Here is a 118558-nt window from a genome sequence, read left to right on the forward strand (position 1 = left end):
AAGTCTTCATATATGGCTTCTGAACAAATTGGAGGGCTAGATGAATCTTTGTGACCTTGAAACCGTTGGCCAGCATCCACCCTAAAAGAACGTGGTGTACAACAATATTTGGTTTCGGGTGAAGGTCGGCAATCAGCTTTTGTTTTGAAGGTGTCTAGTACATACCCCCATCCACTACCAAAGATAAATTATAGGGACGCAATGAATCCCTAGGTACTGGTCTGTTCATGCAGGGGAGAACAAAGTCCTTTACCGAGTCGTGAAGTTCCATTAGTATTTCAACATCAATTTAGAAAAACCATCTTTGCGGTTCATTCTCCTCAATAGTGAAAATGTCGGGGAAATTTGGAGCACAATGATTGTCCAGCCATTTGTAATTCCCACACTACAAACAGAAGTGAGCCATTTACGATGGATAAAAGGAGTTCATATCTAAGAAAACAGCATTCGACTTTTAACTTGTGCTTTGTCCAGTCAGGTCAGTTTCCAGAATACGATCCCCATGGAAAACATAGCCACCGCGCATGGATCTTTACGAACTAGTGCTGACCAGTGATCAGACCTGTTCTTTCATCGCTGATTTTTAACAATTAAATCCGTTACCAGATGAGTAGTTAAAAAATAATACCTCGAATATAACCTAAATTTCTCGTAAAGTTTATTCGAGTTTTTACAGACAAAATCCAACTTCGTTTTTTACTTTTTTACTTTTATTTGCATAATAAACAAAAATATAAACTCTTACAGATATAAATCACTACGCTAGGGGAAAATGTTGGTTTTACTAACACGTAGCGATTAACTACGTATACATTCCTAAAGGCATCCTAAAATAATAATAAAAAACTACATAAATATTCCTAGAAGCATACTAGTCTAAAATAGTAATGAAAAAATAAAACAAGACAATCACCTTCTCTCAAACACCCTCAGGGTGTTTGATACAACTCCATCCACCCCGACCCATTCAACCTGCTCTTCCCTCCAAGCCTATAACCCACTGCAATCCCCCCAAAAAACACTATTTCCCCAATAAATTGTCTTTTAATCTTTTTTTAAGCTGTGGAAGGTGCCCAGCCGCCCTAACCCTCACAGGAAGCGAATTCCATGCGTAAGGGCCGAAATTTGGCAAGCGTATCAGGGACCGGACTAGATTAAATTAGAAATAGTCGTTTTCCCTATTTGACCATCTAGGGGGGGAGTGGGGGCCGGTTAATTCGGAAAAAATAGAAAAAATGAAGTATTTTTAACTTATGAGCGGGTGATTGGATCTTAATGAAATTTGATTTTTGGAATGATATTGTGTCTCAGAGCTCTTATTTTAAATCCCGACTGGGTAAATGACATTGGGGGGAGTTGGAGGGGGGGGAACCTAAAATCTTGGAAAACACTTAAGAGTGGAGGGATCGGGATGAAACTTGATGGGAAAAATAAGCGCAAGTCCCAGATACATGATTGACATAATTGGAACTGATTCGCTCTCTTTGGGGTAGTTGGGGGGGGGGGAGTAATTCTTAAAGATTAGAAAAATGAGGTATTTTCAACTTACGAACGTGTGATCGGATCTCAATGAAATTTGATGTTTAGAAGGATATCGTGTCTTAGAGCTCTTATCTTAAATCCCGACCGGATCTGGTGATGGGGGCGGGGAGTTGGGAGGGGGAAATCTAAAACTTGGAAAACACTTAGAGTGGAGGGATCGGGATGAAACATGGTGGGAAAAATAAACACAAGTCCTAGATAGATGATTGACATAAACGGAACGGATCCGCTCTCTTTTGGGTAGTTGGTGGGGGGGGGGGTATTTCTGAAAAATAAAAAAAAATGAGGTATTTTTAACTTACGAACGGGTGATCGGATCTCAGTGAAATTTGATATTTAGAAGGATATCGTGGCTCAGAGCTCTTATTTTAACCCGACCGGATCTGGTGACATTGTGGGGAGGGGGGAGTTGGGAGGGAGAAACCTAAAAATTGGAAAACACTTAGAGTGGAGGGATCGGGATGAAACTTGGTGGAAAAAAAACACGAGTCCTAGATACATGATTGATATAACCAGAACGGATCCGCTCTCTTTGGGGTAGTTGTGGGGGGGGGGTTAATTCTGAAAAATTAGAAAAAATGAGGTATTTTTAACTTACGAACGGGTGATTGGATCTCCATGAAATTTGATTTTTAGAAGGATATCGTGTCTCAAAACTCTTATTTTAAATCCTGACCGGATCTGGTGACATTGGGGGAAGTTTGGGGTGGGGAAACCTAAAATGATGGGAAACGCTTAGATTGGAGGGATTGGGATGAAACTTGGTTGGAAAAATAAGCAGAAGTCTTGCATACGTGATTTACATAATTGGAACGGATCCGCTCAATTGCGGGGGGGGGGGGTGATTCTGAAAAATAAGAAAAATGACGTATTTTTAACTTACGAAGGAGTGATCGGATCTTCATGAAACTTCATATTTAGAAAGACCTCGTAACTCCGATATCTTATTTTAAATCTCAACCGGATCAAGCGTAATTGGGGTGGGGGCAGTTGGGGGGACCGGAAATCTTAGAAAATACTTAAAGCGGTGAGATCAGGCTGAAACTGGATGGGAAGAATAGAAACCTGTCTAAGATACGTGACTGACATAACTGGACCGGATCTGCTCTCTTTGGTGGAATTGGGGGGGGGGGTAATATTGAAAATTGAGGTATTTGTAACTTACGAAAGGGTGACCAGATCTTAATGAAATTTGATATTTAGAAGGATCTTGTGCTTTAAAGTTCTAATTTCAAATTCCGACCAGATCCTTTGACATTCGGGGGAGTTGGAGGGGGGAACCGGAATTCTTGGAAAACATGAAAATTGGAGTATTTATATCTTACAAATAGATGATCGGATCGTAATGAAATTTGATTTTTAGAAGGAATTCATGTCTCAGATTTCTTATTTCAAATCCCGACCAGATCTTTTGACATTGTGGGGATTTGGAGGGGGAAATCTTGAAAAAACACTTGGAGTGTAGGAATCGGGATGAAGCTTGGTGGATAGAATAAACAAATGTTCTTGATACGTGATTGACAGAATCGTACTGGATTCGCTCTCTTTGGGGGAGTTGGGGGGAGGGGTTCAGTGATTTGGCGAGTTCGGTGCTTCTGGACGTGCTAGGGCGATTAAAATTGGTTGGCGTGTCAGGGAGCCGCACAATTTGACTTGCTAAAGTCGTTTTCCCAGATTCGACCATCTGGGGGGCAAAAGGGAGAGGAAAAATTAGAAAAAATTAAGTATTTATAACTTACGAGTGGGTGATCGGATCTTAATGAATTTTGATATTTAGAAGGACTTGGTGACTCAGAGCTCTTATTTTAAATCTTGACCGGCATTAAGCCTCTTATATATATATATATATATATATATATATATATATATATATATATATATATATATATATATATATATATATATATATATATATATATATATATATATATATATGTTGCATATAAATAGATTGTCAGGTTTACTGACTCTTGAATATGCAAATATAATTGTCCATGGGAAAAACAATCCGTATTCAGATCTATACCTCATTATTCTAATGATGTGTCCCTGTGTCCCGGTCGTCATTTATATTCCCTGTGTCCCGGTCGTCATTTGTGTCCCGGCGTCCCAGTTTGTAATTTCTCTTTGAGTGTCCCGGTCGTCATTTATATTCCTTGTGTCCCGGTGTCCCGGTCTGTAATTTCTATTCGAACAATCCCTGTGTCCCGGTCGTCATTTATATATCCCGCCTGTGCCCCCGGCGTCCCCTTTGTAGTTGTGTCCCTGTGTCCCGGTCGTCATTTATATTCCCTGTGTCCCGGTCGTGATTTGTGTCCGGGTGTCCCAGTCTGTAATTTCTCTTTGAGGTTCCCGGTCGTCATTTATATTCCCTGTGTCCCGGTCGTCATTTGTGTCCCGGTGTCCCGGTATGTAATTTCATCAGTTGACAAACATGACGTCAGTCGACACACAAACATGACGTCACTCGACACACACACACAAACAGACAACTATATATATATATATATATATATATATATATATATATATATATATATATATATATATATATATATATATATATATATATATATATATATATATATATATATATATATATATATATATCGATAAAACTAGCACTTGTAAACCAACTGGTAATATTTCCGTATGTTTGTAGGATTGCAGAAAATTTGCGCTTAGCTAAGTATAAATAACAAGAATATTGATATAGGAAACTAATGTATCACGCTTTTATAGTCTTACACTAGCTGTAATATCAGTAACTTGCATTATAACAATTAAAACTACCTTATAAACTTAGGTAAAAAAAAAAATATTATCCTCAGAGGTGCAAAGTCATTAAACAGCATAAATTAATCGATTTATTAGGTGTTAAATATAGAAAACAAGTTATTCAACTCAAAGCGAGGAGCAGCATTAAAACTTAAACGAAGATAAATTATTACGTATATGAGGGGATTCGCCTCCTCGTCAATACATCGCTCTTTACGCCAAAGTTTGAATTTTGTTCCAATTCTTTAAGTAAAACCCCTAAATTACAAAGGCTGTTTAATTAGAATTAATAGCTCTTTTGAAAGTACAAAAAAAGCTTTAGTGTAAAGAGCGAGGTATTTATGAGGACCCAAACACCCTCATATACATAACAATTTCTATTCATTTTAAGTTTTAACGTTGCTCCTTCATTTTAGCTGAAAACACTTATTTTTTTTATTTAATTTCTGAAATAATGCAGGAAAATCTGGCGCCCCCATTATGGGAAAATTATCTTCTCCAGTGAAAAATTCTTCCATGGAAAGATAGCCCATGTACACCACTCCTCCCCACCTCCTCCTCACCCCAAGCACCAGAGAGCCCCCCCCCCCTGAAAACATCTGTATACTTCCGACAAAAATCATACTATATGTAAACAATTGGCAAAATTCATTTTTTCCCAAAAAGCCTTTCCCAAGGGGACTGTGAGGGATCAAGTCATGGTCAAAGACAGAATTATTATAATATTCGACTATGCTGAACAAAATGGTCACTTCAAAATTTATCCGGTGACTTTGGGAAAAGACTGAACGTGGGAGGGGTCTAGTTGTCCTCCAGAGGTTTTGGTCACTTGAAAAAGGCACTAAAACTTTTAATTTCCGTTTGAATGAGCTCTCATGCGCTATTCTTGGACACCTGGGTTGATACTATTATCCCTGGAAAAAAAATAATTAACACGCATCTGAGATCTCTCTTCTGCCAAGAAAAAGTTAAATTCCACATTTTTATAGATAGTAGCCTAAACCGCCCCACAAAAGGGTTCTCTGATATACTGAATCTGATGGTGTAATTTTCAGTAGTATTCAATGACTTTCAGGGGTTACTTTGCTTTTTTTTCGGAAATAAGGCAAATTTTCTCAGGCTCTTAGCTTTTGATGGGTAAGACTAATCTTGATGAAATTTATATATTAGAAATCAGCATGATAATACAATTCTTTTGATGCAACTATTGGCATCAAAATTCCGTTTATTCGAGTTTCCGTTACTATTGAGCCAGGTCGCTCCTTACTTACAGTAGGTTACCACGAACTGTTTGAACATCTTAGTCTCATTTAGTATTAATCAAAAGGACGAACTCATATACCATAATATGATCTGTGGAAATCGGGTTATTTCATACAATGAAAATTTTAAGTTATGATACAAATTCTACAGAAAGGCTCCCGGTGCTATATATATATATATATATATATATATATATATATATATATATATATATATATATATATATATATATATATGTCTAGTGTTACCCATTAAAAGACTATGAGCCTCAGAAAATGTGTCTGATTTTCGAAAAGGGGGGGGGACATTTCCTAAAAGTCAAAGAATCTTATTGAAATCAAAGAAACACCCTATAAGTGACCGAAAAAAATAATCACGAAATCAATCTTATGAAATCACCCTACAATTGACCAAAACAGTTGACAACTAGACCCCCTCCCACACCATTTTTTCCAAAGTCGTCTGATTAAATTTTTGAGATTGCCACTTTGTTCAGCATAGTTGAAAGGCCCAATGACTGTACTTTTGTTAGACAAATTCAGCCTTGACATAAAAAATGATTAGCATTCTTTTAACGAAAGTATGCTAAGGAATGCTTTTCAGGTTGAGTCGTCCGCAGAAAATTTTCTGGGGAGAATTTGCAGCAAAAATGGATTTTTTCCTGGGCAATTTCCAAGTGGAAAGATATTACGGGGGGGGGGACTTTCCATGGAAGAATTTTTGTCGGAGGGAATTTCCACGGCGGGAAAACAGATTTTCTCTGATTACTTGAAAAAAAAAATGTTTTTAAAAAGTTTATCTACTAAAAGTAAGAAGCAACACCAAAACTTATTTATATGTCCTACTATTCATATACACCAGTTTACGATCCCTGCTCTCCCTTGGGAGTTGGTTTGTTCTGTATTTTTAAGTGAAATAAATAAAACAGTAGGCAGGGAGTTTGTCAACGATTTCAATAGACAGATCTATATTTAGCTATCTTAATTCTTTTATTTTTTTTGTGTTACTTTATTAAGATTTTAAAATACATTATCCCCTCCCAGTTCAAGTTGCTAAGAATTTTCCCGATTATGTCATTTTTTATAGTTTCCCCTGAAATGACAGGGCCCCCAGACGAAGTCATATGGGTTCACCTGTTCCTCCAAACAATCCAGCGTGATATACTACTATCTTACTTAGAAGGTTAGTATTCCAAGTTTGAGTTTGATAAAATGACTTCTTGCAGAAATCAAATAATGTATTTATGCAAGACACAGTTCCCAAGGAAGTGATATTCAAAACAAAAGGATTCCTATCTGACAACTTCTTTTGGATTGCTTCAGACAACGCTCGACTGATAAAAGACAAATGAATAATAAATGTTTCCAACCAAAGCAGTATACAGTTACGTAACGCAAAATTTCCTATCAATTTTTAAAACTTACTCTAAAAATCCGGTAAAATCATGTTAAGCGGATGATTGAGCAACAGGAGTGGTCACTCTTTAGTGACAGCTCATCAACCATGGTTACAGTAATAGCTACAACCTAGTAAGGAGCGAACCACAGTCCATAATAACCAAAAGTTGAAAAACGTGTTTTGGAAAAAAAACTGCCTAAGGAAAAAAATTGCCATCTGACACGGGATCAGGAATGGTACAAGTGAAAGTTTATTGCAAAAGCAAAACTAATGATATTTTCGAATTTTTAGGCGGCTAAGTCAAGATTTTTTTGGTGATGTCAAAGACTGCGGCAACATAATTGTCATCTATTTATCTCCAACATAGCAGAAAGGCACTAGGATAATGCCCGAATTTAAATATATATAAACGGAGATAAAATAAAATCCAAGTGTATCTCGCTTCTCACCAAATGATGTATGTCTTGGATTCCCACGATTGCGTCTAAGTTCTGCCAAGCTTGGCTCGATTTTACCAAACTTGGCAGAGACCCGCCACAGTTGGCACAGTTCTTTCCTGCTCGCCACAGTTCCATTACGCTTGACACAGTTCTGTCAAGCTTGGCAGAGCTGCAAAATTTAAGTTACTTTATTTTTTTCATGAAAGTAAGCAATATTTAGCCAATAGCAGGTTACTTCTGCGGAATTTCAAATAAACCCCCTATTTGCAATCATGGTTGCAGTGGTATCTGTCACCTACCAAAGACTGAGCCACAACTAATAGTAAAAACTATCTAGTGAGAGGGAAAATCTCATTTGTACTTGATATAAGAATTATAACTATTATTTTAATTAGACTTAATAGTAAACTTTATGTTGAGAACAAATTTATGGACATTTGAAAAATAGCATAGACGACATAGACTTAACATATCTAAAGAAGCCAATACGATTTTTTTATTGTTAAAATTGAATATCAAAAATAGGATTTACTTCGTGCGTTTCTCAGACCTCCCCAGAGGGTATATGTAAGTTTATCATATAAATAGAGTTAGAGGGTATGTTGTCACCGGTATATTTGAAATCTACACATGAAAATTTTATAATTTTCATGCACTGCAAACGAATAGACCAAATTTTTTCATAACTCTCTTTCTCGTTAAAAGTATTTTTTTAGTTTTCACTTACTAAAGATGTTTGGGCAAACCTCTTTGGTAGCTGCAACCTAGTAAAGAGAAAACCACAGCCCATAGTAACCAAAAGTTGAAGAGCAGATTTTGAGAAAAAATGACTAATGAGAAAATATTGCCATCTGACATTGTTTTGGAAATTATTACTTTTTGTTACTCTTAAAAGTAAAAGTTTATTCAGACAACAAACTTTGGATGATTTTGAAAAAGAGTCGGAAACCCCTCGAAAATGGCATCAGATGAAATTTTCGAATAGAAATTATAATTACTAGTACTCTTTTAAGTGGCTAAAATATTGGAGGGCAGCTAACCCCTCTTCCAAAAAACAACCCCTTCTGCTAAAGTCGTCCGATCAGCAATATGAGATAGCAATTTTTCAGCATATCGAAAGGTACAATAACCATAATTTTGGTGATGACCCGATGCTTAATTATCCCTGGGAAAGCGTTGTAAGGTACGCAATTATGGTCCTACAATGCCCAATGGATTAAATTAGATTAATAGAGTTTAGTTCAGCGGGTAGAGCTACTTTATTTTTCGGTTTTTAAAAAGGCTTTCTTGGTACAGCTGTTGAGCGCTCTATTCCGTTGAGTGGAACTTCTTTCAAATTCTACTGCGGACAAAAATTTTATGGAATATAAAGTATCCCTAAGAAAAAAATGTCTTGAAAGAAAATGTTTCAACGAAGAAAAAAAGTTCCTTGAAAGAAAGAAAAAAAAGCCTTGAAAGAAAAATGAAATTCTGAAAGAAAACATCTCGCAAGATATTAGGTAAAACCCACGGGTGCATGGTTTTTAGGTGGCACCCCTGTGTGTTTTTCCTCCTCATTTAAAAGCGGGTCTTCCCCGCGGGGCCTGAAGAGACAAGACACATGAGGATGCCTCATCTATATATATAAAAATAAGTTGTGTGTGTACTGACGTCATGTTTGTCGACTGTCGACTGACGTCATGTTTGTTTGTCGACTGACGTCATGTTTGTCGACTGTATATGACTTCATTAAGAAGAAACAGCCAAGGAAACTGCTCATAGAGCTAATTCCAAAAGGCTTGCGGCTAATAGAGAAAGTAGGAAAAGAAAGTGTGCCGAGGAATCACAACAACAGCGTGAAAACAGGCTTGTGGCTAATAGAGAAAGTATGAAAAGAAAGCGTGCCGAGGAATCACAACAATAGCGAGAAAACAGGCTTGCGTCTGAAAGAAAAATCACCAAAAGAAAGCGTTCCGAGGAATCACAAGAGTAACCTGAAACAACCTGTACAGCAAGAGTCAAAACGTATCAAAACTGAAAATGATAGCGATTATGATTGAGTGTGGGATTTTGACTTGGATAAGGTCATCAATGCCTACCAGATTTTAGTTAAAAAAACAAAGGTTCGGCGATATGTATTTTATAGTGACGAAAGACAAGTCAAGGTAAAACAAACCAAACAACTTGAAAGTGATACCGATGATGAAAAAACGACGTTGAAAGGACTATCGTTTCCCAGTTGCAACATCTTTTCCACATAAATAATAATTTAGTGCTTCTGTTCAAAACTGCAATCGAATTCATGCCTATTGATAAGCAACTATCAACGAAGTGGCAATCGTTATGGTCGATAATTTGTATATGACTTCATTATAAGTATATAAGAAGGCGTTTCAAAGAGAAGTTCTTATTAAACTCATCGATGCTACGATGCCCTACAATATCCTATAATTTTTTGGGATGGAGCCGACGGCTATCACTTTAATATTAAATTGGTAAATCCAGCCACTAACAAAGAAATGGATAAAAAATGCAGCGGAATGAAAAATCATGCCTATAGATTAATGATTCGTCATTTATTACATTTATATATAATCCATCTTGGGATTAGATACAACAGATTTTACATTCTGAACAATCGCCGGTTCATAGACATGATATTACGGCCCATGTCTTCCGGCAAAAGTTGCTCTCCTTCATCTCCTACAGAGTTATGGGAGAAATACAAATCGCAAATGGCTGAGAATATACTCCCCCGAATACGGCTAGAAAGGTCAGATATGACCTTGGACTTTACAACAGAAATTTATAACTGCGCTTTAGTTATGATTGAAGATTTGTGCTTATCTATTGCAAATAAACTTCTCAAGCATTTGGGAATGTCTTCTCCTAATCGTACTGCTTCTATTTCTCCATGTGTAGAATGGGATCGTGAACAAAGTTACAACCCAATTGATCTATTGTCGTATGTTACAGACCGGGACGCAAGGAATATAAATATCGACCAGGACACTCAAAGAGAAATCACAGACCGGGACACCGGGACACAAATGACAAGCGGGACACAGGGAAAATAAATGACGACCGGGACACTCAAAGAGAAATTACAGACCAAGCCACCGGGACACAAATGACGACCGGGACACAGGGAATATAAATTACGACCGGGACACAGGGAATATAAATTACGACCGGGACACAGGAACTCAACTACAACGGGGATGCCGGAAGGGCACATGGGGGATATATAAATGACGACGGGGACACAGGGAACATTCGATTAGCAATTACCATCAACAAAGCCCAAGGGCAATCATTAGAAAAAAGCGGTATGGATCTGAAAACGGATTGTTTTCCCATGGACAATTATATGTTGCATGTTCAAGAGTCGGTAAACCTGACAATCTATTTATATACACAGACAATGGGACAGCGAAGAATATTGTATATTCGCAAGTTTTACGTAGTTAAAAACATGTATATATGTTTATATACATATTCACAGATGGGACACAGAGACACAACTACAATGGCCAATAACTGATATGGCGCGAAACAACTTACGCGCGCGGGGGAACTAGGGTGGCGCGAAGCGCCACCCCAAATGCTAGTTCCCAATAAATTCACTTAGTCATGCAAGAATGCGTCATTCTCAACATAAGTAAACATTCCATATTATGTAAGGGTTAAAGAAATCTTGACAAATGTCTTGAGAAAAATGTCTTGAAAAACGTCTTGAAAAAACATCTTGAAGAAACAGTGAATTAAAAACGTCTTGAAATGTCTTAAAGAAAAATGTCTTAAGAAACGTCATGAAGAAAAATGTCTTAAAAACGTCTTGAAAATGTTTTGAAGAAGAAATGTCTTAAAAAATGTCTTGAAAGGTCTTGAAACATCTAGAACAAAGTCTTGTCAAAAAAAAAGTTTAGAAAACGTCTTGAAATGTCTTAAAACATCTTGAAAAACGTCTTGCAGAAAACTGTTTTAAAAAATGTCTTAAAATGTCTTGAAGAAAACTGGCTTAAAACTCCCTGAAATGTCTAAAAAACGTCTTAAAAACGTCTTGAAGTCAAAAACATCCTGAAGACAAACGTCTTAAGAAATATCTTGGATTGTTTTGAAAAGTCTCGAAAAACGGCTTGAAATTAAAATTTTTCAAAAACATCTTGAAATGTCTTGAAAAAACATTTTGAAGAAAAATGTCTTTAAAATATCTTGAAATGTCTAGAAACGTCTTGAAAAATGTCCTGAAGAAACATATCTTAAAAAGTCCTTGGATAGTCTTGAAAGGTCTTGAAAAACGTCTTGAAGAAAACAAACCCTATTATGTAATAATTAAGGAAATCCTGATTTGACAGGGTTCTGAATGTTTTTCCCTACACCCTTAGGTTTTTAAACATTCAAGGAAATATGATTCAGTTTGGGCCCCTAAGGTATTTTCTGGCCCTTGCGGGTTTTTAAACAACCAAAAAAAAATCATTTGCATAACTAAATAAACCCTGTTACGTAATAACCAAAGAAATTCTAAAGTAAGCGATTTCTGCCCCCCCCACGAGGTTTATAAGCAACTAACACCTACATCGTTTAGAAAACCCTCTCTATAACGTAATTCATCCCTGCATTATTTAGGAAACATTCTCTATTACGCAACATTCAGGTGTAGTATGCCGTTACAGGTGTGCTATAGAATTGAGTAAGAGCCAAGTACATATAATAGCACCATGAGGAGTCAGTAGCTCCAATAGTATACCCCCTATTGCTGCGCTTAAAAGTGTTGAGGGGTTACTACTCACATCAGAGCTGCCCAAACAATAAAGTGATTTTCTTTCTTGTTCAATGTAGATGACTCTAATTACCCTACACAAGATTTTTGACCATACTAATTTCAATAGTGCATCTTTGATTTTGATCTGATACCATTTTCAAGGGGTTTCAGGCTCTTTTTTGAAATCATTCAAAAAAATTGTCAATAGGCATTTACTTTCCAGATTAACTAAAATAATAGTTACTTACCATTCCTGAATCAATGTCAGATGGAAGTTTTTTCTCATTAGGTAGTTTCTTTTCAAAATACGCTTTTCAACTTTTGGTTAGTATAGACTTTGGTTTGGTCTTAACTAGGTTGCAGCCGCTAATTATGCCTACTGCTTTTTCTGATACCACTTACAGTTCTTCCCCCGGACTACGCAGGGTCATATCATCATCAAAACCATATTTATCAGACCTTTGAAATATGTTGAACTAAATGGCTATCTCGAAGTTTTTATAGGACAACTTTGGAAGGAGGAACCGTTTGGGAAGGGGTAGCGGTTAGCTGCCCTCCAATCTTTTTGGTCACTCAAAAAGGGCAATGGTAAATTTAATTTCCGTTCAAATGAGTCATTAAACATCTTTCTAAGATATTCTGGTCACTCGCTAGCCCTAGTAGAAAAAAAGGACACACATTGCAACTCATGCAAAAAAATGACTTTCCTTTGTTGTCAAGCCGGAAAACTGTAATTATCCTATACAAGATTTTTGACCATATTGACTTCAATGGTAAAACTTTGATTTTGATCTGATACATTTTTGAGGGGTTTCACGCTCCTTTTCAAAACCATTTAAAATTTGCTGTCTCAGTAAACTTTTACTTTTAATATTAACTGAAAAAATAGTTACCATTCCTGAATCAACGTCAGATGGCAATTTCCTGTTATTAAACAGTTTTTTTCAAAATATGCTTTTCAACTTTTGGCTGCTTTGGGTTGTGGTTTGATCTTTACTAGGTTGCAGCTACCTTAAAACCCCAAGTTGCATTTTCGAAATCCCCCCTCTTACATACTCTCCCAAACCCCGTTAATAACTGAAAAATGCTTCAGCCGAGAAAAAGTGTTATGAAAAGATAAATGTAGTCTATTCATTTGCACTGTATGAAAATTATAAAATTTTCATGTGTATATTTTCAAACGTACAGATGACAACCTACCCTCTGATTCTATTTATGTGACAAACTTAAACATACCCTGTGGGGAGGCTTGAGAAAAGCAGGAAGTAAAACCTGTTTTTGATATTCAAATTTTAACAATAAAAAAGTCGTATTGACTTAAATTCAGATTTGCCTTCTTTGTTAAGTCTATGTCGTCTATATTATTGTTCAAATGCCCACAAATTTGTTCTCAACATGTAATTATACTAGTAAACCTAGTGAAAATAATAATTAAAATTCCTATCACAGGCAGCGCAATAGCGCTACCTAAGTAAAGAACGATGTTGGCACAATGTATTGTTCATTTTTTGTTGTTTAGACCCGGGCCCTTCGTATCGAAGGAACTGTCGCAGAAACTTCACAAAGGGCTTTTTCGATTGGAAATTGAAGGGGCTAGTGCCCTTTTGACAGCCAAATGTGACTGGAGGGCAACTAGCCCCTCTTCCATGCCCACCATTCCCCCAAAATCATTCAATCAAAATTTTGAGACAAACATTTCGTTCAACTTAGTTGAAAGGGCCGGAAATTATGTATTTGAGGATGAAAACCCCAGTAGAGCCCTCAGGATAAGAGTTGCAAATTATTCCCTTGTGGCATTTAAGGTTTTTTTATAGAAAACTTTGCCCTTTGTAATAGTCGAAAGTGATCAGAGGGCAACTAACTCCCCTCCCATGCTCGCCATTTCCTCAAAGACTTCGAATCAAGATTTTTAAATAGCCATTCTGTTCAACGTACTTGAAAGGTGCAAAAATTATGTCTTTGAGGATGACAAACCCCCCACAGCCCATCATCTACCCAAAGCTTTCCGATCAAAATTTTGAGATAGCCATTTTGTTCAACGTAGTTGAAAGGGTCGCCAATAATGTCTTTGAGGATGAAAATCCAACACAGCCCTCAGGGCTGAGGGTGTTAGTTTTACCCTGGGGGCATATAATATTTTTTATAGAAAACTTTGTCGTAGAAGCTACAAAAGGCTTCATTCGATTTGAAATTGAGAGGGCTAGTGTCCTTTTTAATTGTCGAAAGTGATCGGAGGGAGAATCCCCCCCACGTCCAATATCTCCCCAAACACTTCCAGTCAAAATTTTGAGATAGCCATTTTATTCAACGTATTTGAAAGGTCCGGAAATTATATCTATGAGGATAACAAATCCCCCCAGCCCTCAGGACAAGGGTTGTGAGTTATGCCCAGGGGTCATATAAGATTTTTATAGAAAGCGTGGTTATATAAGGGGGGTTCATTGGAGTTGCTTTCCATAGCTCTTTTTAAGAGTCGAAGTGATTGGAGGGCAGCTACCCCCCCCCCCCACACACACACGACATATTGTCCCAAAATGAATCTAATAAAAATTTTGAGATAACCACTTTATTCAAAATAGTCTAAATATCATATAACAAGTGTTTTGGGAATGAAACAAGCCCCAAAGCCTTGGGCAAGGGTTGTGATTTATGCCCACGGCGTATTTAAGGTTTTTATGGAAGGGATGGTTGAATACACTTTACAAGAGGCTCATTTGGTTATAAATTGGAAGTTCTAGTTCTCTTTTTAGAGTCAAAAGTGGTGGAGGGCAGCTAGTCCCCCCCCAACCATTCCTCTTCACCAAATGAATCTGATTAAAATTTTGAGATAGCACTTTTGCTCAAAATAGTCAAAAGAACTAAAACAATTATTCTAGGGTTAACACATTCCCCCAGTGCCCTGGCGACAGGGTTGTAAGTCATGGCCTTGGGTCGTACAAGGTTATATGGAATTGGTGGTCGCATAAACTTCAGATGGTCTCATTAGATTTGAAATTGAAAGCTATAGTACCCTTTTTAAGAGTCAAAGGTGATTTGAGAGCAGCCAGCCTCCCCCCCCCAACACTCATCATTCTCTCAAAGACATTAAATCAAAATTTAGAGATAGCAACTGTGTTCATTGTAGTTGAAGATTCCAGAAATTATGTCTTTGAGGAAGACACCCCCGCACACGGCTCTGAAGGAAATGGTTGTAAGTTACGCCCCGGGTGAATATAAAGTTTTTATAGAAAGAGAGGCTGTACATGCTTCGGAGGGGACTCATTGGATCGGTAATATGAATTTCTAGTGCCCTCTTTAAGAGTCAAAGTAATCAGAAGGCAGTTATCTCCTACTCTACACGTCGAGTTTTCCCAAAATAGATCAAATGAAAAATTTTGAGACAGTCATTTTATTCAAAATATTCCAGGGATCATATAACAAGTCTTATGGAGCTGAAACAAACCACCGGGGCCTGGGGACGAGAGTTCTAGGTTATACCGCGGGGTATTTAAAGTCTTTATGGAAGCGGTGGTTATTTAACGCCAGAAGAGGCAAATTTTGTTAGAAATTGGAATTTCTAGTTCTTTTTTAAGTGTCAAAAGTGATGGAGGGAGTTTACTCCCCCCCCCCCGACAACCCCGCTTTTCACCAAACGTACCTGATTGACATCACCAGATAATGATTTTGTTCAAAATAGTCCAAAGAACATATAATAATGTCCTTAGGGGTGACACAACCCTCCCCCCCAGTGCCCTGGGAATAGGGTTGTAAGTTATGCCATAAGGGCATATAAGGTTCATATGGAATGTGCGGTCGTATAAACTTCAGATGGGGCTTATTTGATTTGAAACAGGAAGTTATAAAGCCCTTTTTAACCGTCCAAGTGATCTGAGTGCAACCATCCCCCACCTCCACACTCGCCATTTCCCTTAACACCTCCAATCTGAATTAGGAGATTGTCCATTGGAGATTGTCAGATTAAAATTGTCCATTCATTAAAAAAAAATTCGAATGAATGTGCATTGTCAGTTTAAAATACATGCTGATATTTATTCCTTAAAATCTTGATCAATTTTTGATTTCTTAAAGTTATAAAAGTGAAAACATTTTAAAGACTGTTTTTCAGTAAAGTGCAAATTATATTCTGGCCTTTAGAAAGTATAAGGGTTTTGAACCTTACTCATGTTAATTTCTGCTCGTTTTGAGTTTGACCTGGTTATTTATTCTAATGTCTGTTCGTTTTGGGTTTCATTTATTTATTGATGCGGGTTTGTGGCAGTTGTATGCTTGGTAGATTATTTGATTCTATTTTTGTTCAGTTTTTGGTTTAATGAAGTTCTCTACTTTTAAAAAAAAAACTTATTTTATGGAAAGTTATTCTTTGTAATTAATATCAAGTACAAATGACAATTTTCCTCTCATTAGACAGTTTTTACTATGAATTGTGGCTCAGTCCTTGGTATGGTACAGATGTCATTGCAACCACGACTGCAAATAGGGGTTTACTTGAAATTCCTCGGAAATAACCTGCTATTGGCTAAATATTGCTTACTTTCATGAAAAAGTTAAAGGAATTTAATTTTTTTCAACTCTGTCAAGCGTGACGGAATTGTGACGAGAGGGACAGAACTGTTCCCACTGTGGCGAGTCTCTGCCAAGTGTGGTAAAGCTGAGCTAAGCTTGGCAAAACATAGACGTACTCGTTACAATCCAAGGTGTACACCATTTGGTGAGAAGCGAGTTAAGCCTCGATTGTTTTATTTTATCTCAAATCATACATATTTAAATCCTGGCAATATCCTAGTGAAAACAAGATATAACATGCCTTTCTGCTGAAAAAAAAATCATATTGGAGCTAAATAGATGACAATTATGTTTTCGCAGTCGCGACTTACTCCAGAAGATCTTGGTTTGACCGCGTAAAAACAATGTCATAATTGTGTTCTTAGCGTATTTAAGATATTTACGGCTAGAGAGAAATTGTCCCTCTCTCAGGTATTAGATAGATTTTGACATACTTTTCCATTGCTTTAGCAACGAACCGTCATATATTACGGCATAAAAGACAGTTTTTTTTCCTTTGCCAGTAGATCTGAATAGATCAACCACTACCACTCGATTATCAGGTTATGACGAAATCTAAATTATTAACTTCGCTAAGGCAAAGGTCACATCCGCTCATGTGCCATTTCGAAGAATTTGCTAAGGGAGACAATCCACAACCTTGCATCAACTAGTTTTCAGTTGATATTCAAAATGGCAACTGACCAAAACCTATTTGAAAGTGTTCGTAATTGGGTTCAACAATATTTGTTCAAATCACCCAGACTAAGCGTGGATGAAGATATTAAGGAAGAGAACGTGGAAGTACCTGAGCAGGAGGCATTAATAGTTGTTTCTAATCGTTTACCATTCGTCCTTAAAAAGAACCCTTTAACCGGAGTCGTTGAGCGGAAGTCGAGGTAATTTTTCTAAAGATTTAACTTGTTCAACCAGGATTATATTGATTTTGATTGAGAATCCGCTAGTCTGTGCAGCTTAAAATTCATTTTCAACTAGCTTATCGCCGTCTGACTACTCCAAATTTTTTAGTAAAGCTCAAATTCAGTGATAATATATTTCTAAACCTTGCTAAGCAGTTGCTAAATGATTTTTTCTCCCTGTTTAGGTTATGGCTTTATTAGCCTGTAGGTTTTCGAAAGTGACTTAATAAAAGGAGGAAAAGTAAAGATCCATTTAACTGGACAATAAGAAAGGTCAATGTTGGTATTACCTGAACAATTGTTTTGGGTCATGAAACTATTGTTAATAGATGCATTTTGAGTTTTTGAACATCTTTACTCTCTTGCAAAACTACCGCAAACTCACCGACGATTCTTAAAATGGCCCAGGAAAAATATAGTTAAGCTTTCTTAGACTAACCTATTAAGCTTTCTGCATCCCTTCATTTGAGTCAAATCAATATGGTTTTTAATAAATTTTATCAAGAATGATGCCTAAGAAGCGGACATGACCATTGTTTGGTCTACCATTAAAGCCATTCAATAGATGAACTTCAGATATTTGAATTGAGGATGAGCCGTATTACACGAGAAAAATTTAGAAAACCAAATTTCAGTCGGTGTCAAATAAGCCCAAAAATACATCCCTGCATTGACTCACAGATTCATTATATAAACTAATACAGTATCTAAAGTAGTTGCAGGAATGATCTTTAAAGGAGTAATTTTGTCATAAATAAGAACTTTCGTAAGCAAAACCTTGGGATTTTAAACTGGGAGAGGAGGATTTTTGGCATTATTTGTTGATTTATTTTCATTCTATAATAACAGAATGTCAACATTCTTATAAGCCATAGTGAAAGAGGATCATTATATAAGAGAGAAGGCAACCGTGGTCATCTGCTTCCAAAATCGGGACATTTTTCCCTCCCTAGATTTTGAATAAATGTCTTTTTTTGGTATTTACATTGAAAAATCGATAAATTTTGAAAAATGCATCCCCCGGAAAGAGGTTAGGTTAGGAAAATGAAACTTTCAGGGATGGGTCTAAAGGCTAAAGTATGTCGCGGGAATGTATTTTGAAGTACCTACCTCCTCTCCATCTACAGGGTCCTGACCTTTGAGGACCTTCAAAAATATGTGTGTTATAAAAGTGAAACCTTGCAAAATAGATCTTCTGCTTGAATGAAGTACAGCAAAATTGTTTTCAGCTTCACAACTTTGCCCAATCCCAATTTATAAGGTTTTAAAGATATGCAAATACGTATCCTAAATTTTGAAAAAAAACAAAAAACATTGGTATGGCTCAGAATTCTACTTAAATAACAGAAGTTGCATTTTCAGAACTAAAGGCAGAGAAAAAGCAACTGGTAACTAAAAATTAAGGTAAAATGTTGTTTTGTCAAAATTTCTATAGGTATAGACCTGTCATGTAGGCGAATTTCAGGGCCCTCTAGATGGAGAAGGAGTGGAGGTGGGTACTTTAAAATACCTTCCTGGCACATACTTTAGCATGTAGACCCAATCCTGAAAGTTTCATTTTCCCAACATAACCCCTTTCCGATATAGCCAAAAGTCACTAAACTAGGATTTTACCCTACCCCGGATTTAAATGTTTCAATTTAAAAAAACATCCAAAGTAAGAATTAAAATGAAACAAACAAGATATAATTCTTCATAATACGAAAATCAACTGCTACAACAACAAATATCAAATGACGTCTATTCGTGAAAATTAAGGAAGAGGTATGTTTTCTAATTATTTCTGTGAAAATTACAATAAGCGCAATCATCCCAAAACTTTCACCATTGGAACTATATTACATATATAGTGGTTGAAAGGTAAAACGCAACACGTATCAACACAAGCATACAACACACGCACGCAAAAACGTATACCAATAAACCTAGTGCATTGGGTGGCACCCATGCCACCAATGATAAAAATAATTATAGTTATTCTAAGACTCAAGCGATTTCAGTTTTCAGTAAAGTGCTAGTTTTTATAATTTTTCTGTTATTGGAAAACATCATTTTATTTGAGCTGGTTTTGCCGATCTATCATGCGTAATTTACGAAGCAATAATTGTTATTCATTCTTAAGTTCCAACTTCGCTCTTTACTTTTGTAAGAATTTTTAGTAATTAATTTTTGCTTAAAATGTAAATCTTGAAAAAAAAAACAACTTTAACATAGACGACAAAGCTAAAGAAGTCAATAAGTTTTTTTACTGTCAAAATTGAATATCAAAAATAGGTTTTACTTCCTGCTTTTCTCAAACCTACCCATAGGGTATGTGTAAATTTGTCATATAAATAAAGCCAGAGGGTATGTTGTCCCCGGTACGTTTGAAAATATACACAGGAATTTTTTATAAGTGCGCAGGAATAAACCAAATTAATAAATACAAATGAATAAAGAGCGTTTTTTTCATAACGCTCGTTCTCGGCTAAAGCATTTTTATTTTTCAGCCACTAAGGAGGTTGGGAAGAGTATGTAAGAGGGGGGATTTCGAAAATCCAACATAGGGCTTTTAACCACGGAGATATGTAATGAAGCCCTCGCTATTCTTCCCAGACTCTCCATTCTAGATACGGCACCAAAAGACGCCCTTTTAGTGCTGTTTGGAATTTTATGATAGAGTTAAAAAAAAACTAATTTATAAAAGACACGTAGGTGGAAGTAGTGGCTTTGAAGCGAGAAATATATCATATCCCTAAGAGCTTGAACTAGCCTGCTAATCCTGGTTAAGAAAAAAACAAGAGCCAAGAGCTCATATGACACTTGTGACGAGGTCAGAACCTAAAATTAGACTCGCTACTAGAGTTATTGATTTTGCTGTTCTTTGTCTATTGAAAATTGTTACATAGATAAACTTGCAAATACGGTGTTCATGCAGTCTCTTCTTGTTCAATATTGTAACGTTTGTCCCACCAAGTTTCATCCTGATCTCTCCATTTTAAGCGTTCTCCAGGATTTCCGGTTTCCCCCTCTAACTCACTCCAATGTCATCGGATCTGGTCGGGATTTAAAATAAGAGCTCTAAAACACGAGGTCCTTCTAAATATCAAATTCCATTACGATCCGATACCCTGTAGTGACTATTTATAATTTAATCTGGTCTGGTCCCTGATAAGCCTGCCAACTTTCATCGTCCTAGCTTATTTGGAAGTGTCCGAACTAGCAAAACCAGGACCGACTCTTGGCTCTTCCGGCCTCGTCAAAAGCGCCATATGAGCTCTTAGCTTTTGTTTTTTAAAACGCATGTTTGAACCTCCAACTACTATGGATCGTTGTTTGCTATTTACTAGGTTGCTGCTGTTGTTTCATTAATTCAGAATCTATGCAAAAAGTCAAGCTAGAAAGTCAAATATGATAAAAATAACAAAAGCATAATAGGATAAGAAGTTTTGCTGGTCAAATACATTAAAAGTCCGTGATAAATGGATGAAAACAAAAATATTCAGGTGGTTGTCAAAATATAAACAAGATACTAAATTAAAAGAATATATCGATTGAAATGGGGTAAAAATATTCAAAAGGTGGGTAAACAATTTAAGATGGCGTTAAACGTTATCATTGGAAATGAGGTGCTTACGTAATTATAGTAACCACACTAAAGAAGTGAAGTTAGGTTAATCGTAATGAAATATACCGAAATATGATGAAAATATAATACTTTAGTAACAAAATTATGGAAACTACAACAGAGATTAATGGAAGGCAGGCCGCCCAGAACGCATCATATTAAATACCTAACCTAGCCAACTCTATGTATTAAATATTTAATTAAAACATACCAGCATAGTAGTTTATCTCACTTAGAGAAACTGGCTTTACTCAGGTCAAGAACTTGAGTGTGGTCGCTATAACACATAAGTGCCGGAAATGATTATATGTTTATAAATTCAATGATTGGATTAATGTTTATAGGTTTAGCTGTGGCAGAAGCATGGGAGTTATATAAAGCTTTGGCGGTAAAGTTGATATAAAGGACCTCGGGTCTTTTGTAAAGGATGTTTCCGAAAAAATTATCTTGTTTATAAGAAGACCAAACTTCTAGAACACATATATAATTAACTTGTTTCTGTGTGTAGGTTATTTTTTACCATTGCTAATTGTGAAAACATAGTTCAGACATTATTGTCCGTAATCGGTATAAAAAATAGGCTCTTAGGCTAATTAATTAAAAAGCAACTTTCCAATAAAGAAGTGTTTCTAATAAATATCAAGAAGTCATATTAATTTTGAGACCAGCAGAACTAAATTTCTATAATAATTCAAACTTAAAACAAATGAATATTGCTAATAAAGAGTAAATGAAACCCAAAACGAACAGACATTTAACAAACAATAATGACAAAGAACATACAACAGGTACTAATGTAAATAAATAAATAAATCTTAAAAGGTGTAAAATTTAAATTAAATATTCAAATGAAACGTAAAACAGAGTAATAAAGAGTAACTGAAACCCACAACGAAAAAATTAAATAAACAATCATAAGAAACAAAAATCTCACAGGTATCAATATAAATGAAAAAATAAATCTTAAAACAAATAAAACTTAAATTGAATATTCTAACGAAACTTAAAACGAGATAAATGCCAAAAGGGCATATAGGGTTCACATGGAATGGACGGTCACATAAACTTCATATGGGGCGTGTTTGATTTGAAATTGGAAGTTATAATGCCCTTTTTAACAGTCAAAGTGATCTGAGATCAACCATCACCCCCCCCCTACCTCCACATTCATCATTTCACTTAACACGTCCAGTCAAAATTTGGAGATTGTCTATTGGAGATTGTCAGATTAAAATTGTCCGTTCATTGAGAAAATTCAAATGAACATGCACTGTCTTTTTAATATACATGCTGATATTTATTCCTTAAAATCTTAATTAATTTTTGATTGCTTAAGGTTATAAAGTGAAGACATTTAAAACAATTTTTTCAGTAAAGTGCAAATGGTAAATGTTACTTTCGTTCCAAGTGCTCTAAAGTGCGTATTACTGCGTATTGCAAGATTCTGATGATCGCATGTTGCTTCTTTGTCAAACAGTTCGTGGTAACGAACTGTAGTAAGGAGCGACCCGGCTCAATAGAAAACGAAACTGTAAAAATCGGAATCTTGATACTAAAAAATACATCAAAAGAAATAAGTTTCATCAAATATAGTCTTTGTCATCAAAAGTTACGAGCCTGAGAAAATTTACCTTATTTTAGAATATAGGAGGAAACATTCCCTAAAAGTTATAGAATCTTAACGAAAATCACACCATCGCATTCAACGTATCAGAGAACCCTACTGTAAAAGTTTCAAGCTCCAATCTACAACAAGAGCTAAGAGCACATATGACACTTGTGACGAGGCAAGAAGAGCTAAGAGCCAAGAGCTCATATGGTATGAGCTCTAACAAAATTCTAAGAATCAATATATTGGTTTAAAAGGAAAATCAGAAGCTTAATGCCGGTCGGGATTTAATATAAGAGGTCCGAGTCACGATGTCCTTCTAAATATCAAAATTCATTAAGATCCAATCACCCACTCGTAAGTTATAAATACGTCATTTTTCTAATTTTTCCTCTCCCTTTAGCCCCCCAGATGGTCGAATCTGGGAAAACAACTTTAGCAAGTCAATTTGTGCAGCTCCCTGACACGCCTACCAATTTTCATCGTTCTAGCACGTCCAGAAGCACCAAACTCGCCAAAGCACTGAACCCCTTCCCCCAACTCCCCCAAAGAGAGCGAACCCAGTACGGTTACGCAAATCACGTATCTACGACATTTGCTTATTCTATCCACCAGTTTCATCCAGAAGTTCCAAAAGCTTTGAGACATGAATTCCTTCTAAATATCAAAATTCATTAAGATCCAGTCACCCGTTCTTAAGTTAAAAATACTTCAATTTTTCTAATTTTTCCAAATTAACACCCCCCAGATCCTCCAAAGAGAACAGATCCGTTCTAATTATGTCAATCACGTATCTAGAACTTGTGCTTATTCTTCCAATCAAGTTTCATCCCGATCTCTCCACTCTAAGCGTTTTCCAAGATTTCTGTTTCCCTCCTCCAACCCCCTATGTCTCCGGATCCAATTCGAGTCGAAAATGGAGCATCTGAGACATAAGATCCTTCTATATATCAAGTTTCATTAAGATCCGATCACCTATTCGTAAGATAAAAATACCCCAATGTTCACATTTTCCAAGAATTCCGGTTTCCCCCTTCAACTCCTCCAATGTCACAGGATCTGGTCGGAATTTAAAATAAGAGCTTTAAAGCACAAGATTCTTTTAAAAATCAAATTTCATTAATGTCTGATCAGCCGTTGGTAAGTTACAAATACCTAATTTTTCCGAATTCCCCCCCAACTCCACCAAAGAGAGCGAAGCCGGTCCGGTCATGTCAGTCACGTATCTTAGACTTGTTTTATTCTCCCCACCCAGTTTCATCCTGATCTCTCAACTTTAAGTGTTTTCTAAGATTTCCGGTCCCTTCCCCCAAACTGCCCCCCCCCAAATGACGCTGGATCTGGTTGAGATTTAAAATAAGAGATCTGAGTTACGACGTCCTTCTAAATATGAAGTTTCATGAAGATCAGATTACTCTTTCGTAAGTTAAAAAAACTTCATTTTTTCTAATTTTTCAGAAATAACCCTCCCCTCTCCAAATTCTCCCAAATTTAGCGGATGTCAATCACGTATCTAAGACTTCTGCTTATTGCTCCCACCAAGTTTCATCCCGATCCCTTCACTCTAAGTGTTTTCCGTGATTTTAGGTCCCCCAAAACTCCCCCCAGTGTCACCAGATCTGGTCGGGATTTAAAATAAGAGCTTTGAGTCACGATATCCTTCTAAACATCAAACTTCATTGAGATCCAGTCACCCGTTCGTAAGGTAAAAATACCTAATTTTTTTTAATTTTTCAGAATTAACCCCCCCCCAGCTACCCCAAAGAGAGCGGATCTGTTCCGGTTATGTCAATCATGTATCTAGGACTTGTGCTTATTTTTCCCACCAGGTTTCATCCCGATCCCTACACTCTAAGTATTTTCCAAGATTTTAGGTTCCCCCTCCCAACTCCCTCCCCTCCAATGTCACCAGATCCGGTCGGGATTTAAAATAAGAGCTTTGAGACAAAATATTCTTCCAAACATCAAATTTCATTAAGATCTGATCAACTATTCGTATGTTAAAAATACTTCATTTCTTCCGAATTAACCGCCCCCCCCCAGATAGCCAAATCGGGAAAAAGACTATTTCTAATTTAATCTGGTCCGGTCCCTGATATGGTTGCCAAATTTTATCGTCCTAGCCTACCTGGAAGCGCCTAAAGTAGCAAAACCGGGACGAACAGACAGACCGACAGACAGAATTTAAAATAAGAGCTTTGAGGCACGATATCCTTCCAAACATTAGATTTCATTAAGATCTGATTAACCGTTCGTAATTTAAAAATACTTCATTTTTTTCTATTTTTTTCCGAATGAACGCCCCCCCCCCCCAGATGGTCAAATCGGGAAAACGACTATTTCTAATTTGATTCGGTTAATTCGGAAGAAATGAAGTATTTTTAACTTACGAACGGTTGATCAGATCTTAAAGAAATTTGATGTTTGGAAGGATATCGTGCATCAGAGCTCTTATTTTAAATCCCGACCGGATCTGGTGACACTAGGGGGAGTTGGTAAGTTTTCCAAAATCTTGGAAAACTCTTAGAGTGGAAAGATCGGGATGAAACTTGGTGGGAAAAATAAGCAGAAGTCCTAGATACATGATTGACATAACCAGAATGGATCCGCTCTCTTCGGGGTAGTTAGGGGGGGGGGGGTTAATACTAAAAAATATATTAAAAATGAGGTATTTTTACTTACGAACGGGTGATCGGATTTCAAGTGAAATTTGGTATTTAGAAGGATATTGTGTCTCACAGCTCTTGTTTTAAATCCCGACTGGAGCTGGTGAAATTGGTGGGAGTTTGGGTGGGGGGCCTAAAATCATGAAAAACGCTTAGAGGGGAGGGATCGGGATGAAACTTGGTGGGAAAATAAAGCGGAAGTCTTAGATACGTGATTGACATAATTGGAACGGATCTGTTCTCTTTGGAGGAGCTGAGGGGTGTTAATTTGGAAAAATTAGAAAAATTGAAGTATTTTTAACTTGAGGGGGTTATTGAGCTCTATTGAGGGGGGGGGGCAATTCTGAAAAATTAGAAAAAATGACGTATTTTTAACTTATGAAGGAGTGATCGGATCTTCATGAAACTTCACATTTAAAAGGACCTCGTAACTCAGATCTCTTATTTTAAATCTCAACCGGATACAGTGCCATTGGGGGTGGTGGTGGGGGGACCGGAAATCTTAGAAAATACTTAAAGCGGAGAGATCAGGATGAAACTGGATGGGAAGAATAAAAACAAGTCTAAGATACGTGACTGACATAACCGGACCGGATCCACTCTCTTTGGTGGTTGGGGGGGGGGTACTTCTGAAAAATGAGGTATTTATAACTTACGAACGGGTGACCAGATCTTAATGAAATTTGATATTTAAAAGAATCTTGTGCTTTAACGCTCTTACTTTAAATTCCGACCAGATCCTGTGACGTTGGAGAAAGCTGGAGGGGGAAACCGGAATTCTTGGAAAACGTGAAAACTGGGGTATTTTTATCTTACGAATAGGTGATCGGGTCTTAATGAAACTTGATATATAGAAGGATCTTATGTCTCAGATGCTCCATTTTCGACTCGAATTGGATCCGGGGACATAGGGGGTTGGAGGAGGGAAACAGAAATCTTGGAAAACGCTTAGAGTGGAGAGATCGGGATGAAACCTGATTGGAAGAATAAGCACAATTTCTAGATACGTTATTGACACAATTGGAACGGATCCGTTCTCTTTGGAGGATCTGGGGGGTGTTAATTTGGAAAAATTAGAAAAATTGAGGTACTTTTTACTTAAGAACGGGTGACCGGATCTTAATGAATTTTGATATTTAGAAGGAATTCATGTCTCAGAGCTCTTATTTCAAATCCCAACCAGATCTGTTGACATTGGGGGGAGCTGGAGGGGGAAATCGGAAATCTCGGAAAACGCTTAGAGTGGAGGAATCTGGATGAAACTTGGTGGATAGAATGAGCAAATGTCGTAGATACGTGATTTACGTAACCGTACTGGATTCGCTATCTTTGGGGGAGTTGGGGGGAGGGGTTCAGTGCTCTGGCGAGTTTGGTGCTTCTGGACGTGCTAGGACGATGAAAATTGGTAGGCGTGTCAGGGAGTTGCACGGATTGACTTGATAAAGTCGTTTTCCCAGATTCGACCATCTGGGGGGCTAAAGGGAGAGGAAAAAATTAGAAAAAATTAGGCATTTATAACTTACGAGTGGGTGATCGGATCTTAATGAATTTTGATATTTAGAAGGACATCGTGACTCAGAGCTCTTATTTTAAATCCCGATCGGCATTAAGCCTCTTATTTTCCTTTTAAATCAATCTATTGTTTCTTAGAATTTTGTTAGAGCTCATACCATATGAGCTCTTGGCTCTTAGCTCTTCTGGCCTCGTCACAAGTGCCATATGAGCTCTTAGCTCTTGTTATTTAGTTCAATATCACGCTCTACGTGACCTGAAAGTTTTTAGATTATACGCCAAACCGTTCTCAAGATATTACATATACGCTATTTTGACAACCTATTGTCTCTTGACTTGGTTCAGTATCCCCCTCAACATGCCTTGGAGGTTTCAACTTTTTACCCATAGGTGAGATTTTGCAGATACACCCTTGATAATATGAATTTATTTAGTATCTTTTGATTTAATTCAATATCCCTCTCAACATGTCCTGAAATTTTCAGCTTAATACCCTGAAACTTTCCTAAAGTATTGCATAAAACGTCCTTTGGACAACCTGGATTTACGTTTGGTCTTTTGATTGAATTTAAAATCCTTCTCGACGGGCCACAAAAGTTTTCACTCTATACCCTAACTGTTCCTGAGATATTTCAGATACGCCCTTTTAACAGCATGAATAGACATAGTGTGCTTCGATTTTCATTATCCTCCTCAACATGCCGTGGAGGTTGTAATTTCATACTTTTAGCCGTTCTCGACATGCTGCAGATATGCCCTTTAGAGAACCTGGATGCACATGGTGTCAATTGATTTAGTTTAGCATCCCTCACTGTTCCCTGAAAGTTTTGACTCAGTTCTTGTTTCCGCTCCTGAAATATTGTATATGCATCGTTTGGACAACGTTGATGCAGATAGTGTCTTTTGACTCAGTTGAATATCCTTTGAAAGTGTCAGCTTAATATTGCCTAATAAGCTGTTCCTGAGATATTTTAGATACGTCCTTTTGACGTCATGTGTACACAAATTGTCTTTTGATTTCAGCATGTTCTGAAAATTTCTACTCAATACCCTTGATAGCTGCTCAGATATTCCAGGCACGTCCTTTTGACATCTTGCATGCATATATTGTCTTACTTTTTATTTAATCATCCACCTCGATATTTCTTTAAATTTCACCTTAATACCCTTCTTTCACTATACTTTTGAAATTAACATATCGGCATATGATGTAAATAGTTTCTCTTCACTCTATATCTCCAGGGTCTTTATGACAAATATATTTGGAGGAGCTGCAAGTCATATTTGGCAGAGGAGTATTTTAATTCTACTTAACTTGTGTAAAAATGGCAAAGTTCAAACTTTGATTGTTAGTGTTCCAAATGTTTTATTAATCATATTGTTTTTTTTAAATTAAATTCTTTAGATTTATGTGCAAAATATATAAAACATATTCATTTTCATATTCAAATAATATGAAAAAAACTTCGTTTTCTTAAAGAGTTAAAGAGGCTGCGTCCCAAAGTCGAACCTTAAAACGTGCAGGAATTAGGAGAGGCAGTTGGGGGGCTGCCGCCCCCCAAACCCCCCACTTTTAAAGACTCTTTTGTACAGGTTTTTTGTTGAAGGGGGCGCCCGCCCCCCTAACCCCCCGCTCTTGGCTTCGGAAAGGTCCTCTTTTAATTAACAAAAAATTGAAATGAATGAATAATGGAATAACTTCGAAAAATGTTAAATACAAAAGGACAGGAGAACCATTGCGCCGAAACTAGTAATTAGTAACAATGAAGTCCCCCCACAACAAAAAACCTGTACAAAAGAGTCTGTAAAAGCGGGGAGTTTGGGGGGCGGCAGCCCCCCAACTGCCTCTCCTAATTCCTGTACGTTTTAAGGTTCGACTTTGGGACGCAGCCTCTTTAACTCTTTAAGAAAACGAAGTTTTTTTCATATTATTTCTGTACGTTTTTCTACAATCCATGGTGGATGTAATTTAATAATTCCTGTACGAATGTTGATATTCGTAACTTTTAAGAATTTCAAAAATTCTTGATAAGAATTTCAAGGATAAGGATTTTTCGAATTTCAAAAATTCGACGCGGAATTCTCCGAGTAATTTTCCTGGAAAGTTTCTTTGGGAAATCTTAACCCCCCGATATTCTAGCTTAGATTCCTGTACGTTTTAAGGTTCGACTTTGGGACGCAGCCTCTTTAACTCTTTAAGAAAACGAAGTTTTTTTCATATTTTGTGAAAAAAAACCGCCCGATAAGGGACTTGAACCCTTGACCCAAGGATTAAAAGTCCCACACTCTACCGACTAAGCTAACCACCTGCATGTGTGAAATATAACTTTTAAATAACTTTTAAAAATTTCAAATTAACATGGGCTCTTATGGATAAATGGGTTAATTAAGTGGCTAATGCGTGGTTTCTGGAAAACAGGGAAGGAGTTATCGGATCGAGCTGAAATTTCGCGGATAAGCTCCTGGGCCGTAGGGGACCTTAACTTGTGAATTTCAGCCCGATCGGATAACGTTAAAGGGGGGGGGGGGGGGGGTTGGGGGGTCGAAACTTTCGGGGGTTAAGATTTTCCTACGAAACTTTCAAGGGCACTTACTCGGAGAATTCCGCATCGAATGAGTCTTCGTACACCCAGATCCGATGTCGGCTGTGACCTGTAGGCGTCGAGAAAAAAAAAGAATATGAAAATTAAGTGGCTATGCGTGGTTTCTGGAAAACAGGGAAGGAGTTATCGGATCGAGCTGAAATTTCGCGGATAAGCTCCTGGGCCCTAGGGGACCTTAACTTGTGAATTTCAGCCCGATCGGACAACGTTAAAGGGGGGCTGGGGTTGGTGGGTCGAAACTTTCGGCCAGATTTTCCCCATGAAGGAAAAGTCGGAGGGGGATGAAATTTGGCAGGTTTCTTAGTTGGAGCTCGGGATACGAAATGCATCCCTCCCCATCCCTCTGCGACCACTGGAACCGAAGATCGCTTAACATTGTCGTGGTTCGCCTCTTTATAGAGGCACGAGTGTGCCTCCTTGATATATTTGGAGGAGCTGCAAATCATATTTGGCAGAGGAGTATTTTAATTCTACTTAACTTGGGTAAGAATGGCAAAGTTCAAACTTTGATCCTTAGTGTTCCAAATGTTTTATTAATCATATTGTTTTTTTTTTAAATTAAATTCTTTAGATTTATGTGCAAAATATATAAAACATATTCATTTGTTTTCCTAACAGAGACCTTAGACTGTTTGGTTGGGTAAAGTGAAAGGAGCAAGTTGTCATACGAGAAGACATCTAATATTTTTATTTCTTTCTGTTTGGATGTTTTCTCCAAAACAGGCTCGGTAGGTCTCTTTTAAGTAGATGTTTGATATTTTCTGTGTACCTAAAATTGATTGCGAGAGCAAACACAATTTATGAAATTCTGGAATTCCAGTTGATGAGCTACTGGAGTCATTTAGAGGCAAATTTTGCTAAGTTCTTTAAAAAGTGAGACAATTCTAAAAGAAAGACCAATTGATCCTTTCTGGGAGGACGGAAAAGAGAAATTGGTGCTTATTTTAATTGCATTGCAGCAAGTAAGGCTGCTGGAAGGATTTTTAGGCGATGGCTTCTGAGTGGTTTATTTTTGCCAAGAAAAAAATATGTAACCAATTTAGCTATTGGGTAGCGGTAATATTTCCTTCTGGCTTAAACTTATTCTTTTCCTTCTTCACTTAACCATGATTCTCGTTTTTTATTTTTTGTGGCCCACTCTGAGGGTTGGAATTCTTTCTATTTTGCTAGACAAAGAGTAAACTGCCTCTAATTTTTGCAGCGCAGGTGGCTTAGTGACGGCTGTTGCTCCAGTGGTTGTGCAGTGTAAAGGAAAATGGGTTGGCTGGACAGGAAATTTCTATGGCCCAAACGAAGAACCAGATTACATTCCAGAAGCTGATATAAATGACAAAACCCCTACTGCCGGAATTAAAGCTGATCAGGTTAGTTTTTCAAATTAATTGAAAAAAAACTTTCCACAAAATAAGCTTCCCGAATAATAGTAAAAAGCTACGTAAAACAGAAGGCGTGCAGAAATAAATTAAAGTAATTTTTTAACAAAAAAAACAACCATAAATCACTATCAATAAATAAGTGAAACCCAAAAAGACCAGAAATTACTCTAAATAACGAAGTCAAACTCAGAACGAGCAGAAACTATTACAAAGATGAATATGGCTAATGCCCGTTTCGCTTCCAAAAACCAGATGATAATTTCTAATTCAAGGAAAAAAATTTATTTCGAGCTATAGAGACAACGTTTAAAAATTTATTTTGTTTTGAGTAAAGTGCAAATTATAAACTGGTCTTTAGATAGCACGGGAGGAGTTACGTTTTCTCTTAGCGATAGTTTCTGCTCGTTTTGAGTTTGACATTTTTTTTCAAATTCTGTTTGTTTCGGGTTTTACTCATTTATTAAAAGTGATTTATGGTAGTTCTATGCTAGAAAAATTATTTGACTGTATTTCTGTCTTTTTTTCCAGGAACAGTTGAATACTAAAATGGAAAGTTTAAAATTCGACAATGTAGAAAATGGATGGGATAATTTTAGGAAAATAGTCGTTCAAAGTCGTTGATTGTTTCTTAAGGAAGAAAGTTAGAAACACAGATAGGAATTTTAGAGAAAATACTTTATATTTAATAGAGAGGAAAAGGGGCCTGTACAAGAATTATATGATAAATCCTATAAAAATAAAGAGTTATAGAAAGATGGAGAAGGAAAGAGTTAAAGAAAGATGGACAGAACATTTTGAGAATGTGCCAAACCGTGATAGAGTTACAGAAAAAGATGTAGCAAAAAATGAAAAAATTTGAGACACTTCAGATGTGAAGAAGATTGATATTGTAAGGAAGAATTAGTAGTAACAGTACGAAAAGGATAAAAAAAAATAGTCAGACCTCGGGTGCTGATAGCGTGGTAAATGAGTTTCTTAAATATGGTGGTTGTGAGGTCGGAGATAAGTTACTGAAGATTGTGAATACTATCTATGAAAAAGGGGAAGTACCTAGCGATTCTAGGTACGAAAACTCTAATTAAACACCTCCATAAGAAAGGTGATAAGAATGACTGTCGTAATTATAGAGGCATTAGCCCTGTTTTCTCTAGGAGGTAAATTGCTTAGTGTGTTGGTACATCTCAGATTTAGAGATGCTGTAGATAAAGTTTCAAGGGAAGAGCGGTGTGCTTTTAGGAAGGGTAGAGGGTGCGTCGACAAAGAGATGCTGTAAAGCTTTAAGAGAACAAGACCAGGTCATTTCTACGATATTGTTGGTGCACCCTTTTGACAACCTGCATGCAGATGGCGTATTGCAATTCAGCTCAGCTTCCCTCCTAAATATTCCTCGAAAATTTCAGCGTCGTGTACTTAGCCATAGTTGTAATAGCAGTAAAAATAGTAGTAGTAGCAGTACTAGTTGTACTAGTTGTAGGACTAGTAGTGGAATTCAGTAATAGCACTAGTACTAGTAGCAGCAGTAGTATTAAAATGTTACCTTTTGGTCAGTTTAACATCCCCCACATCAACCCCTGAAAGTTTCAATTTAGTATAATTAGTCATTGCTATGATATTGTCGATATGTCCTTTTGACGACCTATAAATCAAAATTGTGTTATATTTTAGTTGAGCTCCCCCGCAACGATTACTGAAATATTCATCTTAATACTCTTTGCGTTACTGGTAGTTGCAATAGAAGTAGTAGTGGGAATAGTTGCTGTAGTAGTAGCAGCAGTAAAGTAGTAGTAGTAGTAGCGTACACATATTGCATTTTAGTCAATTGACCTCCCCTTTAACCATTCCCTGAAAGTTCTAACTTAATTTTCTTATCCCTGCGTGATATACGCCTTTCTCACAATCTACACGCACATAGCGTGTTTTGATTTAGTATTCTCTCAAATTTTCAACAGCATACCCCTTGTCAAAATAGTACTAGTATTAGTAGTAGGAGTAATAGTAGCAGTAGTGTTGTTGTATTAGTAGTAGTAGTAACAGTAGTGGCACCACCATTAATAGCAATGGTGGCATGCTCATGTTGCCTTTTGGCCAGTTGAACATCTCGCACATGTAAGTTTCCCTGCCCTGTAAGTTTCAGCTTGATACGGTAAGCTACCCCAAAGATGTAGCTGATACTTGCTTATGACAATCTGTATGTAAGCAGTGTTTTCTGATTTAGTTCAACTTTCCCCTCAACATATCCTTAAATTTTCATTACAATAGCGTTGGCCTTGGTAATAGTCGGTGCAGAAGTAGTAGTTTTGGTGGTAATACTAGTAGTTGTAGTGATAATAGCGTGCAAATAGTGCCTTTTGGTCAATTCCCCTTTAAGTATTCCTTGAAAATTTCAACCTAATACCCTAATCCATTCCTGAGATGGGCCCTTTCAATCTGCATGCATATGGTGTCTGTTGATCTAATTTAAATTTTCCCTCTATATTCTTTCAAATTTTCCACTTCATACCCTTGATCTTAAAAGTACTAGGATCACAGTAGTAGTGGTAGTAGAAGGAACAGTAGTAGCAGAAGTAAGTGTATTAGTAGTCGTAGTAACGGTAGTTGCCGTAGTGTTTATAAGAGTAGAAGTATGCACATATTGCCTTTTGGCCGGTTGAATATTCCCTCATGATAGCTCGATACGGCAAGCTGTTACAAAGATGTTGCTGATACGTCCTTTTCACAATCTGTTTGCGCATAGTATGTTTTGATTTAGTTCAAATTTCCCCTCGTTATTTGCTAAAATTTTTATTTCAATATCCTCAGGCTTGGTAATACTTGCTACAGAAGCAGTAGTTTCTTTTAAGTTCCAAATTAATACACTAAGTCATTGCTGAGTTTCATCCTTTTGACAGCTCGTATGCACTCAACATGTTTTGGTTTACATCTACATTTGAAATCTGACATGTTTTAGCTTACATCTGAAAGGTTCACTTGAATTTCCTCAATTTGAATTTCCTGAATTTCCTGGACTATAAATGTAAAAGATGAATCTTAATTTTAATTGTTTGTTTTGAGGGGTGGTTGTTCTCCTTATGTTTAAGGTAACCCTGGAGATACTTGGAAAAAGGAACGAAAATTCAAGAGAACAGCCAAATTCTATCAGATGAAAGTAAAGAGCCATATTAAAACTTCAATCGAATAGAAATTATTCCGTGTATGAGGGAATCTGTTCTCTCCTCGAGTCTCAATTCTATGCTAAACTTTGATTTTCTGCTCAAATTCTGCAAGAACGACTGCTCAAATACAAGGGACATTGAATCAGATTAAGAAGTATTTTGAAAATACTATAAAACAAGTGCTAAGAACTCACATGGCACTTGTGACGAGGTCGGAAGACCCAAGAGCTCATAGGGCATGAGTTCTAGCAAATTTCTAAGAATCAATGGATTAATTTAAAAGGAAAATCAAAACCGGTCGGGATTTAAAATAAGAGCTCTGAGACATGAGGTCCTTCTAAATATCAAAATTCATTAAGATCTGATCACCCACTCGTAAGTTAAAAATACCTGATTTTTTCTAATATTTTCCCTCCCTTCAGCCCCCCAGATGGTCGAATCGGGGTAAACGACTTTATCAAGTCAATTTGTGCAGGCCCCTGACACGCCTACCAATTTTCTTTGTCCTAGCACGGCCAGAAGCACCAAACTCGCCAAGGCACTGCCCCCTTAACTCCACCAAAGAGATCGGATCCAGCCCGGTTACGTCTATTACGTATCTACAACATTTGCTTATTCTACCCACCAAGTTTCATCCTGATCTCTCCACTCTAAGCGTTTTCTAAGATTTCCAGTTTCCCCCTCCAACTCCCCCCAATGTCTCCAGATCTAGTCGGGATTTAAAATAAAAGCTCCGAGACATGAGTTCCTTCTAAATATCAAATTTCATTAAGATACGGTTACCCACTCTTAAGTTAAAAATACCTCAGTTTTTCTAATTTTCCGAATTAACACCCCCTCCAACTCCCCTAAAGAGAGTGAATTCAGACCGGTTATGTCAATCACGTATCTAGGACTTACGTTTATTCTTCCCACAAAGCTTCATCCTAATCTCTCCGCTTTAAGCGTTTTTCAAGATTTCCGGTCCCCCCAACTCCCCTCAATGACAATGGATCCGGTCGGGATATAAATTAAGAGATCTGAGTTACGAGCTCTTTCTCAATATGAAATTTCATTAAGATCTGATCACTCTTTCGCAAGTTAAAAATGCCTCATTTTTTCTAATTTTTCAGAATTAACCCTCCCCCCAACTCCCCCAAAGAGATCAGATCCGTTCCGGTTGTGTCAATCACGTATCTAGGACTTGTGCTTATTTTTACCACCAAGTTTCATCCTGATCCCTCCACTCTAAGCGTTTTCAAAGATTTTAGGTTTCCCCCTCCAACTCCCCCAATGTCACCGGATCCAGCTTAGGATTTAAAATAAGAGCTCTGAGACACGATATCCTTCTAAGTATTACATTTCATTAAGATCCGATTACCCGTTCGTAAGTTGAAAATACCTCATGTTTTCTAATTTTTCCGAATTAACCTTCCCCCCACTCCCTCACAGACGTTTGAATTGGGGAAACGACTGTTTCTAATTTAATCTAGTCTGGTCCCTGATACGCTAGCCAAATTTCATCTTCCATGCTTATCTGAAAGTGCCTAAACTAGCGAAGCCGGGACCGACAGACAGACCGACAGAATTTGCGATCGCTAGATGTCACTTGGTAAATACCAATTGCCATAACTACAGTGTACAAAGTAAAGGGTCGAGAAGGTGGCATCCCTCTCATAGACAGAACATTTTTTCAGTTTATGGTTTACTGTCACTGTTTACTTTCACCCCATTCAATAAAAATTGTTCTTTATCATTAGTTTATTTTTCACTTGAGCTCAATTTAGATCAGGACACTTTAGTATATGAAAATTGTCGTTTCTCGTTGAAAATTATTGCTTACTATACTAGATTGAGAAGTCAGCGGGTCAAATTTTTCTTATATACAGTAATATTAGATGCATATTTATGTGATTATAAGCACGACAATGTGTGCCTAAAAACTATTTTTGAGGCTTTTATCCTCTCCCTTATATAAACAGAATCATTGATCCTGCCCACTTTGCTGGTGAGTAGCTATAAAAAACTATTTAACTGTTAGTTTTAAAGAAAAATGTATCTTTAATACTCGTTAAATTGTCTTCGAAGGCATATAAGTTTATTGACGAAGCGTCACCTCCCGCCAATACGCCCTCTTAAACCAGGACACTATTTAGATTCTAATTCTATTCTAAGTCATATAATTCTAAATCATAATTCTATTCTTCTAATTCTATAACTAAATCATAGCTCTTTTCAGTTGTAATTTTTACACCGTTTATGACAATATATAGGGACATCGTCCCCTTTTTCTAAAACATTGCAAATTTCACAATTTACTTTCTTGGTCCATGAGATAGCATTCATATATTTGGAATCATATTGTAAAGCAGATTTATTTGATTCACATATTGTTATCAAACTAAAGTTTTTGTTGTTTTCGGTAACTGTCATGATTTATATTGTTAACACAATGCTCCCTAACAAAATTCTCTTTTTAGATTGTTCCAGTTTACTATGATAAGACGCACTTCAATAATTACTACAATGGTTGCTGTAATGGTGCATTTTGGCCCTTGTTTCATTCAATGCCAGACAGAGCTGTTTTCTCAGTGGATCATTGGCAGGTCTCAACTTTTATATCATCATCCTCTTATTTTAAACAGTTATCCTTTCTTATTGTGTCTTCTTATATTCCTTTCTCGTCTTTGTTGTTCTCTAGTACCTTCCCCATAGAGTCAAAATGTCCTCCGTAGTCTTAATTCTAAATTTGTGAATTGAAATTAATATAGCGGATATTATAGATCTTTTTAATGAATTGACTGGTTCGTTTGTCATATATGTATTTATTTTTACATGTATTTATTAATTGGATTTTATGAAATTTAAAGGCAAATGTAAAACCATTTTATATAACAGCTATTGTTCAGCATGTGTTGTACTGACGAACCTTGAATAGATGAATGTATAGGTTAGTTTTATGTCTTGTTTAGTACACTCTAGCACTTTGAAATTCATGTTTATGGAAAAATGATAATGAATTTCTTTTCCTGTTAATTCTCCTTTTTCTTCTTTTTCTTTCTCGAGGTTACAGGCTGCGATTCTGCGTTTTGTACATAGTAATTTACAAAAGAATTGATGAAAATAAAGAGTGAAATTGAATCTTAAAACGATTAAAATTTGCTTTGCAGTTTATGTAACGTATCGTTGAAAAAGTGTTTCAAATAAATCGGCTCGTGATATTTTCTTACATTTTATAATTAACTAAAAAGATTAACTTAAAATTGAATCTGCTTAATGTTTTAGGAAATAAAATTGTAATAAAATTGTATAGCACAATTTATTGATTTCATAGCTGACAAAATTGAGAGCTTTGTACATTAAACTTTTGTTTACTGCAGGTCACTCAAGGGTTTTCCAGCTTCTAATTCTCTCTTCTTATTTGTGTTTTCAATAAAGTAAACATATTCAACTACAAATCTAAGGAAGTGTAATGAGTCAGTTTATCGAACAGTTTTGAAAAAACACGTACCATAAACTGCAAAGTAAATTTGTGATCGTTTTTAGATTTCAACTTTGCTATTTGTATTCACGATATAAGCTTACTTTTAATATCTCAGGAATGATAAATTCCAGCACGTTCGGACTTGATAAAAATTTTTCACTGTAGAACAAGTTTAGCTCATGGGCTTCTGGCTGTCTTAGAAAGTAGCTGAGTTAAATAAACAAAACTTTCAGGAATGAATCCAAGGTCTGAGATTTAAGGTATGAACAAGCTTTTAGTTCAACTATTTCCCTATTTCTAGGGCTTAGGAGATTATATAGATGACCTATATGAAGGATCCCTGACAATTTTTCCTGACAGCTCGAATAGGGGGCGTACTGACAGATTGGTATTTTATCTGGTGTCTATGGGGCATAATGACAAATTGGTATTTTACTTTGTATCTATGGGCATACGGATAGATTGCTATTTTTTCTTGTTTCTAAAGGTATAATAGAAGGAAAATACAAGAGAAAAAGACGCTTTGTAATGTTTAATTTGTTCACTGGCCTCTCCGCCCCCAAATTTCTCCTAGGATTTTGCGTGCTGCATTTGCCTCATTTTTTTCATGTATATTTTGTTAATCTATTTTAAGTGCCTCACAACAGCAAAATTCCTTTTCTTAATAAACCCTCACAGCATAGGCTAATCATTTTTTCAAGTGTATTTGCTTCATAAGTAGGATGTTCGTTTGTAAGGGCAAATCTATAGAAAAATGCAGGTTTTAGTAAAAAAAAACAAAAACAAAATAAGCTGTGTTTCATGCAAGAAAATACTTTTCCATCCTAGACTCCCATTTTTTTACTAGCAAAAAAAAACAAGAGGAAGATATTTCATAATGCCGACTTTTTTAAACTTAGGCTTTTAGTGTTTTACAAGCATTTGCTTCTCTAAAAAAGATGTCTAAAAGGCAAATATAAGGAATAGTACACTTTTTAGTGATATACATCTTTGGATTTTCTACCTTTTTATAGAAAAGTTTTGCACAAATCTGATTTTGTCAGCATATTTTTGTTGCCCCCTCCAGAAGGAGAAGGGGTAGGAATGGCATTGTCTACAACTAAGAGTGCTTGAGACACAATTGCTCTTTTATTTCTCGACCAAGCCCTCCCCCCTCTTTTAACTTGAAATCTTGTAAGAACATAAGGTGATTCCACCATATTGCGTAAATTCTGACTCGACACTTATTTTTTATAGAATGCACATACTTCATTAAAATAGCTGAAGTCATATCTCAATCTATGACTATAAGAGTATCAGGATGGGGTTAAAGGCTTGGAAGATGAACCCTCCACAAGTTCTTCCAAAAAACAGAAGTTGGCAAGGAAGTTTTCAGATTAAAAACACAGCAATGAGTAGGAAAGAGAATCTGACTTTAAAAGATGGTTAGAGAGGGGAAAGTAGCAGAATAACCAAAGCAGTGCATATATAGCTCACTGCCTCTATTGCAAAAAGAACTTTCTTTGTAAGAAGGGAAATATGACCTGGGAAGGCACAAACAGAGCAAAGCTTCAAGAAGTAAATGAAAAAGTATGAATAGCTTCGTCTTCCAAGACTATGCCATTGGACCATCACTTTTCTAGCGATTCCAGAAACGAAAGAGTGGCCACTGTTGAAGCAAAGCTTGTCTCATTTGTCGTTGAACATGATCTACCCTATTTGCTTTCTGACGACTTGCTGAAGCTCATAAAAAGTATGCCGGGTCCGGGTTTGCTAAGCGAGGCTAGTCTGGGTAGAACGAAAGCAATCAACATTGCCTTCCAAGCACTGGCACCTCATTTTCATGGAAAGCTTCTTGACACGCAAAAGACGAGGTGGTTACTGACGAAACGACGGATAAGGCTGTAGCCAAACACCTTGCATAAACCTTGTTTACGCAAAGATTTAACGAAAAAACGCTTGTAGAAGAAAAATATCCATGGGTCACAGTCGTTAAATGTAGATGCCATTTATGTGCCCTGTTTAGAAAAAAAACTTTCTAAGAGTGGAAGATTTATGCAGAATCGCTTGAAATTACTTCTGACACAGTTCCAAACGGCAAGGTACATATAAGAAATAATTTCAAGTTTTCACTCAAGTGGAACAACACAGATTCCTTGCTTTGGCTCCCATTCGTTGGCTTTCATTTCAAAACTGTGAAGCACATATTCTTGAGCAGCGGGATACTCTTACGTTGCATTGGGACTTTTTAGTACTTGAAGATCCCTCACACGCGAATGACCACTTACGAATAACGTTGAAGAATGTGTTAGGAGAATTGAATGAATTGAATACTAAGTTTCAGGCACGAAAACCCTTATTTCATCTCTTGAAAAGCAAGGTACAAAAGCTCCTTCGTACTTTAGGTTCGAATTTCATGAAGCCTTTCTATATTGGGGTAACTAATCCTTTCGCCATCAACCAAGCAAATTTGGACGAATAGGACATAGTGGTCAATTGGCGTCATATTCCTACAATGAAATCTGTTACAGGAGAAGCCATGTTTCCAAACGTCCTGAAAGTGATGCATACTTCTTCTGCTCACTGCCATTGTCAAATGTCATTTCCGAGCGTCTTTTCAGTGTTCTAAAGGAAGTAAAATGACTGGCGAAATCGTCTTAGCTCAATAGCTCTTTCGCCAACATTAAAAGTCAAATGCGGCCTGCATCGTCTTAGCTCAATAGCTCTTTCGTCAACATTAAAAGTCAAATGCGGCCTGCAACGTCAGGTAAAAGATAGCCGCGATAAGGTGGAGTTAGAGCGTGTCCTTAGAGTAAATGCTAATGCAACTTCGAATGAGTGCATCGCTATGACTCAAAATATTCTGTACACTATGGCGGAGATAAGCACTGGCGAATCTCAAGATGAACAAACCAATTCCGATTGAACTTTTTCTGTCCATCTGAATGGCTCTTTCTAACGTTTTTATTACCTTTAATACGATGATTCTCATTAAATCTGGCCTTGATAATAATAACGATTTTTATTGTTAACAATTTTATTTTCCGTTTTTTTTTCATCCCATTCTCCAAAAAAATAAAAAAGTGACTTTTGAAATGAATAAATGACCTCAAGATCACCGCAAACCCAGTAGGTTTGCATGGAATCATATGGAGTCCTTTTAAGCCTATTCCTCAGGTCTCCAAACATCGGTAACACTTATTTTTATGCATATTTCAGTTATTTTAGCTGGGGAAACCTCAAGTGCTGGATCCAGGCTTTCTGAAGGAGGGTAAAATTGGTCAAGAAGCAATATTTCAAATTTATCTTGGGTACTTGGAATTGCAGGCAATGATTTCACTACCTGTTTTCCTTTGGGGCGGGGTGGGATATGCTGAAAGATCAAAATCATGCTGACGATTTTTTTTTTGAGCGAGCAAATGTGTATTGCCGCGAAACGGTGAAACTTTTAAAAAATACCATTAAAAAGTGTATTATCCTTTGTTTTTGCCTCTTTGAAACCTATTTTGGAAAAGGAAATAGTACCAAAATACACTGCTTTTTCACTCGACCGGTGCCGCGAAGCGGTGGCCGTCGAGTGACAATACTGTTTAGATGACTCAGCATTAGATCAGATGTTATTCTTGAAATTGTTAAGACCATGGGGACTATGGCACGATGCTTTTTAAGTTTTATCAAACAGAATAGATGTAAGCTGCACTTGAAAGGTGGGTGAATGAGTGAAAAATATTGTTTATTTTTTTTGTGCACACTGTTTTGGAATCATAACGCTATTCCCTATTGAAATTTTGAACTTCGAATTTACAATTATCGATAAATTCGTAATTTGTCGCGATAGAAACTAGTCTTAACGAGTAAACTTGAGATGCAATTTTTTCTGAATATATATCCCTAAAGGTGCCATTACATGATGCGGAAAACCATGCAGTTTAGAAAAAACGCGCCGTTTCGCGGATGAATTCGAGTTAGAAAAAAAAACCTAGCAATGAAGAAAACGTAAGGTTTTTTTCTGTGCAGGATTCTTTGTTTGGTGAAAGACTTAAATATTTCCGGCTACAAGTAACTATGGCAAGGCTCTGAAGATGTCTGTTTCAAACTTCTATATTGACTACATGTTTCTCAGACTAAAAATGTAAAAAAAAAAAAATCGTCGATCAAATGTCACCGAGTCCCATTATTTTTGCAGCGTAACTAGAAGAATTGAAGACGAATTTTCAACAAAAAAAGCTTTGAGACACTGAGAAAACAATTTATTAACAACGCATTGTAACGTTAATTTGGAATCATAAAACATTGTAAAGAAGCCTTTTTTCTTTTACATACACACAGATATTATACCTTTTTACGAAAATGTAAAAGCATGCATCATTTGAAACATGTAAAAGCTGATGCCGCATATTTTCATGCTAATTTAATAAAAATTTTCCACAAAATAAGTTTTTAAATTTTGGATTTATTGAAGTTAAGAAATAGACAAAATCTCAAATGTATTTAGTCTTCAGTAAAGTGCAAATTGTGTTCTGGTCTTCACAAGGCATGGGGTGGTGTCAGCCCTCCTCATGTTAGTGTCTGCTCGTTTAGAGTTTGACTCGGTTATTCGCTGCAGTTTCTGTTTGTTTTAGGTTTCATATATTTATTTATGGTGATTTATGATAGTCTTAGACGTGAAAAAATTGTTTAGACGTATTTCTAATCCGTTTGGTCTAATTTAAATATTTACTTTTCTTTGAGAAATTTATTTTGTGGAAATTTTTTTTTGGAAACTAATTTTGGTCCGTTTTGCTTAACATTGTCTTTTCCATTGGTAAAATATAGGCAGAAGGGGTAATAGTAGTAGCCCTGAAAGTTTCAACTTAGTGCCCTCAGTCTTTCATACATAAATTTTATGCATGAACGACTGTTTCAGTCTATTCATACAATCTGTTCCAACTGTTTCAGTATTTATGAACGACTTTATACTTAAACTATTTTGTCTTGGTTCAATTGTAGCAGTAGTTGTAGAAGTAGCAGCAAAAGTTGTAGTAATATTGGTAGCCCAATATTTTAGCTCAATATCCTAAGCCGCTGTTGGGATATTGCTAACAAGCCGCTACTTGTATGTAGTGTATTTCAGTTCAGTTCAACATCACCCTCACCCTTCTCTAAAAGCTTAACTAGTACCCTTAGGACTAGCAATAATAGTAGGTGTAGCATTAGAAGTTATAGCAGGAGCAATAGGAGTAGTGTCGGTTATAGCAGTAGCAGTATTAATAGTAAGCAGTATTAGTATTCACATTGTGCCTTTTTGGTCTTGTATAATATCCCCTCTTTATGCCCTGATAGACTCACCTCAACACTTCAAGCTGTTTCTAAGACATTCCTTATACGTCCTCCTAATAACCTGCATGCACATAATGTGTTTTGGTTTTGCTCAACATCCCCCTCAACAGTCCCTGAAAGTTCTGCATTTATACCATTACCCTTAGTAGTATTAGCACTAAAAGCAGCAGTACTATTGCTGCTTATATTAGTAATAGCATGCACACAGTGTATTTTTACTAGTTCAACGTGTCCTAACACATTCCCTAAATGTTTCAACCTAATACTCCGAGACCTTCTTTATACATTGCTGATACGGCTTTTTGACAGCATGCCATGCACACAACGCATTTCAATTTAATTTAAAACACCCCTCAACATTCTTCAAAAAAAAACAATATTTTTCACACATTCACCCACCCACCTTTCAAGTGCAGCTTACATCTATTCTGTTTGGTAAAACTTAAAAAGCGTCGTGCCATAGTCCCCATGGTCTTACCAATTTCAAGGATAACATCTGATCTAATGCTCAGTCATCTAAACAGTGTTGCCACTCGACGGCCACCGCTTCGCGGCACCGGTCGAGTGAAAAAGCAGTGTTTTTTGGTACTATTTCCTTTTCCAAAATAGGTTTCAAAGAGGCAAAAACAAAGGATAATACACTTTTTAATGGTCGTTTTTAAAAGTTTCACCGTTTCGCGGCAATACACATTTGCTCGCTCAAAAAAAAAATCGTCAGCATGATTTTGATCTGTCAGCATATCCCACCCCGCCCCAAAGGAAAACAGGTAGTGAAATCATTGCCTGCAATTCCAAGTACCCAAGATAAATTTCAAATTTTGCTTCTTGACCAATTTCACCCTCCTTCAGAAAGCCTGGATCCAGCACTTGAGGTTTTCCCTCACAGCCTTCACAGCCTATGCGGCAAATATTTATAAAACTAGCTCAAATAAACTGAATCCCAATATTTCCCCTTGTTTGTGGAATTTTGAACAAGTAGCGCTTTCCTGAAAACGGAAAACCCAGAAAAAAGGGAAATGGAAGATACAATTTGAATTCTCTAAAAAAAAAAAAAAAAAAAAAAAAAAAATCATTAGTCAATAGTTAAAGTCACTAGTTAGCAAAAAAAAGATCTTGCACTTATTTAGATTATAAATCCTTGGTTTCATAAGTTGTATTTCCGGTAGCTATTAGTACCCATTTTAACCGTGGTAATACGATTTAATATCATTCAAAATCAAGAAATAGCTCACTTTTGCATAAACTTGAAACACATCATTACTTTTGCCTGCACTGAGAACAATTTCAAGCTATGAATCGAATTATTGGACTAAGACTATAACCCTGACACGACTCAAGTGGTTAATACTTTTATTCCAAATACAGCGAAAGATCGTGAGCTCTTTTATTTGAGCTAATATTAAAATGTGTTTGCATAGGCTTTAAAGCAACTGATTTTGTTCTATTTTTGGATTTTACACATTTGGCACCAAATATGAGAAGCAGCATCTTGGAACTGTCCATATTCTTTGGCATCGAAATAAGTTTTGTAGAGTTTTATTTTATAGTTATTAACAGGGGTTACTCTTTAGTTAGGCTTCAGGATTATTTTCAAGCAGACGGATATTGCGAGCAAACCAGAGAAAGCATCCTGTTTAAATGCTTTGGTGTAGCTGATTCCTGAGCATCGAAGCGATGTCTGTAAAATGTGTGCATTGCAAAAGTTCTAATTTCAAGATTTAGTTATATTAAATTTTCAAGGTTTTTATCTTTCATTTGGGTCTAAGCCCTTCGCTATCCATTGTGTTTGCTACACTTTTTCTCTAACTACATTTTCTCATCCACATTTTCGAATTTTTCCTCTCCTTCATTTTCAGGCTACGGCTCAGTTTATTTGGCAGTATTTTTGTTGGTTGTTTTTGTCTTAATTATTTTTATGATTTTAGGATTATGTTGCTGTGAATAAGCTTTTTTCAGAGAAGACTCTCGAGGCAATCCACGGTGTACGGGAAGGAAATCCAACTGTAACTCCTCTCGTTTGGATACATGACTACCATCTCATGCTAGCAGGAAATACAATTAGAGAGGTAGATTTTCCAAATTCAATTGGGCTGAAATAGACTTGCAGAATAAGGCAAAAAAAACTGTTTAGGATAAGATAAGATATTTATTTTTTTAAAATCACTATCACAAGCCCTCAAAGGGCCGAATTTGGACTTCGGAGTTGCCTAATAAAACAAACAAAGCAAAAAACACTAATAATAATGAATAGTCAAATTATGAGTAAAAAAAAATAAGTCAGAAAAAAAAGGAAGGGGACAAAAAAAGTTTAATAATACAGAAAAGAAGAAGAAATAAACATATATATCTACAAATTAAAAGGGACACTAAAAAAAGTCCAAGAGAAAAGTTCCTTGTTCTCTGCGGCCTTGTCATTATTTTCCAACAATTTGTGTTAATGGTTAGTGTATTCCAGTATATAATGAATTGCAGATAATGATAATAATTTAAAGACGAAAAACTAATGGTTACGTGGCTACAAGAACGTGTTTTCGTAAAGAAGGAACTGTGACTGTATTTAAATTAAGCATTAATTGATGCCTGGTATTGCCCCCTCCTCCCTTGTCAAAAGACTTCCACTCTAAGTGTTTTCCAAGATTTCCCGTTTCCCCCTGGAACTCCCCTCAATATCATCGGATCCGGTCGGGATTTAAAATAAGAGTTCTAAGACACGAGGTCCTTCTAAATATAAAATTTCATTAAGATCCGATAACCCGTTCATAAGTTAAAAATACCTCATTTTTCTAATTTGTCCGAATTAACCCTCCTAACACCCCCCCCCTCCCCAGATGGTCGAATCGAGAAAACTAATATTTATAATCTAACCTGGTCCAGTCCCTGATACGCCTGCCAACTTTCAGTGATCGCCATATTGATCACGTATCAGTTTAAAATTTTGTGTCTATAAAGCAGCAGTTAGGTCTGTCCTATTCTGTGCAGCTGAGACCTGGCCACTGAAGGTGCTTCTTCTCCGTGATTTGAAAGTCTTTGACCACCGCTGTTAACGAAAAATTTTGAGGATTCGATGCTCCGACAAAATCTCAAATGCTGATGTGCGTCACCCACTGCTGTAACATCCAGCCCACAGCCACAATCGTCAAACAGAAAATACTGCGTTGGCTTGGCCATGTCCTAAGAAGACCCAATGACCGTACCATCAAGCAAGTGCTTCTAGATGCTCCTCTGTCAGATTGGTGCAGGCGCCCGGGTGGTCGATTGAAAAATTGGCGGGCAATTGTCAGAAGCGACCTCGGTACGATTGGTGGATTTCGGAAGTTAGGCAGAAAATGGGAGAGCTTCTGGCTCCGGTTTGCTGAAGAGCTGGTACGAGATCGCGACCAATAGGAGTCAACCATAAGGAGTGTTCTAGATGCCAGGTGAGGCGTTCATGTCTGGTCCCGCAGCAAGTACAATCACAATATCAAATACTATAGGCCTGCGTAAACAATGGGCAACTTTTGTAAATTAAAGATCTATTCCCCAGGGTTGTGGGGGTCATGTTATCTCTAAAGGCATAGTTATTAGACCTTTCAACCATGTTGAAGAAAATGGCTATCTCAGAATTTTTATTGGACGATTCTTAGAAAAGATGGGTGCGACAGGGGGGCTAGTTGGTCTCCATTCTTTTTGGTCGCACAAAAAGTGCACTAGAACTTTTAATTTTCGTCTTAATGAGCCCTCCTCCGATGTTCCTGGACCATTGGTTCGATATGACCAACCCTGCAAAAAAATAATAATAAATTAACACGCATCCGTGATATTTCTTCTGGCAAAAAGTATGAAATTCCACATTTTATTGCAGACAGGAGCTTTTAACCACTTCAGTGGTTTTCTAATACACTGAATGTGATGTTGCGATTTTCATTCAGATTCTTTGAATTTTAGGGTGTTTTCTCCCTTTTTCAAAAATCAGCCAAATTTTCTCAGGCTTATAACATTTGATGATATCACTAAGCTTAATTAATCTGACATATTTGGAATGAGTATAATAAGCCCGTTCTTTTCATGTATCAATTGATATTAAAATTCCGTATTTTAGAGTCTCGATTACTAATGCGTCGCGTCGCTCCTTACTTACAGTTTGTTACCACGAACTGTTCGATGAAAAATAAAAACACACACTGCTCCAAAAGAAACAGATTATCTGTAAAATCTTATATGTCTCTGGACTTAATACGTCTAAGGGGTATTTGCCCTGCTCCTGTTTGTCGGAATTTCTGTTTGATAAAACTTTGTCTTGATCACTAATTGTAAATTCTGTATGTTTTGGCTCTCATTTTTTCACTGATGATTTTCGCTCGTGATTTTCGCTCGTGATTTTCGTTCGTTTTAGGTTTGAATTAATGTACGATTTTATCTCCTCGTCTTTGGTTTAATACAAATCTTCACTTTTCAGTTAAAAACATCGATATTAGATTTTTTTCAGTTAATATTTAAGACACGTAAGTTTGAGCAAGCTATCTAGTATTATGCTTCATAATTCTAGATTGAAACAAGCCTAATCAGTTTTTTCTCTCCTTCCAGCTATCAGAAAATGAAGGGATTGCAGTTAAAATCGGATTTTTTCTTCACATTCCATTTCCACCTTGGGACATTTTCCGTATTTGTGCTTGGGACGAAGACATTCTAATGGGTAAACATTTTATTCTTCGAGCAGGGTTGTATCCAGGATTTTTTTTTTCGGGGGGGGGGGGGGTACAAACAAAAATTTGTTTATATTCATTTTTGTTACTTTTTTAAGAGTTGCGCAAACAATTGGTGGGGGGGGGTCAAACCCCCTAACTCTCCCCCTGGATACGACCTTGTCTTCGAATCCTTTCTTTTCTGTTTGTTTCTTGTAATATCTGCATCTGCTTACGACCAGAACTGCAGCTACTTGCGCCTGTGACCACGGCTATATGACACGGCAAGCGTGATTACTTTTGACTGTAACTACTTGTGAACGTGCCTATAGCTAACGTCTAATATAAACAGCGCTAAAGCAATGCCTCTGACTTAAACAGGTGAGTAGAACTTTCAATCTCGCTTATAATAAACAGCTGAAAGTATCCAGGTGGAATATAGGGGGGGATTTTCGTTAGGGAGGGGAAATTTTCCTCGGGAGGGATTTTTCCGCAAAGGGGGAGACCCCTATTACCGTTTCAAAGTGGTTAGGAACAGAAAGTATTTTAGCCTGTTTTTTGGCCATCTAAATCGCTCCCATAACAAAATATTTGACTTTTGATTCAAAAAATAATTTCTGAAAGTTTCGTGTCACTGGACATCTTTAATCAAGAGTATAATTTTTCTTTTATGACACCTTTAGCTGGGTGGTTTCTCCCAGAAAATTTCCCTGCAGAAAGTCCCTCAGAAAATTCTCTCTCGAAAATATCGTCAGATAATTTCCTCCTCATATCCTCCTGGATAATTTCGGATGTTCATTAGAAAGGAAATTGTAAGTTCTACTCACATGATGTTAAGTCAGAGGCAATATTATAGAATTGCCTATAGTGGAGCCAAAATGGTTCAATGCATTATAATTCACTTATTTTTTATTAGAGGTCCTTCATATGGAAGAGCTGATCGCATAGACTTCGGAGGGTTCTCATTGGACTATAAATTAAAAATTTATAGTCCAATGCCAACAAGCCACCACTTATATTTTTTCCCCCAAACGCAACCGATCAAAGTTTTGAGATAGTCATTTTGTTCTAAGCAGTCCGAAGGTCAAATATCCATGCTTCTGGGTTGGACAACGCCCCTTCCAGCTCCTAGGGTAAGGGTTCTAAGCTATGCACGTTGTTCTTTGTTAAGATATAAGGTTTTTGTGGGAAGGGTGGTTGGAAATTGATAATTCTAGTCCTTTAATTTGAATTGAAACTGATTGGAAAACCAACCAGCCTCCCTTTCCTGGAACTATTTTTGATATCGGGTTTTTTTTATATCTGAAAAGTGACCAAACATCAATGATATTTCTTTGGTAAAAAAAACCACCAAACATTTGTAGATGAGAGCTTTAAACGTGTAAGCAGTTCTGTCTGATTATTTTCTGGTTAGGGATGGGGGAAGATGTCTCAAAGGGTGCATTTTAATGCTGACATATTCTAGCTCTCATTGACTCTTCAGGGAAATACGGAATTAGTTTTAAGGAAGAGGCGAAGGGGCAGAAATTGATATTTAGTCCCTCTTGATTTCTGGGAATATTTCTGATCTACTCTGCTATTATGAAAGTAAAGAGCATCATTAAACCACAAAATTAACAGAATTTATACCGTATAGGAGGGAGACCACCTCTTCCTCATCCCCAACCTCCACCTCATGATCGTAGAAACTTCTGAAGATGTTCATTCACTCGTAAATTGAGAGTCCGAGTCCTTTTTTAAGCCGAAAGTGATCGGAGACCTACCAGCCCCTGTCCTAAAACTGTTTCGATATATGTCCTTTATTACCCCTTAGGGCATCTTATCGACATTTTTAGGTACTTCTTTTATGCCTTCTCTGTGGCTGCTCAATTTTTCGTCTGCGGGAATTTAACATGGGGGAATTATCCAGGAGCTGGATTTTCCGCGGGGGGATTTCCGGGGAGAAAACGCCAGCTCCCATAACATCTATATATATATATATATATATATATATATATATATATATATATATATATATCTATATATATATATATATATATATATATATATATATATATATATATATATATATATATATATATATATATATATATATATATATATATATATATATATATATATATATATATATATATATATATATATATATATATATATATATATATATATATATATATATATATATATATATATATATATATATATATATATATATATATATATATATATATATATATATATATATATATATATATATATATATATATATATATATATATATATATATATATATATATATATATATATATATATATATATATATATATATATATATATATGTATATACATAAACAGCGGGCAATTGGTATAATTTAATTTTTCTTGCCCAGGAAATCTCAGGATTATGCCATCCCTGAGGCAGAAGTGTTTACTTTTCCTCTATTCTGAAAAAAATGGCTACGTCAAAGTTTTTGCTAGATTTTTGGGTAGCAGGGAAGGCGTAGATAGCAAAAAAAGGCACAGGAGGACGCTGGATGCCATTCAATCGCATTTAGATATTTATAGAAGCCTCATAGCTTTCAATTTTAAGTCAAATAAACTACCTTCCTGGTTTTTAAGACACAGCCTTCCATAAAAAAGTGGTAGGGGGAAAAACTAAACGAAAATAAATAAATAAGTTATAAAGGTCAAGCTTCTCCGCTAAAGCAGTGCTACAACGCTGCCTTTAACTTAATTAGCTTTACTTATAACCCTTTTCTAGGGTTGTTGGGATGTGACGTTGTTGGCTTTCACATCGAAGACTATTGTTTGAATTTTATTGAATGTTGCCACAGACGACTGGGATGTAGAGTTGACCGAAAAAACATGATCGTTGAATATGGTAATAGACATATACGGGTGCGCGCCATGCCGATTGGTATTCCTTATAGCAGGTACGTTAAAAAGTGCTTCTTTTTAATGCTATGACAAAATTCTGGTTTGATAGTCATATTAAGTCTTGTTTTCAGAATAGGGACATATGCAAGATTACGTTCTCATAGAAATAAAACGAAAAGAATAATAAGGCTGATTATCGAGCCCCTCAGCTGCTTGATCTTTACTGAGTATAAAAGTATTACAAAGGTTCTATTTTTCATTTTGAATGGGCGGGGGGCTGAAAAGCAAAAGGAAAATGAAACATTTGAAGTTTTAAGCTAACTGTATTTATTGTACTATAACAAGTCTTTATTTTATATTATACTAACACAGAGCTAAAACTTAATCCCTTATTCGCTTGGGAACAAAAGGTAACCACTTTATGTATATGGTTATTTCTATTCATATTAGGTTTGAATTTAGATCTAAATTTTCATGTGACAAAAAATTCTCTAATGTAATTTACAATGTTCTTTTATTCATGTGAGATCTGAGTAAGTGAACCATATGAAGGCGGTTTAAGTTTTAATTCATAAACCATATTAAGGTTAAATTGTAATCATCAATAGGTATTGTGTTGGGGGTTCTATACTCCACTCACCACTTCCTGGTAACTGCCATGCAGCCAATTTACAAAAAAAAATTAATTTTAAAGCAACACAGGAACTCCATGGACACCTGATTTTGATGGCAACTTGATTTCAGTTCAGAATTGTGTATGTGTGTGTACTTTGTGTGTATGTGTGTATGTATTTGTGTGCGTATGTGTGTGTATTTTTGTGTGTATGACTTATGTGTTTGATGTGTTTATATGACGTGTTTGTACGATGTGTGTATGACGTATGTGTACGACATGTTTGCTTGAATTTCTTTAAGAATGGTAGCTGAGAGTCTGATATCTCCTCTCTGTTTTATTACTTTTGGGTCATCAGTTCCCGTCCTAGCCGAGTGGTAGGCGCTCCGGACTTGAAATCCTGAGGTCAAGGGTTCGAGTCCTGGTTTTGCTCATTCTATGATTTGGGACGGAAGTCAATGGTCTGACCCTTTAAGCTCAGCCAAAGTTGATCCAGCTCTAAATGGGTACCTGGAGAAATCTGGGGGAAAAATTTGGAAAGCGTCGGATGATTTGCCCCCAGCCACACAATGCACTCTCGGCCGAAGGGATTGAATCAGGTGATCGGTACCTGTGCAACGTATGCGAAAAAGGTCAGCATTTTTGGAGACTTTCCCAAAAACCTCGCAAAACGGAGTGGCAAAACCCCTTGGGCCTAGGAGTGTCAAAACATTAAATCAGGCTCTGATTTTCGTCTTTAAAAATGTTCATTTTATCTAGAACGAATAACTACTTACTGAAAAAGTCACCATCAGGCGCTACTGCGTTCTTTCTGATCAGTTATATTCAGTATAAAGTGTCGTTAGTCCTCAAGAACACCCCGCTCAAAACAGCATTAACTTTTGCATTTTATAGATAAAGAATTGGGTGCTGTGTTTATTATACTTTACAAGCGGGTTGAAATTAATGGTGTATTTACGGTCAAGGTCAGATGCCTTATTCCCCTTTTTTCTTAAGTCTATTAATTTCCATATGTTCAAGTGAAAGAATTATATATAAAGGTGTCGACGTAAAATATAAACTTAATTACTTTGATTCTAATAGCAGGCTTCAAGAATCATCATCTAGTCACAAGAATCTTTTATTTTAATTTTGTAATGCGGTATTTGGCTACACAAGAATTTTAACAAAAGTATAATGGAAAAAGAAATCACCAGTGCAACAGCACAAACACAGAAACAAACGCACACCATAAAACCAAACATAAAAAATAAAAAAATAATAATAAATATTAAATAATAAGAATATATAAAACATTATAAATAATGAATAATAAAAAATTGATAATATAGAAAAAAATTAACCATATAAACAAATAAGAAAGACAGAAGGAGAAAGGAAGACTGTTTTCCTACTTTAGTAATTAATATAGATCAGTACTTAAACGAGGCCTTAACCCTACTCATCCATCCAATTACATAGGTCAAACAGCATAGACATACGCAATCAACCGCAAAGCCCTTAATGAAGAACCCTTTAGACCTCTTAAGACCCTAAAAAACATACCGGCTGGCTATGAAATCAATCGGTAATACTTCATCCTACAGAAGATTTTTTTTATTAATTTAGCTGTGATGGCTATCAAGTTTTAGAATCTGGTACCTCCAATAATAGTTCGACGTTTTCACTCGTGGATAAAGCCTTTTGAGTAGCTGCATCATCTGGATTTAAAACTGAGAAGGCCTTTGCTAACAGGGCCTTTGACCTATATGAGCTCAAAAATGGCTAGCAACTATGATACAAATTTAATAGTCACCAATAGTTATTGCTCTTTTTTATTTGTTTTTGCTTCATGAGTTTGAATCTGGTATAAAAAAATAAAAAAGAACAAGTTTTTTCAACTGAAAGTTAGAAGCAATGTAATAATTCATAACGAAGAGAAACTGCTTTCTGCTTTCGGAAACTGCTTTCTGCATGAAAAATCCTGCGGACTAGGTAAGGTAAAATTGGTCCGTGAAAATCGTATGTGTATGGGATTTACTCGTCTATTTCAAGCAGGCAAAGAGATGGCAGTTATAACGCAAATGCGACTGCGAAAATTTAGTTTTTAATAAGTAGATTTTGGCGAAAAACTATGGTAGGGCCCTCCCTCACCATGCTGTTTTCCAATTAAAATATTACTAACAGTTCCTTTAGGTTAACGATGCAACATTTTCAATTTACTCTCTCATAGGTTAATCATTTATTTAGGTTTGTCCAATTAGCCGAAGAGGCTCCAAGAGTAATAAAGATAACTACAGAAACCGTCATCTTAGGAGTCGATCGCCTTGACTACACTAAAGGTCTTATCAACCGCTTGCATGCTTTCGAAAAGCTACTGGAACACCACCCAGAGTATATCGAAAAAGTCTATTTTATGCAGATTGCTGTACCGTCTCGAACAGATGTGAAAGAATATCAGGATTTAAAAGAGGAAATCGATCAGCTTGTTGGGAAAATTAACGGTAAATTCAGTACCGCTAACTGGTCACCCATTAGATATATATATGGATGTATATCTCAGGTACGTCATTTCATATTTAAAAAAGTTTTTTCACAAGAAACGTTTTTTGAAGAAAAGTGAAGAGCTTTTTTTAAGCCGAGAATGAGCAAAAATGGTCAAATAATCTCCAAGTGTAAAATTACCCAAAATCACTATAAAAAAATAAATGAAACTCAAAACGAACAGACATTAAAATAAATAGCCAACTCAAACTCACAACGAGCAAAAATTAACATGAATAGGGCTAATAATGTTCAGGCCTTCTTAAGATCAGAACACACTTTGTGCTTTACTGAAAAAAAAAAAAAATAAATAACACTGTGGACTACTGTCAGTAATTGTCAGTTTAGTATGTGTCAGTAATTGACATATACTGACATTTCTTCCTTAAGGTTTTGATAATTTTTTATTCATGAAAGTAAGAAAGGTGATAGCATTTCAAACGTATTTTGTTTTGAATAAAGGGCAAATTGTTTTCTGGTCTTGAGAAGGTACAGGGGTCATTAGTCCTACTCGCGTTAATTTTTGTTCGTTTTGAGTTTGACTCGGCTAATTATTGTAATTTCTGTTTGTTTTGAGTTTCATTTATTTATCGATAGTGATTTTTGGTAGTTTTACACTTGGAAGATTATTTGACTTTATTTTTGCTCATTCTCAGTTTAATGGAACTCTTTACTTTTCTTTGAAAAACAACATTATATATCTTTTCAGTTTTTTTTTTCTATAGAAATCAATAGTATGGGCTGTTATTTGTATGTTGGAGAAAGTTTTTCAACAATTCTTAATCCTGACGGAAACAATATTTTTTAATTTAGTTTGATAGCTTCTGAAGTTGACCTGAAAAATAAAACCTAATATTTCCGAAAAGATTCTATCTATGGTCTTTGGCAACTTGGATAAAGTTACACTCTTTTTGTTTATTTAAATTGTAAGAGCAGAAGTAGCAATAGTAGTATCCCCAAAACTACTACTACTACTACTACTAACAACTCACCGCAGTACCAAGCCGCTTGAGGCCAACACAGCACACAGCTACGTATGCTACTCCTCCATCCAAATCTAATCAAAACCTCCCTTTTTACACCCTCTAGGAAGTTCCCATATCCTTTAAATCTTTCTTTATGACGTCCTCCCATCCCAGACCAGGACGACCTGCTCTCTGTTTAGCCCTAGACAGTTGGCCGAAAAGGACTGTCATTCTTCAACCGCACAACTTGCCCTAGTCCTCTCAACCTTTCTTTTATTATAGCCCTAGAAAGCGCGATTGAACATCGTTTTTCGAATAGGCTACTGTTTGAAATACGGTCAGTCAGTCGGGTACCCAGTACAATCCGTAGGCAATTTCTCTTGAAAATATCTAGCAAATCTTCATCCGCTTTTCGGAATGCCCATGCTTCAGAGCCATATTTGACCAATGTCATCACTGTAGCTTAAAGTATTCTAATCTTGGTTTGCAGACTTTATCTTCCTATTCTTCCAAACTTTTTTTAACTATGAAAAACCCCTGAGCCTTTGCTATTCTACTTTTAACATCTTCACTGCCAACACCGTCTTTACTAATAATACTACCAAGGTAAGTGAAGCTGCCCACCTGATCAATCTTTTTGTTACCCAACGTCACCTTTTTACCTTCACATATTCCTAGCCTTAGTGACTTAGTCTTCGTAACATTGATTTTCAAACCTATTCTAGCACCCTGAAACTTTTAAAAGTTCATTCATTTTGCTCACATTTTCATCTAAGATGCTTAAATAATCAGCATAATCTAAGTCCAGGAGAGTTTTTCCTCCCAATTTGATTCCTTGGTCTCCCAAGGCCTTTCCTATGCTCCTTAAGACAAAGTCCATTAAAATGATCCATATAAAAGGAGATAGAATACAACCCTGCTTAACTCCTGATTCTATACAAAACCAGCTGCTAACCTCATTTCCTACCTTAACCGTTGCAGTGTTATTCTCGTATGTAGCACTAATCACTTTAATGCATTAGTCTGGTATATCATACAAGGATAAGGCCTTTTCTAAAGCTCTGTTATCAACAGAATCCAACACTTGCTCATAATCTATAAAACTAAAGACCAAAGGTGTTTGATAACTCAGGCACTTCTCAATTATTAACCTAAGAGTGAAATTTTGGTCGAAACAACCCCTAGCTTTTCTAAAACCGCACTGTTCTTCTCTTAAAACTTTATCTACAGCGTCTGTCAGTCTAAAAAGTATCATATTACTCATTAATTTGCTGCATACAGAGACCAGACTAATCCCTCGATAATTACCACACTCCTTCTTATCACGTTCTTATACCTTGGTTTAATTAAGGTTAACATCGTTAGGTACTTCCCTTTTTAAAAAATCATGTTCATAATCTTCAGTAACTTATTTCTAGCCTCAGAGCCACCATACTTAAGAAGCTCACTTACCACACTATCTGCACCTGGAGCCTTATTATTTTTTAATCCTTTTAGTACTATCGTTATTTTTTCTTCACAAAACAAAACTTTCTTCACATCCAAGGCATCACAAAGTTTTTCATATTCCTCTATATTTTTTCCTACAACCTCTCTAAATTTAGCACATTCTCAAAATGTTCTGCCCATCTCTTTTAACTCTTTTCTTATCACTATTTGTGGCCCCATTCCTTTCTTTAACTGGGACAAGTCTGGATTGACTACTCCCTATCAATTTATTAACATACCAGTACAATATTTTACTATTATACCGTCTAGCTGCATCTTCTAGATCCTCGGCAATTTTATCCATGGCCTCCATGTCCCACCTCCTTAGTTCATAGTTTAATGCTTTCTCCACTTTCTTTCCGTTCCTTTTGTTTTCATATGATCTATCACTCAGATAATTCTTGTACAAGTCCCTTCTCCTCTCTATTAAGCATAAAGCTTTTTCACTAATATTACTAGCTGCAGTCCTAACTTAACACCAGCAACTTCACAAATTGTTTTTCTAAAATTATCCGACCATCTTCCACTTTGTCAAATTTTAAACTCTTAAGTTTAGTATTCAACTGTTTTTGGAAAATTTGTCTCAAATTCTCATCCATGTCTATAAGTAATGGCTACATAAGTCTGTAGCCAATAAGCCATTACTTTTGTCTTTGCCTACACTAGATTTATCTAGGCTAGGATACCATCTATCCCTATTTCCAGGGGTTAAAATCTCCTAGTAAAACGTTATATTTCTACCTGGGATCCTGTCCTATTTTTTTCTGTAACTGTTAGTAAAATTCATCTGAGTCAGTAGTATCTCCATCAGGTGGTTCAACAGGGGCATATACTGCTATAATTGACACCCTGAACTTTTTAGGCATAAAATGAGCAATTAGTGTTCTATTATTAATACCTTCCCATCCTAAACAAGACTTAGTAGCTTACTTATCCATTAGTAGCCCTACTCCCTGTCTATATGCCCCATCCTTCCTGCCTGAGTAAACAAATTCTGTTCACCTAATTTCGTGCTTTCCATCCCTGGGATATGAGTTTCTGAAACTCCTAATAAGTCCAGTTTGAATCGTCTGAATTCGTCAGTCAAAATGTCGATATGATTGTCATTTTTTAATGTCGTAACATTCCATGTTCCAATCTTCATGCCATCTAAATCATTAAAATTATTTTGGCCCCAGGAAAAGCAATGATCCCGGATATCAGTGCAGAACGGGATCACGTATCTTCTTAAGTCTAAACCGAAGTGCTTAAGCCGGCTTAGAACCGGACAGCAGAAGTCCTTCGGACCTCCAGTATGAATGGAGGCTTTATGCAATCCAGGGCCCATCTTGATCACAACGTGGTTTTCAACACTTGGCAATGGTCTTTTATCAACAAGGATCGAAATCCTGCACAGACAGTCTCAAGCCTATTACCTCCTACTCATTATATATTTATGCCTACACATATTATGCCACTACGGGGAGGCAGCCCATAGTAGATACATTAGCTAGGAAGACGTTTTTCAGCCTGAAAATGACCGTCAAAACAGACCAGGCCCAGAAGATTTATCCATTTATCAGAATTCCGTGCAAACACTGTGTCGCTTACTAGGCTATAATTTCTTCGAGGGGCACCACTCCTTAAGTGAGGATTGAGTTGATCGCCAGGTCCCCAGTCTTGCAGGTAACTCGAAAGGGTTGAGGCAGTCTTTTGTAGAGGCCGTTGTCCATAGATCTTGATTTTACGCTTTGTCGCAGTTTTCCTCCTACAGAGGATCCTCCCGTGACGGTGTTCTGCATCACTATGCAATTTAACCCATTATTTGGAGAAGGTTTGTAACTCACGGGTTGTGTGGGCGCGCCGGTAGGCCCTGTTGTACATTTTAGGGACATTTTTTCTCCTCAACCTGCATTTATGGCCCCGGGTGAGGGTGCCCCCGATTTAGTTGCAACGCATAAGCGGTTAATTACATAATTGCGGGGATTGACATGCCTAATATCCCTAAAGACATAGTTGCTGGAACGTTGTACTATGCTGAACAAAATGGCTGTCTCAAAATTTTTACTGGATGCGGTTGGAAAATATATGGGCTTGAGAGAAGGGCTGCTTGTCCTCCAATCTCTTGTTACTCTTAAAAAGGGCACCAGACACTTGCGCTGTACTTGGAGTGCAAGGGGGGACTTTCCCCTTCATATATCTTGTATAAATATGTTTAATGTATTTTGTTTTCAGTAAAGTGCACATTAAGTTCTGGTCTAGAGAAGGTATGGTGGTTGTCAAATTTGTAATTTTTAGACCTTTCAACTATGCTGAACAAAATCGTTATCTCAAAATTTTTAATTAAATGTTTTTTGGGAATTGATGGACATGGAGAGAGCCTGTTGCCCTCTAGTCGCTTTTGACCAATAAAAAGGGCACTAGCCTTTCAATTTTCAATCGAATGAGCCATTTTTGAAGTTTTTACAACATCAAATGGCCATCTCAAAATTTCCATCAGATGCATTTTGGAAAAATACGTGGTGTGGAGGGAGGGCGGTATCCACCCTTCGATCATTCTGAATCTTAAAAACGGCACTAGAACTTCCGATCAACAATCCAATGAGCCCCCTCCTCTGAAGTTCATACGATCACCCTTTCTATATATACCTTATATGCCCCCATGACATAATTCACAACCCTTGCCCTGAGGACTGTGGGGGTTTTCATCCTCAAAGGCATGATTTCCCGACTTTCAATTACGTTGAACAAATGGTTATCTCAAAGTTTTGATTGGATGTGTTTGTGGAAATGAGGGGGCTTGAGAGGGGTTTGTTGACTTCCAATCACTTTTGACTATTAAAAAGAGCTATGACCCTTCCAATTTCCAATCAACTGAGCTGTTTTTGAATTTTTTTCGACGACAAATGGTCATCTCGAGATTTCTACCAGATGCATTTCGGGAATATACGAGGTGTGTGTCGGTGGGAGGTGGGATTACTCTTCCGGTGTTTATTTTAACGGAAGTGATTTGCTTCATAATACAGTAGCCTAATACATTATGACGGAGGAGCAGTAGGTCTTTATGAGGGGGGGGGGGAGAATCAGATGACCAAAGGAGTTTTTTTTCGATTGCCTAATTTTCCAGACCTCATTTAGCCTTCAGATGGAAATTAAATGATTTTTTAAGACTTGTTGCCTAATCGCTCTTCGTTCCTACGTATATTTTTCGTCTTCGCCTTTATTATTGGAGCTGAGCGGGGAGGAGTAGTAGTGTCCTAGTAGTGACCAAGTTTATTCAGGTTGCGTTTGAAGGAATTGCGTACAGAAAGTATAATTCAGCATCAGCTGGAGTGTCGGTGGATCATTGTTGAGTGGTGAGGGGGATGGGTTTCTGAAACTACCTCTGGGTGAGTTTCTATGTTTGAACTTCTTAATTAGTTTCCGTTCGTTTTGATTGCGAAATGTTTTTTTTGTGAAATATTGAATATTTCGCCAGTTTTCTACGTCTCTGGGGGATAATAATTAAAATGTCCTAGTCTAATTTAATAGTTCTAATTGGTGGCTTATGATTTATTTCAGTTCCCCCTAAACATTCTCTGAAAATGCCATTAGCCGTTCCTAGGATATTTCGAATACGCCCTTCTGACAACCAAGATCCACCTAGTATCTTTTGATTGAATGTTTGGACCCTTAGGCACGCTCCTATAATATTGCAGATACGCCCTTTTTAATATATTAGATGCATACAGTGTTTTTTGATTTTGGTCAATATTCTCCGACATTTCACTTCAATGTCCTTAGTCTCTTTGGACAAATCCAGGATCAAACATCCCCCTTTCCCTATAGAAAATCCTGTATAGTAAGAATGGACAATCCTTCCATTCTTCCCTGGAAATTTAAAATCCCGCTAACCTTAAAATCCGGCTGAGGGGCGTGACATCTGTGGAGGCATTCTATTAGACCTTGGAACCATTTTGAATAATGGTTGAAAATGGTAAGAGGAACGAGGCTGGTTGTCTTTCGTTCCTTTTTGACTCCTCTCTTAACATATCCTAAAAGTTTCAACTTAATACCCCCAGATGTTCTTAAGATATTGCAGATCCACCTTTTTGGCATAGCTTATCACATTTGGATGAAATGAGCATTATGTTTCTCTGGTCTTGAGTAGCTTCTTAGCATTAGGAGAAACATGCAAAAGATACGCTTAGTATTTGATGTAATTTATGAAGATAGGACCTTTGATTCACCTATCTCGAAATCGTTTTTGTGGTGCTCCAGTGGCATGCCAAGCTGCATTTTTTGGCCCCTTTGCCGCCGGCCTTCCCTCATCGGTGCGCTGTCGGGGTTTAATTCCAAGTTCCAGCTCAATGCCTTCAGTCGATCCTGAGATATTGCTCTTTTCACAACGTTTCTTGACATAGTGTGTTTTGATTTACTTCAACACTCCCCTCAAAACTCCCCAGAAGGTTCATCTTAGCACCCTTAGCCTCCTCTCACACCAAGATCAAATATGCCTCCCTTTCCAATAGCAAATACTATATGTAAAATAATGAGCGAGTTGCATAACTTACAGCCATTGCTCCGAGAGCTCTAGGGGTTTTGTAATCCCCAGAGGCATGTTTGTTGGACCTTCAACTATTCCTTAAATGGCTATTTAAAAAAAAATGTTGGGTTTCTTTGGGATAATAAGGGCGGGCTGCTTGCCTCTAATCATATTTTACTCTTTAAAAGGACACTCGAAGATATAATTTTCCATCGAATGAGCTTCCTCCAAAGTTTCTACTCTAACTCCTTTGATAGCCAAGAAAAATAGTATATAGAGCACACTTTGCTCTTTGCCTAGGCCGTGCTATTGAGCTGTATACAGTCAGATTATTATGTTTCCTTCTATTATTATTCATCTTTTTCATTCATTTAAAACAGTACTTTATTCAATATTCACCCCTATCACTCAGGCTAAACTAAATATCTCGAGTACATGCAGCAAAACCGGTGCTACAATGGATAAACCAATGGTAAGAACAGCAAATATTTTATTAGGGCTATATATGGGTCAATCGGGGTGTATTGTTTGAGTAACGTACTATTATGTTGAAAAGGAGTATAAAATATTAAATCTAATGGTAGCCTGTTTTTTTTTTTTAATTTATGTTAGTTTTGTATTTAGCTTAGACCTATTGATCGGAGCATCAGAAAGGATAGGATGAATTGTCATAAATGTGACTTTAGCCATGAAAAAGAGCATAAAATTGGCAATCTAAATTGTTCTAGCATGTCTCCTTCTGGAAAGCTGCTTTTCGGGAAATTTACCCAAAATTCAAATTAATTTCTTTAATCTATATTTTACCCTGTTATGAGAAAGAAAAATTAAGTGAAATAATCGTATAAAAATAAATCCTATATGACCTTGTGCACCATATATTCTTCCTGTTTTTTTTTAGAATTTAGGTAGATTATTCCAGAATCCCTTCTTTTTTATTCTTTTTATTTGTCTTAGACAATTCCAGGGGTAATTGTCTGATTGGAATTTTCCAGGAGAAGGGTTTTTCCGCATGGGATAATTTTTCAATGGAAATTGTCCATGGGGAAAACCTAAAAAATAGTGTTCGCAGGAAACATATAAGATATGAAAAATCTGCATTTTAATTTAACCACAAGTATTATCTAGAGTAGTGGTTCTTGCTTATCACTGATTTTTCTGATGAAGTTACTTGAATCTTTTATTATTCATTGTATTTAAATCCATATATATATATTTTTGTTTTGTGTCTGTTTAGAACGAGTTGGCCTCCTTTTACCGCGACGCTTCAGTAGCCTTAGTCACACCGCTTCGTGATGGTATGAATTTGGTTGCCAAGGAGTTTGTTGCCTGCCAAACTGGTGATCCCGGCGTTTTAATTCTCTCACCGTTTGCTGGGGCTGGAGAGATGATGCATGAAGCGTTGTTGTGTAATCCTTATGAAATTGAAGAGGTTGCTGAAGCTCTACATACGGCACTTCAAATGCCTCTTGAAGAAAGAGCCATGAGAATGCAGGGTTTGCGACGAAGAGAAAAGTAGGTTGCTCTTATAAGGTTTAGTAAAACCTGATATTTTTTTCGTTACGCGAAGGACTACTCTGCAAACTGGAAGTAATTACCCAAAGACGATCCCTCGTCCCCAAAAAAAGATTGTTTATTTGTTTTTGCGCATAATCACCTTGTCCCAACGTAAATTGACTTTATTCATATATATCTTTGCAAGATGACCTAACTTGAAATTACGCAAGATGTAAAGTACCAACTTGTCTATTTAACATAATTCTCATCTGTTGGTTTTCCTGAAGTCATAAATATTACAAGAAAATATTACGATCAAGGAAGCGGAAGAAATAATTATTACAAAATTTGACCCACCCTGACGATATTAAAAAAACTTTCAAAAAAATGTTCAATTATTGTCTCGATATCAACCTCAAGAGTGAGTTCCTCTGCTATGAAAGATCACGCTGCATATTAAACTTAAAATCACTAAAAATAAAGTCTTATAATAATTGAAACTGAAATCAACCAGAAACCATAGGCAGTGCTCTTCTGTAGCGACTACTACTAAGGATAGGGATATTGAAGTGAATATTTGAATTTTGAGGGGAAATTAATCTAACTCATCCCTGGTAAAATATGATTTTTAACATTTTTTTTTGTTAGGTCTGAAAAACTTAAATCACATTTTAGATATGAAGAACTCAATGGTAAAAAAATTATTACAATCTAGCCTAGTGGCTTCAATGGGGAGGGGGAGATTTTCCATCTCAGGAAAATATTTTTGGTAAAATTACGCTAAAAATGTTTCGCCTTTAAAGATTAAACCTCAATTTTTAACATTCACTTCCCATATGACCCATAACCGGAACATGCCGGAACCATGATGTTGCAAATGGGTTTTAGTCATATATTGATGCAAATAAAAAAAATTTGCAGTCGAATTATGACAACTGAATGTATTTACATTGATAAAGGAACAAATCAATCCAGGTCAATTTTGATCAGCTGCTTTAAAAAATTCAGTTGTAACTACTAATTTATAAACTAGTTTATTAGTCTGGAAAGAGTGTCTGACGTTTATCAGGTAAAGAAACTTAATCTTCAGCTCTTTCGCTTTGGATGTATTTTAGTGGTAAAATTGAACCTTTCTTTTTCAGTGATGTATAATTTATAAGTCGTTTGCTTGATTGGTCATTACATACAACGGGGGATGGTAAAATTAGTGTCAAAATTTTATTATGAACTAGGTTTTCCCTCTCCTCCACCATCCCAATCTATTCCAAGCCTCCCTCTTTACATCCTCCCAATAAATTCCCATTTTCTTTAAATCTTTCTTAACGAGATCCTCCCACCCAATTCGAGTGAGAGATTTTGTTTTACTACACTTTAGGCTATTCAGGACTATTCTACAGTGTTTAGTTATTTAGGCTATTCTACAGTGTGGTTCTCTGATTGTTTTGTAGTTAGTGAGGGAGTGAGATACCTCAAAGGGTGCATTTTAATGCCAAAATATCCCACCTCTCATTGAACCATCAGATAAATACATAATTAGTTGTAAGGGGGGCAAGGAAAGGCTGGAGGTAGAAATTGATGTATAGTCCCCAGGTCTGTAACCGGTATTTTGTTTGAGGGGGGTGGGACTTTAAAAAACGCATCAAAAATGTGAAATTGATATCTCCCTTATGATTCCTGGGAATTTTTCTGGTCTATGTTTCTAGTAAAATTAAACCCCAAAATTTATTCCAAATAGGAGATATACTGCCCTTTCCTCACCCAAATCTCCAACTCAGGGTCGCAAAAACCTCGGAGGGTGCGCAATTAGACCAGACAAGAGTTCTTGTCATTTTTTATAAGGCAAAAGTGATCGGAGACCAACTAGTCCGGGGGGGGGGGTAAACACAGGCCACCCATTATGTCCTAAATCAAACGATAAACAACTATAGTAGATAAAACGGTAAACTTCTAGTAAGGTGAATGGAACTTTCAGAAATGGATCCAGGACTAGAATATATCTTTGGAAGGTATTGTCAAGCTACTACGTATGCACTTTTCTTACATTTAGGGCTTAGAAGATTACATGCATAACATAGGGGCTGCATGGAATTAAACCTTAATGAGTTTTCAGTTTCTGTTTTCAAGTTTTGAATATATATATATATATATATATATATATATATATATATATATATATATATATATATATATATATATATATATATATATATATATTAATCAGCTGTTTTATTTTCTCCAAAAAGCAGCGTTATTAATTCATGGAAACTTGGGAGACGGGAGATAGATTTATATTCTTAATCTTGGAGAGCTACAAATTTTTTATTCTTCTAATTTTGCAACAAAACCACTAAAAAAATGAAAACATCCCCCAGAAGACACAGATGTAAATATTACCCAAATCCTTGTTCTCTGTCCTACTGAGAAAGATTTAAATTTGGGCACTTCTGACTAAGATTAGCTATGTCTAACATCTTATCTTATCGACTAAAAAAAAAAATACAAAACTTTGTAGAAAGACCCAAGATCAAACAGTTCAACTGCAGATCAACTGTAAGTAAGGAACGACTCGGGCCAAAAGTGACCTAAACTCTAATAAATAGAATTTTGATAACAATTAATGAGTCAAAAGAATTTCATTTTTATGCAGTTTCCCAAACAAATAGTTTTAATGACACCAATCAAAAGTTACAGCCCGAAAAAAAATATGTAATTTCCGAAAAAAGGTGAAAATACAGCCAAAAAGAAGAAGTCTTGATTAGAATCATGCCATTGGATTCAGCATATCAGAGAATCCTACCGTAGAGGTTTCAAGCTCCTGTCTACAAAATTACGGAATTTCGCATTTTTTTTTCCCCAGAAGAGAGATCATAGATGCGTGTTTGTTTTTTCCCTCGGGGGTGATCGTATCGAATCGATGGTCCTAGAGAATCATAACGTTCTAATTAACAATGCTTTTCATTAAAAATGTGCAAAGATTCATTTTTAAAAAAATAAAGTTTTTTCTGAGGGAAGTAAAGAGCAACATCGGTATCGGGCGTATTGGTACCGCGCTAATCGGTGTCAGGCGTATCTGCATCAGGTTTTTTCAATTATGGTTTTGCCCCTTCTTTATTTTTTTTATATATTGAAAACAGGCAAAGATTAACTTAAAAAGCAAAGTTTTCTGATTAAAGAGCATAGTTGAAACTTAAAACGAACAAAATTATTATTTCATGTCTATCTAATATATATTGATAAAACCAGTGCATACAAAACCAACTGGTGATGTTGGTTTGTTGCACCTACAACCCTATGCTTTTAGGATTATAGAAAACTAGAGCTTTACTGAGATTGTAAAACAGTGTAGGAGTTTTGGCACAGTAAAAGTAATCCATTTAAGGGCACTTTCAACAGTATAAAAATAAAGTATTTTATAATTGTTGCATAGTTTTTTGTTGTTGTTGTTTTGTTTTTTTTCGTTTAATTTTGCATCACTTCTACACAATGAGCTCAGTCCAATGATTGACTGTCGTTTTCGATCTAGAAAGGATAGTTTACGATTATTTTGTTGACAAGTTTGGTGAACCAATCTTGATAGTATTAGGATTACAAACTCACTTTAGAATTTGTATCATAACTAAAAATTATCTTTTGTATGAATCAACCGGATTTCCAGAGTTCATATTATGGTTTATTTTTTCGTTATTTCGGGTAATACTTGGTGAGATCAAAATGTTACCTGATAAATCAATCCATTATCTTTGTATGCTATTAATGACTTTGCACTTTTGAAGATAATACTTTTGATCTCCTAAATTAATATTCTTATTTTTTATGCTTGGCTTTTGTGTTACAAGTAAAGTGCAAGTTTTCTATAATCCTACAAACATAGGGAAATATCACCAGTTGGTTTATTTGCTCTAGTTTTATTGATATTTTCATGAGTTTTTATTGATATTTTTCTTTCATTATCTTTTATTTACTCCAATTGTCTTGCATTATAGTGGGTTAAAAATACATATTTATTTATTATTATATGTACAAGACAGGCTGTGAAGTAACAATTTTTGTTCGTTTGAAGTTTCAACTTCGCTCTTTACTTCCCTCTGAAAAACTTTGTTTTTTAAATTAATATTTTATTTAGCTTATTGGCTCCCTAGTTTGCTATGTAAACAACCGTCAAGAAACAAGTGCTCTATCAGGCACATACTTATGAGGGGGGGGGGAATTGGTCTTAAAGACCAAAGAGCAGGAATAGTCTGCAAAAACAGCGAAGGACTAAATATCTTGCTGTGATAGATGCAAGATTCCTTTTCTGACTTAAATACTAGAAGTTCAAAGATCTTCCTTCATTATATTTACAAAATGTCTATTTATTGGGTATTTAGAGTTACCTCTACCTCCAGTTTAGTAATGGTAATTCAAACGAACGAAACAGGCAAACTTTGGGACATCTTTGCGGATACGCAAACTTTATTTGCTAGTGGATGTTTGGAATTTTAGCGATCTGATTGTCTTATATGTCTGATTGTCTGATATGTCTTAGGACTTATCAGTTCGTCTTTTATGGAACTTGCAGATAAAAGTTCAATTATTTATAAAATATTTTCCTATATAAAATTTATATAGAATTTAGAAGACTGAAATGCGTTGAAATTTTTTTAGATGTATATTTAATATAACTTACAGAAATTTGTAATGTTTAATGTTTCTATATTGTAATGTTTCTGCAACAATACTGCAAAGAATGCTCAATTTATCTCTGGGCCGTATCCAATAAGAAGGGGATTACCTGGTTTGACTCTTTGACTTGAATTACTTGACTTAAGTCTCCTGCCGGGCACTGCTCGGCGTAGAGAGTGACGTCTGCCTCCTCCACCCACTTCGGTCCATGGCGAGTATTTGCTCTTCGCCCTGTCTGATGTTTGCCATCGCCAAGAACTCGGACAGGCTGTCGGACCAACGTTTCTTCGGTCGGCCGCGAGGTCGCTTCCAACCAACTTTGATAGGGTCGAAGTCATAGATCATCTTTGCGGGTAGATGTGGTGGCATTCGAAGCAGATGCCCGAACCATCGTAAGGTTCGCTCGGCTGCTTGAGTCGAAAACCAAGACTGCTTTGTGAGCTGTAGAAGCTTTTCATTGCTGACGAAGTCGGACCATCGTAGGCCCTCAATCCTCCTCAGGCTCTTTTCATGAAATACGTCTATTTTCTTGAGGGTTGCAGCTGATGCTTGCCATTTCTCAGCTCCGTAAAGCATCACAGAGCCGACTAGAGCGTTGAAGATCCGCAGTTTCGTTGTGCGACTGATATTTGGTTTTCGCCAGAGGTGACGATTCAGTCTACCCATGACAGAAGACGCTTTAGATAATCTTGCCTGCAGCTCGGGGAGAAGTGAGCCATTTGAAGAAATTACGGAGCTCAGGTAGGTGAAGTCTTTAACAACCTCGATGCTAGTGGTGCTGTCCAGGCTAACTGGGGAGTTAACAGCAGGAGAAGACGGGTCTATGGCCATAATTTTAGTTTTGTTCCAGTTTATATGCAGTCCTACTTTGGCAGCCTCTTCTCGCAGAATTCGGAGCGCTTCCAGCAGCTGCTCCATGGAGTCCGCCAGAATGGCCAAGTCATCGGCAAAATCGACATCTGAGATGGTATGATCTCCGAATTTGAGCCCAAAGCTGAGACGTGAAGTGGTTTTTGTCATAACGTAATCTATGATGACATTGAAGAGCTCTGGGGCCACTGCATATCCTTGGCACACCCCTGTCGTGATTTGAAAGAACGGGCTGCGCCGACCATTTACTTGTACACAGCTCTCCGTCCCATGGTGCAGCGCCTTGAGAAGTCTGCATCATTTCTCGGGTAGGCCAGTCAACTCTAGAATCCGCCAAAGAGTTTTTCGATCGACTGAGTCAGATGCAGGACGGAAGTCAACGAAGGCAATAAATGCTTTCTGTCGGAACTCTGTGGTCTTCTCTACTATTTGTCGAATCGTGAAAATTTGCTCGATGGTTGAACGATCCGACATAAAACCAGCTTGCTCCGGTCGCCGGATTTTTCTAATGATGCGCCAACATCGATCCAGCAGGACTCCCTCCCCCCAAAAACTGTCTGACTCGTACAAAAGTAACAAAAATGCATGAATGGCACCAAGGATTCCATTTATATTTCCATGTGGCACTTGCAGATGGTAGAATCTAGAAGCACGTATATATGAGCTATAACTTTTAGTCATTTCTCTATAATGTTCTGGTAACTCGCTAGCCCTGGTAGAAAAAAGGAGACATCAGTACAACCCATGCAAAAAACGGTTTCCTTGTTGTTCAAGACGGGGGATTGTAATTTGCCTTTATATTGTTTTCAATCATGCTTATTCCAATGGTCCACTTTTCACTTCGACCTGACACCATTTCCGAGTGGTTTCAGGCTCTTCATAAAAATCACCATACATTTGTTTTCGCAATAGATTTTATTCCCAAGATTAATCGAAATAATAGTTACTATTCTTGAATCAGTGCCAGATGGCAATTTTTTATCATTAAAATGTTTTTTCAAAACGTGATTTCCAACTTTTGATCACTGCAACCATGATCTTTTCATCCAGATTTCCACTAGACCAGATGATTGGAAGATTAAAAGTGATTCTAAAAAATATTGGGAATACACTGTGTTGCAAAGAACTCAGAACTTTTTTCTTTTCTTTTTTAGGTTTCAGATCGGATAAGCCTGTGCTCCAAACTAGTATATTCGTTTTCTAGTCTATACACTTGGGTGGCTGTCAATTTTATCATTTGAAAAGACGAATAATACAAACAATTGCTTTTCTTATAGGAAGAACGACGTAACTACGTGGATGCACATGTTTATGCAAGCAATGGAATCTAAACTGATTAAACCAGATAAAAGCATTATGACACCAACAAACTATGAAGAAATTGACACATATTTAAATCATCATCTAGGTGACGCAGACAAAGTAGCACTTTTACTTGATTATGATGGTACCCTGGCACCAATTGCGGCCCACCCAAACCTGGCAGTTCTACCTCATGAGACACGTCGGACCCTAGAACGGTTGTCAAATTTACCAGATGTCTTTATTGCTGTTATTTCTGGTAAGAAAGCATAACATTAGCACCTGCTAATGTTAATATACCTCCCTGATTTTTTTGGAAAAAGCCAAACAGTTGATGTATTTACTATCACAAAAATGAAAAGACCTTATTTTGTGCGATTATGAATAAGCAGTTACACACGGTATAAGCTCTGCTTTGTTAAGCTAACATTCTTGGTCTAATCTGGTATCCTGTGTCAATAATAAAGCTAAACATACATTTGTCAGGGGGTGAAAACTTTTTTCCCCTCTTTTAAAAGCAAAGCTTGATATAAATGAATTATAGGAGCAATCAATAAGAATGTCGACGGTATTTTAATTATCTGATAACCTAATATCCACTGTATAGTTGGTGTCACATTCAATTTAGATATTTATGGAAGACTCCGAATGGCTGATAAATAATGGGAATCGCGTTTAAATAACAACAACAACAAAATATATCAGGACAAATATTTGAAATTTTTTTTTTTTTTTTGGTTCACCGTGCTTTTTCATGGGAAATAGACCTTTTGTCCAAAAAGGTTTATGATATTAAAATTTAATAAACAAAGACACATTATTTTGACCCCAGTAGAACTAGACTTTCACTCCCCCTTCCTAACGTTTTCTAATTGTTTCAGTTCGATTCCTAAAGCCGTTTCAAGGATTTATCAGGTATGTCTTATTGATCGCCTGACACCACAAAATGTCTAAGTTTATCTCATAACTTATAGTGAATAGATTATATGCCCATGGTACACTTCAAAGCAACTTGTAGTGCGAAAAAAAGCTTAGACTTATCGAAGGTTTTTTGTTTTTGTTTTAGCTCAGGCTCGTACATTCGCATTCTGATAAGCAGGACGCGCACAGTGTCTTTCAATTTAGCTTGATCTTCCGCGGTCATAATTCAAGGTCCATTTGTCTTCGTTCTCTTAAAATTCTGCTAGTTTCAACTAGCAGCTGTTCGCTTAGATATTGTAAATATATCATTTTAACAACTTAAAAACATATCGTCTTTGGATTTACTCTGCTACTTAACCGTGCAAATATTATACGACCCATAGGATCTAAAAAGCAGAACCATTTTGGTGGATTGGAGTAAACAAAATTTAATCTCTTTTCCTTCCTCCAACACAAAATTTGAGACCCCCCCCCCAGGACCCAATAGTTTTAACTTCCTTTCCCAAGCATTTGTGAGGTATTGCTGATGTGTCATTTTGATTACCAGGAGCGTGTTTCAGTTCGCCCCTGTCCCCTTTCTTAAGTTACAATAGAGGTATATTTGAGCCTCCAACCCTTTCAACACTCGAGAAGTTCTGATTCTCTAAACAATTCCTGAAATTTTATGTATATGCTGAACAAAGTTGTTACAAGATCGGTTCCTTAAGGGACACCACTGATGACGGCAGATATGAGATTGAGTAGGTAATGTTGCCATCATCGTCAAGAATCCTAGTCATCTGAGACCTTCCAGACAAAAACGCCAGAATCCACAGAACAACATCCTCCGCTACTTGATAGGCTCTTAATTTTAGATTCAGGTGAAAGTTCTCTACTTTATAAAATGTTTTTGCCTGATCAAGCAGGAGAATGTCAATGGGTCTAACAATTCCCAAAAGTTTTGTAATAATGTCAAAAGAATAAATCAATTTAGTTTCAACAGACCTACGTTGTGAAAACCATGTCAACTGTCAATAAATAATCCGCTATTCCTGAACGGGAAGTAGCAGGGAAATAGACTCTCCGGAATCTCACTGTAATATTCAACTAAACATAAACTTCTATTCCATGCTTAAATTCAACTTGTCTACATAGTACTAAGCTCTTGGATATACCTAGTCCAAACCACCATTTCTTGCTCATCTGGTCTTACTTTGACCTTTCTCTACAGACCTGTTATATCATCTCTTGGACTCTAGTAATCGTTCCATAAATATGAAAAACCTGCCCTATCAAGGAGCTCTTTAATGCGAAATAGGCAAAGCGTCTGTTTCCTCATACTTAACAATTTATCATACGCTGCCCTAGCTAACCTATCATCTCTTAGCTTTATTACTTTAAGCCAATATCGGATGGCTTGAAGAGCTCTTGTCAACTTAGGGGAAAATATATGGTTCCCTGTTCCCACCAGTGTCTGATTTTGGTAGAGGGAAAGCAATGCCGCTCGTCCTCTTGATGCTGCAGCTGAGATGTGCCATTTCCGGCTTCCATTCGATTGCAAGTGAAAGACCAAGTATTTTTCCTCTGCTACCACTACTAGCATTTCTCCTTTAAAGTATAATTTCTTCTCTTCTTGACTGGGCTCTTGACGATGTGTCAATATGGCGATACAATCGCGATGGTACTTATTTTGTATATTTTCTAGTTCGTACAATAGCATTTTCCACATATATTTACTAGTATAGGAGCTATTTTGTGGTGTAACGTAAGCACAACATATAATTATGCTCGTACCATCACGGCAAGTCACTCTAGTCCACACTATATTTTCTGAATTACCTTGTATACTGACTACTTTAACTTATTTTCTTTTATGCACATCAGTACACCTCTGTAGAATCGTTTAGTCTTCTAAATCTGTCTAAACACCTTAAATACTTTAAAACCCGGCATTTGCATATCATCGTTTTCCGAAAAATATGCTTCCGTTAATTTTATTACGTCCCGCTTCGTAAAGTTTTCTTCTACCACTTCTTTTGCTTCATTTTGAAGACCTTGTACATTCCATGTTGTAATAGACTTTCGCTTATAGATGTGAGAAAAGTTTCCATTCTCCTATGAAGTATTTTGACATCTATCTCATATATAGAAAAACGTAAGCCGTGCTCCAGAGGTATATGAGACGACAATAAATTACTTGTTTTTATTTTTATTGCAACATTATAAGCACTTTTTCGAACTAAAAGCGAAGAAAGGACTACAATCAAACGTTCATTGAGGTTCATCAGAATTTGATGGCTAATTTTTTCTGCCATTTATGGCCAAGATAAAGAAAAATAACTAATTGATTATTATTATCACAAAGCTTGGGCAAAATTCTTGCATATTTTATCTTCTAATTTGGTTTTTGTCAGAGGTGGGGACAGTAATGAAAGAAAGCAGCTACAGAAAATATTCTTTCCAAAATCCTTTTTTATTGAACATGAATATGTTAACTATCTAACGAACTGAAAAAAAGGGCTAGTTGTAGAAAAGAAGTGGATTTTTATTTCATTTCTTGACGTACAAAAACAACAAGTGCATTTTTTTATTTTTTTTTCAATACATTTTCCTATTTATTTCCTATTGTCTATATATATATATATATATATATATATATATATATATATATATATATATATATATATATATATATATATATATATATATATATATATAATATTGGTTTTCATTTGCAATAAACTGCTTTGCTTTTCTAAAGGGAGAGATGTAAACGATGTCAAGGAAAAAGTTGGAATTGAGACAATAACTTACGCTGGTAACCATGGTTTGTCAATTTTGCACCCAGATGGCACCAAGTTTTTACATCCCATACCAAACGAATATGAGACAAAATTGATTCAGCTTTTCCAAGATCTTCAGGCTCAGGTACAAATTTATTAACCTTAGTTTGTGACACTCCAGTACAAGGAATTTCAGTTCTCAGGATAGCTCCTGTTTTTAGTCGTATTCAGCAGGGTGGCCTTCCCGTTCCGTAATATAATGAACTGCTTTGTCGTAAATGTGTCATCTATGGTTATTTTCCCTACAGGTTTTATTCAAGTTCATTTATTTATTAATCACACATACGTGTATATAATACATATGACATAGGCCCATGGGGAGACAAGCTCGAAAAACTAGGCCTAGACGAAGATACAAAAACAACATACACTACAATACAAAGATAAACATGACGGCAAAGATACAAAAACACAACAATAATATGAAAGCAGCAGCTAGCCCAGGATCTTTCAATACTATTGAAGAAATTAAAAATTTCAGTATTATTAAATATAAATTAATGCTGGAAGATAGCTGAGAGGTCCATAATCACCCAGAGCAACAAACCATATAAATAACTTTGCCTTGCTAAAAAGATACTTAATTAAAAATAATTATGAACTAAATGAAATTTAAGTTTCCTTTTTATTAAATGGATAGAGGAAATTTTATCAATAAGAGCCTTGTGAGCATCCCAGCACCGAGCTATTGACACAAACGGAGCAAATTTAGATCTTTCAGTATTATACTTGTCAATGTAGATACTCTTTGAAGTCTATGAAGTCTCTTTGATACTATTGAAGTCTATGCTGTGATTGAAAAATTTGTTTTGTAGTTGTCCTCCTCCACAATACACTGTTATCCATATTTTTTATATACAGTTATGTACCGTGTTTAATGCACCTCAAGGGCCTTGTACAATTTGGAGCGTTTCGACATTTCCCCGTACAACTTAAAATTTCTGATACATTTCCGTAAATTTAGTTGTATTCCCCTGGTAAGATTTTGTTGAGCATATAAATTTTGAGCCAAAAAAATGAGTGGTATGAGTGAAAGAAAAAGTTCCTAGCTTTTGAGTCTATTCCAGTGTTTTTGACTTTAAAATGGAAACAAGGTAGAATGCTATACTTGTAGCGGCAGATAGTTATTTATGGCGCAATGTTAGCCAAAAAACCGGCACAATCATCTCCAAGCATAAACAACGCTTAGATTTGCTATCACTTTTTACATAACCTCCAAAGTTTTGTTGTTGTGTGTCGCATTTGAAAGCTATTTTTGCATGTATTGAAAGATCGCTTGCGTAAACTTAATATTCAGATGTTCAAGGTGGAATGTCGAATTTTACAGATGTATATTCACATATACATATATGTATATTCACATATATATTAATGATTTGGCTTTATTTTCTTGTCTTTTTATAATTTTGATTCTTGATTGATGTACTGAAGGTTGAGTATGATTTGCTGAGACCAGTTTTTTCAATTTTTGTGCATGAAAACAAGTTGTTTTTCGGGGGAGGGAGAGATGATAAGTATAAAACATGCTTCAGTCCTTTTTTGTTATGATTGCTTCAGATTTTTTGTATTTATTTTAGGCTTGCCAGGACGGTGCCTGGGTTGAGAATAAAGGATTTAGTATGACGTGGCATTACAGAAGTACCCCAGAGGAAAAACGAGCTCCTTTGATTGCCACAGCAAAGAGTTTAATAGAAAGTTATGGGTTCCACTGTGTCACAGCACATTGTGCTTTAGAGGCACGACCTCCCATTCCTTGGGATAAAGGTCTTGCTGTCGTTTATATTCTAAGGACTGCTTTTGGTTACGATTGGAACGAAAGAGTGCGAATAATTTATGCAGGAGATGACAGGACTGATGAAGATGCGCTTCATATTCTCAAAGGTAGGTTCTATTCTGTTTTATTTTTATTTTATTTTTTTGTTTCCTTGATTTTCCTTGAAATTGTACTCAGCCTTATAGCTTGTGGAAACAACATGTAAGTAAGGAGGAACACAAACTGCTAGTAACTGAAACTCTAAAAAACAAAATTTTACAGCAATAACTTAATTAAAAAAAAGTAATTCTGAATATGTAGAAGTTCATAGGTTTAAAGTTAAGTATCAAAGGTTACAAGCCAGAAAAAATTCGACCTATTTTCGAAAAGGGATAAAACACCCCCAAAAGGGTTATTGATATAGGGGGAATTGATTTCAAAATATTGAAAATTTCATTGACCCAGCCAATGAATTTTTAGCATTATAGGTTTTGACGAGCTGAAAGTCTTGAGAAACATATCAAGGGCAGAATACGCTGCTGAAAACAATTGTAGGCGGGCGCAACAAAAATTTTAGGTACCAAGCGAAATATCACCTAAGAAATGGAAAGTTGATTTCGTCATCCGCTATGTTTTCTGTTTTTAATCTAGAAGAGAGCTTTGAGCTGACGTTTGACGATACAGGATTTTGCGCCAAGTGAAAAAAAACAAGAGCTAAGAGCTCATATGGCACTTGTGACGAGCCAAGAAGAGCTAAGAGCCAAGAGATCATATAGTATGAGCTCTAATAAAATTCTATGAATCAATAGATTGATTTAAAAGGAAAATAAGAGGCTTAATGCCGGTCGGGATTTAAAATAACAGCTCTGAGTCACGATGTCCTTCTAAATATCAAAATTCATTAAGATCCGATCACCCACTCGTATGTTATAAATACCTATTTTTTTCTAATTTTTCCTCTCCCTTTAGCCCCCCACATGGTCGAATCTGGGAAAACGACTTTATCAAGTCAATTTGTGCAGCTCCCTGACACGCCTACCAATTTTCATCGTCCTAGCACGTCCAGAAGCACCAAACTCGCCAAATCACTGAACCCCTCCCCCCAACTCCCCCAAAGAGAGTGAATCCAGTACGGTTCTGTCAATCACGTATCAAGGACATTTGCTTATTCTATCCATCAAGGTTCATCCATATTCCTCCATTCCAAATGTTTTCCAAGATTCCCCCCTCCAACTCCTCCGATGTCAAAAGATCTGGTCGGGACTTGAAATAAGAGCTCTGAGACATGAATTCCTTCTAAATATCAAATTTCATTAAGATCTGATCACATATTCGTAAGATAAAAATACCCCAATTTTCACGTTTTCCAAGAATTCCGGTTTCCCCCTCCAACTCCCCCCAATGTCACAGGATCTGGTCGGAATTTAAAATTAGAGCTTTAAAGCACAAGATCCTTCTAAATATCAAATTTCATAAAGATCTGGTCACCCTTTCGTAAGTTACAAATACCTCAATTTTCAAAATTGAAAAACTCACCCCAAGGTCACCAGATCCGGTCGGGACTTAAAAAAGCTCTGAGACACGATATACTTCTAAATATCAAATTTTATTGAGATACGATCACCCGTTCGTAAGTTAAAAATACCTCATTTTTTCTAATTTTTCAGAAATACCCCCCCCCCCCCCCCAATAGAGCGGATCCGTTCCAATTATGTAAATCACGTATCTAAGACTTCTGCTTATTTTTTCCACCAAGTTTCATCCCGATCCCTCCAATCTAAGCGTTTTCCATCATTTTAGGTTCCCCCACCCCAAACTTCCCCCAATGTCACCAGATCCGGTCGGGACTTAAAATAAGAGCTTTGAGACACGATATCCTTCTAAATATCAAATTTCATTGAGATCCGATCACCCGTTCGTAAGTTCAAAATACTTCATTTTTTTCTAATTTTTCAGAATTAACCCCCCCCCCAACTACCCCAAAGAGAGCGGATCCGTTCCGGTTATGTCAATCATGTATCTAGGACTTGTGCTTATTTTTCCCACCAAGTCTCATCCCCATCCCTCCACTCTAAGTGTTTTCCAAGTTTTAGGTTTCCCCCTCCCAACTCCCCCCCCCCAATGTCATCAGATCTGGTCGGGATTTAAAATAAGAGCTCTGGGACACGATATCCTTCTAGATATCAAGTTTCATTGAGATCCGATCACCCGTTCGTAAGTTAAAATACCTCATTTTTTTAATTTTTCAGAATTAACCCCCCCCCCCAACTACCCCAAAGAGATCGGATCCGTTCCGGTTATGTCAATCATGTATCTAGGACTTGTGCTTATTTTTCCCACCAAGTTTCATCCCGATCCCTCCACTCTTAAGTGTTTTCCAAGATTTTAGGTTTCCCCCTCCCAAGTCCCCCCAATGTCACCAGATCCGGTCGGGATTTAGAATAACGGCTCTGAGACACGATATCCTTCCAAACATAAAATTTCATTAAGATCTGATCAACGGTTCGTAAGTTAAAAATACTTCAATTTTTTTTTTCGAATTAACGGTTAATACCAAGTGCCATAAAAAGATGACGAGCTAAGTCAGATATAGCTTGCTAACTGTAGATTATGAAACATAACTAAGAAGTGAGACCAGGAACCAACTTGTATTGAACCAACTTTGTATTTACATTAGAGTTACATTCAAAGGGGGAGGAATAGAGCCATTGAGGCTACTCAAGATTGTGACGATACGTTAGCAGTCCAACTCTGTTAGTGGCCTTGAAGCAATAGCCACTTGGAATAATTCAAAGTGAACAAACACTAAATCCTAGCTTTAACGGAAGTGCGTCCAAAATGAAAAATATGCTGCAGAAACGAGTGTTGAATAAAAAAAAAAGACGAGAAAAAAAGGAATCTAAGGAACATATCATCAAAACTTAAGTATATTTTTATATCTTAAGGTGATCACACTTTCCGGCAAAAGCACACAAAACATCACCAAGTCGAGGGAGGCAATAATAGGTCTTGATGCACTTCCCCTGCACTTACGAAAGTGGTTATGAATATCCTGTCGGAGGTGAGAATCCCCTCAAAACGGAAGAAGCTACAACTTGTTCAGAAAAGGGGTTGTTAGACATGATTATGCAATCAGTGAGGCATTCCAGATTGCAATATGATAAAACTAAACGTATTCCACAAAGGCCCCTTCTGTAGGGGGGGGGGGCAGAGTTTCTCTTACGACGGCACAAGTGTAGTCGTAAATGAGTTGTTCCATGAGTGCTGGTTATCAGCTTTCTTGCATAATCTTGGGAGGAGACCATTTTAGACTCTGTGAAAGTTTCTTCTCTTAGAATCCTTATCCATTTGGTCACTGATTCTTCGTGTACAGACCACTCTTCTTGGTGGGCGGAAATAATGCTCGTCTTCCTTTGGAGAAAAAGTGACTCGCTGTGTCAATACCAGAGAGTTCAATGTTGACTTCCCGTTTCCTGGAAAAAAGATCAGTGCTGGTGTAATAATTTGGAAACAAGGAGTTCAGGCACAACGTTCTCCCTAGAAAAAATATTAAGGGGACGAGGGAATTAGTCCAATAGCATCACAACTAAATAACTATCATTAACACAAGCAGTCATCTTTTCAAAACCTTTTCCGAAACAAAAGGCATCGTGCAGAGCCATTCTGGTGTTAGCTTCCCCATATGTCCCACACAGACATTGCTCACAACTAAGCGAGTCAACATAATGACTAACAAATAAAGCTCTCATCCTGTCTTATCCCCCAGACAGTAATAAAAGCAACGTGTCGGCAGTACTTAACCTACCAACGAGTATATGGCCAATTTTATTTGCTTCCTGTTTTTCATTAAATGAAAAAATAAGTTTCTTCAACTGAAAGTAAGGAGTAACACCAAAAACTAGAACTGGCAAAAATTATTACTTATATTTGGGGTGTGCTCCCTCCTCAGTACCTTCCTCTTTAAGCTAAAGTTTTTAAGTGCTTTCAAAAAAGGGTTCTGATGCTAATTAAACGGCTTTTTTGTTTCAGGAGTCGCTCTTATAGAATTTGAACAAAAACTCAAACTTTAACGTAAAGAGTGACGTAGTGACAAGGGGGCACTCCCCTCATATACGTTATTGTATCTGGTTCTTTTAAATCAAAATGTTGCTTCTTTTTTCCAGTTGAGAAAATTTATTTTTCTTCAATTTCTTATCGTTTTTTTAATAATGTTGAGAAAACCGGCTCCTCGTCCATGAAGAATTCCCTTCCCCCATGGAAAATCCCTCTGTAAAAAACACCCCCACACAAATCCCCTCCTTGTTGGGAAAAGTCCCTTGGACAGTTCCATTCTTGCTGAAAATTCTCCCCGGAAAACTTGTTACGGATGATTCCGCCTGAAAAATTTTTCTTAGCACACTTTCATTTGAAAAAGACTATAATTTCTGATAGTTTTTCTAATCATGCCGGAAATCCTACCCTCCTCAATGAAAAGTTCCTCCTCAGAAAGTTCCTCCATGGAGAATTTCTCCCACAGAAAAATTACCGATGGAGATTTATTCCTGTAGAAAATTCCCCCTCCCCCATAGAAAGATCCTCTAAACAATTCTAACCCGGTGAAAGTTTCCCCTGACAATTCCCCTTAACATATTCACATGTAAAATTGAGTCGACAAAGAAAAAGTAAGATAAATAAAAAAAATTTGTATAGGAATTCTGGCAAATTCCCTCAGTGTAAATTTCTCCTGGAAAGCTCCCCCCCCCGGAAACTTCCTTCACTATGGAAAGTTCTGCTCGTAGAAAATCCCTTAGCAGAAGATTCACAACCTCCTTCGAAAAATGTCTGTATACTTCTCAATAACAAATACTATAAGTAAACAACGGACAAATTTTAGAACTTAAAGACCCCATGTGTGGTGGGGGGGGGGTCGTGTCATCCTCAAAGGCATAGTTATTAGATTGAACAAAATGACTATCTCAAAATTTTTATCGGACGACTTTGGAGAAAAAAAACTGTGGAAGGGGGGCTAGCGGCCCTTCGATTATTTGGTCATTAAAAAAGGGCACTAGAATATTCAGTTTCCGTTCAAATGAGCTCTCTCCCGATCTTCTAGGACTATTGGCTCGATACGAGCCCCCAGGGAAGAACAAAAAAACACACAAAAACAAACAAATCAACACGCATCAGTGATTTTTCTTCGGGCGAAAAATGCGAGATTCCATATTTTTGTGGATGGGACCTTGAAACCTCTGCAGTAGGATTCTCTGATGCGTTGAATCTGATGGTGGGAATTCCATTTAGATTCATTGACTTTTAAGGGGTGTTTCTCCCTTTTTCCGAAAATCAGGCAAATTTTCTCAGGCTTGTAGCTTTTCATGGGTCACACTTAACTCAATATTTCTTATATGTTTTGAATCAGCATAATAAGCCAATTCCTTTGATGTATCTACCGGCATCAAAATTCCGTTTGTTAGAGTATTGGCTACTATTGAGCCGAGTCGCCCCATACTTACAGTTCATTACCATGAACTGTTTGATAAATTGCTTTTATCACAGCGGCTTTGTTTTTTATATTTGCAACAGTCTTTGTCCAATTCTAAGTTTTTCAACATGTCTAGAAGAAGAACTGTCAAACAGTGGCCATATAACTGGTGACACCCACTCTAGTCCTTCCGAGATACACTGCCACCATTTACACCGGTGTAATCAAACAGTTCATCTAACTAGTCACCCTCACTATGAATTTCAACTGCTGTGTCAGGTATCCCTTTCAACACACCTTTATGCAGCCTCATGTGACAGATTTCGATGGTATCATATTCAGCTGGTGACTTTTGGCTATCCAGTTGTCCGAAGTTGATAACAAGGACTTCACCCTCATACAAGTAACGGTACTCTTTTAAGTTCATATTTTCAGGTCATTCATGCATGCCACTGGCCCCACTCAGAAAGGTTTAACAGCCTAACATAATACCACTTCAAATTGTCAGCGTAGTATCTCTGAGGTCGAAATTCGAGGAAGGATGTGAAACGAGTTTAAAACCAATTCGGTCCACTGTTACTGCTAGCGTGTACTCTATGCACATACTCTTTGCTTTTATAAGCTCTGAAACACTTTAGCCAACAACATTTCTCTTTAATGGAGATTTTATTAAAGCAGCTTCCATTGGGGTTACTTTAACTTCTGGTTCAAGTTCTTGTTCCTCATCTGAAAGTAAGGAGCTTGCAACTAACGGACTGGTTTGCTCATTGGTTCCTATTAGTCCCCACTACAGAATCTGATCAGATCAGACCTAGAGTCTGATCTAACTCTAATTTGAAACTAATTATGCAAAAATGCCGAAGCTACAGTTCTCCTACGAAACAACTCACCTGACAATTTATCCATGCCTTTCTGCAATATTTTTTTGAAGAGGCTGAGAGAAGGTCATGTCTGTGAAAGACAGACATATTGAACACAGACGACTGAAATGACATATTTTCGTATTTTTCATCCTAAAAATTTTAATCCTTCTATATTCCTATGGATTTTCAGGCCCTACACCTGAACTTCCTCTGGTTCGTCCTTGTGCTTATTTTAGGTGAGTGCCTGATGGATAATAAATGCTGTGTTTAAGGTATCAAGTTGCGTACATGTATTTAATTGACGGAAAAAACAACATGGCATGGAATCGATTACTTTTAAAAAGTAGAAAGCTTTTTCAGGGAGAAGAGAATTTTTCCAGGAGGAAAGGGAAATAGATTTATAGGAAGGATTTTGAATTTCTATTCAGCTCATAGCGAAGTCGAAATTTTTAATACTATCCATAAATTAAAAGAAATGAACTTTGAATACTACGATTTCTTGAGAGGAGGTGCTTAGTAAATACTCGTCAAGAAAAAGTCACAGTAATTACTGAAACAAACTTTTCTTTAAGTGGTAAATTGTTTATTTTTTCAACATTTATCTTCTCAAAATATTCCAATGGAACAACTAAATATATCAATATGTTATATTCTCCCCAAAATTTAAGATACATTTTTTTCAACGTTAGACCTCTGGATGAGGGATTTGAAACTAACAGATAATATATATCCTATGTTATATGACTGAAAGTTGATGAATGAACAAAAGATGCAGGTATGAGATGAAAAAACTCACAACATGTCTTGGTGATTTCATACAAAAAATTAAAAAAAACATAACTTTTCCTAGGGTTAGTTGCAATGTGGTTCTAGGAAGTTTCTTGATCCTATAATCTGCTGTGTTTTAATTCCAAAATTTTAATACCATGAGGAAGTCAAAAAAGAAACCTTTAACTATGGAAGGGGGTTTACTGATAATACTTTAACTTCTCACGAGAAAAAAGAAGAAGAAAGAAAGTAAAATCATTTAGAAGCGTAAAAATACTCTGATCCGAATCAACAAATTGGCAAGTTTGACATATTTTTGTCGCCAAAAAATTCAAAATAAACAAGTAAATTTATTACTATAATAGGTTTTGTAGGAAATTTAGCTAATTTTTTTTTCAATATAACACTAATTTTTTATAAATATATATATATATATATATATATATATATATATATATATATATATATATATATATATATATATATATATATATATATATATATATATATATATATATATATATATATATATATATATATGTATATATATATATATATATATATATATATATATGTATCTGTATATATGTATATATATATATATATATATATATATATATATATATGTATATGTATATATATATATATATATATATATATATATATATATATATGTATACTAGCTGTTGGGGTGGCGCTTCGCGCCACCCCAACACCTAGTTGGTGGGGGCGCTTCGCGCCCCCCCCAAGCCCCCCCGCGCGCGTAAGTCGTTACGCGCCATAATAGTTACGCGCCATTGTAGTTGTGTCCCTATGTCCCACCTGTGAATATAGATAGATATATATATATGGTTTTAACTACGTAAAACTTGCGAATATACAACATTCTTTGCTGTCCCATTGTCTTTGCATATAAATAGATTGTCAGGTTTACCGACTCTTGAACATGCAACATATAATGGTCCATGGGAAAACAATCTGTATTCAGATCTATACCTCATGATTCTAATGATTGCCCTTGAGCTTTGTTGATGGTGATTGCTAATCGACCATTCCCTGTCCCGGTGTCCCGGTCGTCATTTACATCCCCCTGTTTCCCCCGGTGTCCCCGTTGTAGTTGTGTCCCTGTGTCCCGGTCGTCATTTATATTCCCTGTGTCCCGGGTCCCGGTCGTTTTTTAGCTTTTTTATTAGTTTTTAGTTTTTTTTGTAGTTTTTGCCTTTTTTTAGTTTTTTTAGTTTTTTAGCTTTTTTATTTTTTTTATTAGTTTTTAGTTTTTTTTGTAGTTTTTGCCTTTTTTTTCTCTTTGAGTGTCGTCATTTATTAGTTTTTTCCTTTTTTTTTTTAGTTTTTTATTGGTTTTTACCTTTATTTTAGCTTATTTTTCAGTTTTTTCCTTTTTTTTAGTTTTTTTTATTTTTTATTTTTTTTAGTTTTTTACCTTTTTTTAGTTTTTTTAGTTTTTTAGCTTTTTTACTTTTTTTATTAGTTTTTAGTTTTTTTTGTAGTTTTTGCCTTTTTTTAGTTTTTTCAGTTTTTTTTTTAGTTTTTTATTGGTTTTTACCTTTATAGTTTTTTTAGTTTTTTAGCTTTTTTATTTTTTTTATTAGTTTTTAGTTTTTTTTGTAGTTTTTGCCTTTTTTTAGTTTTTTCAGTTTTGACGTCACCTGATCCAGTTTTTTCAGGTGACGTCACCTGACACATCCATCCATCCATCCACAGACAACTTATTTTTATATATATAGATATATATATATATATATATATATATATATATATATATATATATATATATATATATATATATATATATATATATATATATATATATATATATATATATATATATATATATATACGAAACTACTTGAGGTGACAATTAAAAAAGGAACTCCGTAGTATTCTGTCGTAGTTTTAGGTCTTAGAATAAAGCATTAATGTTATTTATTGTAGGAATTGCTGCAACATTTCGAGTAACTACAAATCCAACTCTCCGAACCTATGCTGATATGCGGATCCCAGACACTGATTCTGTTTTGACTCTTCTCAAGTGGGTGGAACGCTACATGTCACGTCGTGCACCCAAAGCTCTACCTTTGCATGCAGCAACTTTAGCAGATAAAGTTGGCCCATTTCAAAGTCAGATGGATATTGACTTGTCAGCACGATTGGCTCGCTCATCCCGCGAAATGGCAGTTGATAAAATTGAAGAGTTGTTGAAACTTGCTCCACCAAGCAGTTAGAACTCAAGCAGTATCTATCACCGATTTACCTTTTTTCATGGTGGCATCGTCTATTTTAATGTGAGGAAATCGTGATAATTGAACATAAAATTATGGCTCGTCGTAGTACAGTGGTTTTATTTTTTGGTTCGAATTTTGTATTTATAGTCTCAAATAAAGGGAATCGCACTCTTAATATTAATATGTACATCTAGACTGATATTTAAACACAAAAACACTCAAATGCTTTATATTTAAAAAAACCTGTCGACTTCCAAAATTAAAGGAGCGGAAAATAAGTTACCGTCTTCTAAAACATCTTAGAAAACGTACAAGAAAGATCTATATAATCTTCTTTTCAAAAATAATTTAACATTCATACCCCAATCATAATGGATACTCAAGTGTTACTGAGATTTTTACCTGTGATTTCATAGATTTTCGCTTGACTTACCGTCAGTTTACATTTAATATTGCGGCTTAGACTGTTTGCTGTCTAACAGCAAGGCACCAACAGACGTGAAACTACTTTAGGTCCCAATTACAAAAGAATTGTAAGACAAACATTCCGTCGTAACATTAGGTCTTTGAATATAGCATTAATATTATTTATTATAGGGATTGCTGCAACATTCCGAGTAACTACAAATCCATCTGTTCGAACTTATGCTGATATGCGGATCCCGGACACTGACTCTGTTTTGACTCTTCTCAAGTGGGTGGAGCGCTCCATGTCACGTCGTGCACCCAAACCTCTTCTGATGACCACATCGACTTTGCCTGATAAAGCTGGTGAATTCCAAAGTCAAATGGATATTAAAAAGTCGACACGATTGGCTTGTTCATCCTGTGAAAATTTTGTTGATAAGGTTGAAGAGATTTAGGAAATTCTCTCTAATTTTAAAATTAAAGGGAATGAAAATTAACTACTGTCTTTTAAAACATGTTAGGAAAAATACAAAAATATTCATATAATTTTTTATCGCAAGTAACTTAACTTTGGGCGGAACTTTGGCTACAATTCCTAAATTTTGACAGACACTCAATGCCTCTGACAAATGACACTCTGCCGAATCTAACCTGTTATTTCACAGACATTCTTTTGATTTAATTAATGGCAGCTTAAATTGAACATGAGAACTTGAACTATTTGCAATCCGACATTTTGTGTTTCATAGAACAGTTCAGACAATAGTTTAAGACAATAAATCAGAGATTATAATTACAAATATTACTCAACCCCCACCTCGAACAAGAAATGGGGAAATTTATTTGAATTCCCTAAGGTAGATAGTATTCAAGTTTTCTTACCGGTTACAGGAGTTTAAAATAGCAATATGCTTCATTTTAACGCTATACTATTTTGACGTTGTATTTAACACTATATTGAGCTAATTGAGACTAAAATCAAATGAAAGTCAAAATTTACCTGACACAGGTAAATTTACTTTACATTGGCCTAATTAGGTATCCTGTTTATATGCAATTAAGGTAATAGAGTATCCACTGCTCTGTATAATATAAGGAAAGAAATCAGTTGGACAAGGGTTTAAATTTTTACAAAATTGATAATTTCTCCAAAAATGGGCGAAAAAAAGACTTGAGGCTATACATCTTATAGGATATGGACATCAGATTAAAACTGACAAAGCGTGTATCTGCAACAAGTTTTTCCAAATTAGGAAAGCTACTCTCACAGCTTCTTAGTTTTAATACATAAAAAAACGCCAAAATTCTCTAAATCATACGATGATCTCACTTGCTCAAAAGACTGTCTTATTTTAAGCATTACTACAAAAGTTACATTTATTTCCCATTTCTTAAAGCAAAAGTGTCTTTTCAACTGCTTGGCCAATGAACGAGGTGATCAAAATTTCGACTTCTTTTGGACACGGCAACAATGAATGCGACATTAGTTCCACAGGGACTAGAAAAGTGACGAAACAAGTTTCACGTCTTTAAATTTTTCTTAGACTGGATCGCAAAATATACAAAAGAAAGGAAATCAGAAATAAAAATAATTATGACGAAAAACGCGTCAAATTGCCTATTCTACTAGGTCTAAAAAGGAGAATTCTACTTTTGAGGTTTTTTTTTACCCTTGAATTCAAACCAATGATGAAAGTTTGGAGTTCTGATATTAGGTATTGATGGTAAATATTCAAAATGGATTCTCCATTGACGAGATGGATAACGTAAGATAGTTTCAGAGTATCAAACAGTTTGTGGTAACGAACTGTAGGAAGGAGTGACCCGGCTAAATAGTAACCAAAACTCCAAAAACAGAATTTTGTTAGCAATAGCTGCATCAAAAGAATTGCATTTTAATGCTGATATTAAATATACAAGTTTAGTCTTACCCATCAAAAGTTACGAGCCTGAGAAAATTTGATTTATTTTAGAAAATAGGAGAAAACATACCTTAATAGTCATACAATCTTAACGAAAATCACACCATCAGATTCAGCGTATCAGACAACCATACTGTAGAAGTTTCAAGCTCCTATCTACAAAAATGTGGAATTTTATATTTTTGCCAGAAGGCAGATCACGGATGCATGTTTTTTTTTTTTTTTTTTCAGGGGTGATCTTTTCGACCCAGTGGTCCTAGAATTTTGCAAGAGGGCTCATTCTAACGGAAATAAAAAGTTCTAATGCCCTTTTTAAGTGACCAAAAAATTGGAGGACACATAGGCCCCCTCCCACGCTAATCATTTTCCCAAAGTCATCGGATCAAAATTTAGAGATAGCCATTTTATTCAGCATAGTCGACAAACCTTATAACTACGTCTTTGAGGACGACTTACTCCCCCACAGTCCCCGTGGGAGGGGCTACAAGTTACAAACTTTGACCTGTACTTACATATGGTAATGGTTATTGGGAAGTGTACAAGCGTTTTCAGAGGGATTTTTTGGTTGGGGGGGCTAATTCCCGTTAGAAGGAACCCTCTCGCGACATTCTAGGACCACTGGGTCGATACGATCACCCCTGGGAAAAAAAAAGATAAACACGCATCTGTGATTTGTCTTCTGGCAAAAAATGCGAAATTCCACATTTTCAAACAGTCCGTGGTAACGAACTGTAGTAAGGAGCGACCGGGCTCAATAGTAACCAAAACTCTAAAAAAAATGGAATTTTTATGTTAATAGTTACATCAAAAGAATCGCATTTTAATGCTGATTTCAAATATATAAGTTTCATCGAGATTAGTCTTACCCGTCAAAAGTTACGAGCCTGAGAAGATTTGCCTCATTTTAGAAAATAGGGAGAAATACCTATATAAGATCAAACGATCTTAAAGAAAACCACACCATCAGATTCAGCGTATCAGAGAACCTTACTGTAGAAGTTTCAAGCCCCTATCTACAAAAATGTGGAATTTAGCATTTTTTGCCAGAAGACAAAACACGGATGCGTGTTTATCTGTTGTTTTTTTTTCACCAGGGGTGATCGTATCGACTCAGTGGTCCTAGAATGTCGCAAAAGGGCTCATTCTAACGAAAATTAAAAGTTCTAGTGCCCTTTTTAAGTGACCAAAAAAATTGGAGGGCACCTAGACCCCCTCCTACGCTCATTTTTCCCCAAAGTCACCGGATCAAAATTCTGAGATGGCCATCTTATTCACCATAGTCGAATAACCTAATAACTATGTCTCTGGGGACGACTTACTCCCCCGCAGTCGCCGTGGTAGGGGCTGCAAGTTACAAACTTTGACCTGTGTTTACATACAGTAATGGTTACTGGGAAGTGTACAGACGTTTTCAGGGGGATTTTTTGGTTTGGGGGGAGAGTTGAAGGGGGGGTTACGTGGGAGGATCTTTCAATGGAGGAACGTTTTATTGGGGAAGAGACTTTCAATGGAGGGGGCGCAGGATTTTCTAGCATTATTAAAAAAAAACTATGAAAAAATAAATATGAAACATTTTTTCTACTGAAAGTGAGGAGCTGCATTAAAACTTAAAACGAACAGAAATTATTACGCATATGAGGGGTTTACCTCCTCGTAATACCTCGCTCTTTACGCTAAAGTATTTTTAGTAATTTCAACTATTTATTCTACGGCCTTTGTGATTCAGGGGCCATTCTTAAGGAATTGAGACAAAATTTAAGCTTTAGTGTAAAGAGCGAGGTATAGTCGAGGGGTGATCCCCCTCATATACGCAATAAAACATACGAATATAGAAGTTCGCTACGTAAGTTAATTCGTAAGTTACGTATATTTTTTACTTATGAAAACGTCCGTAAAAAATTAAAAGTTATAGTTGCCTTTTTAAGTAATCAAAAAATTGGAGGGCAACTAGGCCTCCTCTCTCGCTCCTTTTTTTTCAAAATCTTCCGATTAAAACTATGCAAAAGCCATTTAGCCCCCAAAAAAATAAATATGCAAATTTCGTTTTAATTATTTATGCGTGGATAGCCAAGGTAAAAGAAATGCATTAATTAAAAAATGTCCTGAAATTAAACAAAAAAACAAGTTTTTTTAATGAAAGTAAGGAGCGACGTTAAAACTTAAAACGAACAAAAATTACTCCGTATATGAAAGGGGCTTTTCCTCCTCAACGCCCCACTCTTTACGCTAAAGTTTTTTTACTGTTTTAAAATGTAGAGTTAAGAGAAAGAGTTGAACTTTAGCGTAAAGAGCGGGGCGTTGAGGAGGAAAAGCCCCTTTCATATACGGAGTAATTTTTGTTCGTTTTAAGTTTTAATGTCGCTCCTTACTTTCATTTAAAAAAACTTGTTTTTTTTTTTTGTTTAATTGTAGATAGGAGCTCAAAACTTCTACAATAAGGTTCTCTGATACGCTGAATCTGATGGTGTGGTTTTTGTTAAGAGTGTATGACTTTTAAGGGATGTTTTCCCCTATTTTCTAAAATGAGGCACATTTTCTCAGGCTCGTAACTTTTGATAGGTAAGATCTTGAGTTATAAAGTTATACCTCTGAAGTTATATATTTAAAATCAGCATTAAAATGCGGTTTTTTTAATGTAACTATTGGTATCAAAATTGACTTTTTAGAGTTTCGGTTACTATTGAGCCGGGTCGCTCCTTACTACAGTTCGTTACCACGAACTGTTTGATCTAAATAGCCATCCGTGAGTCCTGTCCTCAAATTGGAAGTGAGAGGGATGAACGGAGACGAAGCAAAACTATTTGAAGCGCACAGTACTGTTTACTACTATTCATTATTTCCATAGAAGGCGGGAATTTGCCAAAACCTTATCTTAATCATCTACTAGTCCTAAATGGGAGCACAAATTATACACAAGGATCTCAAAAATGTTGTTCGAATAATACCACATCAAAATATTTGATTCAAATCAAATAATAAATCAAATCTGTCCAGCAGTTATCAATTCTGTCATTATTTTAGTTATAGGGTTAGAAATAGGCGCTGAGCACAGGTTGCTATACTTTTTCACTCAAATTTTGACATCAAATGTCTGTTCAAAGAAACTATGAAAAGTATGGCTAGCCGAAATACTGAAATGACAAGGAATTTTTCTATCACGTCTCATTGTAAAAAGTCAAATTGCACAGAATTAGCTTTTTTGATTTTGTATCTTCCCTTCCTTTCTTTTTCCTTTTTTTTTTTTCATAGTCTATCTAAAGAAAACTAGACTAGGTAAATACCAAGATCGCAAGTTATTACTGATCACATTTTGAGAAATCTTTGGGACGATTCTATACTGCTACTTTAGTTCTTTCTTTCTAAAAGAGAAATCATGGTAACAATGGAGTGAGAGACATAATCGCTGGTCAGACAAGAAAGGGAAATTATTAGACGAGAACTTCAAGCATTTGCAAAAAGTGCACGCATAATTTTTGTAAGTTTTAAACGAGAAAGACGTTCTTTGCTCTTAAAATACGCAAAAACAATAGGTAAAAATATTAAAGGTTCATCCAAAAGAAAACATTTTGTGCTACTGGCCTTCCTCTTTCCACAGCCTAGCCTTTGTGACTAATGATGAACATATTTCCCATGTTGCTGGGCCTTCTACAAACCTGTCCACATACCTTAAAGCACTCAAAGTTCCTGGCTCTAGCTTATTTCTGAGGGGACTTGATGAGCTTCAAGAGTTAAAACTGCCTCTGCTGCGGCTTTTGAGGGCAGGAGTACCATGAGGATACTCAGGAATTTAGGCAAGGTAGGAAAAAGAAAATTGTCTAGTCTAATTCTTACATTCAGACAGGAATGACAAAATTTTGCTGGATCGTCAACAGTTTTGGAACGGATCACATCGTCTGCATACCGCAAAGATCGAAACTCTGTCCAAATCATCAATGTCAAGGTTTAGAAAATCTTTCACAAAGTGGTGCTATGGAAGGAGCCTCGTCAGAATCAGCAGCATTGGGGTCAACACGCTTCAACATATTCAACAAGTCATCTTTATGATTTACGCCTGAATGAATCTCAACATTCTCAACATGACCTCTTACGTTTCCCACTATGCAGGGATTAATGTCTTCCCGTGCTTCATACGCCTTGAACGTGCCACCGAAATAAAGACCCTTGGAGGGTTTCAGATTCCTTGGGTGGCTCACATCAATACCAAATGTATCGTGGCCATTCCTGCTCTTTACTGCAAAAGAGTCCATTATCTCTTTTGAGCATGTTTCTGCCTTGGTGAAGTACCAAATGAGCCCTAACTGGAGTACTCTGGAACTCAACATTGAGCTTGTTCACTAGGGGCAAAATGTATTCACGAAATAAATAAATCAGTTTCACCTCTGGGTTCTCCGAGCCCTTCAACAAAGCATTTACTGATTGAAATCTGTGATCAAGCCTTGAAAGTACAAAATACGAGCTTCCCATAGCTCTAGAAGATGCTGGGCCATATTTTCCAGGGCAATCCAGTGTGTAATACATGGATAGAGTAAGCTGTGCTCAGCCGCTTGGGTAAATGCTTCGTAGCTGGCAAATTCCTGCTTCCTCTTTGAACTAAAAGCAATAAAATATATATATATATATATATATATATATATATATATATATATATATATATATATATATATATATATATATATATATATATATATATATATATATATAAAAATAAGTTGTCTGTGTGTGGATCTGTGGATGGATCAGGTGACGTCATGTTTGTCCGCATATGACGTCTGAATTATTTCACACTAATACAAAATAAGAAAAAAAACTAAAAAAGGTAAAAACTACAAAAAAAAACTAAAAAGAAAAAAAAACTAAAAAAGCTAAAAAACTAAAAAAAACTAAAAAAAGGTAAAAAACTAAAAAAAAACTGAAAAAACTAAAAAAAGGCAAAAACTACAAAAAAAACTAAAAACTAATAAAAAAACTAAAAAATCTAAAAAACTAAAAAAACTAAAAAAAGGTAAAAAACTAAAAAAAACTAAAAACTAAAAAAGAAAAAAACTAAAAAAAGGAAAAGACTGAAAAATAAAAGAGAAAAAGAAAACTAAAAAAATATGAATAAAAATACAAAAAAATAAAAAAGATAAAAACTACAAAAAAACTAAAAAGAAAAAACGAAAAAAAACTAAAAAAGCTAAAAAAATAAAAGAAGCAAAAATCTAAAGAAGGTAAAAACTACAAAAAAAAAGAAAACAAAATAAAAAAATCTAAAAAAGCTTAAAAACTAAAAAAAAAACTAAAAAAAGATAAAAAACTAAAAAAAAAACTAAAAAAGGAAAAAACCATAAAATAAACTAAAAACTAATAAAAAAAAAATAAAAAAAGCTAAAAAACTAAAAAAACTAAAAGAACTAAAAAAGGTAAAAACTAAAAGAACTAAAAAAGAAAAAAAACTAAAAAAAGGAAAAAACTGAAAAATAAAGGAGAAAAAGAAAACTAAAAAAATATAAATAAAAATAAAAAAACTAAAAAGATAAAAACTTCAAAAAAAACTAAAAAGAAAAAAGAAAAAAACTAAAAACCTAAAAAAAGGTAAAAACCAATAAAAAAAACTAAAAACAAAAAAAGGGAAAAAATTAAAAATTTATTTCATCATAAGTTTTCAACTGACGAAATTACAGACCGGGACATCGGGACACAAATGACGACCGGGACACCGGCACATAGGGAATATGAATGACGACACTCAAAGAGAAAGCGACCGGGACAAAAGGAATGTTCGATTAGCAATCAACAAAGCACCGGGACACAAATGACGACCGGGACACAGGGAGTATAAATGACGACCAGGATATAAGTAAAAAAAACTAAAAAAACTAAAAAAAAGGTAAAAACTACAAAAAAACTAAAAAGAAAAAAAAATAAAAACTAATAAAAAAACTAAAAAATCTAAAAATCTAAATAAACTAAAAAAGAAAAAAAAAGGAAAAAAATAAAGGAGAAAAACAAAACTAAAAAACGAATGTATATACAGACCGGGACACCGGGATACAAATGACGACCGGGACACAGGGAATATAAATGACGACCGGGACACAGGGACACAACTACAACGGGGACGCCGGGGGGCACAGGGGGATATAAATGACGACCGAGACACCGGGACACATGGAATATAATAGACGCCCGGGACACTCAAAGAGAAATCACAGACTGGGACACCGGGACACAAATGACGACCTGGACACAGGGACAAAACTACAAAGGGGATGCCGGGGGGCACAAGGGGATATATAAATGACGATGGCGACACAGGGAATGGTAGATTAGCAATCACCATCAACAAAGCTCAAGGGCAATCATTAGAATCATGAGGTATAGATCTGAATACGGATTGTTTTCCCATGGACCATTATATGTTGCATTTTCAAGAGTCGGTAAACAATCTATTTATATGCACAGACAATGGGACAGCAAAGAATGTTGTATATTCGCAAGTTTTACGTAGTTAAAAACATATATATATATATATATATATATATATATATATATATATATATATATATATATATATATATATATATATCTATATTCACAGGTGGGACATAGGGACACAACTACAATGGCGCGTAACTAATATGGCGCGTAACGACTTACGCGCGCGGGGGGGCTTGGGGGGGGGCGCGAAGCGCCCCCACCAACTAGGTGTTGGGGTGGCGCGAAGCGCCACCCCAACAGCTAGTATATATATATATATATATATATATATATATATATATATATATATACTAGCTGTTGGGGTGACGGTTCGCGCCACCCCAACACCTAGTTGGTGGGGGCGCTTCGCCCCCCCCCCACGCGCGTAAATCGTTACGCGCCATATTAGTTACGCACCATTGTAGTTGTGTCCCTATGTCCCACCTGTGAATATATATATATATATATATATATATATATATATATATATATATATATATATATATATATATATATATATATATATATATATATATATATTGAATACGCTGAATATCACATATTCAGCGTTTTTCTCACAGTTACTTTGTTATGCAAGGATTTGTAGTAATTATATTGATTTTAAAAATAGATGTAAAATCTTAAGCCAAAAATTGATATCAAGAGGTTTTTCTGCAAATAAATTAACTTGGCAATTTAATAAAAAATTAGTTTTCATTATAACGAACTTTTAAATAAATATCAAAAGAATTATCTAGAAATACTTAAAGAAATTTTCAACTAATTTCGGAGGTTCGAGAAATGTTGTCGCAGCGCCATTTATTTTGAATTGTGTTTCTAATTGAGCGGATTTTCTTAAAAATTAGCCACATGGTAAAAATGAATTCTATAATTGTTTAGTTCATTCAGGTTTTTTGCAATGTGTTAATATTTGTGATTTGGTAAAATTTATAATATTTAGTTTACCTATTGTTGCTAAAAAGAGGTATATATTAACAGGATAAGCTTGTTTTGGTTTTACTTGGTTGTTTTACATTTGCTGTTTTTTTTTTCTTTCATAGGCATGTATTTTAGGGGTGATACCTGACACGGGGATGCCATGGATATTCTGTGGTAGCCACAACACTGTGCTGGGTAGAGAATTTAAAGTGGCGAAACCCTATATAGGCCAGTGTATTCTCCTGATGAGCCCTTATGTTGGGTGTTGCCTCTGAATTATTTGTCTATATTATTTTTTCTATTGTTTGGTAAATGACGACTTATACTTATTGACGACATGACTGCCTGTCCATGGATTATTCTTTATGGTTGATTGTGTATGGCTATGCTGTTTGACCTATGTGATTGTATAGATGAGTAGGGTTAAGGCCTCATTCAAGTGCTGGTCTATATTAATCACTAATTTAGGAAAGCAGTCTTCCTTTTCTCCTTCTGTCTCTCTTTTTCTTTTTTTTTTTTTTTTTTTTTTTTCTTTTTTTTTTTTTTTTGTGTGTGTTTGTGCTGTTGCATTGGTGATTTCTCTTTTCATGATATATATATATATATATATATATATATATATATATATATATATATATATATATATATGTTTTTAACTACGTAAAACTTGCGAATATACAACATTCTTCGCTGTCCCATTGTCTGTGCATATAAATAGATTGTCAGGTTTACCGACTCTTGAACATGCAACATATAATGGTCCATGGGAAAACAATCCGTATTCAGATCTATACCTCATGATTCTAATGAGCTTTGTTTGTTGCCCTTGAGCTTTGTTGATGGTGATTGATAATCGACCATTCCCTGTGTCGCCGTCGTCATTTATATATCCCCCTGTGCCCCCCAGCGTCCCCGTTGTAGTTGTGTCCCTGTGCCCCGGTCGTCATTTATATTCCCTGTGTCCCGGTCGTCATTTGTGTCCCGGTGTCCCGGTCTTTATATACATTCGTTTTTGAATTGGTCTTTTTTTTAGTTTTTTACATTTTTAGTTTTTAGTTTTTTACCTTTTTTTAGTTTTTTTAGTTATACCTCATGACTCTAATGATTGCCCTTGAGCTTTGTTGATGGTGATTGCTAATCGAACATTCCCTGTGTCCCCGTCGTCATTTATATATCCCCCTGTGCCCCCCGGCGTCCCCGTTGTAGTTGCGTCCCTGTGTCCCGGTCGTCGTTTATATTCCCCATGTCCCGGTCGTCATTTGTATCCCGGTGTCTCGGTCTGTATAGGCATTCGTTTTTGAAATGGTATATGATGAAATAAATTTTTGTATTTTTCCCCTTTTTTTCTTTTTAGTTTTTTTTGGTTTTTACTTTTTTTTAGTTTTTTTAGTTTTTTTCTTTTTTCTTTTTCTTTTTTTTTATTTTTATTTTTTATAGTTTTGTTTTTCTCCTTTATTTTTCATTTTTTTCCTTTTTTTATTTTTTTACTTTTTTAGTTTTTTTAGTTTTTTAGCTTTTTTAGTTTTTTTATTAGTTTTTAGTTTTTTTTTCTTTTTAGTTTTTTTTTTAGTTTTTAATTTTTTTTTAGTTTTTTTATTTTTTTTTTACTTATGTCCTGGTCGTCATTTATACTCTCTGTGTCCCGGTCGTCATTTGTGTCCCGGTGCTTTGTTGATGGTGATTGCTAATCGAACATTCCTTGTGTCCCGGTCACTTTCTCTTTGAGTGTCCCGGTCGTCATTTATATTCCCTATGTGCCGGTGTCCCCGTCGTCATTTGTGTCCCGATGTCTCGGTCTGTAATTTCGTCAGTCGAAACATGACGTCAGTCGACACACAAACATGACGTCACTCGACACACACACACAGACAACTTATTTATATATATATACTAGCTGTTGGGGTGGCGCTTCGCGCCACCCCAACACCTAGTTGGTGGGGGCGCTTCGCGCCCCCCCCAAGCCCCCCCGCGCGCGTAAGTCGTTACGCGCCATAATAGTTACGCGCCATTGTAGTTGTGTCCCTATGTCCCACCTGTGAATATAGATATATATATATATATATATATATATATATATATATATATATATATATATATATATATATATATATATATATATATATATATGGTTTTAACTACGTAAAACTTATACAACATTCTTTGCTGTCCCATTGTCTATAGATATATATATATATATATATATATATATATATATATATATATATATATATATATATATATATATATATATATATATATATATATATATATATATATATATATATATATATATATATATATATATATATATATATATATATATATATATATATATATATATATATATATATATATATATATATATATGGTTTTAACTACGTAAAACTTATACAACATTCTTTGCTGTCCCATTGTCTTTGCATATAAATAGATTGTCAGGTTTACCGACTCTTGAACATGCAACATATAATGGTCCATGGGAAAACAATCTGTATTCAGATCTATACCTCATGATTCTAATGATTGCCCTTGAGCTTTGTTGATGGTGATTGCTAATCGACCATTCCCTGTCCCGGTGTCCCGGTCGTCATTTACATCCCCCTGTTTCCCCCGGTGTCCCCGTTGTAGTTGTGTCCCTGTGTCCCGGTCGTCATTTATATTCCCTGTGTCCCGGTCGTCATTTGTATCCCGGTGTCCCGGTCTGTATATACATTCGTTTTTTAGTTTTGTTTTTCTCCTTTATTTTTTTCCTTTTTTTTCTTTTTTAGCTTATTTAGATTTTTAGATTTTTTAGTTTTTTTATTAGTTTTTATTTTTTTTTTCTTTTTAGTTTTTTTGTCCCGGTCGTCATTTATATCCCCCTGTTTCCCCCGGTGTCCCCGTTGTAGTTGTGTCCCTGTGTCCCGGTCGTCATTTATATTCCCTGTGTCCCGGTCGTCATTTGTATCCCGGTGTATTTTTTTTTATTAGTTTTTAGTTTTTTTTTGTAGTTTTTGCCTTTTTTTAGTTTTTTCAGTTTTGACGTCACCTGATCCAGTTTTTTCAGGTGACGTCACCTGATCCACGATCCACAGATCCACAGACAACTTATTTTTATATATATAGATAGTTTTTTTTTTTTACTTATGCCCTGGTCGTCATTTATACTCCCTGTGTCCCGGTGCTTTGTTGATTGCTAATCGAACATTCCTTTTGTCCTGGTCGCTTTCTCTTTGAGTTTCGTCATTTATTTTTTTCTTTTTTAGTTCTTTTAGTTTTTACCTTTTTTAGTTTTTTTTAGTTTTTTAGATGAAAATTTTTTTTAGTTTTTTCCTTTTTTTCTTTTTAGTTTTTTATTGGTTTTTACCTTTATTTTAGCTTATTTTTCAGTTTTTTCCTTTTTTTTAGTTTTTTTTTATTTTTTATTTTTTTTAGTTTTTTACCTTTTTTTAGTTTTTTTAGTTTTTTTTAGTTTTTTAGCTTTTTTACTTTTTTTATTAGTTTTTAGTTTTTTTTTGTAGTTTTTGCCTTTTTTTAGTTTTTTCAGTTTTTTTTTTAGTTTTTTATTGGTTTTTACCTTTATTTTAGCTTATTTTTCAGTTTTTTCCTTTTTTTTTAGTTTTTATTTTTTTTTTTTTTTTATCTTTTTTTTAGTTTTTTTAGTTTTTTTAGTTTTTTAGCTTTTTTATTTTTTTTTATTAGTTTTTAGTTTTTTTTGTAGTTTTTGCCTTTTTTTAGTTTTTTTAGTTTTTTAGCTTTTTTATTAGTTTTTAGTTTTTTTTGTAGTTTTTGCCTTTTTTTAGTTTTTTTAGTTTTTTAGCTTTTTTATTTTTTTTATTAGTTTTTAGTTTTTTTGTAGTTTTTGCCTTTTTTAGTTTTTTCAGTTTTGACGTCACCTGATCCAGTTTTTTCAGGTGACGTCACCTGACCCATCCATCCACAGACAGACAACTTATTTTTATATATATAGATACTAGCTGTTGGGGTGGCGCTTCGCGCCACCCCAACACCTAGTTGGTGGGGCGCTTCGCGCCCCCCCCCCCAAGCCCCCCCGCGCGCGTAAGTCGTTACGCGCCATATTAGTTACGCGCCATTGTAGCAGTGTCCCTGTGTCCCACCTGTGAATAGAGATAGATATAAATATATATTTTTAACTACGTAAAACATGCGAATATACAACATTCTTCGCTGTCCCATTGTCTGTGCATATAAATAGCATTTATATTCCCTGTGTCCCGGTCGTCATTTGTGTCCTGGTGTCCCAGTTTGTATTTCCTCTTTGAGTGTCCCGGTCGTCATTTATATTCCCTGTGTCCCAGTGTCCCGGTCGTCATTTGTGTCCCGGTGTCCCGGTCTGTAATTTCTATTCAATCAATCCCTGTGTCTCAGTCGTCAATTATATATCCCACCTGTGCCCCCGGCGTCCCCGTTGTAGTTGTGTCCCTGCGTCCCGGTCGTCATTTATATTCCCGGTCGTGATTTGTGTCCGGGTGTCCCAGTCTGTAATTTTTCTTTGAGGTTCCTGGTCGTCATTTATATTCCCTCTGTGTCGGTCGTCATTTGTGTCCCGGTCTGTAATTTATCTTTGAGTGTTTTTTCTTTTTAGTTTTTTTTTAGTTTTTTACATTTTTTCAGTTTTTTTTTCTTCTTTATTTTTCAGCGTCACTATGAAGTACATATCGCCGAACCTTCAGTCATTTTACAATTAAACATTTTTCCGTGAACGCATGTCTTAAATACCATTAATGACGTCACCGTCAAAGAAAAATGACGACAACTAATTTCATGACGTCAGTCAACACAGAAACATGACGTCACCTGATCCACAGACAGACAGACAACTTATTTTTATATATTTAGATATATATATATATATATATATATACTAGCTGTTGGGGTGGCGCTTCGCGCCACCCCAACACCTAGTTGGTGGGGGCGCTTCGCGCCCCCCCCAAGCCCCCCCGCGCGCGAAAGTCGTTACGCGCCATAATAGTTACGCGCCATTGTAGTTGTGTCCCTATGTCCCACCTGTGAATATAGATATATATATATATATGGTTTTAACTACGTAAAACTTGCGAATATACAACATTCTTTGCTGTCCCATTGTCTTTGCATATAAATAGATTGTCAGGTTTACCGACTCTTGAACATGCAACATATAATGGTCCATGGGAAAACAATCTGTATTCAGATCTATACCTCATGATTCTAATGATTGCCCTTGAGCTTTGTTGATGGTGATTGCTAATCGACCATTCCCTGTCCCGGTGTCCCGGTCGTCATTTACATCCCCCTGTTTCCCCCGGTGTCCCCGTTGTAGTTGTGTCCCTGTGTCCCGGTCGTCATTTATATTCCCTGTGTCCCGGGTCCCGGTCATCATTTGTATCCCGGTGTCCCGGTCTGTATATACATTCGTTTTTTAGTTTTGTTTTTCTCCTTTATTTTTTTCCTTTTTTTTCTTTTTTAGCTTATTTAGATTTTTAGATTTTTTAGTTTTTTTTATTAGTTTTTAGTTTTTATTTCTTTTTAGTTTTTTTGTCCCGGTCGTCATTTATATCCCCCTGTTTCCCCCGGTGTCCCCGTTGTAGTTGTGTCCCTGTGTCCCGGTCGTTATTTATATTCCCTGTGTCCCGGTCGTCATTTGTATCCCGGTGTACCGGTCTGTATATACATTCGTTTTTTAGTTTTGTTTTTCTCCTTTATTTTTTTCCTTTTTTTTTCTTTTTTAGTTTATTTAGATTTTTAGATTTTTTAGTTTTTTTATTAGTTTTTAGTTTTTTTTTTCTTTTTAGTTTTTTTGTAGTTTTTACCTTCTTTTTAGTTTTGTTAATTTTTTTTTTTACTTGTGTCCTGGTCGTCATTTATACTCCCTGTGTCCCGGTGCTTTGTTGATTGCTAATCGAACATTCCTTTTGTCCTGGTCGCTTTCTCTTTGAGTGTCGTCATTTATTAGTTTTTTCCTTTTTTTTTTTAGTTTTTTATTGGTTTTTACCTTTATTTTAGCTTATTTTTCAGTTTTTTCCTTTTTTTTAGTTTTTTTTTATTTTTTATTTTTTTTAGTTTTTTACCTTTTTTTAGTTTTTTTAGTTTTTTTAGTTTTTTAGCTTTTTTACTTTTTTTATTAGTTTTTAGTTTTTTTTTGTAGTTTTTGCCTTTTTTTAGTTTTTTCAGTTTTTTTTTTAGTTTTTTATTGGTTTTTACCTTTATAGTTTTTTTAGTTTTTTAGCTTTTTTATTTTTTTTATTAGTTTTTAGTTTTTTTTGTAGTTTTTGCCTTTTTTTAGTTTTTTCAGTTTTGACGTCACCTAATCCAGTTTTTTCAGGTGACGTCACCTGACACATCCATCCACACATCCATCCATCCATCCATCCACAGACAACTTATTTTTATATATATAGATATAGATATATATATATATATATATATATATATATATACATATACTAGCTGTTATATATATATATATATATATCGCACCCCCCCCAAGCCGCCCCGCGCGCGTAAGTCTTTACGCGCCATATTAGTTACGCGCCATTGTAGTTGTGTCCCACCTGTGAATATAGATAGATAAATATACATATATTTTTAAATACGTAAAACTTGCGAATATACAACATTCTTGGCTGTCCCATTGGTGATTGCTAATCGAACATTCCCTGTGTCCGGGTCGTCATTTATATTCCCAGTATCCCGGTCGTCATTTGTGTCCCAGTGTCCCAGTCTGTAATTTCTCTTTGAGCGTCCCGTTCGTCATTTATATTCCCTGTGTCCCGGTCGTCATTTGTGTCCCGGTGTTTGTTATTTGTGTCCCAGTGCCCCAGTCTGTAATTTCTCTTTGAGTGTCCCGGTCGTCATTTATGTTCCCTGTGTCCCGGCTTTTAGTTTTCTTTTTCTCCTTTATTTTTCAGTTTTTTTCCTTTTTTTAGTTTTTTTCTTTTTCAGTTTTTAGTTTTTTTATTAGTTTTTTTTGTAGTTTTTACCTTTTTTTAGTTTTTTTTTAGTTTTTTTTTTCTTTTTTAGTTTTTAGTTTTTTACCTTTTTTGTTTTTTTTTTAGTTTTTTTTAGCTTTTTTAGTTTTTTTAGTATTTTCTTTTTAGTTTTTTTTGTAGTTTTTACCTTTTTTAGTTTTTTTCTTCTTTTGTATTAATGCTAAAGCCAAGGTTCAAACCTGGAGCCTCTCGGACCTAGAACCTGAAACATAACGCTTTACCAACTCAGCTACTTCGGCTTGAATACATTCATTTTGAGCAGCTTCCTCGGGTGTTACCATTGTATGTTCTTCAGTCATTTTGCAATTAGAAATTTCTCTTTCAACGATCTTCTTACAATTAAAAATTTGTCTTTGAACGATATTCTTAAACAACTGTGTACTGGTCGTCATTTATATTCCCTGTGTCCTGGTCGTCATTTGTGTCCCGGTATCCCAGTCTGTAATTTCTCTTTGAGTGTCCCGGTCGTCATTTATATTCCCTCTGTCCCGGTCATCATTCGTGTCCCGGTCTGTAATTTCTCTTTGAGTGTTTTTTCTTTTTAGTTTTTTTTAGTTTTTTACCTTTTTTCTTTTTTCAGTTTTCTTCTTTATTTTTCAGCGTCACTATGAAATACATATCGCCGAACCTTTGTTTTTTTAACTAAAATCTGGTAAGCATTGATGACCTTATCCAAGTCAAAATCCCAAACCCAATCATCATCGCTATCATTTTCAGTTTTGATATGTTTTGACTCTCGCTGTCCAGGTGGATTTTCATCTAACTGCGCGGTTTTGCGTTCTTTTACAATTAAACATTTATCCATCCACTATCTTCTTACAATTAAAAATTTGTCTTTGAACGATTTTCTTAAATACTTTTAGCCTTCTTTTTTCACTTTCTCTTTTAGCAGCAAGTCTGGTTTCGCGTTGCTCTTGTGATTCCTCGGCACGCTTTCTTTTCTTACTTTCTCTATCAGCAGCAAGTTTTTTGGTATAGACTCTTTGAGCAGCTTCCTCGGCTATTGACATTGTAGGTTCTTCAGTAATTTTACAATTAAACATTTTTCCGTGAACAAATGTCTTAAATACCTTTAATGATGTCATCGTCATAATGACGACATGACGAGCTGATGACATGACGTCACTCGACACACACACACAGACAACTTATTTATATATATATACTAGCTGTTGGGGTGGCGCTTCGCGCCACCCCAACACCTAGTTGGTGGGGCGCTTCGCGCCCCCCAAGCCCCCCCGCGCGCGTAAGTCGTTACGCGCCATATTAGTTATGCGCCATTGTAGTTGTGTCCCTGTGTCCCACCTGTGAATATAGATAGATTTATATTTGTGTTTCAAACTACGTAAAAATTGCGAATAAACAACATTCTTGGCTTTCCCATTGTCTGTGCATATACAAAGCCGTATGTACTAATAATGACGTCATATGCAAACGCTCTTTTAAAAAAAAAACAAACATGCATCCACACAACTCGTTTTTATATAGATAGATAGATAGATAGATACAATACAAATTAACTGCGTAAAACTTGCGAATATACAACATTCTTCGCTGTCCAATTGTCGCTGCATATAAATACATTGTCAGGTTCACCGACCCTCGAACATGCAACGTACAATTGTCCATGGGAAAAACAATCAGTATTAAGATCTATACCACATTTTTCTAATGATTGACCTTGAGCTTTGTTAATGGTGATTGCAAATACTAATCGAATTGGGAATTGCAATCTTTTAAATTGAAAAAGCAGATCCGTTGGAATCATGGGAATGCGAGGAATAAGAACAGCCTCACCCTCATAAGGCCCTGTCAAGATTGTGGCCTCTATTAGGTTTTCCATTGTTTTTTTTACGGCAAGTCGCGTGCCATTGCAAAGCTTTGGTGGGTTGATATTTCTTAAAAGTATTATTGGTACGCCTATTTTTAGTTTTAGCACGTGTGGTGGAAACCCTGAAGGATCTATGGAATTTAAAAATTCAGATGGATAATTAACCGCTTCATTTGGTTCCGAAACTGTGTCGACTGACTTGTAAAGGACTGCCTGGTCTTGAATCTTGGTCAAAACAATATTGTTGATTTCGTGGACGTCTATATTTTTGGGTGCGAGAATCGCTCTTTCACTTAGCCATTTATTATTTTTATAATTTTTTAGAATATTCGGAAATACTTTTTCAATCAATTCATTTTTGGACGTCACTAAATTACAGAAATCAGCAGGTAGTTGTATACGTCCTGAAATTGAGTCTACTGGGAGCTTTCCGTTTCCAATTGTCAGCAATTGATCTGAAAATGTTTGACCAGAGTCATCGTTTTGCAATCGGACACGCATATTTGTAGTTAATTTTAATATTTTTACGTGTGCCCATAAATTAGAATTTTTCAGGCAAGCATTCATTCGTCTTCAATGGCTCTGGTGGTGCAGCCAATAGAGGAAGTTTAACTTTTCCTGAGGCGCAACACATTCCCATTGTTTCACCATTGAATTTCAAGGCCTTGCAATAGGGACAAATTTTAGACATTGTCCCGATTTGAACACATCTACTCAAGCTATAATCATCGACTGGGTTGTACCTGAATGCCAGGCGATAACTTTCAGGTTGCTCTGATTCCTCGGCACGCTTTCTTTTCTTACTTTCTCTATCAGCAGCAAGCCTGATTTCTTGCTGTTCTTGTGATTCCTCGGCACGCTTTCTTTTCTTACTTTCTCTATCAGCAGCAAGCCTGATTTCTTGCTGTTCTTGTAATTCCTCGGCACGCTTTCTTTTTTCACTTTCTCTTTTAGCAGCAAGTCTGCTTCCGCGTTGCTCTGGTAGTTCCTCGGCACGCTTTCTGTTCTTTTTTTCTCTATCAGCCTCAAGCCTGTTTCCTTGCTGTTCTTTTGATTCCTCGGCACGCTTTCTGTTCTTTCTTTCTCTATCAGCCTCAAGCCTGTTTCCTTGCTGTTCTTTTGATTCCTCGGCACGCTTTCTGTTCTTTCTTTCTCTATCAGCCTCAAGCCTGTTTCCTTGCTGTTCTTTTGATTCCTCGGCACGCTTTCTTTTCTGACTTTCTCTATCAGCAGCAAGTTTTTTGGCATAGACTCTTTGAGCATCTTCATCGGCTTTTGCCATGGTAAGTTCATCAGTCATTGTAAACTTAAACATTAATAGATTTCTACGTGAACATATGTCTTAAATATCTTGAATGACGTCACCGTCAAAGCAAAAATGACGACAACTAATTTCATGACGTTAGTCAACACAGAAACATGACGTCACCTGATCCACAGACAGACACACAGACAGACAACTATATATATATATATATATATATATATATATATATATATATATATATATATATATATATATATATATATATATATATATATATATATATATATATATATATATATATATATATATATATATATATTTATATATATATTTATATATATATATATATATATATATGTATATATCATGTGTAATTTGGATGATAGCAGGGTCAAGAGCTTCATGAGGATGTGCTACACACAATGCAGTCGAATAACATATGCATTTAAACACTGGTAACCACTGGTAACCTTTCAACAATTTTGCAATGTCATTTTTGACACCCAACCGAGGGCGCCGGCAGAAACTTTTCCAGGGAGGGAGGGCAGACGCCAAAACCTCAGTGGTGGTTGGGTGACTGGGAATATATGCCAGAAAATGTTTTGGTAGGAATAAGTTTATTTTTAAATAATTTTAGGAAAAAACTCTCAAATAAAAAGAGCAATTAAATTGCATGCAAAATGAAACAAAATACAGTATATTTTGAACGACAAGGGTTCCTGGCAAAGGGATCAATTTATTTAATCAATAAGATGAATCTAATCTTAAGAGAAAATCAAACTCAAACCAAAATTACAGAAAGATTTATTGCTTTGGTAGATTATAACAGAGGTACACGTGTCTTATCACGTTTTGATTTTGTAACGGCCGTGTAAAATGCACCTCTTTCATAACAGGACTCGAACTTATGTCCCTTATGTATCAGACATATAAAAAAAAAGAATAGCGAAAGAACAACAACATCTAAACTTAACTATCCAGCTGTCAAATTTACCCTATTTTTGTTATTTTCTTGTTCAACTAAATAAAATGAACAGGTTCAAAAATATTTTCGTTACAAGAGAATATTATCAAATAGTTCGCTATAAAAACTGGAAGTAAAAAGTGACTTGGGCCAATACTCACCAAAACTAAAAATGGAATTCTCATGACAATTGCTACACCGGCAGTATTGGCTTTTTATGCTGATTCTAAACATACAAAATTCTTTCCTTTATTGTTACCCACCCAAAACCAAAAACCCGAGAAAATTTGCTTGATTTTTGAAAGAAATGGCCCCCAAAAAGCAAGCGATCTTATTGAAAAATCTTTTGTTAGATACGTCATATCAGAGAACCCTACCGTAGGGGTTTCAAGCTTCAATCTTCAAAATGTGGAATTTCACTTTTTTTCAGAAGAAACATCGTCGATGCATGTTTATTTGTTTTGTTTTTTCCCAGGGGAGACTGTATCAAACTGAAGGTCCAAGATCATTGGGAGGGAACCCACTCAAACGTAAATTTAAAGCTCTTTCTTAAGTGTCCATACAGATTGGGCCAGAGGAAAGTCTTGTTTTCTGCCATTTTAGGGCACCAAACTACGACTTTACCACAAAGATAACGAATTTCCAATCAATTTAAAATTCTGAGAAGCTAGTTGACTTAAAAGTATCAATATAATTTAGGCTAACCAGTTTGCAAAAGAAGTAGTGCCACAGGGTAGCAGTACTGGATTCAACCAAGTTGATTCGCTTTACTTGTAATAAAATTAGTCTACGTTTAGTGATCTTTAATTGCGTATCAGCTATACAGAGGGGGGAGGGTGAGTCATTGTTTAGGTTGGGGTAGGGTAGATTCTTAAAAAAAATACAATTTAATGGAAAAACTCCTCACTCTTCATGAGGCTTCAGATAAATGTTGAAATAAGCAGGGGGGGGGAGTAGGGATAAATTAAAATGTTTCTTTATACAGCTCAAATGTTACATTCCCATATCTACCAGCACAGAGGTGGAAAAGGTAAGGCAGGCCATAATCAACCCCACCAGGAAATTTATTTGGGTGGCAAATACTGCTAGGAACTTAGTTCTCAGCAATTTTAAATGGTAATATTTTTCTTTTTCTATTTATATGAAGCAATTCAATGTATTTAAACAAATGTATGTAACGTACATATCGATAAGAAAATTGCTATCGATAAGAAAAAAAAAGGTAAATCTCTTAAATCAAATTCTTCCGGAGTAGACGGTTTATCTCTTCGAGCGTTTAAAGCAATAATGCATTATATACTACAGTGCCTCCTCTTCATCATTAATCTGTCACTTGAAAAGGGCAGTTTTCCTGATCAGCTAAAAGTTGAGAAAGTGATACCACTTCATAAAGGTGGCCCTAAAAAGGAAATTGAGAATTGGAGACCGATTTCTATTCTTCCATTGTTTTCTAAACTACTAGAAAAAGTGGTTCATAATCGTCTATATGGCTTTCTACTGAAAGTTTTCAGTTCAAAGCATTCCTACTAGAAAATCATAGAGTTTGCATCAGACAATGCAAGACTTACGTTGGGTGCAAGAGCACCGACAGAGGGGGGATGCCCCCATTGGAAATTTGGGACTATAAAGTAATAATAAGAACACCAAAGGATAGATAGCAGAATAGGGAAAACCATGGGGAAAATGTGTGTTGCCCCATTGTTTGCTGCCTGCCAATAGAATTTGACCCTTAATAAGGAAAATATAAGTTCAATTTTGTGACTGAAAGACCCCTTCCAGTTTTCCTCAAACATTATTTCTTTATGATTTGGTTGGAGTTATAAAAAAAATGAAATTCTTCATACCTCATAGTAACGAATTGTAAGTAAATAACGACCCTTGTCAATAACGAAAGTATAAGAGCCTAACTATTGATAAAATTAAATCAGAGAATCAGCTTTTTATGGTGATCCTAAATATTTATTTGTCTATTAGTAATTAGTGCAGTTATTAAAGTTCGTATAATTATAGAAAACACAAGGGAAACAACTTAATTAGGGGCAACTGCAAAAATATGCCGTCAACTTTTGCCTGCATTGAAAGAGTGCCCATGAGCTGATATATGAAGCCACTATAATCAGAAATGTTTTCCCGGAACGGAATGAGGGGAATTTCTGTATTTACCCCCTAAGCTGAAACGTTTTTGCGTTTTATCATCATTTTCTTCCAGGAATGATTGTATTTATCTAGTTGTAACTTTGAAAATGCTTTAAATTTTTACAGTTATGAAGTAAAAAGGTGTCAAATACATTAGTTTTTTTGTATTCAAAATTAAATTAAAAATATTAGAATAAAACTTTATTTGATTTATTTCATTTTAGTTTTAACGTTTTACTTTGAACAAATTACTTCAATAGTGTGTTACTTTTTACAAACACTGAATATAAAAGCATTAAATGTTTTGACGTTTGATAACCAAGTTCAAAACTGTCGATATTGTTAAAAAATATCCAGCCAAGGCCTCGGCGTTGCTCAAGAGAAGTGAATGCTGGGAGTTTATATGTTAGTTTTTATAAGTAGGCTATTATTTTGTGTATTTTTGTAATTGCTTACTTTTTTCATTTTTATATACTTTTACTTTAATGGACTTACTTTTTCCATTGTTTTTAGAAAAGTGTTAGTCTCTAAGCTACATGAAATAAAGAAAAAAAAAGAAGTTTTTTCAACTGAAAATAAGGAGCAACATTAAAACTTAACGAAGAGAAATTATTAAATATATGAGGGGGTTTGCCCCCTCCCCAACAATTCACTCTTCACGCTATAATTTTTCAGCACTTCAAAAACAAGTTAGTTATTGTTCTAATTAAACGACTCTTGTGTTTCAGGAGTTGTTTTTAAAGAATTTCGACAAAATTTAAACTTTAGCGTAGAGAGAGAGGTATTGAGAAGGGAGTAATCCCCCTCATAATCGTATAATTTCTGTTGGTTTTAAGTTTTAATGTTGAGTCTTACTTTCAATTGAAAAAAGTTAATTATTTTTATTTAATTTCTGACCGTTTTTTAAACAACACCAGGATATCTGGCTCTACCTCCACGGAAAGATCCCCTCTCCACAGATATAACCTCTGGACAATTCAATCCTGCGGAAAATTTGCCCCGGACAATTACCTTTAAGATCTCCACGCCTAAAATTGAATCGGTGAAGAGAAAGCAAGACATATAAAGAAATTTCGTATAGGAGTTCTGGCAAATTCACACAGTGTAAATTTCCTCTGAAAAGTTCACCACCTGGAAACTTCCCTCATCTTGGAAAACCCTCTCAGCAGAAAATTCATCCTTCCATCCCAACCCGAAAAATGTATGCATACTTCCCAATAACAAATACTATAAGTAAACAATGGACAAATAACTTTAAAACCTTTCCCTAGGCGCTGCAGGGGGCCGATTTATCTCCAAATACATAGTTACTGGAACTTTCAAGTAGGCTGAACAAAATAGCTATCTCAAAAATTTGATCGGACGCCCTTGGGAAAAAATGCCGGTGAGGGGGCCTAGTTAACCTCCAATTTTTTGGTCACTTAAAAGGGGCACTAGAACTTTTGAATACCGTCTGAAGAAGTCCACTTCCGACGTTCTATACCTACTGGGTTGATACTGAAAAAAAAAACAAAAAAAACACGCATTTGTGATCTTTCGTCTGCAAAAATAACAAAATTCCAAATTTTTGTAGATATGAGCTTGAAGCCTCTACATTAAGGTTCTTTGATACGCTGAATCTGATGGTGTAATTTTGTTATAAAAATTATATGAATTCTAGAGGTTTTTTTTCCCTTTTTCGAAAACCAGACGAATTTTCTCAGGCTCGTAGCTTTTGATGGGTAAGACTGAACTTGATGAAAGTTGTATATTTGGAATCAAAATAATAAGCCAATTCTTTTGATATGTTTATTGGTATCAAAATTCCGTTTTTCAGAGTTTCAGTTACTATCGAAGCGGGTCGCTCCTAACTTACGGTTCGTAACCACGAACTGTTTGATTACCCATCAAAATCCAAACGGAGATCATTGAAATATTGATCTTTTTTTCTGAGTTACCAAAAGTTTTGTATTCACAAAATTTTACACTTTCATGAAATGTAGTTAAACAAATAGAAAAGGTTTTTCAACTAAAGTAAGAAGCAAATTTAAAACTCAAAACATATTGAAATTACTCTGTATATAAGGGGACTGTCCCCTCCTCTACACCTTGCTCATTAAACAAAGTTTTTTAGTGCTTCAACAAATCTATTTTTTTCCAATTGCATGTTTTTTTTTTAATTTGGACAAATGCCCAACTTCACAGTAAAGAGTAAGGAGCTAAGAAGGAGACAGCCCCCTTCATATTAAGAATAATCAGTTCAAATAGGTTCAAATCTGTTACTTGCTTTCAGTTGAAAAGCTCCTTTTTTATTTAATTTCTAATTGTTTTCTAAATTATACCCAGGCCTGACCAAGATATAATTTGAAGTACCGGTCCCTTAATTCCCTAGTTAATTGCTTTTAAAATGTGTAAATCAATAATTATATCTTAATTAGTACCCCCATTTGTTTAAATTTGCAATTTCAATTTTGAGTAAAATTTGAATATGCTTAAAATATTGGCGATAAATAGGAACTTAGGTAAAAAGTTCTTGTTAATATTACTACTAAAGAATTTCGGTTGGATGAAAAAGAGTATTGTAACCTTACCCCCCTGCCCACCCTTACCTCCCTAACCCCCCTTACCTCCCTAGCCCCACCCTTACCTCCCAAACCCACCCTTCCTCCTCTAATCACCCTACCAACCATAATAAAATTCAACAATTATCCCCCATAAAATAATCTTTTAATTTCTTTTTAAACTAGGGTACGTGTTCCGCCACCCTAATGCTCACTGGTAATTCATGCCATACACTTGGACCCAGGTGTTTCATTGAGAAACACATGAAGACCGGGTACCATGACGTAAATCCACAACTATATCATTACTATGCCTTGTTCCATAATTATGCAGATCACTATTTATTTGGTAAAAACTCTTACAGACATCCGGGGCTAGGCCATTCATACACAGAAACACAAATACAGCAGCCTGGTAATCTCTTATCTGACCGATATTAAGGAGCTTCAGTGACGTAAAGCAAGTACAGGTGTCATGCACATCCTGGACATATCTACCTATTGTACTAACAGCTTTATTTTGTAGAATTTGCACTCTTCTATAGTTGGATAAGAAGTTGCTGCTCCATAGGAGGTAGCCGTAGGAGATATATGGATAAACCAACGAATAATATATAGTTGGAAGCATCCTCTGTGGGAGAAAGTGCTGCAAACGCCGAATTATGCCAACCCCACGGGCGATTTTTGATGAAATAGTGTCACTGTGACATCTCCATGACAGGTGGTAATCCAGATAAAAACCAAGATAGCGGAGATTATCAACTTGCTGGATTGGTTTATCACATAAAGTTACGAGTCCATGCACATTTAGCGGTGCACCAGCTCTGCAGAACGTCATTAAAAATGTCTTGTGCATATTTACGCACAGTAGACTTAATGAGGTAAAGACCTCTAGCCTTTCCAGTGCAAGATTCGCTTTTCTCACCAGCTCCTCCACAGATGAGGCAAACAGAGTTAAAACGGTATCATCAGCAAACGAAGTAAGACACACATCTTTCAGGTAAAAATGCATGAGATCAACATAGATAAGATAAAGAAGCGGACTCAACACTGAAACTTGTGGTACTCCACACATTACTGGAAATGCTGCTGAGTTCACATCACTCAAGACTACTTTGAGAGATATAGACGAGAAAACTAATTTACTGGTTTTCCTTGCTTTGGGAAGAAACGACTAGAACTTTGTTGTAGTTAGGTCGACTCGTCAGCAATAATTGAGAACTTTGTTTGCGTCGAAACATCAACAATCTCCTCTTCCCTGCTTTTCTCACTATATTTTTGAGTAGCGTAGTTGACTGTGCTTCCGCACGCCATCAGTCTAACAGCTTTTGTTTTAAGACCTTTAGTAGGGCGTCCATAATGCTGATTGGCGGGTTCTCTTTTGCAACCAACGTAATGAGAGCCTGCTCAAGTTTTGTTGTACTCCCTTTTTGAAGCACTTTGATGTGAACAATAATTGATATAATAGCAGGATCCTCGACTGACAGCTGGTGCTTTACCTAATCTCTGTTCTGTTAAGGATGATCTTTGCAAGTTTATTTGTGTGCCATAGGAAAGTAGGTTCGCCAAAGCCTAAAAAACCAGAATCCAGAGTGTTCAAGACACCAAAACAGAATATATTTTGTGTTCAAAACCTAGTATCTTTTCTTCCCTTTCCCATAGAGATTGTCCAGTTCCTTGGAAAAACCTAGCATAAGCTGCTGAAATTATGTTCATGTGGGCCTATTCTTCCTTTAAGTGAGAAATTGTTTCTTTATCATTTCTGAGACTCAATCCGTTGCTAGCACATGAAACATGGTATTTATTTTGACCTTGTATTTATTTTTAGCTATAGCGAACCCGAGTGCCAAACGGACATAGACAGGCCCAAAATAACGCCATTCTAATGTCCAAAATTTTCATGGCACTGCCAAATTTCTTGTCACATTAATAAGCAACGCAAAAAAAAAAAAAAAAAAACACACTAATCAACACTCTTGATTTTCCTTATACATTTTTACAAAACTAGGTATAAAACTCTTCGCTAACTGCTGGTGGGCACAGAGTACCGGCTGAAGTTTCTCAACAGGCACTGCAAACAAGCACAGGAGTCGTTTTGTTGTAGATTGAGAGGGGGAGGGTTTTGTGGATTGGGTGGATCAGAGATTTTCGTCCGAAATCCAAGCAAAGTTTCTCTCTTCTTTTTTCCAGAGCTTGCATTTTAAACTTCGTCAGCAGCTCTTCATACGATATTTCTGCCTACTTCGAAACTATCATTAGAGCTCTTTTCTGAACTCTTTCGAGCCCAGCGCTTTGCTCAGCTGACAGTCCAAAATGCAATACAGGAGCTGCATATTCCAGAATTGGGCGAATAAAAGATGTAAATATTCGGAGGAAATGATCTGGAGGGGCGCTATGTTTCGAAATAAGCGTGAACATCTGCAGCCCAGCATTACCCCTTTTTACTAGACTAGTTGTGTTCCCTTCCCATTTTAAATCACTGGTGATAATAACTCCCAAGAGTTTAATCTTACTGACTTTAAGAGAATCAGATATAGTTGGCAGGAAATTTGGTACAGAAGAATTTAAAAATGAAATAGTTAAGATAGAAGATTTACTGTCATATTTGAAATGGAAGCTTTAGTTTTCACGTTATCAATTAAAATTTGAGCTTTGCTATATTTGTTTGCTTCACAAATTTCTCCAAGGGTAAGGTCATCAAAATATTTGAAACGGTCTTCACAATCATTAGCAATATCAATAATCATAACTAGAAAAAAATAAGACCCAGGATGGTACTTTGAGGTACACCACAAAAAACTGGCTCAGGTTCAGAGAAAGACTTCTTATATTTTAAAATTTGGAACCTAATTAAAAAACTCTGAATGATTTTCACAACAGCAGGGTTTATTCTAAAATCAATTAAAAGCTTAGAAATTAAAATGTTATGATCAATCAGATCGAAACCCTTTTTAAAATCAATTGCTATTAAGTTTAGCCCTTTACCCGGCTCATCAACATGCTTAAAAATAAAATGTAAAAGACTGACTAGATAATAGGATGTTGATGCATTCTTTCTGTTACCGTACTGATGAGGATCAAGGAGGGGTTCAACTTCTGCTTTTAGCCAATTTGCTAAAAAGCTTTCGTGCATTTTGCTGAACAAGGGGGGTCAAAGTGATTGATCTCACGTAATCGACTTCAAGTTCAGTATATTTTGTAAGGATTGGAGTAATGTACCCCGATTTCCATATTTGTGGGTAAACTGGAGAAGTCGAAATGTAATTAAAGATTTGTGTTAGTGGCTTAGCCAATTTGTCAGGAAATGCTTTTATAAGTTAATCGGAATACCCATGGGAGTTATACTAGTTCGTTTAAGTTTCATTATTTTACTAAAAACTTGATCTTCAGAAATAGTAGGTAAAGGTACGTCATCATGTGGAATTTTCTGATGCTCCTGGTGTGTTTTATTTACACCAATAGGCGGCGAAGACTGGATACTTCTGTCCAAATGACATTTAACTGGTTAGCAACCGCTTCATCATTAATATGACTCGCATTAATCTGGCTGTGTCATTAATCTGATTGAGACATCATTAACTGTTTCACAATCTGAACAAAAATCAGCACCACTAGGGGATTTTCCACAAATTCGTCTTATTTCCTTATACTACATGCTAGGCTTTAATTCAAAAAGGTTATCAGTTTTTTTGTGGTAATACTCAGCTGCAGTTTTTCTTGTTATTTTACGTATTTTGTTATGGAACATATTAGCATTTCCTATTTTCCCTTCTTTTCTTAGTTGTATTTTATACCGAATCAAATCTTTAATTTCTGGGGTTATGTAAGGACGATCTGTGTTGAACCGCTTGGAAGTTTTCTCAGAAAAGCATCCTTCTTATTTGTTTCTTAATTTACCTTGCAGAAATTTAACTTTTTCATCAGAAGACTCTAAAATTACTATCTCATCCCAGGACTCGGATGTAATCCAATTTCCAAATTCCAAGAGACTCCTATCCGAAAGAGGTCAGTGGGAAAATTTTTCAACTACATACTTTACTTTATACGAAGGTAGTGGGGCCCACTTTATCATGTAGTGGTAGCTACCACCAAGGGGAGGTAGGACATGAGGTTCATTATAGTATTCTGACAAATTTGTGCAAATTACGTCGAGTTTAGTATTACCTTGAGAAGTCGGAAACTTTACTATCTGCTTGAGTCCTAGACTTCTGAGGAAGCTTTCAATTCTTAGATCGTTCTTATCAACCGTAGCGCAAATTCCAACATTCGGTTACTTAGAAATAATAAAATCAACACACAAATCTAACTTTTCAGCAAAGACCTTTTTTTGGAAAGATGCCATACTGGATGAGTAATAAAACACTCCAATAACAATACCAGTTACAGATCTCGGAAGCTTTTTTGGTCGAATCATAATCCAAACCATTTCATCATCATCATCATAATCAATATGGGGAATCTGTAGAAGTCGCGGAGCCAACTGCTCAGGCACGAAACACGCTACACCGCTACCTTTCTTACTTTACGGATGGTTTTGATGTTTTAGCTTAATAAATTGTTTGTAACCTTGTATTGTAAGATGTTCAGGACTTTGTTTATGTACTTCTGTAACTGTAATAATATCAGCTCCGGTTACTGGAACATAACCCTCAAGTTCACCCCTTTTACCAACATTGAGACTTTCCGCATTTAAAGTTGAAAAATAAGAAAAATGAAAAAGCGATTGAGCTAATTCTTTTTCAACAACTTTACGTTTTTTGTTTTTTTTTTCAATCAATTAATATTTATTAATTCAAATAAAAAATATACAAAACAATATTATGCCCCAACAGAGAGCAGAGCTCGTAAGGCTGGGGCAGTACAAATGCATAGAAAAAAAAAACACAACGTCTCGTCATACTAATAATTCCAAAAAGAAAAAAACTAAAACAAAAAAAACATACAAGGTAGGAGATAACAGAGGAGGCCACCCCTCCTCTTATTATTGCCTTACTTTGAGTTATCTGAAGAGGTTGCATAATAATAATGATGGACCATAAATGTGTTGAGATAGACTATGGGGCAATAATTAAAATATGATTTAATTAGAGAATGGTATAAAATTTCAAGGATGGAAAAAGGAAACACCGGTTTCAATCTATGAATACAACCTAAGTGATGGACAAGTTTCAATCTCAAATAATCAGAATGCTTGCGGAAAGGTAAAAGCTCATCGAGAATAATCCCGAAGGTAACGAAATTAATGTACTCTTTTTATCCTACTTTGATTTACAATTAACTCATCTATGGTAATTTTATTTATCGCCCACTGTGACCACCCGAAAATCGTGAATTCAGTTTAAGAAAAGTTCGGAGCTAGGCAGTTACACGCAAACCATTTATTCAAAGATTTTATTGCTGTCACCAATTTCTCAACCAACAAAGATGGGGTTTTAGCTTTTACTGTTACAGCCGTATCATCTGCAAAACTTACTCTAAGCTATTATCTTGGGGTAAACACCTTGGGAGGTCATTTATATAGATCAAAAATAGTAATGGCCCCAATACTGATCCCTGTGGGGACTCCAATATCATCAATAACGATATGACTTGACAGATGTCCATTTATTTCTACCTGAATTTTTCAATCATGCAGGTAAGATTTGATTAGATCTAGGCCTTTATCTCTAATACCTGTGTTATTAATTTTTTCAATCTAGATTTCATGGTTTAGCGTATTAAATGCCTTTTTTATATCATAGAAGAGAGCAGACACATGATTATCATCATTTAGTGAATCGTCAATCTCTAAGATTAGCGCAGCAATAACTTGGTCAGTTGAATGACCCGACCTGAATCCAAACTGATTTTTAGTAAATAAGTTCCTTTTATTAAAATACGACACAATTCTTTTTTGAATAATTTTTTCTAGAACCTTAGATATTGGAGAAAGAATAGCGATTGGGCGATAGTTACCAACATCTGTCTTATCACCTTTCTTATGAATTGGAATAACTCGTGCAGATTTCCATACTTCTGGAAAAATCCCTGATGATATGGATGCGTTTAAAATATGAAGCAATGGGACGTGGATTACAAAAGCAAGTTTTTTCAGAATATTTGTGGAGAGCCCATGTAGACTTAGAGAATTACCACGTTTTAAATTCGTAATTACTTTCTGGATTTCACCGAAAGTAACAGGGGCCAGGAACATACTAGAATTTTCGGATGATGGTAGATAATCTTTATATGAACCAAATAAATATTCAGGGGATTTTAGATCAACAGTAGTACTAAAATGGGAAAATTAATTACAGAAATAATCTGCAACAACATCCTTCCCCTTCAATTCAACACCATTTTCATTTATTATCACTTCAGGGTGTGATGTCTTAGTATTGTTTCCATTTTTTCCATGTAGTCTGAGGTGAATCCGATTTTTCAAATGAATTTTCATAATAAATTTTTTTCACTTGTTCTAAGAGCAAATTTTTATAATTTCTGAATCGCTGTACATTATGAGCTGAGGGGTATTTCATTTTTATCTTATAGAGTCGATTTTTTTCCTTGATAGATTTTAAAAGCTATAAACTTATCCAAGGTTTTTGGGGTGAGTTTCTTTTCCAGTATTTAGCTCTAAATGGGCAATGAAGATTCAGTTTTTCGTTCAGTATTCGGTAAAATACATCCAAGGGTGTATTTGGAACATTCTCGTTAGTCGCTTCATACCAATCTGTATCGCTAAGATTAGATTTCAGCTCATTCATATTTACTTTTGAGAAATTTCTCCTTTTCATAGGGTTTTCTTTATTGGCTATCTTTTGTGCTCTGAAGTCAGACATTAAAATACATTGATCAGACGTATCTTCCATAACCACGAATGTAGCCTCACCTGGATAAGGTGCAAAAATGTTATCAATCAGAGAAAAAGATGAATTTGTAATTCGTGTCGGAATAAAAGACACTGGGCTCATACCATGTGAAAGGTTACATTCTAAAAACTGAAGGCCATGTCGGTCAATCCTTTGCAGGCTTGATGGGAGGCATCCCATTAAGCCAATATTGAAGTCCCCAAGGATAAAAAATGGCATTCGAAGATTTTTAACATATTTTCAACTTTGTCAATAAAGTCTGCCATGCTAGATGAGGCAGGACGATAAATTACGGCAATCAATTTATCAATAAATTTAATTTGAGCAATTGTTTAATTAACAATTGTTTAAGCAATTCTTTAACTTATTTTTTAGCAATTGTTTAGTTTAAGCAATTGAAAATTTAAGCAACTGTTTACTTTTGTCTGTTTTGGGAAGGTCTATTTAGGCGGGAGAAAAACTTCAGGCTCATCTGATTCAATAACTAAGCTATCTGATTCATCATAAAGGGCTGCAAAACGGTTACGATACGGAAACGGTGACAAAGGAGTAGAAAATGTATTAGCGTTCGTCTCACTATTTGAAGATTTGGAAACTCTGCTTGTAGCTAATACGCGTGATTCGTTCGGCTTGCTATCTGAAAATTTCGAAAATGGTTATGCCAGGGCATGGTGGGAAAAGTGCGTGCGGGGGAGGGGGGACTGAAAGGGGATACTAGAGTAAGGGTATTCAGGGAGAGGGGCTTTGGGGATTGAAGTCTGGTGATTGAAAGCTTGGCAGATATTCGAAACTTTTTTTTGCCTAATATTCGTAAGGTTGTCGCTGACACCGGTAAGCGTGTCCATCAGGGAGTGATAATGGTGTGCTCGTTGACACACGCCCGCTTGTTTTCCGAAAGTCAGGAGTGACATGAACGAAAACGCATTCTCTGTCAGTACAAGTTAAAGCGCTACACAAATCTACGTGGTTAAAACTGCAATCATTTTTGTTACAACATTTTGATCTGAAATTTGAGCATATATGCAAAAACCGACACTTTTTCTTCCGTCTGCAAAAGCCTCGTTCAAAGAACCGGTAAAGCATGTTGTATTTACGAGTGGTACAGTCCGTTTTACCGTCGTACGGTCTTATGTCACTTTTCTCTAGGAGCGTCGGAGGGGGTGCATTTGCACTAGCCGATGACGCATTACCAGGATTCATTTCGTACAGTCGCACATAAGATCGTACTGTCGTGGGCTACCTTGGGCTAGACATTATGTTTTGCGCTTCATTATCAGGGAGTGCATTTCGGTTAGCAACAGCGATATCTTTGTCCGTTTACTTTGACAAGGTAACTTGGTCACGGGAGGTTTGCGAAGGGTCACAAGGGCGGGTTTCGGTAGCCACCGAGAGTTCCTGTTTCAGCTAGGCTATGAGAAAGTCTTTACCCTCCAAATGACCTGTCAAAACTTTAATTTGATTGTTCTTTTCCTCCATTTCTGACAGAAATGTTGAGTGCCTTGTCCGGATTTCTAGATTTTCTACTTGACATGCCGATAAACTTGACGGATTGTTTCTGATTCATAGTTGGAAATGTCTACACTTACCGCAGACGGCTTATTCCCTTTCGGTAGTTCAGAGTTGGTTTTAGGTCCCGTAGTAATTTGTGGTGAAGGGTGTCGATTCCGCTTCCTCTTACAGGCCTCTTCGCACTAGGCTTTTGTGGGGATTGAGATGCTTGAGATTTCGGACTCATGGGAATTTTTTTTGCAAGACAGTCCATGCATAACCATTCGCCGGAATGGTCCTTTAGCCCGATTTCGGCGCATTTATTAACGCCTGCGTGGTACCAGTGGCCGTATCCTAACACGCATTGGACAAAATTTGTGGTTACCAGCAAGCGGCACTCGGGACAATAATTCTTTGGTTTCGATATATCAAACAAATTTCAATTCAAATTCAGCCAGGGTTGCTAGAAGTTCAGTGGAGTTCAAACCTCTAAGTTAATAAAATCTCTTAGTTTAAGTCTCCGCAGTTAATAGATCACTAAATCCCGAGGGAATTTATAATAAGTAGCAAATTGTCAGTAGCAAGTAAATAAATGAATTGGGTGTTTTAACGCCACCGCGGTTTTCCGCCACCCAGGAAATCTTGCATCAGAGACATACAGGTCTCTGGGGGAAATCACACAGGTTGAACATTACTTTATTAAAAGGCTGATATCCAAAAACAAGGTCTTCACGCAACGACCTCTGGTGATAAATCACCTGATTAAATCGGATTTTTGTAAAGCCAAGTAGACACATTTTAGCCTTTCTTATATACAAAAGATTGTGATTAGAATTCAAAATAGAATTTTCCAGCTTGTCCTTATATATTGTGAGTTTTTTTCAACGAAGCATATCTGTAAAGTGGCTAAATTTTGGGACAAACAGTCAAAATTTAGCGTAAAGAGCAAGGTATTGAGGTGGTGGCAACCCTTAATATACAAAACAATTTCTGTCCATTTTAGGCTTTAATGCTGCTCCTTACTTTCAGTAAAAAAACTTGTTTTTTATTTAATTTCTGTTCGTTCTTCAAATAATGCA

General features: G+C 36.0%; 1 protein-coding gene across 2 annotated transcripts; it reads left to right on the top strand.

The window, feature by feature from the left end:
- Positions 1 to 17341: 17341 nt before the first annotated feature.
- LOC136027250 (uncharacterized) lies at positions 17342 to 84608 on the top strand. 2 transcript variants are annotated; one of them, XM_065704322.1, is made up of 12 exons: positions 17342 to 17606; positions 30826 to 30988; positions 36612 to 36737; positions 44839 to 44979; positions 47477 to 47585; positions 50336 to 50507; positions 53294 to 53606; positions 61779 to 62056; positions 68848 to 69131; positions 72534 to 72700; positions 74193 to 74496; positions 84301 to 84608. In XM_065704322.1, exons 1-12 carry the CDS (start codon positions 17401 to 17403, stop codon positions 84564 to 84566), a joined length of 2529 nt encoding a protein of 842 aa, XP_065560394.1. In that variant the 5' UTR covers positions 17342 to 17400; the 3' UTR covers positions 84567 to 84608. The 2 variants fall into 2 exon arrangements, with proteins under 2 accessions (XP_065560394.1, XP_065560393.1); XM_065704321.1 differs by lacking the exon at positions 84301 to 84608 and adding an exon at positions 83414 to 83878.
- Positions 84609 to 118558: the final 33950 nt, after the last annotated feature.

The sequence above is a fragment of the Artemia franciscana genome, chromosome 5 (assembly GCF_032884065.1).
Source record: "Artemia franciscana chromosome 5, ASM3288406v1, whole genome shotgun sequence".
NCBI classification, from domain to species: domain Eukaryota; kingdom Metazoa; phylum Arthropoda; class Branchiopoda; order Anostraca; family Artemiidae; genus Artemia; species Artemia franciscana.

Bases quoted from the DNA above. Each gene is read 5' to 3' on its own strand.
- LOC136027250 (XM_065704321.1), top strand. From the start codon at position 17,401: ATGGCAACTGACCAAAACCTATTTGAAAGTGTTCGTAATTGGGTTCAA. The intron at 17,607-30,825 runs GTAATTTTTCTA...TAATTTTTGCAG, and splicing joins GTCGTTGAGCGGAAGTCGAG to CGCAGGTGGCTTAGTGACGG. The intron at 47,586-50,335 runs GTAAACATTTTA...ACCCTTTTCTAG, and splicing joins GGACGAAGACATTCTAATGG to GGTTGTTGGGATGTGACGTT.